We start from the raw sequence: 144179 nt of genomic DNA, 5'->3' as shown, positions 1-144179 counted from the left end.
CAGAACCATGTTTTAGGCAAAACAACATCCATAAAGAACATTATGTAATCATGTAACAACAGTGCAACAACATTTTTACCTAATCCATATAGCGTCGGCCCTGCCTGAGTTACTTTAGTTTGGTCCTAAGCCGGATTCGAACCTAGGGCAGAAAAACATGAGCGACGCGCTCTGCCCACTGCACTACCCAAACAGCGGTGTATTCTGCTAATAGAAAGTTCTCCGTTCAGCTGTATCAGTTGGGAAAGCAGAGGAGTCCATGTCTTGGGTGATATCTTTGATGAAAATGGATTAAGATCCTTTCAGGATATTAAAGAACAATTTGACTTGCCTAATAACTCTTTCTATAAGTACTTGCAACTTAAATCAGCACTTCGGGCCTATGGAGCACCCTTAAGCTCTAAACTGCGGTTACACCCAATGCTTGAAGTAGTGAACCCTAATAAGAGGTCGTGTTTAGTTTCTAACACTTACACCTTCCTACCCCTTGGTAGTCCGGCCTATTTTTGTGCATTTTCCGCCTGAAAGACATACCTAGTTTCTAAGGCTTCTCATTCAGAAAGTTTATAAGATAACACAAAAATTATACTTCAGTGTTATAGAAAACCCTTTAAAGTATCAGAAAAACACAGCCAAATGCCATGATGTTATGTTACAATGATCAAATGATGACAAAAACCCCCCAAAATGTAGGCGCTTTTTACATTTTTTTTTTATCCAAAGTTTCAGTGAGTATAAGTAGGACTGCAGGTCTGCAGACCATCTACACAACACTATAGAGTAGTAGCCAAAGGGGTTTTCTGTGACCAGCCCAAATCTTAGACCTCTAACTTGTTCTGATTTCGAGTTATTGCATCTGGAGTGGCATCACACTTTACTGCTCTCCAAAGCTTTCCAAAGCTTTCTAACTCAGAATAAACAGATTATACTGCAGATAAAATGTGTAAAATGCATTATTTATACTTTATAAAGTCATTATTTATAACATTTGAGTGTTTTTTGGAGTGATGAACTCTCACAGGCAGCCAGCGCGCCCTCCCTTCCCCCCCGCGCGCGCACACACACAAAAACCGCTACTTTTGTAACATGATACAGGCAGCCGGTTGAACTGTTCACGACCTGAGTCGTTTAAATTGAATCACACTGTATTATCAGCACTAAGAGGAGAGAATGAATCACTTACTTGACTCAGAAGCCCACGTTCAAGTGTGCGTAATGTGTATCCATGGTGACGGCTGGTGAAATACAGCTGTTTAGACTAATCCGAGAGGCTAAATGCAAAAAGCGGGGCGGGATATAAGCTGGTCCTCCAATCAAAAGCAAAATATGCTAATATTTTTGCATTTCTCCAATGAAAAGCAAGTATTTAGTGGGGTGATGGATACTGTCTGTACATTGGCTGTAAAGGTATTACGCAACCAAACAGCCAAACTCTGAGCACTATCAGTTAGATGGAGGGTTTCTGAGTACTGTGAGCGCTTTCTCATTATAATACGAGCTGATATTCACGTGTTATTGACTTCCAAAGTTCTAAAAACATGCTTGCAACAATCCAAAAATGGCTGCCGGTGTTTGTAAACATTTACAAAAAGTGGATTTTATCTGGAATGGAAGGACTAATGAACATAAATTTGGACTCAGATTGAAGATAAAAGATCCAGGTATGTGCTGGTTTAGCTCTCATGCTTTTGTTTGATATACATTTGTCGCGGTGGTGTTGTTTACCGAGTGCTTTGATGCATTGCATTGATGGCAGAGCTTTATCAGATGTAAAACTTTTCTGTAATATTTTGGATGCTGATGTATTTGAAGTAAAACAAACAGCAGAAATGTGATTGTGAAGTTGTACTGGCTTGTTTGGTATAAATGCTGTCGGTATTAATGCAAGTACCGCTGTACAATATTACAAAATATAAACGCTGTACTTCTGGCAGAAATTTATCAGACCTACAATTCTTTTGTGTTTTTAAAAGAACTTATAAACAAAATAAGCTCAATGTTTACGTTGCTAAAAACTAGAGATTTTAAGCTATCAGAAGGTTCCTTGTTTACCAACAATGATATTTTGACGGTGTAACAGTATACAGAGAAACACAAACATAAAAATTCAATGCCCATCGACGGGCTAAAGACCACCAAGGGGTTTTAAGGCCTCGTGCTCCCCGTTGGGGGTGAGCCTGGCCTGGTCCAAAGATAATACAATGGAAGATCCGGAGTTTTTTGCAGATAGTGCATGGGAAACCATCTACTTATCTTCAAGAAACCCAGATCACCAAATAATACAATGGAAATTCCTGCATAGATTTTATTTTACACCAGTGAGAAGATTTCATATGCGTCTCATTCAATCACCAATTTGTGATCTGTGTTCTACAGGGGAGCTAGGTACATTTCTTCATTACTTTTGGTTCTGTCCTAAGGTCCTCAGTTTCTGGTGCCAAGTTGCCACCGATCTCTCAGCCTTACTAGACAATTATGTTCCATGCTCGGTATCTATTTTTCTTCTAAATGATTTTTCATCTCTTAATCTCTCAGTCCAGCAGAAGCGAATGGTGCTCTGTACTTTAACATCTGCAAAAAAAACTATTAGCCAACAGGTGGAAGCCTCCTCATGTTGTTTCAAGACGGCAATGGATCTTGTCTACACTGGACATTATTTCCTTGGAACTCTCGGTGGCCTGTATGCATGGAGCACACTCAAGAACCATTAATGCCTGGAAAAAGGCGCTCCAATCAATGGAGTGCATACCGTTAGAGCTGTTTTTCTTTTTATATGCCATATTTGTTTGTATATTGCTTACCTTGTTTTATGGAGCTAGTGTTTGTATTTATATGCCCTGCTATGTGCTGTCTTCATTTTATGTTTTTTACTATACTCATTTTCATTTTATTAATTTGATATTTTGGCCAACACACCCCGGGGGCTGTTTTGATTGTGTTCCTAATTGTATGTATGTCAATATGTACATTTTGAAAACAATAAAACAATTGTTCACAAAAAAAAACCCAGTGGTGTATTAAACAGATATAACCTGCGCACACACGGCGTTACTGAGACTAAAAGTAAACACTACTTAGAATAATAACCAAACGCTTTCCTTCTGTTTCATACACATCACCCTGTCTCTGTCTCATCTGCTGCATTTCTCTCCCATTGATAAAAAATACGGAACAAAGCGTGTCCAGTATCAGTTCAATACAGAACGCAGCGTTTAGTTTCCAAATAAGGAAGGATTCCGTATTTTACAGGACGGTTGGCAACCCTATTATCACCCCAGCATGATCAAACCACTTGACAGGTTGAAAATGTTACACATAAACCATTAACTTATGTTGAAAGTGCTGCTTTAAAGGCTGAATTGGTTTTGTTCAGACGGCGATACACCAAGTAGAAACAAAGATAAAAATAATAAAAAATGCATTAAAAAAATCACACTCACGCATGTGTAAATGTGCACATAATAGGATGAGTCTGGTGTTTCATTTATATTCAAAAATTCATCTTTTAATCACGAAAATAAAGGTTTACATGTGAATTTATATTAGTTCCAAACCCCCACCCCCGCACCCACCCGGCCCGTCTGTCAATTTTTAAAACCCAGTGTGGCCCTTGAGCCGAAAAGTTTGCCCACCCCTGGCTTAGAGGCAGCTGTGCAAGAAAGAAGCTTCTGTTCTAAAATCAGCACCTGAATCTGGAGTCTGTGTTTGATTACATGATTACATTCAGGAGCAGCTCCGCTCATGTTAATGTGAAGAACCTTGATTTATTCATAGTGATGTATCGCTCTGTTGTTAGCTGGTGGCATTAAGGCTGAACCTTAAGAGAAACTACTATAGAAGAACTATTATAGTAGCCTACAGTGTTCAGTTTTCAGTATTAATAAATATATAGGCTATAGTGGTTGATGTTTTTGGGTCACAGTATTTGGTAAATATGGTGCTACTGACTATTAGAAAACAAAAATAAAAGAGGTGGTGGCTCAGTGATACACTGGTAATTGGAGGGTCGCTGGTTCAGTCCCCACCACTGCCAGGTTGTCATTGTTGGGCCCTTAAGCAGAGTCTTAAAGTAGTTCAGCAGTGAGCCATTTTAAGAGTCTCATCATTGTATAATCATTACGTTTCACCTAACTGACGATCACCTGTGGTCACCTGATGCATGTTAATTCGCTCCAGGTGGAAGTTCTTCTATACATCACGGTTTTGCCCTTTCAAACGTGCCAGCTCCTATGTTGGCAAACCTGCTATCGATACCCAGCACGGCGACGCAGAGAGAGAAAGCACAACACAGATCAGCAAACTGTATTCTTAATAATCAAATCATTTTTATTTTTCAAAATATATCAAAATAAACTACTGCAGCTATAAAAATAATACGACAAAACATTACAGTATCAAAACTAGCTTAAAATGTCAGTTATTATCTTCATTGTGAGACTTAAAATGAATGAATACTTATATTATATATAAAAAGATTGCATAAAAATGCAGTTAGCTTAAGCAGGTTAGCATTATAAAATTGTTATAAAAATTTTAATAGCAATAAATCATTCACTATTAATGCAAAAACATCAAAACATTACATAAAATATAGAATTTAAATTGTACTTATTATTATAAGCTGTTAGAAAATCACTTCCTGAGGTTAGAGAGGTTATGATGTCATTTCCTGAACAAAGACTGGGTGGCGTCTCTGGGTCACATGGTCTGGGTCTTTCTGAGGCTCCTCCTCCACGTCATCATAATCTGTAAAATGAGTAAATTGAGGTGTTTAAAATCAGGAGGAGGCTGAAATGTTCCTCATAGATGATCAATAATGGAAGCAAACTTTCACTCTGCTGCCTGTTCACTTTATTTACAACATTTACTCCATCCTCCTTAATCATGCACATTTCACACACAGCCATGGAGCTAAACCAACCCACCTTCTGCACCTCCTACTTCCTGTTCAGCACCCATCACATCATCATAGTCCTCTGATTCCTCTATTAGAGCAACATGAGAAGAGAAATGATGATGGCATTAAGAAACTCAACGAATTCTTACTGCATTGATGCTTCAGTTTCAAATTCATTTCCTAACAGACCTGTTATCAAGTTTGGCTTTGTTTCCATGGTAACAGCATTATCATCATGGTCCTCTGGTGGTGTTTCTTCTGCCCAAATGTAGAGATCAATACCATGAAATCAGTCATGATGTGGTTCAGAACTCTTTTCATGCTTGAAGTTACAATATTGTCCTACCTGTCATGATCTGGGACTTCTGATCAGCTGTAATGGCGTCATCATAATTCTCAGCTTTGTCCTCTACACCAAAACACCCAGATTTCAACTTTACTCAGGTACCAGTTCTTAAAGTTACAGGGGGCCAGTAAAGCTCCACAAATGCTCTACAGAAATCTCTCCAATCACAGTGGATTTAATGATTCCATTTTCACCACATGAATTCTGATCTTATAAAGTGTAGTGAATGTAAAAATCCTCTTTCTAGATCTTTATAAATATAAACACACTACAGCAGAACCAGTGTACAAAGTTCTTTACAGTATGGAGGATTCATTTCTACAGCTTTCTAAAAGAAATCACTAAACAGAAACTCACCGGCTACGTTATCAGGGATCAGTCCAGCAGTCATCACATCATCATAGTCCTCTGGTGTGTCCACTCTCCTCCTATCACCTAAATCACATAACAGAGGATCAGATTTTGAAAGACTCATCCCATCTACTGCACTGATTTTTAAGTTAATTGTTTTTAGTTGGAAGGTTAGAAAACCTTCAGTTAAAAACAGTTAAATATTTTCTTTTGTACCAGTTACAATAAATAAAGTTTTTGTATCAATTAAATTGTAATAAAGTCTCTTGAAGTGGTTTTACCAGAATGTATTTTAATGCTTTTATAATTAATTTTATTTCACCACAATTTAACTTAGCAAGGTTTTGTTTTTTCTACCAGTAAATCAGAGCTGTTTAAGGTTTTTATTGAGATTTTAATTGTTTATAATTGATGAATCTACTTCAGGTAATTACTATTATTTACTTGTTTAAATACTTGATTATTTTGGGGATTGTATTGGAATATGAGACTTTATTGTCTGTCACCTCATCTTAACCCACTTGCTTGTTTTTCTGCTCACTTGAGAGATGAGGGTCACCTTGACCCGCTTAAGAAACTTGCTTTTCACATATTGACGCAGATGTTACTAAATACATCTTCACATGTTTTAGCAGTCGAGTCTGGTCTGGACAGGCCGCCATTTACACTTGCTTTTGTGCATCTTGGTGAACTTAAGGTTCTGGGAAAACCACAGGATGTTATCAACAATTCCCAGAATAACGGTCTGGGAACAGAGCCATTATTGCTGGGTGGATAAAAGACACTTAGGTTCTACATTCCTACAATCATCTACATTAACTAATTTAAATAATATAATCATATTTAATATTAAAAATAAAGGTTATTACCAAGTATGTTTTCAGGAATCGATCCAGCAGTGATGGCATCATCATATTCCTCTGCTGTTTTTACATTCGCTGTATCACCTAAATCATATAAATTCAGAACATTTGTACAAACAGATCAATCATCTTTATTTAATCATTAATATTAAAATAATAAATTGTGATAATTTAACAAAGGTACAAACTTATCAGGTCATTAGTTGTGACAGCATCATCATAATACTCTGCTTTATCTCCAAACCCAGATTTTTCTACATGAATAAAGTTTAAAATTATTGTCATTGACACTTTTCCTCATTCCAGAACAACAGAAACAACAAACTAGATTTACTATTGAAGAGAATTTTATACTGAAGGAAAAATCTGTGAACTAACAAACCAAAGAGACCAAAATGAAGGTGTCAGGATTAAAACTCTGGATTTATAATCAACATTTTCTTCATTCTTTTAATGTTTCTTTGTGGAACAGAGTTGAACAAATCCACCCTCCAGATCTTTTACCTGAGAGAAGCTCCTCATCCACATCTTCATACCCAGAATGCTCTGATTTAGAGAGGAGACTTCCTGTTGAGAAGAGAAGAACAGTCATGAGACGAGTTCAGAACAGCAGATCAACAACGAGCCACCACAACTTTGTTCCATTTCCCTGAAAGGTTTTATACTGTGCAGGATCTCAGCAGGAACACTCAGCACACAGTAGTAATACCGTGGTACCAACTGTATATTTCTTTAAATAATTTGCTGTAAATGTATTTATTATTAATGTCAGGGTACCAAATCCTTTACATATAACTCTGTATAAATGTCACCTCTTTTACTGGAACGTCTGGTTCTTCTGGTGGAGTATCTGTGGTTGATCTCTTCATAAACTGCCTCTGACAGAGTCTTACGCTTCATCTTATAGAGACCTGATAATGGAGAAGAAGAAACACAGTAGCAGCAGAGGATCCAGGATTAAGCCTTGTGGAACTCCACACGTCCCAGTCCAACATTGTCTTCATGACTATGTTAGTAAGATCTGAACCAGTGTAGGACTGAGACAGGGAGGTAAATGTTCAGTACCGGAAGCAGGATTAAATCTCTGAATGTTCCTACCTCTTCTGAGTCCTCTGTTTTGGAAAAACATCACCACCAGAAGCACTAAGGCCAGGAAGAGCAGCGTTCCCAGCAGTATCAGGGCCAGTGGAGGGGTGGATAGAGCAGCTGCTGATGGAGGTTCTGGATTGGCTGTTCTTTTCATTGTTTGTTGCACTGCAATTTAATTATAAAGAATATTTTTGTAGATCATAAGTTTATTTATTAACGTGTGTATAGATGATAGAAAGTAAAATGTTTTACCTGCTTCGGTGATGATGGTGGTTGTTGTGGGTGTAGTAGTAGAGGATGCTGATATCTCTACATTAACAGAAATTTAACAAACTTTTAATATTTAGTAATAAAAGAGATAAAACTGAAATTGGATTTTATTCCTAAAAGTAATCCCACCCCTCTGACCTGCACATGTGACTCCAGCATCCTGTTTGTGGGTGCAGTCTGTCTGGTACTTCAGGGAATGGTGACAGTTCCACAGGTGAATCTCGTCTCCTCTACACTTCACTCTGTTCAGCCAGATTGTTCCTTCACCAGCACCAAAGGTAGCGTTCCTATCAGCACTCAGTGCTCCACCACAGCCCAGCTGCCTGCAGACCACCTGAGCATCTCTGATGTCCCACTGATCATCACAAACACTTCCCCATGTAGCATCATAATAAACCTCCAGCCTTCCAGAGCAGCTTCCCTTTCCTCCAATCAGCCTGAGAGGCAGGTGATCTACACCACACATATCACACATCACACATGAGGAATCACAACAACACTAACAGACATCACACATGAGGAATCACATCAACACTAACACACATCACACATGAGGAATCACATCAACACTAACACACATCACACATGAGGAATCACAACAACACTAACACACATCACACATGAGGAATCACATCAACACTAACACACATCACACATGAGGAATCACAACAACACTAACACACATCACACATGAGGAAACACATCAACACTAACACACATCACACATGAGGAATCACAACAACACTAACACACATCACACATGAGGAAACACATCAACACTAACACACATCACACATGAGGAATCACAACAACACTAACACACATCACACATGAGGAAACACAACAACACTAACACACATCACACATGAGGAATCACAACAACACTAACACACATCACACATGAGGAAACACATCAACACTAACACACATCACACATGAGGAATCACAACAAGACTAACACACATCACACATGAGGACTCACAACAAGATGGAGTAACTGACGAACACACATGTTAACAGTACACACACAAAACAACACACAACTGAATAAGGCCTAACTCAACACTGTGCAGTAATGCAGCATCATTACCTGAGCATTGCTTCTGTTTGGGAAAATTAAAACATGACTGATTGTTTTGCAGTATATCTTCATTCCACCCTGTAAGTTTGATAAAACAAAATTATGAAGGTTTTGGGTTAGTGTTTCATTTCACATCAACAAACCAAACAACAACACGCAGTCTAATCTTATTATAACTATAAATAATGTCTTTAAGAGGTTGACATGCATGTTCCAAATATCTGATACTTTATGAATATGAATATATTATGAATTGTAGGAAATTCAAACGGTTGGTGGTTTTACTTCGACAGTTTGGAGGCTTTTTACATTTTTATGTGGGTGTTGCATATACAACAAAATGAACTGGAGCATCAATTGAGGCTTGATCAACATCAGTGCCCAGCCATATAAACGCTCTTTTCACGGAATAGGCAATCAGAAGAGTGGTTGCTGTTAACGATGAAAAGATGGAATGAAATAGCATGTCCAGTGTAAAGATATGTTCAAAACCTGGAGTGGATATTTTTGATGATGTAAGACTTACAGTATGAAGGCATGAGGTCCCTATGGCCCTGGATGCTGGGTGATACGTAAAGAACACAGCCTTATCCAGATCTGGAATGGATCAACCTTGATATGGTGTGTTTTGGCCTTGGTTACGACCCTGACTCACTTGCAGAAGCATTCCTCCTGTTTTCTAAACTGGAAAGCTGAAATGCACAAACCCTTACCTCACCCAACCTTGATGAAACTTGGCGCAACGCTCAGAAAGGGGGAGAGTCTGGCCACAAAGCTATTATAATCACGAACCAAGCATGCCTGCTGTCTGACTCCTGAAAGTGTTAATCATCCAAACTAAAACATCCAGCCATGTAGTTTATTTACTTATCTTATCCCTCTTTCAGTTTTTTAAATCATGTTCTGTTTATTTAAAATAAATAAAGACGGTGGCATTCTGGCTGCTCAGCACAAAGAACAATCTAAAAGTAAGTATAACCAAAATAGAGAATCCCCATACCTGAACATTTAATGTTAGCAACCTCATTGTTATTATCACACTCGTTCTGTCCCCATGGTAGAGATGGACAATGAAGCAGAGTGGGATCATGTTTCCTACATTTTACATGATCCAGCCAGTTAGGAGCAGATTCCAGTCTTGCTTTCCCCCAGAATTCACTGCCAGTTATTCCACAGTTCAGCTCTCGACAGATTACACTCACTGTTAATTTGGTCATGCCATTGTAACACACGTTACCCCAGGTTCCATTGTAGAAGACCTCCAGATTCCCCTCACAGCCCTCGGTAAGGCGGAACTCTTTGAACTCTGATGAGTGACAGACAACTTTAGTTTGTTATTGTTGTATTAATTTAGTATGAATTATAAAAATTTGTATTAATATCCTTCCTTTTCACTCAAGGATAAAATAAAAAGTGTTTCTTTTGATGGGATCATGTGTCCTCAGTAAAAAAAAAAAAAAAAAAAAAAAAAAAAATATATATATATATATATATATATACAGTGGGGCCAAAAAGTATTTAGTCAGCCACTGATTGTGCAAGTTCTCCTACTTAGAAAGATGAGAGAGGTCTGTAATTTTCATCATAGGTACACTTCAACTATGAGAGACAAAATGAGAAAAAAAAATCCAGGAAATCACATTGTAGGATTTTTAAAGAATTTATTTGTAAATTATGGTGGAAAATAAGTATTTGGTCAATAACAAAAGTTCAACTCAATACTTTGTAACATAACCTTTGTTGGCAATGACAGAGGCCAAACGTTTCATGTAAGTCTTCACCAGGTTTGCACACACTGTAGCTGCTATTTTGGCCCATTCCTCCATGCAGATCTCCTCTAGAGCAGTGATGTTTTGGGGCTGTCGCTGGGCAACACGGACTTTCAACTCCCTCCACAAATTTTCTATGGGGTTGAGGTCTGGAGACTGGCTAGGCCACTCCAGGACCTTGAAATGCTTTTTACGGAGCCACTCCTTCGTTGCACGAGCGGTGTGTTTGGGATCATTGTTATGCTGGAAGACCCAGCCACGTTCCATCTTCAATGCTCTCACTGATGGAAGGAGGTTTTGGCTTAAAATCTCACGATACATGGCCCCGTTCATTCTTCCCTTAACACGGATCAGTCGTCCTGTCCCCTTTGCAGAAAAACAGCCCCAAAGCATGATGTTTCCACCCCCATGCTTTACAGTAGGTATGGTGTTCTTGGGATGCAACTCAGCATTCTTCTTTCTCCAAACACGACGAGTTGAGTTTTTACCAAAAAGTTCAATTTTGGTTTCATCTGACCACATGATATTCTCCCAATCCTCTTCTGGATCATCCATATGCTCTCTGGCAAACTTCAGACGGGCCTGGACATGTACTGGCTTAAGCAGGGGGACACGCCTGGCACTGCAGGATTTGAGTCCCTCTCGGCGTAGTGTGTTACTGATGGTAGCCTTTGTTACTTTGGTCCCAGCTCTCTGCAGGTCATTCATCAGGTCCCTCCGTGTAGTTCTGGGATTTTTGCTCACCGTTCTCATGATCATTTTGACCCCACGGGATCGAGGGAGATTATCAATGGTCTTGTATGTCTTCCATTTTCTTACAATTGCTCCCACAGTTGATTTATTCACACCAACCTGCTTGCCTATTGTAGATTCACTCTTCCCAGCCTGGTGCAGGTCTACAATTTTCTTGCTGGTGTCCTTCGACAGCTCTTTGGTCTTGGCCATGGTTGAGTTTGGAGTCTGACTGGACAGGTGTCTTTTATACAGATAACGAGGTCAAACCAGTGCCATTAATACAGGTAACGAGTGGAGGACAGAAGAGCTTCTTAAAGAAGAAGTTACAGGTCTGTGAGAGCCAGAAATCCTGCTTGTTTGTTATTGACCAAATACTTATTTTCCACCATGATTTACAAATAAATTCTTTAAAAATCCTACAATGTGATTTCCTGGATTTTTTTTTCTCATTTTGTCTCTCATAGTTGAAGTGTAGTTATGATGAAAATTACAGACCTCTCTCATCTTTCTAAGTAGGATAACTTGCACAATCAGTGGCTGACTAAATACTTTTTGACCCCACTGTATATATATATATATACATACAAACATTTCATTGATAAATGGTCCATAAAGTTAATTAGACACTACACACAGCACACAGTACCTGAACACACCACCCCAACGTCCTCTTGGTGTCCACATTCATTCTCCTCACAGATCTTAAATCTGCAGTTCCACAGGGACGTCTCGTTCCCCTCACACTCCACCTTATTCAGCAATATGGACCCAGTTCCAGGACCAAACCAGGCTGGTATGTGGGTACTGAGGGCCACACCACACTGTAGCTCTCTGCAAACCACCTGGGCATCTTTAATATCCCACAAGTCACCACACACTGTTCCCCATGAACCACTGTGGAAAACCTCCAGCCTTCCTGCACAGTCTCCACCAGAACCAACCAGCCTGATGGGCCTTTGACCTTGGTTATTAACAAACACACACACACACACACACACACACACACATACACACACACACACACACACAAAACTTTTTCATTGCTGTGTTTATTAATGCAAATGAAATGGGTTCATGCTAATCTTCATCCTGTTGTTGATTATAAAAGTCAAAACTGAAAATATTTGATGGAAACTAATGTTTTGTTGGTCGCATATATATATATATATATACAGTGTATCACAAAAGTGAGTACACCACTCACATTTCTGCAAATATTTTATTATATCTTTTCATGGGACAACACTATAGACATGAAACTTGGAGAGTGTGGCGGCGCGCAGGAGTGCAGCGGCTTCTCTAGCTCTCGGTGTTAGTGTAAAAAAACTAGTATGACTACTTCAAATAGAACAGCAATAAAGTACAGCTCAACAGCATTAATGGAACTAAACAACAGTGTCCATGTTCAAATACCTTTGGAACTAAAAGCAGCGCTCGGCAGGATGCGGATTCTACGAACGGCATGCAGCGGCAGACGGAGCTGGCTCAGGGCCAAAAGGAAGCGGTGCACGAGAAAGCAGAAGAGGGGTAAAAGAGCCGGTCTGCTATCCAAGCTAAGAGCTAACGCTAACAGACCCGCTATTCCATCGCTCTTTTTATCCAATGTCCGGGCTTTGGATAATAAAATGGACTTGCTGCGACACAGACTGTGCCATCGGGAGATGCAAAGCTGCAGTGTCCTTGTTCTAACAGAGACGTGGCTTAATAACAACATGCCGGACTACGTCTTTGAGCTCGCCGGACGGCTACTTTTCCGCTCGGCAGCTCTCCGGTAAAACCAGAGGAGGTGGACTCTGCATCTATATCAACAAAGGTTGGTGCACGAACTGTTCCATAGTAAGCAAACATTGCTCTGATGTGGTGGAATATTTCATACTAAAATGTCGTCCCCACTATCTGCCTCGGGAATTTACAGCAGTGTTCATAGCTGCGGTTTATGTTCCCCCGCAAGCTACCGCTAATGTAGCGCTGAAGGAGCTGCAAGACAGCATCGGCTCGCTACAAAATAAACATCCAGAAGCGTTATATGTAGTGGCAGGGGACTTCAACCACGTGAATCTGCAGGACATTTTACCCACATTTCATCAGCACGTTAACTTTGCAACTCGGGGCAAAAACACTTTGGACAAAGTGTTTACAAACAGACGAGGAGTGTACAGAGCAGCGCCACGCCCCCACCTCGGTGCCTCGGATCACGTCTCTCTCCTGTTTGCTCCTGCATACTGCCCGGTGTCAAGGAGCAAAAACCCTGACACAAAAACCATCTGTGTGTGGCCTGAAGGTGCTGTGTCCAGGCTACAGGACTGCTTCGAGACCACAGACTGGCAGATATTCAAGGAAGCTGCAACATCAGAGAGCAATGTTGATCTGGAGGAATACACAACATCTGTTATGGACTATATTAGGACGTGTATGGAGAATGTGACCACCTCAAAGACTATAACCATCAGGCAGAACCAGAAACCATGGATCAACGGCGAGGTGCGTTCCTTGCTGAGAACCCGTGATGCCGCATTCAGAGACGGTGATGAAACTGCACTCAAAACTGCCAGAAGAAACCTGTCTGCTGGAATAAAGAGGGCAAAAGCCACCTATGCTCTTAAGATTCAGGGTCATTTCACATCAAACGACCCACAGAGCATGTGGAAGGGCATTAGGTGCATCACAGACTACAAGAGGGGGGGCACACAGTGCCCTGAGGACCCAGCTCTCCCCGACACCCTCAACACCTTTTATGCACGCTTTGAGGTCTCCAACACCACCACCCCCTCCCGGCTCGCACCCTCCTTGGACAAACTCCCAGCCATCAGCGTAACAATAGCAGAGGTGAGAAGAACACTGCTGAAAGTCAACCCCCGAAAGGCCCCCGGCCCTGATGGAATTCCAGGTAGAGTTCTGAGGGAATGTGCATATCAACTGTCTGAGGTCCTGACGGATATATTCAACATCTCACTGTCCCAGGCCAGAGTTCCAGTATGTCTCAAGACATCTACTATCATTCCTGTACCAAAGTCCTCTTCAGCGACGTGTCTTAACGATTACCGACCTATTGCACTCACTCCTGTCACCATGAAGTGCTTCGAGAGGTTGGTAATGAGGCACCTGAAACAGACCATCAACGTAGCGGAGGACGTACACCAGTTTGCATATAGGCAGAACCGGTCCACAGCTGACGCCATCGCTACCCTGACCCACCAGGCCCTCACCCACCTGGAAAACAAGGACTCCTACGTGAGGCTGTTGTTTCTGGACTTCAGTTCTGCATTTAATACCATCATCCCGCAGAAACTGATGTCCAAGCTGGAATCACTGGGAACCTCCTCTTCCCTGTGTAACTGGGTCCTGGATTTCCTGACCTGCAGGCCTCAAAATGTCAGGATAAACAACATCACATCCTCCACCATCATCCTGAACACCGGCTCCCCTCAGGGCTGTGTTCTCAGCCCACTACTGTACACACTCATGACCTACGACTGCAGAGCACACCACAAGAACAACCTCGTGGTCAAGTTCGCGGACGATACAGTGGTGGTCGGACTCATCACCCACGAAGACGAGTCGCCGTATAGGAAGGAGGTGGAGGACCTAACATGGTGGTGCAGAGACAACAACCTCATCCTCAATGTTCAGAAAACCAAGGAGATGGTTGTGGATTTCCGCAGGACTGGTACATCCCCTCCTCCTCTACTCATTGATGGATTAGCTGTGGAGATGGTCCCCTCCGTCAAGTACCTTGGGGTTCACCTGACGGACACACTCACCTGGCATACCAACACCATGGCTGTCATAAAGAAGGCCAACCAACGCCTGTATTTCCTGAGGAAGCTGAGGAGGGCAGGTCTTCACACAGACATCCTCAGGTCCTTCTACAGCTGTGTGGTGGAGAGCACCCTGACCACCTGCCTAACTGTGTGGTATGCTGGCTGCACTGTGGCAGAAAAGGAGGCGCTGCAGAGAGTGGTAAAGTCTGCACAGAGGACCATCGGATGCAGCTTACCACCCATCGGGGACATATACACTACCAGGTGTAAGGAAAGAGCCGCCTGCATCCTCCGTGACCCCACCCACCCCGCACACGGACTTTTCACCCCCCTTCCCTCTGGTAGGAGGCTGCGCTGCATCCGAGCAAAAACAACAAGACTGAAAAACAGCTTCTTTCCGGATGCAGTCAGACTGCTAAATTGCTCCACCCCTCATGTACTGTCTATTCACCAGTTACCTTAAACACCTGTGACCTGGTGCTGCCTTTTATCTGCTGCTATACTGAATCGTGCACTTTAGACCTGCATAAAGCTGCTGTAGTTCCTGTGCAATACTTGAATGTAAATGTAAATATTTAAAATTCATATCTTAGTTATTTCTTCTAGTTTTTAAGTCTTAAGTTTTATTTTTACTAAACATAGTTTCTCTTGCTATTTATATTTTATATTTTATTATGTTTACACACACCGAGACCTGAGTAACTGCATTTCGTTTTAATCATGTACATGGTTTTGAATGACAATAAAGCTGAGTCTGAGTCTGAGTCTGATATAACTTAGAGTAGTCAGTGTACAGCTTGTATAGCAGTGTAGATTTACTGTCTTCTGAAAATAACTCAAAACACAGCCATTAATGTCTAAATAGCTGGCAACATAAGAAGACCAAAGAAGTTGAGTCCACGTGTTCGGCGTCATATCCAGAGGTTGGCTTTAAAAAATAGACACATGAGTGCTGCCAGCATTGCTGCAGAGGTTGAAGACATGGGAGGTCAGCCTGTCAGTGCTCAGACCATACGCCGCACACTGCATCAACTCGGTCTGCATGGTCGTCATCCCAGAAGGAAGCTGACGCACAAGGAAGCCCGCAAACAGTTTGCTGAAGACAAGCAGTCCAAGAACATGGATTACTGGAATGCCCTGTGGTCTGACGAGACCAAGATAAACTTGTTTGGCTCAGATGGTGTCCAGCATGTGTGGCGGCGCCCTGGTGAGAAGTACCAAGACAACTGTATCTTGCCTACAGTCAAGCATGGTGGTGGTAGCATCATGGTCTTGGGCTGCATGAGTGTTGCTGGCACTGGGGAGCTGCAGTTCATTGAGGGAAACATGAATTCCAACATGTACTGTGACATTCTGAAACAGAGCATGATCCCCTCCCTTCGAAAACTCATGGCAGTTTTCCAACAGGTTTTCCAACAAGTTTTTCCAACAACCTCCAAGATGACAACTGCCTTGCTGAGGAAGCTGAAGGTAAAGGTGATGGACTAAACCCAATTGAGCACCTGTGGCGCATCCTCAAGTGGAAGGTGGAGGAGTTCAAGGTGTCTAACATCCACCAGCTCCGTGATGTCATCATGGAGGAGTGGAAGAGGATTCCAGTAGCAACCTGTGCTGCTCTGGTGAATTCCATGCCCAGGAGGGTTAAGGCAGTGCTGGATAATAATGGTGGTCACACAAAATATTGACACTTTGGGCACAATTTGGACATGTTCACTGTGGGGTGTACTCACTTATGTTGCAGCTATTTAGACATTAATGGCTGTGTGTTGAGTTATTTTCAGAAGACAGTAAATCTACACTGCTATACAAGCTGTACACTGACTACTCTAAGTTATATCCAAGTTTCATGTCTATAGTGTTATCCCATGAAAAGATATAATGAAATTTTTGCAGAAATGTGAGGGGTGTACTCACTTTTTGTGATACACTGTATATATGTATATATATATATATATATATATATATATATATATATACAGTGTATCACAAAAGTGAGTACACCCCTCACATTTCTGCAGATATTTAAGTATATCTTTTCATGGGACAACCCTGACAAAATGACACTTTGACACAATGAAAAGTAGTCTGTGTGCAGCTTATATAACAGTGTAAATTTATTCTTCCCTCAAAATAACTCAATATACAGCCATTAATGTCTAAACCACCGGCAACAAAAGTGAGTACACCCCTAAGAGACTACACCCCTAAATGTCCAAATTGAGCACTGCTTGTCATTTTTCCTCCAAAATGTCATGTGATTTGTTAGTGTTACTAGGTCTCAGGTGTGCATAGGGAGCAGTTGTGTTCAATTTAGTAGTACAGCTCTCACACTCTCTCATACTGGTCACTAAAAGTTCCAACATGGCACCTCATGGCAAAGAACTCTCTGAGGATCTTAAAAGACGAATTGTTGCGCTACATGAAGATGGCCAAGGCTACAAGAAGATTGCCAACACCCTGAAACTGAGCTGCAGCACAGTGGCCAAGATCATCCAGCGTTTTAAAAGAGCAGGGTCCACTCAGAACAGACCTCGCGTTGGTCGTCCAAAGAAGCTGAGTGCACGTGCTCAGCGTCACATCCAACTGCTGTCTTTGAAAGATAGGCGCAGGAGTGCTGTCAGCATTGCTGCAGAGATTGAAAAGGTGGGGGGTCAGCCTGTCAGTGCTCAGACCATACGCCGCACACTACATCAAATTGGTCTGCATGGCTGTCACCCCAGAAGGAAGCCTCTTCTGAAGTCTCTACACAAGAAAGCCCACAAACAGTTTGCTGAAGACATGTCAACAAAGGACATGGATTACTGGAACCATGTCCTATGGTCTGATGAGACCAAGATTAATTTGTTTGGTTCAGATGGTCTCAAGCATGTGTGGCGGCAATCAGGTGAGGAGTACAAAGATAAGTGTGTCATGCCTACAGTCAAGCATGGTGGTGGGAATGCCATGGTCTGGGGCTGCATGAGTGCAGCAGGTGTTGGGGAGTTACATTTCATTGAGGGACACATGAACTCCAATATGTACTGTGAAATACTGAAGCAGAGCATGATCCCCTCCCTCCGGAAACTGGGTCGCAGGGCAGTGTTCCAGCATGATAATGACCCCAAACACACCTCTAAGACGACCACTGCTTTATTGAAGAGGCTGAGGGTAAAGGTGATGGACTGGCCAAGCATGTCTCCAGACCTAAACCCAATAGAACATCTTTGGGGCATCCTCAAGCGGAAGGTGGAGGAGCGCAAAGTCTCGAATATCCGCCAGCTCCGTGATGTCGTCATGGAGGAGTGGAAAAGCATTCCAGTGGCAACCTGTGAAGCTCTGGTAAACTCCATGCCCAGGAGAGTTAAGGCAGTTCTGTGAAATAATGGTGGCCACACAAAATATTGACACTTCAGGAACTTTCACTAAGGGGTGTACTCACTTTTGTTGCTGGTGGTTTAGACATTAATGGCTGTATATTGAGTTATTTTGAGGGAAGAATAAATTTACACTGTTATATAAGCTGCACACAGACTACTTTTCATTGTGTCAAAGTGTCATTTTGTCAGTGTTGTCCCATGAAAAGATATACTTAAATATCTGCAGAAATGTGAGGGGTGTACTCACTTTTGTGATACACTGTATATATATACAGTATATATATATATATATATATATATATATATATACAGTGCCTTGCAAAAGTATTCAGCCCCCTTGAACTTTTCAACCTTTTGCCACATTTCCGGCTTTAAGCATAAAGATATGAAATTGTAATTTTTTGTGAAGAATCAATAACAAGTGCGACACAATTGTGAAGTGGAACGAAATTTATTGGATATTTTAAACTTTTTTTAGAAATAAAAACCTGAAAATTGGGGCGTGCAATATTATTCAGCCCCTTTACTTTCAGTGCAGCAAACTCACTCCAGAAGTTCAGTGAAGATCTCTGAATGATCCAATGTTGACCTAAATGACTGATGGTGATAAATAGAATCCACCTGTGTGTAATCAAGTCTCCGTATAAATGCACCTGCTCTGTGATAGTCTCAGAGTTCTGTTTAAAGCGCAGAGAGCATCATGAAGACCAAGAAACACACCAGGCAGGTCCGAGATACTGTTGTGGAGAAGTTTAAAGCCGAATTTGGATACAAAAAGATTTCCCAAGCTTTAAACATCTCAAGGAGCACTGTGCAAGCGATCATATTGAAATGAAGGGAGTATCAGACCACTGCAAATCTACCAAGACCCGGCCGTCCCTCTAAACTTTCAGCTCAAACAAAGAGAAGACTGATCAGAGATGCAGCCAAGAGGCCCATGATCACTCTGAATGAACTGCAGAGATCTACAGCTGAGGTGGGAGACTCTGTCCATAGGACAACAATCAGTCGTACACTGCACAAATCTGGCCTTTATGAAAGAGTGGCAAGAAGAAAGCCATTTCTCAAAGATATCCATAAGAAGTCACCTGGGAGACACACCAAACATGTGGAAGAAGGTGCTCTGGTCAGATGAAACCAAAATCGAACTTTTTGGCCACAATGCAAAACGTTATGTTTGGCGTAAAAGCAACACAGCTCATCACCCTGAACACACCATCCCCACTGTCAAACATGGTGGTGGCAGCATCATGGTTTGGGCCTGCTTTTCTTCAGCAGGGACAGGGAAGATGGTTAAAATTGATGGGAAGATGGATGGAGCCAAATACATGACCATTCTGGAAGAAAACCTGTTGCAGTCTGCAAAAGACCTGAGACTGGGACGGTGATTTATCTTCCAACAAGACAATGATCCAAAACATAAAGCAAAATCTACAATGGAATGGTTCACAAATAAACTTATCCAGGTGTTAAAATGGCCAAGTCAAAGTCCAGACCTGAATCCCATCGAGAATCTGTGGAAAGAGCTGAAAACTGCTGTTCACAAACGCTCTCCATCCAACCTCACTGAGCTCGAGCTGTTTTGCAAGGAAGAATGGGCAAAAATTTCAGTATCTCGATGTGCAAAACTAATAGAGACATACCCCAAGCGACTTGCAGCTGTAATCGCAGCAAAAGGTGGCGCTACAAAGTATTAACGCAAGGGGGCTGAATAATATTGCACGCCCCACTTTTCAGTTTTTTATTTCTAAAAAAAGTTTAAAATATCCAATAAATTTCGTTCCACTTCACGATTGTGTCCCGCTTGTTGTTGATTCTTCACAAAAAATTACAATTTCATATCTTTATGTTTAAAGCCTGAAATGTGGCAAAAGGTTGAAAAGTTCAAGGGGGCTGAATACTTTTGCAAGGCACTGTATATATATATATATATATATATATTAGGGCTGTCATGCGAAAAATTGTAATCGAGATTAATCGTGATTAAAGAGCCAAATTAATCGCGATTAATCGCAAACTAATAATTAAGCAAAATTTGAACAGTTATGCACATTTTATTGCAAGAACCATTTCTAGATACAACACCAGTGATGTAACTAGGAGCTCATGGGCCCCAGTTCCAAAAAGAAAAAGTTAGGCCCCCTCAACAAATTGCATATGCTGATGGCTGAACAGAATGAATTAAAAGTCACTCAGAAGTTACAATTCCTGCCTCTGCTATTTTTAATGCACTTAATGCAGTTTTAGTTTTTTTTTGTTTTACTTAACGAAAAAATTGTAATATAATAAAAATGACTTGGCGAGTGCAGCCAGGGGGGAGGTGGGGTGGGGTAGTGAGGTGAGTGGTTGAGTTCATGTTGTGGAGGACCCCAGAACCCCCCCTTCCTTCCCTGGGCCCTGGTGCTTAAGCTTTCTGGCTAACCTAGAAATCATGCTTTCAAAATATTTTAATCTAATATTATGCATCAAAACACAGATATTTATATTTCATAGATCTATTAAGAAAAGCTTTTAATACTGTGTTGTGCAGAAACATGACTGGGAAATATTGTTCTAAATTACCATTTAAACACCAATAAATACCTAAAACAATCAAGTTACCAGACATTATATATAAGTTATTGACTGTAGCTATAAAAAGTGGTAATTAATACAGTCCATGTAAATGCTTAGTCCATATAAATATCAGATACAAATGTGTTTTTAAAAAACTACAAACATCACAAATATAAATCATGTTTATAGCCATGTGATAGAATAACCTGAATAAACTGTAGAGATGAAGCATCATGCAGTTTCACTTCTGTCTCAAACAGTACCTGAGGGAAGGAGGCAGAGCTACGTGGTTTTGATGGACAGGTCTAGCAGCCAATGAAAATACTTGTTACAGAGATTGCGTGATTGCATTCATCTTTTTATTAACACGTAAAAATAGTGAAAACCGTTAAAAGTAGTTTTTCATCGGACAGCTACGATAATTTATTCCTTTTTTCTGTTTGACTGCGCTGGCGGGTCACAAGTAATGCAGTTTAAAACAGAAGATGTGGGCCGTATAAAACCAGAACCGGACAGAACACCCCGGACTTTATACATACTGCTATATACAGTCCAGTGTGATCCATGTAACAGTGTTTGTAAAGTTCTGTGTACAGTTCATGCGCTTTACATCCTAATTCAGCTGAAATACAGTTCATTACCACGGAGACACACATGTATGTGGCACAAACAGCCAAATAAAAATAGTTAGATTAAAATGGTTAATCTTGATTAATTTTTTTAATCGCGATTAAAATTTTAATGCGTTAATCGTTAAACGACAGCCCTAATATATACGTATATACAGTAAATATATATATATATATATATATTAGGGCTGTCAAACGATTAAAAATTTTAATCGCGATTAATCTCAGAATTTCATATAGTTAATTGCGATTAATCACATTAAAAAAAAATCTGTGTAAATGTTATAGAAAACAAGGATTTTTAAGTAAAATGTTACCATTAAAATGGTAAACACATTTTATGCTAAATGTACTGATGTTAAAAACTGCTGGGACAAGAGAAAACTGTAAGGGATTTTTATTCACTCACATACTAGGCAGTAATACTATCCAGCAGAGACCCTTGACTTCGTATAAATGTCAGATTGCAGGTTAAAATTTCTCCATCAGCAAACATTGTAGATCAGCGGTGCTTTAGGTGGGATAAGGCGTAGTTATTGTAACAGACTTTTCTGTGCTTGTATTGTGACAATGGTTTGATGGACGTTTCTACACGAAGTGAGTGTGTTTTGACCCTTTGGGGCTTCCATAGTTCATGGAATAGCATGCTTGGCTAACGCGATGACTCTCAGTACCGTAACAGAAGAAGCTAATAAAAGTGTTCTGCTTCCGACAATTTGTAAATATACCGTGTATTTATTTCTTTATTAAGCGAGTGCATCACTACGACGCTCGGTTACATTATGATAACAAACCGCAAATGAAACAAACGGTGGCAAATCCGCCCCACACTTTGAGAAACACTGTCTTAATGAGAGATGCCGTGCACTGTCAAGTCTCAACATGAACTACGGATGACTCGCAGAGCCAAATACAATTTGCGTTAACGGCACTATTTTTTTTAATCGCGTTAAATTGAGATCGCGTTAATGCGTTATTATTGCGTTAACTTCGACAGCCCTAATATATATATATATTATATATTATATTATATATTATATATATATTATAATTCATATCAAATGTTTTATTATTATAAATAATATAAAGTGTTTACCAGAGCAGGTGATGGACAGCAGTTCTCTGGCGCTGCAGTTAGCAGGTTTTGCACTGCTGCAGTTCCCCAGATGTTCTTCACTTCCAGAGCAATTGAAAGCTGTTCCACATGTGTGCTTGTGTTCAGTAGTGGATAGAGAGGAGCTGAAGTTCAGCACAGATCCACAGCCCAGCTGTCTGCAGAGCACAGAGGACTCAGCCAGACTCCAGGAGTCCAGGAGAACCTTCCTCCAGTCCTGTCCAAAATAAACCTCCACCTCCCCCTGACACTCACTTCCTCCTGTTAACCTCACTCGCCCATCATGAAACGCCAGAGAGGAACCTGAAGAGAAACAATAAATCAAGGTTCAATAAGGAAACACAGTTTCTTCATAAACAGGTCCTACACCACTTTAACATCTCACCAGTACAGATAACTCCAGCATCCTGTTTATGAGAGCATGCAGCTCGACTCCATGATGAGACTGGACATTGGGACAGGTGGGTCTCGCTCCCCTTACAATCAAACACATCAGACCAGATCTGGACGCTCCCCTCCCCAAACCGGTCGGCCTCCAGGACAGCCACAGCACTCCCACAATTCAGCTGGGCACAGAGGACACTGGCAGCTTTCATGTTCCAGCTTCCAGCACAAACTGTTCCCCAATCACTGAGGTACTGGAGCTCCACTCGACCAGAACAGGAGTCTGGACCGTCCACCAGCCGAGCCTCAGTGTGACCTGAACAAACAACTGAGAGCTCAGTGATGAAGGAAATGTGATTAACAGTGACACTGAGACTGAGAAATAAATCATGATACTTCACCAGAACAGATTAATCCCACATCACTGGAATGGGAGCAGGTGAGGTTGGTAGGTGATGTTGGACAGAGGTGAATCTGAGACTCGTTTCCTCTACACTGAAGCTCCTCTGTCCACACCTGATGTTCTCCTCTACCAAAAGCAGCAGCTCCCAGCACCTCCACAGGAAGTCCACAGTCCAGCTCTCGACACGCAACCTCTGCATCCTGCTGGTCAAAGTCAGCATCACACATTGTGTACCAAGTCTTCCCAAGAACCACCTCGACTCTCCCAGAGCATCGATGAGGACCATCAACAAGACTGGACTTTCTGTGTCCTGTATGTTTTTGATTATGAAAATAAAATATAAAATAACAAGCAGTCATTGTATTACTCTAAATTAAATATTGCCCAAACTTCAGCATTATGTGAGACATGCTTGTTTAGCAGTTTACCTGAGCAGATTACTCCAGTGTCGTGATCATGCTGACAGTTGTATCGTTTAACATCTTGTGATACACAACTTTTCAGTGTAGATTCTGATCCAGTACAGGCCACATCATTCATCCAGATTGGTCCTGATCCTTGTCCAAAGTGAGCATTACGCAGTGCATCTACAGCCTCCCCACAGTCCAGCTCTCTACACACCACTGCAGCTTCTTCAATGCCCCACTGACCTGCACCACACACTGTTCCCCACTGTCCAGCATGAAGAACCTCCACTCTCCCAGCACAGCGACTTCCACCATCCACCAGCCTCACACTGGCTGCACACAAGAGGAAGAGAGAGATTTTTAGGTTCATTGTATAGTGAAAAATGTTTGCTTCTTCCCACTTTCATCTATTTTGTGATCATCAAACTATTAATATAAAAACATGCATAAACAAATAAAGGATTTATTGAAGAAAAAAATGCCAAAGCCATTAATGTCATTGCTAAGGCTCTGTGACTACAGTAAACCACAGTGAGAGCCATTATCCACAAATAGAGAAATATAGAATAGTGGTCATTTTTCCCAGTAGAGCCGGCCTACTAAAATTTCACCACAAATTGTAGGGCAGTTGTAGCCTAGCGATGAAGATACTGGACTAGTAATCCAAAGGTCGCTGGCTCAAGCCCCACCACTGGCAGGTTGCCATTGCTGGGCCCTTAAGCAAGGCCCTCGACCCTCAATAGCTTAGACAGTGTACTACACTCTAAAAATTGATTCAGCACATTAGTAAATTAAACATAATATAATAAGTCAGTTCAACAAAAAAAAAAAAGTTTGTTACATTTGTTCAAATTTTTGAGTTTGGGCAACCTAAAAAGACATTATTTTAGACAAACTTAAAATTGTAACACATTATTTTTGCTTTAGTACAACATCATACCAATTTTGAGTTGAGCCAACTAAAATATCTGAGTTGTCTGAACAAAGCAAAGAGGAGAAGAGCATCAGAAGCTCTACGTTCTGTGACTGCGCATGCGCACTTCTCCGAGTTGAGTTGTAACGGACGAGGACGACGCTGAAGTTTTGGATTTTGCCCTGACCTGCCCTGAGGTAGGTATTCAGCTATTCAACATAATACAAGTTATGTTTAAAACTTAACAAATGCATAAACAATAAACTGACTGAATAACGAGTGGAATTACTAGCATTTTAGTTTCACATATTTTCTCAACCAAAATTTCAAATATTGTATGGCAGACGAGTGCGAGTTCTTTTCAAATTGTTAATTTATATAAAGGTGTACAAGTGTAATCTACAGTATTTGCAAATTTGGGCTTGTCGGTGACAATTTAACCATTTTTGGTACACAGAGAGCGATGTTAGCTGACATGCTAGCGGGTTATGATGCCCATTTGTTTGAATGGCCTGGGGCTAACCGTGTTAGCTTAATAAGCTAAACTTGTCTGTGGTACAGCACATTACAAAACAGTCTGTTACACTTAATTATGATGCGGTATGATTGTAAGTAAGCGGCTCATTTGATGTGATTTTCACGACTGTGAATTAGGTAGGGCTTTATTCATGGTATTCATAGTTAGCTATAGTTGCAAACTTTTAAACATTAATATGCTTATTGTCAATTTATTGGAATTTTGCTTACATACTTCAACTTTAGCTGATTTACTGTGCATGTCTTAATTGATCATTAAACGAGAGCTAAATCATCATATTGTTTAAATGTAAATATATTAATTTAAAATTGTTTGTGTTTTTTATTGCAGATTGATATGCAATGCAATCCCAGTCCAGAAGTACTACTGAAACATTACAGATTGTGTCATTACCAAGGGCGCTCCTGGCCATTGCCGTGTTTGTATCCTGACTCTGCTTACCTGGAAAACTAGTTTGTTTATTGATGCTAATTATACTTTTGCTGGCGTGGCACAGGTTTATGGCTTAAAATAAATGTCTGTTGTGAAAGTCAAATAAACATTTTAATTAAATTTTAGCTACTTGTTAAGAGCGTAACATATTCATTTACATTTTTGTCATTTTGCAGATGTTTTTACTCAAATAGACTTACAATTGTGGCTGAATACAATACAAGCAATTGAGGTTTAAGGGCCTTGCTCAGGGCCCCAACAGTGGCAACTTAGTGGTGGTGGCACTTGAACCAGCATCTAGACCAGTACCTTAACCACTGAGCTACCAACTGCCAGTTCAGATATGTAAAAAACTTTTGCCTGTAAAAAAATATTTAGTAACTGCTTTTTTGTAAAAAAAAAAAAAAAAAAACACAGTTTAGTAAACTAAAAGTAAAATGTTTAGTCAACCTTAAAAATGTAAAGGTTAAGCTGACTTGAAAATGTAAGGCAACCGGCTGCCTGACCTTTTTGAGTTTTCTCAACTTCAGGAGCCCAAGCAGTTGTGCAACTTGCTTTGCTAAGTTAGGTTGTTAGTTCACTCAAATCACTATTTAAAGTTGGACAAAATTACAATTACTATTTGATGGTACTTCGAAAAAAAAGGTTGATTTAACTTAAAATATTATTTTAAGTGAACTTACAGGGAAACGAAAGAAAATAAGTACGAATGCCTAAAGTTGAGAAAACTCAGAAAAGTGAGGCAGCTGGTTGCCAAAGCAGATGTTTTAATTTGTTGTTGCATAACAAAACATGGAATTTCCAAAGGTGCCTTTCATTTTCTTGAACTGAACTGTCATATAATTAATACAAAAGGTTAGATTAATTTAGCCTGATGGTTTTGAAATATATATGGTGGTTGCATATAATATATACTGTATATATATATGCAAGCCCTTTTGCTGCTTGTTAATTGTTTGCACTTTTAATAAATACAGATATTGTATTTGATGTCTGGAAATTGATTTATTTGAGTGGTAGTTAAGTGTGCTTGTATTTTAAGAAATACAAAAGCAAAAAAATTAAGGCAATAGTTTGCATGGATCTTTCTATGTTGGTAGATCTTAAAAAAAATTAGTTGGTACAACTTGAATTTGTAGTCCTTTATTTTGACTTTATTTAGTTGTGTTTATTACAAAACCTGAGTAGATTCAACTTAAAAATATTTAAGTTGACTCAACGTAGTGATTTTAGTTATACTGTGATATTTTATTTAAGTATATTTTAAGTGGCTTAGATAATAAAACAGAAAGTTAATTCAACTCAAAAAGATCCATGCAAACTATTGCCTTAAATTTTTTTAAGTAATTTCAACACCTCATTCTTTACAGTGTACCACAGTATTGTAAGTTGATCTGGTACCACCCAGACAAACCCGCCGAGAAAAAACAGGACCCAAGGTGCAGGGCACAAACAAAAAAATTTAAATAGGACTAAGAAGGGGGAAAAGTTCTAGGTGGCCAGCTAACCAGGTACTCGGTCCACCAATCAACTGGCACATGAGTCGAGACCCCAGACGCTTATTCCCCAGAATCTAAGCTAAAAAAGGGAAAATAACGAGGAAATAAAGATTTTAGAAAAGGAATCGACTCGTGGGTCTGATTCCGCCGAAGAATCGATTCCCGAGATGATTCACTTGTCTACCAGCGTTGGCTTTCAACTCGGAAGTAAGATCTGCTGCTGACCCACGTAAGCTTCATGCCATCTTTTCCTCTCTTCTGAACCCCCCTCCTCCTCCCCCATCTGCCTCTCTCACTGCTACTGACTTTGCAAAATTCTTTCAGGACAAGATCGACAAAATCAATCAATCCTTCTCTCCGACTGAGCAACTTTCAACTGACCCTCAACCCACCAACACACTCACCAGATTCACCCCACTCACCATGGATGAGGTTACACAGCTCCTCTCATCCAGCAATCCCACTACATGCACACTCGACCCTATACCATCCACCATCCTCAAAGACATCTCACAGGACCTAATCCCCTTCATCACACCCATCATCAACAACTCCCTGACATCAGGTGTTGTCCCTACTGCTTTTAAGAAGGCTCAGGTCATTCCCCTTCTTAAGAAACCTACACTAGACACTACAGACATTAACAACTACAGACCTGTCTCACTCCTCTCTTTTCTATCCAAAATTCTTGAACGTGCTGTCTATAACCAACTATCTGCCTTTCTCACTCAGAATGATCTCCACGATCCGTACCAGTCTGGCTTCAAGGCAGCGCATTCTACGGAAACAGCACTTGTAGCTGCTACTGAGAAGCTTCATGCAGCCAAACTGTCATCTGTCCTTATTCTTCTTGACCTCTCTGCAGCCTTCGACACCGTGAATCACAGCATTCTCTTGTCCACACTCTCCAACCTTGGAGTAACAGGTTCAGCATGGCAATGGATGGCCTCCTACCTCGAAGGGCGCTCTTACCAAGTGTCATGGAGGGGATCCATATCTCCCCCATGCACTCTCTCAACCGGTGTTCCTCAGGGCTCTGTACTTGGCCCACTTCTTTTCTCTATCTACACCCGCTCTCTGGGTAAGGTCATAGCCTCCCATGGCTTCTCCTACCACTCCTATGCAGATGACACTCAGCTCGTTCTGTCATTTCCTCCTTCAGACACACAAGTCTCAGCTCGCATCTCAACATGTCTGCGAGATATCTCACAATGGATGTCAGCTCATCATCTAAAACTTAATCCCAGCAAGACAGAGATGTTGCTTATTCCTGGAGATCAGTCTCCAACCCAGGACCTAGTCATTTCTCTGGATGACTCCCAGATCACACCATCTGATAAGGTAAGAAGTCTTGGTGTTGTCCTTGATAACCAGCTGACCTTCTCTCCTTATATAGCCAACATGACAAGAGCGTGCCGGTTCCTCCTGTACAACATCAGGAAGATTCGGCCATTTCTCTCCAGGGAAGCTACCCAGATTCTGGTGCAATCACTTGTAATCTCACGGTTGGACTACTGCAACTCCCTTCTGGCAGGAGCGCCCATGTCCACTATTAAACCCTTGCAGCTCATTCAAAATGCAGCTGCCCGTCTTGTTTTTAACCAGCCCAAACACTGCCACATCACCCCACTGCTACGTTCTCTTCACTGGCTTCCTGTAGCTGCACGCATTCAGTTTAAAACACTGACGCTCGCCTACAAAGCCAAAAATGGATCAGCCCCAAGCTACCTTCGTGGTCTAATCAAACCGCGCTCTGTACCACGCAACCAACCGAGCCTCCAGTCTCGCTCGACATGAGCCTCCATCCAGGACTAAAGGAAGACAAGCATCAAGGCTCCTCTCTGTTCTAGCACCCAAGTGGTGGAATGAACTTCCTCTGTCTGTCCGAACATCTGAGTCTCTTGCTGTCTTTAAAAAACGATTAAAAACCCACCTTTTTATGAAGCACTTAAGCTGACTTGTACTTATTTACTAACATTTAGTTCCATCCTTTTCCATTTAATTAAAAAAACCACTTTGGTTCTAACAGGTTTTAGCAGATTTGTGTTCTTCGACTGTTGTTTACCTAAACTTGAGAAATGAAATGTTCACTATGGAAGCACTTCTGTAAGTCGCTCTGGATAAGAGCGTCTGCTAAATGCTGAAAATGTAAATGTAAATGTAAATGTAACGGAATGCTGTAAAGCGCAACTTTGCGTTATAGATAAACACAATGAGCACTCTTCTTTAAGAAAGTAAGGAGCGATTGAACACACAACGGCCGATCACCTTACCGACTGAGGATTGACTCAGCACAGAGTAACGCTCTGTGCTTCATTAAAAAGGACACTCCCAGGTGCTGCCGGGAATCAGGTTGATAGCACAGTCTCTCTGGAGAAGAAATCTCCTGCACCGAGCCAGATCCCCATAAAAGCCTTCTGGTGAGGGCAATTGGGGTTTGGGATGGTGGCAGGGTGTGGGCAGAGAAGGCTCACTGGCAGATACAGGGGTGGAGGATTCTGGGCCCTGTGCTGCAAACTGCACATCTGTCAAAATCTGCAGCTGGTTAAGGATCTGACTAAGAACTTCCTCATGATGGCCCAATTGGGAACCCTGCTGCTGAATTGCCCCCTTTATCTTTTCTAACTCTGCTGGGTCCATAGTTTAGGCTGAGTCAATATGTAGCCAGCAGGCTTAGTGGTCTGGTACCACCCAGACAAACCCGCCAAGAAAAAACAGGACCCAAGGTGCAGAGCACAAACAAAAAAACCTAAATAAGACTAAGAAGGGGGAAAAGCCCGAGGTGGGACACTCGACCGTGGCCAGCTAACCAGCTACTCGGTCCACCAATCAACTGGCACACGAGTCGAGACCCCGGACGCTTATTCCCCAAAATCTAAACTAAAAAAGGGGGGAAAAAACGAGGAAATAACGATTTTAGAAAAGAAATCAACTCGCGGATCCAATTTCGCCGAAGAATCGAATGCCGAAATAATTCACTTGTCTACCAGCGTTGGCTTCCAACCCAGAAGCAACGAAATGCGGTAAAGCGCAACTTTGCGTTATAGATAAACACGACGAGCACTCTTCTTTAAGAAAATAAGGAGCGATTAAACGCACAACGGCTGACTATCTTACCAACTGAGGATTGACTCAGCACAGAGTAACGTACTTCATTAAAAAGGACCCGCGCAGGTGCTAATCAGTGCTATGGCTTTTGGGAACTGTAGTCCGCTTGCCATTGGAACGGGACGATCTATCCTTTCAGCTGTGAGAAGCTCTGGAGAAAGGTAATCGACGCGTTACAGTTACAGTCAGTATACATGATTCCACAATAAGAAAGATAATAAGATAACTGGGAAATATTCATCTCTTACCAGCACACACCAGTCCCACATCACTGGAATGGGAGCAGGTGTGGTTGGTAGGTGATGTTGGACAGAGGTGAATCTGAGACTCGTTTCCTCTACACTGAAGCTCCTCTGTCCACACCTGATGTTCTCCTCTACCAAAAGCAGCAGCTCCCAGCACCTCCACAGGAAGTCCACAGCCCAGCTCTCGACACACAACCTCTGCATCCTGCTGGTCAAAGTCAGCATCACACACTGTGGTCCAGGTCTTCCCATGATGCACCTCGACTCTCCCAGAGCAACGAGAACCTCCACCAACCAGTCTGACTCCTGAAATATTACCATATACATAAAATATAAAATAATTAAAAATCAGAAGTCAGGTGGAATGATGGATAGTAGTGGTTAATAATAATCTGTAACATGCTTTTCCGGTACCATTTACCTGAGCAGATAACTCCAGCCTCGTTATGATGATCACAGTCATGTTTTCCCCACCCTGCTAATCTACAGTTCTTCAGTGTAGATTCTGATCCACTACAGTGTACTTCATTCATCCAGATTGGTCCTGATCCTGGTCCAAATTTAGCCTGACGCGGTGCATCTACAGCCTTCCCACAGTTCAGCTCTCTACACACCACTGCAGCATCGTCCAGATCCCAGTCATCACCACACACTGTTCCCCACTGTCCATCATGAAGAACCTCCACTCTCCCAGCACAGCGACTTCCACCATCCACTAGCCTCACACTTCCTTAATAAGACAATACATTATATGGATAAGCAATAGAGAGTTAAAAAGATTGGTCATGTGTAAAAAAAAGTTGGGACAGTATGGAAAATGCAAATAATAATAAAATCACAGAGTTTCTTACATTGACTGACTTTTATTTTATGTCAGACAGGATGAAGCTGAGATATTTCATCTTTTATCTGCTCAACTTCGTTTCATTTATTAATAAACATCCATTCCTGCATTTCAGATTTGCAACACATTCCAAAAAAAGTTGGGACGAGGCTGTTTAGGGCTAGTAATGAGGTGAAAAACTAAATAATGGTGTGATGTTAAACAGGTGATGTGAACAGGTTGTAATCATGGTTTGGTACAAAAGCAGCATCCAGGAAAGGCTGAGAGTCTCTGATGAGTAAAGATGATCAGAGGATCCAGTTTGTCCACAAATGTGTGAGAAAATGATTGAAATGTTTAAAAACAATGAACCTCAAAGAAAGATTGGAAGGGATTTGCATGTGCTCCTTCTAGAGTGCAGAATATCATTAAACCATTCAAGGAATCAGGAGGAATTTCAGTGTGTAAAGGTGGAGGGTGCAGCTTAATCTGAACGCTCGTGATCTTCCATCCCTCAGACACCATCAAGAACCTCCACTCAACACTAGCTGATATAAGCACATGGGTGAGGGATTAGTTTATCAAACCTTTATCAGCTCTACAATACAGAGTTACTGCACTAATCATACTTAACACTTTACTGTGCACAAAAGAAGCCTTATGTTAACCATGTCCAGAAGCGGCGTCCAGTTCTCTGGGCTCGGAGGCGTCTAGGATGGACCATCACACAGTGGAAACGTGTATTGTGATCAGATGAATCAGCATTCCAGGTCTTTTTTGGAAAAAATGGACGCCGTACAGAAAAGTACGTTGAGATCTTAGAGCAACATGTGCTGCCTTCAAGACGTCGTCTTTTCCAGGGACGTCCAGCAGTTTTCAACAAGACAATGCAAATCCACCTGCTGCACACATTACAAAGGCGTGGCTGCAGAAGAAGAGGGTACGGGTACTGGACCGGTTTGCCTGCAGTCCTGATCTGTCCCCAATACAGAACGTGTGGAGGATTTAGAAACGACGATGACCCCCCGTACTGCTGCACATCTTAAGACGTGTTTGCAGGAAGAACGAGACAAAATAAAAGCTGAAACACTAAATCACTCGCTCTCCTCGGTGCCAAAACCTCTTTTAAGTGGTGAAAAGGAACGACAACATTACAAAGTTGTAAATGCTTTACCGTCCCAACTTTTTTTGGAATGTTTTGCAGGCCTGAAATGCAGGAATGGATGTTTATTAATAAATGAAATGAAGTTGAGCAGATAAAAGATGAAATATCTCAGCTTCATCCTGTCTGACATCAAATAAAAGTCAATGTAAGAAACGCTGTGTTTATATTATTATTTACATTTTCCATGCTGTCCCAACTTTTTCTGATTTGGGGTTGTAATACGTATTATTATTATTATCTAACATCAATCATGTACACTGTTTACCTGAGCATATAACTCCAGCATCTTTACTGTGGTCACAGTTATTCATCCCCCATCCTGTTGATTGACAGTTCTTCAGTGTAGATTCTGATCCAGTACAGCCCACATCGTCCATCCAGATTGGCCCCGCCCCCGGTCCAAAACTAACAATACCAAGTGAATCTACAATCTCTCCACACTCCAGCTCTCTACACACCACTGCAGCATCTACCAGATCCCAGTTATAACCACACACTGTTCCCCACCGTCCATCATGAAGAAGCTCCACTCTCCCAGCACAGCGACTTCCACCATCCACCAGCCTCACACCACCTGAACAAAGCAGAACAATGAGAGTTACTATGAGGTATGTGTGTATAAAGCTTAATTTGAGTTGGACATTAAAATGTGAAATAAGACAAAAACTGTGAAATAATGCATCTCTTACCAGCACACACCAGTCCCACATCACTGGAATGGAAGCAGGTGTGGTTGGTAGGTGATGTTGGACAGAGGTGAATCTCAGACTCGTATCCTCTACACTGAAGCTCCTCTGTCCACACCTGATGTTCTCCTCTACCAAAAGCAGCAGCTCCCAGCACCTCCACAGGAAGTCCACAGTCCAGCTCTCGACACACAACCTCTGCATCCTGCTGGTCAAAGTCAGCATCACACACTGTGTACCAGGTCTTCCCATGATGCACCTCGACTCTTCCGGAGCACCGATGAGGACCATCAACCAGTCTGACTCCTGAAATATTAAAAGAGTATTTAATGACTGAGGTAGTAAACATACTCTGGTAAAATATATTAGCACACGCAGAAGTAAATCGCAAGGAAATGTGAACTGTGTGGTGAAGGTACAGTCAGAAACTATCACCACTACTTTAAATCCATTTAACACGAGATAGAATCTGGTTACTTTTAACACTTTGTTTTAGATAAGATAAAATAATTCTTTATTAGTCCCACAGTGGGGAAATTCACTATTTAAATTAAAGAAACATGTAAAATATTAACTAGATTAACGATTAAATATGAACAATTGTGGATAGCATTAAAACATAATCTCTTAATCATTAAATACAGTTTATAGTAATCTATGAGAACAGTACAGTTTACCTGAGCACATGACTGAAGCATCATTATGATGATCACAGTAATGGTTCCCCCATCCTGCTGATACACAGTTCTTCAGTGTAGATTCTGATCCACTACAGGTCACATTCTCCATCCAGATTGGTCCTGATCCTGGTCCAAAGTGAGCATTACCCAGCACAGCTACAGCCTCCCCACAGTCCAGCTCTCTACACACCACTGCAGCATGTGTCATACTCCAGCCTGCACCACACACTGTTCCCCACTGTCCATCATGAAGAACCTCCACTCTCCCAGCACAGTGACTTCCACCATCCACCAGCCTCACACTTCCTGTACAGTAAAGGATTTGGGGTGGAGTTGTGAAATTTTGATTACAAAGGAAAATTTTCAGGTTTAAGTTTTGCTTACTAATTAATTTGCTTTTTAGAAATGTCATGACTAAAATCAGGCAAATTCAGAAAGTATTTAGACATTGTTAGCCAACTTTACTGTGTTGTGGATTTAATAGAATTGATTAGAATTTATATAATTACATTCTTTACCACCAATCTACACTTTATCACCAGAATGACTAAGTGAAAATGTAGTTGATCAAAAATCAAAAACTAAAATCACTTATTCACAAACGTCTTCAGACTGGTTTCTTAAATTTTTCGTGGTCAGGTTCATCCTTTTGGCTTTAGTTGTCCTTGAGGTGTGTGGAAAAATCAATTGGAGTCCACATGTTGCAATTATAATTGATTGAACATAGTTTGGGAAGGTACACCTTGGTCTATAAGGGCCCAAATTGTACACTGCACTGTCAGGACAAAAAACAAACCGTAAACTCTCTGTACATCTCCACCATTACATTGTGGCCAGGCGTAGATTAGAACGGGGATATAAAACAGTTGTAGCTCAGTGGTTAAGGTACTGGACTAGTTGCTGGTTGCTGGTTCAAGGTTGCTGAACTAAGGTTGCTGGTTCAAGCCCCACCACTGCCAGGTTGTTATTGTTGGGCCCTTGAGCAAGGCCCTTAACCCTCAATTGTTTAGTATACTGTCACAGTACTGTAAGTCACTTTGTATAAAAGCATCTGCTAAACGCCGAAAATGTAAAACAATATCTTAGTTGTTGAGAGTTCCCAGGACCACAGTAGTCTCAATCATCTGTAAATGGAGGAAGCTTTAACTAAAACCTTCTTAGAGTTGATAATCTGGCCACATTGGGAATCATTGCTAATACCATCCTTACTGTAAATCATGATGGTGGCAGCATTACACTTTTGAGGTGCTTTTCAGCAGCAGAGACAGACAAATGCAACCGAATACTGGAACTTATTTGAAGAAAATCTCCTGTAGAGCATAAGCAAACTCAGATTACAACAATAACCCAAAGCATACAGCCAGTACAACACTGGAGTGGCTTTAAAGCAAGTTTCTAAATGCCCTTGAGTGGCCAAGCCAAAGTCCAGACTTAACAAACATCTGTGGGGAAACCTAAAAATAGCGGTTCACAGATGTTCTCCTCGCAATCTGATGAAGCTTGAGAGGATTTTCCATAAAGAATGGAATAAACTGCCCAAATCCAGCTGTGCAAAGCTTGTACAGATGTGTCCAAGAAGATTTGCAATTGCTGCCATATGGTCTAAATACCTTTCTAAATAAAAGTCTGCAGTTGGTGATTTTTTGTAAATTTTCAAAAAAAAGAAGTTTCACCTTTTTCATTTGGGGTGATTAAGTGTAGGTTGTGGTAAAATGATAAAAACAGAGGTAAAAACACACGCTGGAACCAGAGCTGGGATCTCGAATACATCTGTTGATGTTAATATGTTAATAGGCTGAGCATTAACATCAACGATTGGCCTGTTGTTCAGATATGGGCGGGACTAAGCCGGATGGGGTCTCCCTCCTATAACTGGTGCAACTACGACCTCTGCTGGCTGACTGATGGCTCCTGTACAGAGATGAGAAAGGAGTGCTGTCAGGGTGTGTCTCTCCATACACTGCACTGCACTCGTCAAAGTGTAGGTGATAAGATGTATACGGCTGCTGCCCACGTGTCGGAGGGGGCGTGGGTTAGCTTCGTTCTCCTCAATCAGAGCAGGGGTCGACATTGGTGGAGAGGAAGTGCCACACAATCGGGTGATTAACCGTGCAAAAGAGGGAGAAAATGCATAAACAAAATATATTTTTAAAAAATGATAATTAATATTTATTTAAAATCACAACACAGTAAAGTGCAAAAGGTCAAGGGGTCTGAATACTGTCTGAATCCACTGTTTGCTCCGTTCTCTCACGTCCCAAAAATACTCTATTAGATTTTATTGGATTCACGTCTGGGATCATTTAAATATTTACGCCTTTATCCAAAGCGACTTACATTACAGTCTACAGTCTGAGCAATTAAGGGTTAAGGGCCTTGCTTAAGGGCCCAACAGCAGAGACCTGGCAGTGGTGGGGCTTGAACCAGCGACCTTCTTGTTACTAGTCCAGCACCTTAACCACTAGGCTACGGCTTGCCTACAATGACTTCAGCTATGGCTGGAGTCATTGTTATTGTTCATAAAACCAGTTCAAGATGGTTTTTACATTGTGACACTGTATTGTTTACATCTGCATGATCTTGCAGGAAGTCACCAACATAAGATGGTACCTAAAAATATATATTTAAGCAATAAAACACGAGCCGAAGGCAAGTACCGTAGATCATCACAGCCGTGATGTTATTCACGATAACACACGACCTCGAGTGTTCTATTGCTTTCATACAACAGTTTTTACAAAATAAAGAAAGAAAATAAATCAAAGAAGCCCTGAATTTCATAATAAATATGCTTTAATATTGACAAAACCTTCCACCAAAAAGTAGTTCAAAGTATTAGTGCAAAAACTCATTTCAGGGAGGCTAGAACAACAAGAAGAAAAGAAAAGTCAAGAACCTCCGAAGGGAAAAAAATAAAAAATAAAAAACCTCTTGCACACACCAAAGGATTATGGGTGATAACAGAATTGTTATGAGCTGCTAACTGGGCTATTAAGCTAACTGTTCGCGTTACAAACACATTAATGTTCCCTACATAGTGCACTAGATTGTATATCAGATCACTGATTTATGTTCCCTACATGGTGCATTAGACAGTGAATTAGACAATTTATTTATTTTCCCTACACAGTGCACTAGATTGTGTATCAGATAACGGATTTAAAACACGTTTGGGAATAAAGGCTGTGTCGGCTGCGTGCGCGTTTATGTGCATGAAGCTTGTCATTAATGGCAACGCGTCTGCGTAGTAATACCATTGTGGTGTGAAATCAGCACGGTTAGAACGCTTCTCAACCAATCAGAATGTAAGGTCGGAACTAACTGTTGTATAATTAGCAGCAATAATCAGATTGTGATCAAACCATGCTTGCACTGTAAACACTGTACTGTAAGTTGGGTCCATGTATTTATGCTGTTTTATGCCACATGAACGTTTAATTTGCACAATGAAGCAGAAATTAAGATCCAAAGCTGACTTCTGCTGTTGTAGTTCATTTGCCTGAAGGTTTGACATGTTGTGTTCCTAGATGATTGTCTCGATTATAACGATTGTTAAAAAAATTAAAGAAATGCCAATCAGTGAATGTAGTTCAATGTTATTTATGTAAGTGTGTGTGTATTCAAACCCCAATTTCCAAAAAAAAGGGAAACCGTGTATGTCATAAAAAGAAGAATCTGTGTTTTCAATGTTTTCACTCATTAACTTGTAAATAAATTAAATTGTAAGTGGAAAATCAAAACCCATTTATACCTGCAACACACTCCAAAGTGGTTGGGACAGAGGCAAAATAAGAGTGAAATGTTGATAGGATACTCAAGTTGCAGTGTTCTTAAATAAGCAAGTGAGTTGGTAAAAGGTAAGGGATCAAATTTATGAGATGAGGATCCTTCAAAAGAAAAGTCTGTACAAGCAAAGATGTATCATGGCTCACTACTGTGTTTTAAACTTCATCAGAGAATCATTAATCAGTTCAAAAAGAACGTTTCTTAATGCAAGATTAAAATTTAGTCTTTCACCATCTAGATAGTGAAAAGATTCAGGGAATCTGAAGAAATCTTAGTCTGTGGAGCAAAGCTAAAAACGACTGTTAAATGCTTGTGAGCTTTGAGCTCTCAGACGACACTGCATTAGAAACCGTCATGATACTGTGGTAAATACAGCCACATGAGCTCAGGGTTACTTCAGAAAACTTAACACGGTTTGTCACTGCATTAAGAAATGCAACCTAAAACTAACTTTTACACAAAGAAAAAGTTGCACATCAGTTCTATACAGAAACACATCTCTGTTTCTGGGCCCAAGTTAATTTCAGATGAACCAAAAGAAAGTGAAACCGTAGTGTGGTCTGATAAGATCACAGTTTAGCTTGTGTTTGGAAAAAATGGACATCTTGTTCTCAGTGCCACAGACGAAAAGATTGTTATAATTAAATCTGACACAGTATGAAAGTGCATCAGTGCACACAGCATGGTGACCCGCACATGTGTGAAGGTCTGTTTCCCAGAAAGTCCAACAGATTTCAAATTACAGATTCCTCTTTGTACTGCATTTTACCAAATGTCCAGCTTTAATAATAATAATAATAATAATAATAATAATAATTAATAATAATAATAATTAATAATAATAATAATAATAATAATAATAATAATAATAATAATAATAATAATAATAATAATAATAATAATAATAATAATAATAATAATAATAATAATAATAATAATAATAATAATAATAATAATAATAATAATAATAATAATAATAATAATAATAATAATAATAATAATAATAATAATAATAATAATAATAATAATAAAGTGTCTGTGATTTGTTAAATTCAATGTTGGGTCTTACCAGCACACACCAGTCCCACATCACTGGAATGGGAGCAGGTGTGGTTGGTAGGTGATGTTGGACAGAAGTGAATCTGAGACTCGTTTCCTCTACACTGAAGCTCCTCTGTCCACACTTGATGTTCTCCTCTACCAAAAGCAGCAGCTCCCAGCACCTCCACAGGAAGTCCACAGTCCAGCTCTCGACACACAACCTCTGAATCCTGCTGGTCAAAGTCAGCATCACACACTGTGTACCAGGTCTTCCCATGATGCACCTCCACTCTCCCAGAGCAACGAGAACCTCCACCAACCAGTCTGACTCCTGAAATATTATCATGAGAGAATTTAAAAGCACTTCCTTAAGCTCAGTAACTGTAGAAACACATCAATGCTACCAGATATATTGATAATAAAATGTGCACAATAAAAGTATGTCTTTCATTCTCAACTAAATAATCAGCTAGCCCCCTCTTTTTCAGATATATGATATAACTGTATATTTGAACAGTTATACTTCTTGCAAATGAAATGGTAAATAATATTTATGATGAGTAACAGGTAAGTAAACTTGGGCCTTTACTGAGCCTGATTTACATTTGTGGCATTTAGCTGACGCTTTCATCCAAAGCGACTTACAATTATCGCTGAATACAGGTTCAAGCAATTGAGGGTTAGAGGCCTTGTTCAGGGGCCCAACAGTGTCAACCTGGCAATGATGGGGCTTGAACCAGCAACCTTATGATCACTAGTCCAGCACCTTATCCACTAAGCTACCACTGCTCTTGATCAGAGTACTTGGTGTGTGTGTATTTATTTATAGTTGTAATAGAAAAAAAGTGTATAAAGTACCAACCTGTATATAAATATATATGTGATAATAATAATAGCAGCAATAGTAATAATCATACGTTTTGTTATTGGTTTGGCGCGTACCGGATTTGAACTGCCACCCTTTAGCGTTATCGCTCAGTGACTTATAAGTGCACCACTGAGAATGTGAGAACTGCTGGAGAAACCACTACGAAAGGTGGTGAGAAAGTAAGGCAGAAAAGGACAAACAAAAGAGACGCCAACAACACATGCTCAAACAAAAGAAAGTTCTTAAAACAAAAATAAATCACAACTCAAATCTTCCCGTGGAGAAATACTGTAATTCTCTTTTGAAAATGTGAGGTGCTTGTGTAACAAAACTGCAATACATTAACGGACGAGGAGAATTAAGCTTCTGACTTCTACAGCTCAGCAATCTACCCATATTTTTCTTTTAGTATCTGCTCAGCGATTTTCTTTTTACTTTCTTTCTTTTCTTTTCTCTTTCACATATACCCACCTTAGCATTTGCACTGAATCAATGGGAATTCTGGGAATTGGAGTTCTCAACCCCAGATCCAGCAGCTCTTCCTCTGCGCTGCTCAGGCCTCCTGATGGTGGCCGACTGCATTGGTGGGACTCTTACAGTACTCCCTCCCCTAGGGGCGGCTCCTGACGTCTTCAATACAGTGGCCCTGTCACGCCGGAATTCCTGGATTAATTCCGGATCCAGTATCTGGCACACCGGGACCCATGTTTGCTCCTCAGGCCTGTATCCCTCCCAGTCCACTGGATACTGGGTGCTACCTCTGACTCGGCGAGAGTCCAACAAACAGCGGACTGTTTACACCATTGAGCCTCATCTATAAGACGTGGTCCAGGAGAAGTGGTGCCCAGTGCCGGGGCACTGAACACAAAAGGCCTGAGGTGCGACACATGGAAGGTGGGGTAAAACCTCATACCTGGTGGCAGGCACAGGGGATACATCACCGGATTGATGCGCCGCTCCACCTTAAAGGGCCCCACAAAGTGGGGTGCCAATTTGCAAAACTCCACCCTGAGTGGCGGGTCACGGGTGGACAGCCAGACACACTGGCCAATGTGGAAGGTCCGGGCGTCACGCCGCTTGTGATCTGCAACCTGTTTCCTGGCTGCAGTGACCGCTTGCAGGGATGCACATACCTTCTGCCAGGCCCGACGGCAACGATAAACATATTGATCGGCAGCTGGGACCCCTACCTCCCTTTCTTGCTCCGCAAACAAGGGTGATGGATACCCAAATTGGCACTCAAAAGGTGACATGCCCAGGGAAGAGTGACAAAGTGTGTTATGGGCTTATTCTACCCATGGCAGTTTGTCCGCCCAGGAGGCAGGATTATTAGATGTCAGGCAGCGTAACATTTGGCCTAGGTCCTGGTTTACCCTCTATGTCTGGCTGTTTGATTCCGGGTGGAAGCCGGACGCAAGACTTACCATGGCTCCATCTGTTGGCAGAAGGTTTTCCAGAACCAGCTTGCGAACTGCGGTCCCCTGTTAGACACAAGGTCACTGGGCATCCCGTGTACCCTGACCACATACTGTAGCAGGAGATTGACTTTCTCCTTGGTGGTCGGAAGTTTGGGCAGAGCCACAAACTTGCACGCCTTGGAGAAGCGATCCACAATCACCAGGATCACCGTGGTAGACGGTGGTAGATGGTGGTAGACCCGTCACAAAGTCCTAGGAGATGTGAGACCATGGATGTGCTGGAATGGGCAACGGTTGAAGGAGCCCTGGGGGTCGGGACCTACCTGATTTGTTTCTTGCACACACCTTGCAAGAAGCTATATAGGCACGGAAGTCTCTCCAAAGTGCCTCCAAAGAAACTTCAGTGAGGTCCTGAGAACGTGTGTCCTGAGAACGTGTGTCCAGAGAATGGGGAAGAGTGTCCCCACTGTATGAGCTGCTGATGGACCGATGTGGGGACATACTGACGTCCACAAGGTCCCAGAAGGGGTCTTCTATCCCCCGGTGGAGGGGAGCCAGGATTTGCGGAGTGGGTATGATGGGCTCTGGTGAGGGATTAGGGTCTGGTGTTCTTGGAACCTGGTCTGTATGACAGAAGGAAATGGAAGCGACCAAAAAACAAGGCCCACCGGGCCTGTTGGGGGTTCAGTTGCTTCGCCTGCTGTATGTAAGCCAGGTTTCTGAGGTCTGTCCAGACCACAAAAGGATGTTTGGCCACCTCCAGTCAGTGCCTCCACTCCTTTAACGCAAGCTTGACAGCTAGGAGTTCCATGTCTCCAATGCTGTAGTTGCGTTCTGCTGGGGTTAGCCTGTGGGACCCCACCTGCATGGCCATGGGTTGGGTGCGATGGGTGACTGAGCCTGAACCCACAGCCCAGCCATCAATGACAAGAATGGGTAGTGGGTAGTCCAGGGGCTCGACCGGTAGTCCCAGGCACAAGGCAAATGAGGAGTCTATAAAGCTGACGGCAGCCCCAGAGTCCACAAATGTCGGTGTGCTGTTGAGGGGCCCATGACAGGGTGACAGGAAGGAGAAGGCCGGAAGTGGGGGAAGCTGCATGGTCTAGACCCGACCCCCGGCTGATCGGGGTTGACCCTTCCTTTTCCTGACTTGGCAAAGCAGCAGTCTGTCCTACACTGGGCGAGGAGTGAACGGGCCGTGAGCTGGGCAGACGGGTACCTCCCAGTTGCATGGGCTCCGGTACCTCATGTGGAGGTAGCAATCGCTCAGGCGAACCCTGAACGCTTTGTGCTCGCTCTCGGGCTCTCTGATGCAGGTGGTTGTCTAGGCGGATGCACACCTCATAGAGCGCGGACCGGGTGGAAGGCAGGTCACAAGTGGCCAGCTCATCTTTGATCCTGCCGTTGAGCTCCCATTAAAATATATTGCTAACAGTGCCTCCTCATTCCACCTACTCTCTGCCGCCAGAGTGCGAAACTCAATAAAATAATCTGCTACTGAGGCCCAGCCTCCTTTCCGCCAACAGGTTGGTAAACTGTTTGACATAGCGCATCCGTAAACGCCTGGCTGGTAGCAAAGTCTGGGGGAGTTCTGTTCCCAAAGGGTGGTGGCCCAGGCCAGCACTCTGCCTGTGAGGAGGGACACCATAAAAGCAACCTTTAATCGCTCAGTAAGGAACCAGGATGGCTGCTGCTCAAACACGAGTGAGCACTGCAGCAGGAACCTCAGTCCAGTTCCCCTGCATAGCGCTCAGGAGTGGTCACTTGGGAGTCCTCTCTGATTGGAACTCTGTTTAACAAGTGAGAGGACACCTGAGGGAAAGGCTGTTCTGTAGAAGCAGCTGCTGCCTGGGCTGTTTCAGCTTGGCTCTTAACTAACAGCGTCAACTGCTGCATCATCTCCTGCAGCAGTTGCTCATGGTGGCCAATAGCTGAGCCCTGACATTGCAGGGCTTCCTTAAAGTGCCCCAACTCTGCTGGGGCCATGTTGGTCACTACGTTCTGTTACGGGGAGTGGGTGGCGATGGTGGACCCAAGTGCAGAATACTTGGTGTGTGTGTGTGTGTGTGTGTGTGTGTGTGTGTGTGTATTTATTATACTTATAATAGAAACAAAGTGTATAAAGTACCAACCTGTATATAAATATATATGTGATAATAATAATAGCAGCAATAGTAATAATAATAAGTTTCATTATTGGTTTGGCTTGCAGCGGATTTGAACTGCCAACCTCTAGGGTTATCGCTCAGTGACTTGTAAGCGTGCCACTGAGTAGGATGTGAAAACTGGTGGAGAAACCACTACGAAAGGTGGTGAGAAAGTAAGGCAGAAAAGGACAAACAAAAGAGACGCCAACAACACAACAACAACTTAAACTCTCCCCCAGGCTCCAGTGGAGAAATACTGTAATTCTCTTTTAAAAATGTGAGGTGCTTGTGTAACAAAACTGCAATACATTAACAGACGAGGAGAATTAAGCTTCTGACTTCTACAGCTCAGCAATCTACCCATATTTTTCTGCTCTTTTCCTTTCTTTTCTCTTTCACATCTGGGTCATTCCTAAAGCTCAGTGCTTTTTGTGTCCCCAGTATTGATCATTGTATTAATTAAGTAAAATTTTAAACAATACAATTTCTAAACATCTTACTGAAATAATGAACACTTTCAAATACTAAGCACAATGTTTTCTACCCCCCCCCCCCCCCCAAATAAAATGACTGTATACATACTGTTTATATTTGTTAGATAGCAGCACCATGATCCCCAGTGCTGTACATTCTGATTTAGTGATTATATGTGAGGTTTAATCATGAAAATATCTTTAATACTGTTTAAAAGCTTTGATTAAGTTCCTCTAAACCCTGGATTTATTTTCTTTATGAGTTTGATTTTATTGCTGATTATGAGGGTTTTTCACACGTCCCTCAGGTTTCTGTCCATTACTACTGTCTCTTAAAATGAAGAGCTCTTTTACATACTGACATCATTTCCTGGAGCTCACATGATCTTTCTGGAGGGAAAACAACTGTGGAAGATGAGCAGCTTATTAAACTTCTCATTTTAATGTTGTTTTTACACATTTTATCCTAAAAGTCTTACATGGTCAACCACAACATGTCCACCCTGTTATGGGATATATGCAGTGGTGTATAGTAACGAAGTAATAATACTTTGTTACAGTACTTAAGTAGTCTTTTGAAGTACTTGTACTTTACTGGAGTATAAAAAATTTCAGCAACTTTCACTTTTACTCCGTTACATTCGCTGTATGTAAATTCGTTACTGGTTACTACAGAATGAAGGTAAATGATGTGAGATGTGTGACAGACTGCACGCTGGTTTGGTGAATCTGCGCCTGTAAATTAGACTGTGGTTTAACACATTACTGCGCATGTGCAAACGTTCTGTAAAAGCTGTCTGAGTTTTCTAAAGTGCGTCGTTCACCCAAAGACACGCAAATATGGAGATTTCAGAAGCTCCCCGTCCAACACACTGATGTAAGTTAACAATGATTAACAAAGTAAAGCTGCAGCATCAGCGGTTTTTTAAATATTATTAGCATTAACATTGTTCAGATATCTACCTACCATTTTTACTGATTACATTCGAACCACAAATGAAACGTTTCATAAATCATTACATTTGTTTGGAATTCATTGACTGCAAAACTCATGAAGTCCATTATTTTTAAAAAACTCACCTACAGACAGATATTTCCTCAGATAACTTCTGTATTAGACCAGTAGAGGAGAGATTCATGGTGCTGAGGAACATGCATCTTTAACCCTTTAATGATCTCAACTCATCCAACTTATTATTCATGATTTTTCAGCTGTTGGCTTCAAGTTAGAAATTGTGTTTTTTTAAAGTAAGAATACCAATATTTTTAGTTTAACACATGCCACTCAGTGAGTAGATACAGCCCAACAAGATTATTTAAATACAGCTTATTTTACTCAAATATTTAAATTATTGGTTAACAGATCATTAAAGGGATAAAAGTGCCACAGGTTTTGTTCAACTCTCTTGAGTTTTGCTTTAAATTAATTATGCCAAAATTATTTTGTGGTTATTGAAATATACTACCCAAATAAAAAATGGGACAGTATAGAAAATGCAAATAAAATAGATGCAGTGTTTCTTACATTTACATCGACTCACATTCTAAAAACGTTGGAACAGGAACATTTAGGGCTAGTAATAAGTTAAAGAAACAACTAAATAATGTCATGATTTCAAACAGGTGATGTCAACAGTTAATTATGATCATGAATTGGCACAAATCATGTTCAGATGAAAGGAAGAAAACAGGTTAATTGTTAAGGTGGTTTACAGGCTTAAAAGAACAATCTTTATATTTAAAATGACCTCTTCCATTTATACTAACAGCATTTACTTTTACTTCTACTTTTAATACTTAAGTACATTTAATATCAAATTACTTTTGATACTTAAGTACATTAAACATCAGATACTTTTAGACTTTTACTCAAGTAATATTCTAAAAGGTGACTTTTACTTCTATCAAAGACTTGTACTTTTACTCCAGTATGGCCTTCCGGTACTTTATTCACCACTGGATATATGACAAAAAGCAATATGATTTCATAATTTTAAGAATAATCACACTAAAAAGCAGAGAATTCTTTGTCTTCACTTTTATGCTAGCATGGTTTTTCTCACTCGCTAGCTAATGGCTAATTGTATGTCAGAAATGATCATCTATCAGTTTGCCTTCACACATAACTTTTAAGATGTAGACAGACCAGCTTTACCATTTATCAAATCAAATGAACTAAAGCCTAATAATTGAATTCAGTCTTCATCAGATAGCATTTTATGTTAGGTGCAGCAGATTCAGAATAAAGATTGGTGTTGGCACTAGGGCCGATGTGATGAACAGTTGAGGAGATAGAGTACAATCACAATTCAAACATGACATTACTCACTTGTATTAACATTTTGCTCATCTCTAAATGACTGAATGGCACAACTCTTAATGACATGATTAAGTTGCTCTGAGTTGAAGTAGCCATGTTGACCAGATTGCTAACTGCCCCAATTATCCCTACACCAGGTTATGTATGATGCCAGCACGTAAGTGCTAGCCCTCCCAGAACCCATACAGATTGCATTGCAGAGGCTACAGTTGGAGAAATGCCTTAATATGAGAGTCTATCAGAGCAATCTGGGTGATTTTCAATGTGTGTGTGTGTGTGTGTGTGTGTGTATCCTGTGATGGATTGGCGACCTGTCCAGTGTGTTTTCTACCTTTCACCCAGTGAATTGTACCCACTGCAACCGTTAATAGGGTAAACACAGTAAATGAATGAATGATAATAACAATAATAATAATATTCAGTGATAATAATAATAATAATAATAATAATAATAGTGATAATAATAATAATAATAAAAATAATAATAATAATATAGTAATACAATTTACCTGAACAGTTTACTGCAAGTACTTCTTGACAATGAGGAACCGCCCACCATATAGGTTTACAGAACTTAAGCTGTGATGCACTGCAGTCTAATTTATCCAGCCACAGTGATACTGGTGATTGAGACTGGGTAACACCGAAATCTACAGCCTCACCACAGTCCAGATGTTTACACACCAGTTCAACAGCATCTACTCTCCAGATATTACCACACAATTGTAGCCACTGATCCACAGCCAAAATCTCCAGTCTCCCATTACAGCGACTTCCACCATCCACCAACCTCACCTCGACTAAACAGCAGTGAGAGAGAGAGAGAGAGAGAGAGAGAGAAAGAGAGAGAGAGAGAGAGAGAGAGAGAGAGAGAGAATTTATTTTGACAAAGACATAAAAAACTGATCATAACTTCTTATCAGAACACAGAGATTCATCATAATGAAATGTTTGGAATTAATGTAAAGAATATTCTTGAACATTAAGATCCCCCCCGTCCTCTGTACAGTAGCTACGTTGAAGGTAACAGACTATGGACAGATTTTTGAGGTACAGTGTATCACAAAAGTGAGTACACCCCTCACATTTCTGCAGATATTTAAGTATATCTTTTCATGGGACAACACTGACAAAATGACACTTTGACACAATGAAAAGTAGTCTGTGTGCAGCTTATATAACAGTGTAAATTTATTCTTCCCTCAAAATAACTCAATATACAGCCATTAATGTCTAAACCACCGGCAACAAAAGTGAGTACACCCCTTAGTGAAAGTTCCTGAAGTGTCAATATTTTGTGTGGCCACCATTATTTCCCAGAACTGCCTTAACTCTCCTGGGCATGGAGTTTACCAGAGCTTCACAGGTTGCCACTGGAATGCTTTTCCACTCCTCCATGACGACATCACGGAGTTGGCGGATATTCGAGACTTTGCGCTCCTCCACCTTCCGCTTGAGGATGCCCCAAAGAAGTTCTATTGGGTTTAGGTCTGGAGACATGCTTGGCCAGTCCATCACCTTTACCCTCAGCCTCTTCAATAAAGCAGTGGTCGTCTTATAGGTGTGTTTGGGGTCATTATCATGCTGGAACACTGCCCTGCGACCCAGTTTCCGGAGGGAGGGGATCATGCTCTGCTTCAGTATTTCACAGTACATATTGGAGTTCATGTGTCCCTCAATGAAATGTAACTCCCCAACACCTGCTGCACTCATGCAGCCCCAGACCATGGCATTCCCACCACCATGCTTGACTGTAGGCATGACACACTTATCTTTGTACTCCTCACCTGATTGCCGCCACACATGCTTGAGACCATCTGAACCAAACAAATTAATCTTGGTCTCATCAGACCATAGGACATGGTTCCAGTAATCCATGTCCTTTGTTGACATGTCTTCAGCAAACTGTTTGCAGGCTTTCTTGTGTGGAGACTTCAGAAGAGGCTTCATTCTGGGGTGACAGCCATGCAGACCAATTTGATGTAGTGTGCGGCGTATGGTCTGAGCACTGACAGGCTGACCCCCCACCTTTTCAATCTCTGCAGCAATGCTGACAGCACTCCTGCGCCTATCTTTCAAAGACAGCAGTTGGATGTGACGCTGAGCACGTGCACTCAGCTTCTTTGGACGACCAACGCGAGGTCTGTTCTGAGTGGACCCTGCTCTTTTAAAACGCTGGATGATCTTGGCCACTGTGCTGCAGCTCAGTTTCAGGTTGTTGGCAATCTTCTTGTAGCCTTGGCCATCTTCATGTAGCGCAACAATTCCTCTTTTAAGATCCTCAGAGAGTTCTTTGCCATGAGGTGCCATGTTGGAACTTTCAGTGACCAGTATGAGAGAGTGTGAGAGCTGTACTACTAAATTAAACACACCTGCTCCCTATGCACACCTGAGACCTAGTAACACTAACAAATCACATGACATTTTGGAGGGAAAATGACAAGCAGTGCTCAATTTGGACATTTAGGGGTGTAGTCTCTTAGGGGTGTACTCACTTTTGTTGCCGGTGGTTTAGACATTAATGGCTGTATATTGAGTTATTTTGAGGGAAGAATAAATTTACACTGTTATATAAGCTACACACAGACTACTTTTCATTGTGTCAAAGTGTCATTTTGTCAGTGTTGTCCCATGAAAAGATATACTTAAATATCTGCAGAAATGTGAGGGGTGTACTCACTTTTGTGATACACTGTATCAGTCGTGTGTCACAACTTTTATTGAGGGGTGTGAATCTCCAGGGTCAGGGTCCCAGTTTCTCTCTTGTGCACCTGAATTCAATAATTAGAAGGGGTGTCCCTAAACTTTTGTCTATATAGCATATACTGTCTTGTGAAAAAGTAGATAGATAGATAGATAGATTGACAGACAGACAGACAGACAGACAGACAATTTATTAATTCCAAGGGGAAAGTCAAGCATTACAGCAGCTCAAGGTACATTAGAAAAAGAATTGTTAGGTAGGTAAGTGTTACTGTACAGTACTTATTTACCCTCTTACTAATTTGTTCTATTTTTGCTAATTTTGTCACATTTAAATGTTTCAGATTTTCCAACTAATTTTAATATTAGATAAAAAGAGCAGACTCCTGCGCCAGACTCAGCTTGTTCCTCAACAAAAAGAGCTAAATGGTCACTCAGGTTCACTCGGAAAAGTTGGGCATAAGACAAATGTGTCTGCGTAGACGCCGTGCCGACCAGTAGCAGCACTAAAATTCAAACCCCGGATCTGGTGGGCTACTGTAAAAGACTGAGTACCGTGTTTTAAATCTTTACAACTAAATTAATTACTAGACTAACACGAGCTGAGTAAAAAAAAACATTTAAGGAATAAAGTTCATGCTTGATGCTTTAAAGTCTGTACTTACTAGCTGTTGTGAGGGTGAGTGTGGATGAGAGAAGAATCAAAGTCCTCCAGAAATCCATCTTCCTCCTTCCTGTACCCACTCTGTATCCACTCTGTATCCACTCTGTACCCACTCTGTATCCACTCTGTACCCACTCTGTACCCACTCTGTACCACTCTGTATCCACTCTGTATCCACTCTGTACCCACTCTGTACCCACTCTGTATCCACTCTGTATCCACTCTGTATCCACTCTGTATCCACTCTGTATCCACTCTGTACCCACTCTGTATCCACTCTGTATCCACTCTGTACCCACTCTGTACCCACTCTGTACCCACTCTGTACCCACTCTGTATTCACTCTGTACCCACTCTGTACCTGATGCGATCACCTCCACTCTCTCAGAGAGACTGAATGAGATGTTTCTCCTCTCTGTCTCACCCCCTTCAGAGAGAGAGAAACAGCCACCAATCACACTCACTGTTTCCTTATTAGAAAGAGGAGAGGAAACTATCAGACGCAGTCAACCAATCAGAGGAGCCGGTTCTGACTTTCTCCATACTGATGAAAAGAGCGTCGCTGCTGATAAACAGAACTCCTTCACCACATCACACACACACATACAGTACACGTCTTGATGTGGTACAGAAAAGGTGGAGTGATGTTCATGTGCATGTGCAAATGCATGCGTGTGCAGGTTTGTGTGTGTGTGTGTGTGTGTGTGTGTGTGTGCATGTGCAGGTGTGTTTATGCAGGGGGGAAAGTGTGTGTGTGTGTGTGTGTGTGTGTGTGTGTGTGATTGATGTGGTAAAGATAAGGTGGAGTGATGTTCATGTGCATGTGTGTGCGCAGGTTTGTGTGTGTACATGTGCAGGTGTGTTCATGCAGGGTGAAACTGTGTGTGTGTGTGTGTGTGTGTGTGTGTGTGTGTGTGTGCATGCAGAGGGGAGAAGAAACTAGTGTTAGAGGAATCATTACTGAATCAGTTACTGAATCAACAGTGAATCATTACTGAATCATTACTAAATAACAAGTGAATCAATCATATGAAGTGAATAGAAGATTATTATTATTATTAGTAGTAGAATAATTCATTCATTCATTTACTCACTCACTCATTTATTCACTTATTCATTCGTTGTTCCTGCTCTGAAATAGTAATAATTCTGGTCAGAAATAAAAACTACAACTAGTTAATGGATTATGAATGTGGTCAGTCACAACTACACAGTACAGTGTCATAACTCACTCACTCACTCAGTCTCACTGTCACTTGGGTGAAATTGGTGTTTGTTTTACCTGTTGTATTGTGACTTTCTCCACAATTGATGACTGATTCGCTTTCATAATGAGGCTTGATGGACAGCGACGGCGGCCGATCGCAATTGTGCTCGATGACCTGAGTGGGGATGGTCGGGAGGTGGGGCGAACCCTATTTGTTTCGAGACGAAAGAGTCGAGACGCACCGGCAGATGAGCGTGGAGGAGCTGCACCGGAGGCTGCTGTTGTGCTGCATTCCACCAGGCCTTGGGATACTCGCACTGGGGGCTGGTGGTTACCACTCCCGGGCAGAGTGTGAGTACTACATTCCTATGACGTAAGGGTGGGTGGAAATGCCCAATTATTGAACTCGGCTAATGCTCGACTGAGTGAATAGCAACGAAGACGTATAACTGCATGTCCGTGTATTGGCCAGAGTACTGCGGTCCGTTCTTTTTGTTTCCTTCCTAGTTGGCGTTGCCGTGAAGCACGTGGAGGAGAATCAGTGCGGAGGTGAGAGACCCTGAGCCACGTCGTGTTATCGGGGCCTGCTTCATGGGGACACAGACCAGGTCGTGCTGTGGCTGAGAGAAGTCCGCTTCACGATTTTCCTTCTTACGGAATAGTTTTAAGAGAAGTTGGGATCGGATTTCTAGGCTTTTTCCTGGACTAGATAACTGAGTACAACTTAGAACCCTCCTGAGATTATTTTACTTTTTTGTTTTTGTTTGTTTTCCATTTTGTTTAGTTGTGTTAAGTATTTAGAGTAGTTTTTCGTACTTTTACTTCTTTCGCCATTTATTATTGACTGGGCACAGGTTACATTAACCATCAGTACAACTGTTTTATTTATAGGTCGTGTTTTGTGGGCTTGATTTCATTTGATTGATGTGAAGGGGTTTTGTTTTGTGGTTTTTTTTTGAGTGACGAGAGTTGTACGGGGGTTACCCTAGCCTGGTCTTAGTAAATTGTGAGTGAAGTTATTCTAGTATTTTAAAGTATTTAGTCCTTTGAGAAGAGTAATTTAGTTGGTCCCTATGTGAACGTCTTTTTAAAATTCAGTAAATTGTGGTGGTCTATCTTGATTGTTCGCACCCCAGATCGAAAAGAACCTGTGCTGCTATACGAATACGAATACGAATACGAATCCTTTATTGTCATTGCACATTGTACTTGTACACTTATACAACGAAATTGAAATACAACCCCCCCCTCTCGGTGCAAGGAAAAAAACAACCACAGCAAACAATAGTACTAGTATATACAAATATAAATATAAAAAAAGCACTTAAACAAAACCGAAGCAGGAAAAGAAGCTATTGCACATGTCCAATAAATGTCCAATTAAATGTTTTAAATTATAAGTTGCACATGTCCCATTAAAGTGAATGAAATTGCAATTGCACAATACCCGTTAAATGACACATGATGTGTCACATGTTTGTGTTTAACAGAGCTATGGCCCTGTTGTAAAAACTGTCTCTCAGTCTATTAGTCCTTGTTTTGATTTGCCTGTACCGTCTACCCGAGGGCATCAGTTCAAACATCCGGTACCCTGGGTGTGTGCTGTCTTTTTTAATTTTGTGTGCCCTCCTGAGACAGCGGGTGCTGTAGAGCTCCTTTAGTGATGGGAGAGGGTGCCCAATGATTTTCTGGGCGGTGTTGATGACCCTCTGTATGGCCTTCTTGTGTGCTGTGGTGCAGCTGGAGAACCACACAGAGATGCAATAAGTCAGAACACTCTCCACAGAGCAGCGGTAGAAAGCAGTCAGCAGATCTTTCCTCAGGTTGAGCCTCCTGAGGATCCTCAGAAAGTGGAGGCGCTGCTGGGCCCTCTTCACTACCGCCGAGGTATTAGAACTCCATTGGAGGTCTGCGTCCATATGCACCCCCAGAAACTTGAAGCTGGGTACCCTCTCCACACACTCCCCGTTAATCCAAATTGGATGCAGTTCAGACTTCCTCCTCCTGAAGTCTACAATTAGTTCTTTGGTCTTGGAGGTGTTGATGACCAAGTTGTTGTCTGCGCACCACCCCACTAGCCTTTGGACCTCCTCCTTATATGCCGTTTCATCGCCATTAGAGATAAGTCCAACCAGGGTGGTGTCATCTGTGAACTTAATTGTGACGTTGTCTGGATGGCTACTGACACAGTCGTACGTGTACAGGGTATAGAGTAGTGGACTCAGCACACAGCCCTGTGGAGACCCAGTGTTGAGTCTGAGGGCTGTGGAGAGATGTGAGCCGACTCTAACTCTCTGTGTACGGTCTGAGAGGAAGTCTCTAATCCAGCAGCAGATGTTGGTTGAAAGTCCAATGTCCATTAACTTTACAGTTAGTTTTTCCGGGAGTATGGTATTGAAGGCCGAGCTAAAGTCTACGAAGAGCAGCCTGGCATAGCGTCCCTGCAGTTCCAGGTGAGAGATGGTGGTGTGTAGCGCTGTTACTATGGCATCCTCTGTAGATCTGTTAGCTCTGTATGCGAACTGAAGTGGGTCGAGGGTGGGTGGGAGGCAGGACATGATGTGGCGTTTCACCAGTTTTTCAAAGCACTTCATGACAATCGGTGTCAGAGCGACTGGTCGGTAGTCATTGAGGCTGCTGATGCTGGTCTTTTTCGGCAGTGGTATGATTGTGGCCTCCTTCAGACATGGTGGGATGAAGGACTGGGACAGTGATGCATTGAAGATCTTTAGCTGCAATGTAAAGACCATCTGTAGTAATGCCTGTTCTTATATTATGGGATGTTCAACAAGTTCTCAGTCAGATGTTTCCATCATTTTGGCTATATAGTGTAGGTGCTCAGATTCTGCTGAATAGCTTCATCTCATCAGGAAATACCAATTATTTCATGTTTTACAAAATTTCCTGCACAAATTCAGCAGCAGGTACGAAGTCGACTCTTTATAACCAAGTGTGCAAATGTCGTATGTGGATATAAATAATGTGGAAGGTATAAAGCACAGCAACGTGCAACAGGAGCAACTTACTGATTCAATTTATAGACCAGAAATCCAATAATAATCAGACAGAGGAAGAAGCACCGAAAATGGAACAACCATATACTGTTAGGAGTCACTGCTGTGCTCACTTCTCTTCTGGCTCAACCCAGGGTGTTTTGGTGACTCCTGGTGGCGCTTATTGCAACTGCACCAGCTTAATTGGTTCTGGAGCTAACCAATAGATCTCCACCGTGGCTAATTAGTCACACCTGCTTCCTATCTACTCCTCATCTACCAGCAGTTAAAAACCCCCAGTTTCTCTCAATCTCCACCAGATCGTCTGTTGATGTCAGCGTGAACTGCTCAGCTCTCCTGGTTACCTTTTTGAACTTTTGATAATTGAACTTTTGATAATTGAACTTTTGATAATTGAACTTTGTGCTTTTTCCTGGATCCCATGCTTCCAGTGTTCCTGACCCCCGCCTCGTTTTCTCCTGGTTCCTGGGTTTCTCGCCTCCTTCCTTTCTCCAGCGTTCCTGCCAGTTCCTCCGGTCTTCACCTCAGCCTTCTGGTTCCAGTGCTGCTTCTCCCAAGCTCCTCCTGCCTCTCTCCAAACCTTCGGGTTCCAGTGCTGTGTCTCCAAAGCTCCTCCTGCCTCCTTCCCAGCCTTCTGGTCCCCAGCCGGCAGTCCCACCTACCACGATCCCTGCCTCCTGGTTTCCTCGTTGACCATTCCTGTGCTCCTGCCCCGGCGTGTTTTTCCTCCTGTATTTTCAATAAATCTAACTAACTTATCTCTGTGTCTGTGGTGTGGTGTTCGCCTGGTGGTTCCTCCAAAAAACCTTTTATTGGCTCTGCCAATCGTAACAGTACGATCTGGTCCTATGGAACCCGCGAACCCGCCCTCCGAAGACCAGAGGTCCCTGGAGGCCCTCCTTTGCCACCAAGCCACCCAGCTGGACCAGCATGACCAACTGCTCAAGTCCCTAATTGAGAGCAACCGCCAACTGGTCCAACAGCTGGGAAATGTATCCAGACAGGTTGCCGCACTTATCTCCTCCCCTAATCCCAGTGTCACTCCCCACGTCCCTGGTCATGTTCACCCAGACTCTGGGTTCGCTCCTCCGGCTCTGGTTCCCTCTGCCTCGCCTCATTCACTAGCGGAGGGACTCACCACTCACCCTGAACCGTATCATGGTGAGCTGGATAAATGTCGGGGCTTTTTGTACCAGTGTGGTCTGGTTTTCGGTCAGCGACCAGTCACATTTGCCTCAGACGCCAGCAAAGTCTCATACGTTATAGGACTCCTTAGGGGGAAAGCCCTGACTTGGGCCGAGGCCGCCCAGTCCGTGGTCGGCCCACAGGTGGGCTCGTTCGGGGACTTCCTCAGCAGGTTCCGGGCAGTCTTTGACCACCCAAACTATGCTGGGGACGCCGCTAGCCGTCTATTAGGGCTACGCCAGGGCTCCCGGTCGGTCGCGGACTATGCTGTGGAGTTCTGGACTTTGGCTGCGGACTCCGGCTGGAACGATGAAGCCCTTCGCGGGGTTTTCCGTCGTGGTCTGGAGGAGCGCCTCAAAGATGAGCTGGCAGCCCGTGATGAGCCCACCGAGCTTAAGGAAATTATTGACCTGGCCATTCGGTTAGATGGACGTCTCCGGGAGCGCCGCCTGGAGAGGTCAACACGCCCAGTCCAGACCCCGAGGCCTATCGCTTTCAGGCCCACTCAAACATTCGTCCCCCTAGGCCTACCACCAGCACTTCCTACTGCCAATGCCCCAGAACCCATGCAGCTTGGTCGTGCCCGGCTCACCCCAGAGGAACGCTCCAAAAGGCTCCTCTCAGGTGAATGCCTCTATTGTGGCCAGGGGGGACACCTCATTGCCACATGTCCAGTACGCCCAAAAGACAGAGCTCGTCAGTAGGAGTGGGGACTCTGACGAGCACTATCACTGAGGTCCCCCTGTCTCGGCCCCGTCTCCTGGTCCCTGCCACCCTTTGTCTTCCTGAAGGCCCCATACATCTCTCTGCGTTAATTGACTCTGGGTCTGAGGACAACCTCATTGATGCAGACTTGGCCAACCTTGCTGGCTGCACCTTGGAGACCCTCGACACTCCCATTACTGCCCATGCCCTGGACGGCCGGATCCTTGCCCGTATCACTCACCGCACTGCACCACTGACCCTGGTTCTCTCTGGAAACCACCGCGAGACCATGACGTTCTCCATCATCAAGACTCCTAAATCCCCTCTAGTTCTGGGTTTTCCTTGGCTTGCCACCCACAACCCACACCTTGACTGGCAGCAAGGAAAAATTGCTACCTGGAGTGATTTCTGTCACTCCTGTTGCTTACAGTCTGCTGTCCATCCCTCTGGTCCTCGACCAAGTCCTCCACCCTCCAAGGACTCTGTAGACCTCTCTAAGGTACCCTTCACGTTCCACGACCTCTGGGAGGTGTTTAGCAAGACCCATGCCCTGACCTTGCCGCCCCACCGTCCGTATGACTGTGCCATTGACCTCCTCCCAGGGGCCCCTCTTCCCACTAGCCGTCTTTACCAGTTGTCACGCTCCGAGAGAGAAGCTATGGAGAGTTACATCTCCGAGAGCCTAGCGGCTGGCCTCATCCGCCCATCCTCCTCTCCTCTGGGTGCAGGGTTTTTCTTCGTGGAGAAACGAGATAAGACCCTGAGGCCCTGCATCGATTATAGGGGCCTAAACCAAATCACGGTGAAAAACAAATATCCCCTTCCTTTGACTTCGTCTGTCTTTGAGTCTCTACAAAAAGCTTCCATCTTTAGTAAACTGGATCTCCGCAATGCCTACCATCTTGTACGTATTCGTGAGGGGGATGAATGGAAGACGGCCTTCAATACCCCCCTGGGACACTTCGAATACCGGGTCATGCCTTTTGGCCTAACCAACGCCCCCGCAGTCTTCCAAGCCCTGGTGAATGACGTCCTGCGTGATTTTCTCTACAGGTTTGTCTTTGTATACTTGGATGACATTCTCATTTTTTCTCAGACCCCTGAAGAACATGTCACCCATGTCCGCCAGGTCCTTAACCGCTTGCTGGAAAATCAGCTATTTGTCAAGGCGGAGAAGTGCGAGTTCCTTGTGGACACTGTTACCTTCCTGGGCTTTGTCATCCGGCCAGGACTAATCAAGGCAGATCCCGAAAAGATCCGTGCTGTGGTGGAGTGGCCAATTCCCTCATGCCGCAAGGCTTTGCAGCGCTTCCTGGGTTTCGCCAATTTCTACCGGAGGTTCATCCGGGATTACAGTAAGGTAGTTGCTCCGCTCACCCATCTGACCTCCACCAAGACCCCTTTTTGCTGGACCCTGGAAGCCCAGTCTGCTTTCCACCATCTGAAAGGCATGTTTACCTCTGCTCCCATCCTCATTCAGCCAGATCCTTCCAAACACTTCATCGTAGAAGTCGATGCCTCTGACTGTGGAGTGGGTGCTATTTTATCCCAGCGTTCAGGCCCTGACAATAAGCTCCATCCGTGTGCATTTTTCTCCAGACGTCTTACCCCAGCGGAAGCTAACTACGATGTTGGCAACCGTGAGCTCTTGGCCATCAAACTCGCCCTAGAAGAGTGGAGACACTGGCTGGAAGGTACGGAGTTGCCCTTTGTCGTCTGGACAGACCACAAAAACCTGTCCTATGTCCAGACGGCTAAGCGGTTAAATTCCCGGCAAGCCAGGTGGGCGCTGTTCTTCAGCCGCTTTAACTTTACCCTGACCTACCGCCCTGGCTCTCGTAACACCAAGCCGGATGCGCTCTCCCGCCAGTTCTCCTCGGGTGACTCCCCATCCCCCTCTGAGACCATCTTACCTTCTGACCGCGTCATAGCCAGCGTCACCTGGGAAATTAAAGAAGCCATACAGGAAGCCCAGAAACTAGAACCTGACCCCGGTAATGGCCCCCCTAACCGTCTCTTTGTACCTCGAGCAGTGCGGTCTTCTGTCCTCGAGTGGGGCCACAGCTCCAAATTTGCCTGTCATCCTGGTGCAAATCGAACAGAGTCCCTCCTTAGGAGGCTTTTCTGGTGGCCCTCTCTGGAGTCCGACACAAGGGAGTTTGTCGCTGCATGCCCTACTTGTGCTCGGAGCAAGCCCTCCCATCAGTCCCCTGCAGGCCTGCTACAACCCCTCCCGGTCCCTGGGCGTCCCTGGTCCCACATAGCCCTCGATTTTGTAACCGGCCTTCCCGAGTCCCATGGCATGACCGTCATCTTGACTGTTGTGGACCGTTTCTCCAAAGCAGTACGCCTACTAGCACTTCCCAAGCTTCCTTCTGCCCTTGAAACAGTCCAGCTTCTAGTTGATCAGGTCTTTAAAATCCATGGGATACCTCAGGACATCGTATCTGACCGTGGCCCCCAGTTCGTGTCCCAAGTCTGGCGTTCCTTTTGTAAGGCCCTGGGAGCATCCGTTAGCCTCTCTTCAGGGTTTCACCCCCAATCCAATGGGCAAGCAGAAAGGGCAAATCAGGAACTGGAGGCCGCCCTGCGCTGCGTCACTGCGAGTAACCCTTCTCACTGGAGCACTCACCTCGCCTGGGTGGAATACGCCCATAATTCTCTAACCTGTTCTGCCACTGGGCAATCTCCGTTTGAAGCCTCTCTGGGTTATCAGCCGCCATTATTCCCGGAGCAGGAATGGGACTTGGCAGTTCCCTCGGTTCAGCACCACATCCGCCGCTGTAGGAAGACCTGGAACACTGTCAAGGCGGCCCTAATTAAATCCCAAAAATCAACCCAACAGTTTGCCAACCGCCATCGGAGACCCAGCCCCCAGTACCTTCCCGGACAACCAGTGTGGTTATCTTCCCGAAACATCCCTTTGCGCACCGATTCCAGGAAACTGGCACCCCGATTCATTGGCCCCTACAAGGTTGATAAGATTATCAGCCCCACTGCTGTCCGCCTCAAGCTCCCCAAGCACATGCGGGTCCACCCAACATTCCATGTCTCTCAGTTAAAACCCGTTCGCCACTCCATTCTGTGCCCTCCTTCCGAGCCCCCTCCGCCCACCCGACTTATCGAAGGTCATCCGGCCTATACAGTCCGCCGCCTCCTTAATTCCAGACGCCGGGGCCGGGGCCTTCAATATCTCGTTGACTGGGAGGGCTATGGGCCTGAGGAACGCTCCTGGGTTCCCCGTTCAGCCATCCTGGACCCACAGCTCATCCAGGAATTCCACCTAGGCAACCCTGACAAGCTGAGTAGGTCACCTAGAGGTGCCCGTTAAAAGGGGGGGTACTGTTAGGAGTCACTGCTGTGCTCACTTCTCTTCTGGCTCAACCCAGGGTGTTTTGGTGACTCCTGGTGGCGCTTATTGCAACTGCACCAGCTTAATTGGTTCTGGAGCTAACCAATAGATCTCCACCGTGGCTAATTAGTCACACCTGCTTCCTATCTACTCCTCATCTACCAGCAGTTAAAAACCCCCAGTTTCTCTCAATCTCCACCAGATCGTCTGTTGATGTCAGCGTGAACTGCTCAGCTCTCCTGGTTACCTTTTTGAACTTTTGATAATTGAACTTTTGATAATTGAACTTTTGATAATTGAACTTTGTGCTTTTTCCTGGATCCCATGCTTCCAGTGTTCCTGACCCCCGCCTCGTTTTCTCCTGGTTCCTGGGTTTCTCGCCTCCTTCCTTTCTCCAGCGTTCCTGCCAGTTCCTCCGGTCTTCACCTCAGCCTTCTGGTTCCAGTGCTGCTTCTCCCAAGCTCCTCCTGCCTCTCTCCAAACCTTCGGGTTCCAGTGCTGTGTCTCCAAAGCTCCTCCTGCCTCCTTCCCAGCCTTCTGGTCCCCAGCCGGCAGTCCCACCTACCACGATCCCTGCCTCCTGGTTTCCTCGTTGACCATTCCTGTGCTCCTGCCCCGGCGTGTTTTTCCTCCTGTATTTTCAATAAATCTAACTAACTTATCTCTGTGTCTGTGGTGTGGTGTTCGCCTGGTGGTTCCTCCAAAAAACCTTTTATTGGCTCTGCCAATCGTAACATATACAAGTGAAGGACCAGACAGAGTACAGCAAGAACACACTTTCAGAGTGTTGTTAAAAATGTAATTGTAACTCATGTTTATGTGTTTAGTTTTTGAAATTCCTGCAAATGAGTTCAGCGCCATCTCTTGGTCATATGCCGCCAGCACATTTTTCTATTCAGCCAATTGAATGCTGGGAGATCTGCAGCAGTCGTCTTGCAGGCTGGATCTAATATTAGAAATCTACCAGACATTGTTTAGGCTCCAAATGCAGTGTATAGGTGTAAAATTCCTTTGGGTTCTGGCACATGTGGGAGTAGGTGGAAATGAGATAGCTGATATGGTAGTGAAACAATGTTTGAAATGATCCAGCTGTGAAATGGCAATTCCTCTCAGTAAAGCAGAGGTGAAAGTACTTATTAAGAGGCATGTTCAAACCCTGTGGTAGAGTGAGTGGGAACATGAGTCTAAGGGTAGACATCTGTACAATATCCAGCCTAGAATAGGTTCAGGTACAGTTGATGGATACGGGCGGAGACAAGAAGTGGTTCTGGCTCGGCTTCGAATAGGTCACACCTTATTGAATTCATCACTACACCTCATTCAGAAACATGACGCAGGGCTACCATGAGCTGGTTAATACAGGCTATTTTACACTCTTTTAATCGAAGTTTGTAAATCACACGTGCTCAGTTACTGACTAGCCTGTTCTGTTTAGGCTGGCTAGCTGACCATTCCGTTCATGTGTAATAAGAAATATAGAGGTACAGTATGCATTTATTATTTATTACTGTTAGTATAAAATAACTATATTAAATTACTATAATAGATACTATACTAGAAGCTATAATAGATATTAGGAGCTATAATATGTATTACATTTATGAATAATGAATTATATGTATTATGAATATGTATTTGAATTATTATATAAGAATATATGTAGTTATATCTATATTATTATACTATACGATCATAGTTTCACTACTTTTATGTTTACTATATAAAGCAAACTGTAAACAGCCGCAGCAGATAGAGTGAGCACTGCTGTGGGCTGGCTTGCTGACCATTCCGTGTTGACTTTATGTGGTTGCTAAACTCGTTGCAGATAAATAAAAAAGCCCTTCATCCACCAACCAGTGTCGGTGATTAAGGACAGGACGAAACACAAAAGGTCACATAATCACCCACTTTCTAATTTCCTCTATTACTGTTATCTTTCAAACACTGATTTATTTTAGATAATTTAATAAAACATGATATTAAATAAAGTTGGAATTAAAACACAACTTATTTAGTAACGCAGCATTTTATGTACATGAGAATGAGGTTATCAAGCACAGATATCACCTTTGTGTCAACATAATTGTCCCCTAATGACATTTTTGGCTGCAGCACCTTTATCAGCACTGACTGACACCAATCACTTTCTACAATTTGATCTCAATCTGATCACATCACTGTGGTGGAATTTGAGCTCCATTATTCTTTATCGAAACTGGTTTGAATCAAAAACCCTTCTGGTTATCAAGGCAAGGCAAGGCAAGTTTATTTGTATAGCACCTTTCATACACAGTGGCAATTCAAAGTGCTTTACATAAGGAAAAAAGAATTAATTAAAAGCATTAAAACATTCCTGAGATCTAGAACCTCAGAAAGACTTCTTGCAAACATTTAGTTATAATTAAGACAACATGAAATTCAAATAAGAGAGATAAAACATGAACATGAAATTAAGAACATGAAAAATTAAAAGAAAATATTGTAAAATATACCCTACAATTTAGGGAATATGAAATTAAAACAAGAGAGATACACGTTATTATAAGTGATTAATTATACATATTAACGGGGAAATTACAGTACTAAATACTAAGACTATCCCACAGACTGACAGCAGACAAAGTAACTTATACTACCGGTCGTCACCAATAGTACAGTATCAGACACACTGCTGCTTAAGAGACACACTGCTGGTCATCAGACACACTGCTTAAGAGACACACTGCTTTAAATCAGACACACTGCTGGTTATCAAACACACTGTTGGTTATCAGACAGTGTATTGGATTCAGTGTAAAGATTTTCATTGTATAGTCTTTATTACCACCTAGTGGCGGTTGCCAGTAGCTGCTCTGATTAGAAAGTCTGTTAATAGAAATGGAAAGAAACGGAAGGAATGGGAAGGAAACGGAAAGAAGCACAGAAACTCCTCCTTTTCTCTTCAAGAGTTTCATACGCAGTGGCAATTCAAAGTGAGCCCGTAGCAAGAGCCCGTGCCAAAGCAGAGGCAGCAAAAGCCAGGCTGGCCTTCACAGAGAAAGAGAATGAACTTATAATTGAGAAAGCCAAGCTGGAAGCCAGAATTGATTACATCAATCTTCAGCGAGAAGCTGAAGCAGCCAATGCTGAAGCTATAGTATTGGAGACAGCAGCAGCAGACATAGATGGCGCTGATCGAGTCAAAGGATTTGAGTTCCTATCCCTTTATGCCCTAAAAAGGACTGGTGACTATGTAACTCACCATGTGCTGAATTACTTTGCACAGGAATACAGACATGAGAAAGATGTCTACCACCCCCTGCCTCCTGTGCTCACACCTCAACCATTCACCCAGGCACCTGAAAATGAGAAGGATTTCTACCGCCCCTTGTCTCCAGCTGTCGTAGGGCAACAAGACTACAATGGTCAGAGAGGAGCTCAGTCACAGACCATCAATAGGAGGCCAATGTACCAACAAAAGGATATAAAGCCGCTTCACACAGAGTTACTACAACAAAGAGCTTATGGTCATCAGCACAGTGCTCTCCCCAATAATCCATCATATGCGACCAACACCAATCAAAACGCTACAACAGCTGATCTTGCCAAATTCCTTGCTAAGAACCAGCTAATATCTTCAGGACTGACAAAGTTTGATGACTTACCTGAACACTTCTAAGCCTGGAGGGAGACCTTCATCAACACTATTGAAACCCTTGAGCTGTCACCAAGTGAAGAGATGGACTTGATCAAATGGCTAGGTAAGGCTTCCAGTGAGCAAGCATTTAAAATTAGATCAGTAAATGTCAGAAAACCCGTGATTGGTCTTAAAACAATTTGGGGAAAATTGAATAAAACCTATGGATCTGCAGAAGTGATTGAAAGTGCTCTTTTTATTAAAATTGAGAATTTCCCTAGGATCCATGACAGAGACAGTAAAAAACTGCAGGAGCTAGCATACCTTCTGATGGAATTGGATGTTGCCAAGAAAGATGAGTACTTGCCAGGGTTAGCTTACCTTGACACAGCAAGAGGAGTGAAACCCATTGTCAAAAAGCTGCCCTTATATCTCCAAGACAATTGGTTGTCTCAAGGATGCAAATACAAGAGAGAACATGGCGTTGCTTTTCCTCCTTTTTGCTTCTTCAAAGTGTTCGTCTGTAGGGAAGCTGAAGAGAGAAATGACCCCAGCTTCAACCTACCCACTTTCTCTACAACCTCTTATAAAAAAGAGAAGTTTGGTCAAATGAAACCTATCTCTGTACATAAAACAAGCATATCGTCATCTGATATTGTACACAAAATAGAAAATCCTGATCGACTGTGCCCTATTCATAACAAACCCCACTCATTGAAGAAATGCAGAGGATTCAGGAAAATGAGCCTTGATGACAGAAAGAAATTCCTAAAAGAGAACATATGCTTTCGCTGCTGTGCTTCTACAACTCACCGAGCAAAATCTTGTGAAACCTCCATCAACTGTAAGGAGTGTAACAGTGATAAACACGTTGCTGCTCTTCACCCAGGGCCTGCTTCACAGTCACAGTTGAGTCTATCCTCTTCTTCAGAGAACAGCGGGGAGAGAGAGGATACAGAGCCGCCAGATATTTCATCAAGTTGCACTAAGGTATGTGGTGAAGACTTCAAGGGCAGATCCTGCTCAAAGATTTGCCTCGTGATTGTGCACCCCGATGGTAATCCCAAGCTACAGAGAAAAATGTACGCCATTTTAGATGACCAAAGCAACATGTCTTTGGCTAGATCAGAGTTCTTTGACATATTCGGCATCAAGGGAACAGCAGTGACGTACACACTCAAAACCTGTGCAGGAAGGGTGGAATCAACCAGTAGAAGAGCCTATGGTTTCACAGTAGAATCTATTGATGGAAAAATACAAATTCCACTACCTACACTGTAGTGTAACTTGCCTTACTCCATGTGAAAATCTGATACATGTGAAAGAGATCTATAGTGTGAACGACAATAGGAAGAATCCTCCTCTGCAAAAACCCACACACAGTACATCAGTGGTATCAAATAAAGATAGTCTGGGGACTCGTTTTGCACGACGGAGAATGACAACCTGCTCGCTCACTCCATTGAGAACATAACTTTCCTTCAGATCATGGACAAGGAGTTCTTCCAAGATGACACAAACAGTTGGGTTGCTCCTCTCCCTTTCCGCCATCCACGCAGACGTCTCCCTAACAACAGAGAACATGCTTACAGCCGTCTGATGTTATTGCGACGAATATTAGAAAAGAAACCTGGAATGAAAGTTCAATTCACTGAGTTCATGCAAAAAAGGCTTGACAATAAACATGCAGAACAAGCACCGCCGCTCAAAGAAGGGAAAGAATGTTGGTATCTCCCTACCTTTGGAGTTTACCACCCCCAAAAACCGGATCAGATTTGTGTAGTATTCAATTCCAGTGCACAGTATGATGGAATATCACTTAATGAGGTTTTGCTTTCTGGACCAGACCTTAACAACAGCCTCATTGGAGTGCTCCTCAGATTCAGAAGAGAACCTGTAGCAGTGATGGCGGATATACGGCAGATGTTCTACTGTTTTGTGGTAAGTGAAGACTGCAGAGACTTCTTAGTTATTATGGTACAAGGGAAATGATCTTAGTAAAGAAGTGGTGGATTACCGCATGCGAGTTCATGTTTTTGGGAACAGCCCATCACCTGCAGTAGCAATATTTGGCCTGAGGAGGGCAGCAAAGCACCATGAAGACGATTATGGCAGTGATGCCAGACACTTTGTTGAAAGAGAGTTTTATGTCGATGACGGACTTTGCTCATTTGCAACGGAAGCTGAAGCCATTGATGTTCTACGTCGAACACAGCAAATGTTGGCTAGGTCAAACATAACACTACACAAGATAGCCTCAAATCGTGCACAAGTGATGAATGCATTTTCCGCAGAGGTATACATCTATCTCTACATCCAAAGCAAAACACATAGAACTGTGTGTTTTTACTGATGCCTCTGTCAAAGCAATATCCGCAGTGGCCTACCTGAAGGTTACAAATGGACATGGTTACAGTGAGGTAGGCTTTGTCTTTGGTAAGTCCAAGCTCACTCCCCAGCTTGAGCAGACAATCCCCAGGTTAGAGTTGTGTGCAGCTGTATTGGCCGTTGAGATTATGGAGCTTGTCATCCGAGAGATTGATCTTAAAGTAAATGCAGTACAACTCCGATAGCAGAGTCGTATTAGGATACATTCACAATAAGACAAGAAGATTTTACGTCTACGTGAGTAATCGTGTACAACGTATCCGACAGTCAACACAGCCAGAACAGTGGAGTTATGTTCCCTCTGAGCTAAACCCTGCAGATCATGGGTCCCGGTCTGTTCCAGCTGCTGAGCTTGCAAGCACTACATGGCTGACTGGACCAGCTTTCTTGACCAAGCCACCCAGTTCAGATGTCAACACTGAGAATGAGATGACATATGACCTCATAGATCCAGATTCTGATGCTGAGATTCGTCCTAAGGTAACTTAGGAGCAAGTCATCATAAAGTGTGTGCAATATGAAAGCTATTCAGAAGAGCTGAAATGCATCAAGTCAAACTGTGACCTCCCTAAAACAAGCCCTCTTCATAAACTTCGACCAGTTGTTGACAACGAAGGCATGCTGAGAATAGGTAGACGCATCAACCAGGTAGAACTTAAAATGTGGGAAGCCCATCCTCTCATTATACCAAGCCGTCACCATGTAGCAACTCCACTCGTCCGTCACCATCATGAATGTGTGAAACATCAGGGCAGACATTTCACTGAAGGTGCAATTCGTGCCAGTGGTCTATGGATAGTGGGAGGAAAACGTCTCATCAACAGCTGCATTCACAAGTGTGTCACATGCAAAAAACTGCGAGGAAGGATGGAGCAACAACAAATGTCTGATCTACCTGCAGAACGCCTACAAGTAGACCCCCCATTTTCCTATGTAGGACTTGACGTATTTGGGCCATGGGAAGTCCTCACACGTCGTACCAGAGGTGGGCAAGCCAACAATAAAAGGTGGGCAGTTTTATTCACATGAATGTCCACGCGTGCCATTCACATTGAAGTAATTGAAACCATGACTTCTTCAAGTTTCATAAATGCACTCAGGAGATTTTTCTCCTAACATTCAAGGTTGTGCCAGACAGCTTCGATCAGACTGTGGGACCAAATTTATTGGTGCATGTAAAGAGCTGAAAATGGATTCACCAGGCCCTGGTCCTTCAAACATAGAAAACTACCTCCTTCAACAAAAATGCACCTGGGTTTTCAACCCTCCTCATGCTTCACATATGGGTGGTGCTTGGGAGCACATGATTGGAGTAGCACGACGAATTCTAGATTCCATGCTCCTTGAAGTTGGACCTTCTAAACTCACTCATGAAGTCCCTACTACCTTTATGGCAGAGGTTAGTGCTATTGTGAATGCGAGGCCATTAATTCCTGTATCCACTGATCCAGAGGATCCCCTCATTCTAACCCCTTCTATGCTGCTGACACAGAAAACAGGCACACCTTTTTCTCCTACCATTAAGTTCTCAAAAGGAGATTTGCTCAAGAACCAGTGGAAGAGAGTTCAGGCCTTCTGGCAGAGACCTTCTGATCTAGATGGCAACACGAATATTTGATCACACTTCAGAGTCGGCAGAAGTGGCAATCACAAAAACCCAATCTCAAGGAAGGAGACATAGTTCTAATGAAGGACAGTCCAGCAAAAAGAAATCAGTGGCCAATGGGAGTTATCGTGAAAGCCATTCCCAGCCGAGATGGACTGGTTAGGAAAGTGGAAGTCAAAGTGACAAGAAATCAGACATTCAAGATATTCTCCAGACCCATTTCTAAAGTTGTCCTGCTTCTTTGTCAGGAGGACAAGCAAACCCAAGAGACCTCTTCTTTAACTCAACAGCCTCTCACACATGAGTCAATACCAGAATAGCTGTGTTACGTGACTTGCTAGTACTGTAATTGTCATAGGCCTTGGCTTACAACTCAACTATTCTTCTGTAAAGACTCTATGGACTGTGGGCCATTATGTGTAGTGGCATATTTCTTAATATGCCAGGCGGGGAGTGTATTGGATTTAGTGTAGCGATTTTCCTTGTATAGTCTTCATTACCACCTAGTGGTGGTTGCCAGTATCTGTTCTGAATAGAAAGTCTGTTAATAGAAATTATTTAGAAAGGAAACAGGAAGTAGCACAGAAACTCCTCCTTTTCTCTTCTCAAGGTTATAGAGTGAGCAGCTCCATTAATCATCTCCTTTGCCTTAAAGTTCGCACAAAGTTTCACTCATTTTGAGAGGTGTGGTGTGTAAGATAAAAGACCAACTGAACCGACTCGTGAATCGGCATGAGCTGATTCAACTAAACAACTCCAAACAACAGTAGGAGAAACTCTGAACACAAATCTTCAAATCTAAGCAAATTTCAGTAAAAACAACTGCACAGAAAAAGCTGAGAGCTGCTGTCCTGTATTATTTCACCTTACTGTGAGAGCTGTGGGGGGCAGTAGATGTAGCCAATGAGAGAAATGATCTTCTCCTAAAATGAGTGTAGAAATCTCTTTTCCTCTTGTCCAACACGACCACTAACCATTCATGGCCGCTAGATGGAGCTATAAGCTTAGTTTTGACATGAGTATTCTCTCCCAAAAACCACTATTAAAAGTTCATTCCTAATAGAAGCTACTACAAGCTAACTTACATTCACACTAAATACCAATAAATAGATTTAACAAGATGAACCTACCAGCTTCTATAACATAAAATCATGATTCAATTATTTAGGTGAACAGTAACATTCCTAACATACAACACAATGTTCTTCACATTCTTATATAGTTACTCTGACTATCAGCATAACATCATTCCTGAGGCTAGATTTACATTTAAAAGATTTACATAAAGAGAGTATCATTATAAAAATAACAATTATAGAAATAATTAAATGTTGGGACGATGGACTAGACAATTGTTGGACTAGGAAGGTTTCAAACTGGGATCTTGGGTTGTGGAATCTCTGAACCTATTCTACATTTACATTTTCAGCATTTAGTGGACGCTTTTATCCAAAGTGATTCACAGTTCTGACTGAATACAGTTTGAGCAATTGAGGGTTAAAGGCCTTGCTCAGGGGCCCAACAGTGGCAGCCTGGAAGTAGTGAAGTCCCTGTTCTGTACCTTACCAGGAAACTAATTCTGGATTCTTCAAGAGGAGAACAAGTCCAAACATAAAGCCAAAATAAAGTGCCAATATCCCGACCTAAAGCCAACTTATAAACAACTGAGAATTTTTACATTTATGAGTTCAAAGAGACCAAAACTACAAATCTGTTCTTTCTACAAGATAAATAAAGATTCAAGAGAATGAACACATTACAGATTCTTCTTTTTACTGCATTTTACAAAACGTCCCAAATTTTCTGGAAATGTGCTTTGTAGGTTGCATTTCCTGTAATAAATCAGTGCAGAATATTTAAAACCACCACAAACTGTCACACAGATGACTTACTTAGTAAATGGATAATAAATACTGTCGTGGGAATTCAAAATAACCCTTAAAGATTGACACAGACAACCAGGATAGTGATAAAAGCAAATAATCAATTTATTACTCAGCTGAGGACCAATCTCAATGCAAACGCTCACACAGCTTTACAGAGAGAGAGGGCGACTCCTGTCTGCCCTGTCGCAGTATTTATACACCGTTTTACTGCCCCTTCAGGCTAACTCTGCTCAGCAACCCAGCTCAGGGTCAACTTTCCACACCAAACTTGTTTATCATCCTACAAGAATAGTCAGTTTGTTAGAAACATGGCGTACTTCCACAAGAATGCACCCGTATCAAAACCCCGCGTGCACCCCCGCACACACAATCCTGACACCCATGCATTCCCACGGAAGCAAGAAGCGAATGCCAAGGTCAACATATCTCTGCCCCTAAGAAACCTTCCAAAAGTCTCTTCTACCTCTGCTAATTGAACTAAGAAAGCAGAAACTTATAAGTTTAATGCAAATAACTAATAAAATATAACATTTCCATTCACAATCCCTCCTCTTGTCCTTCCTGGACAACACTAAAAAAAATTTATATACTAAACAAACTTTTCATTTACAATTAACATCAAACACATACCCTTCCCTTGTCAGAGTTTTAAGATATTGTTATCATAGAAGAAACACACCTAAAAAAATTAATGAAATGAGCATACTTTTGTTTTCCTAGGAATATTTCTGAGAATATAGAATAGATTCCCCTCTTTTTGTGACTATGTCACAAACTCATAAGTGATTAATAAAGTCTTAATGTAAGAATGATTAATATAATTGCTTAATATAAATGTTACATGCTATCTGCTTGTTCATCCTGTCATCCCCCAGGGGTGGGCAAAAAACCCTCAGGCCCACAAGAAAATTCTCATGAGCTAATTATCAACCAATTTCTAATTTATGGAAAATTCCACACCCTACCCATCTTACCAACTGACCTACCTGATGCGATAGTGTACTCGTCACCACAGGTTCAGCACAGGATGACTTACATAATAAATGATTACATATAAAATGAATTATATGATTAAGCCTATCAGACAATCATTCCACCTTGATTAAATGCTTCAAAATTTTTCATAAAGGAAAGAAAAAAGAAAAAAAAAGAAAACATTTGAAAATCACCAGTAAATATCATTATACGAGTAAGATAAATGTGAGTAAATATTTGTGTAAATGATTATCAAATACGTAAATATAAAAACCAACTACTCAAAAGACATTAAATCATCAAAAACTTCTATCAACTTGAGTGACAAGATGATCAAAACAAAAACTCTGAGTTAAAAGAAACTTAATAGGTAAATTAAAAACTATTTACATCAATTATTTAACACTTTAGTTCTTTTCATAAACAGTAGTACTGATACCTGATTCTCGAACACCTGTTTAACTTTTCCCCAATTTAACTTATCTAAGCCACATCCAATCTTAGACATGCTAACATGCAATACACCATGTGTCACTCAGTGGGCTTTCAGTTTTATCAGACTTTGAAATTTCTAGGTTAGGTGAGCCTTTGCCATTTTTGACGTATGTTGGTGCTCGGAGTGCGGGCACGCCCAATCAGCACTCGTCCCACCTCACCGAGGCTTAGAAACACCCTTCCTCTATAGGTTATCTAGTCTACAACAATTTTCTGCAACACAGTTGTTATCCCCAGGTCTCACTCTCAGTCTCTGGATCTCGTGCAGGTTCCAAATGTCACTTTGGAATCACACAAACTCACAGTTGACTTTTTCACCAGTTACTGAGGTGAAAATCTGTCTCATTAAATGTTCTGGATTTTGGTTCAAGATGTACTTTATTACAGTGTTCAAGGTTTTTTTTCAGTTCGATCAATCAGCTATTTCACACCGTCCAACGTCAGTTGGCTCGATGACGTCCTCTTCTTTTATCAGGTACCCCTCTCCTGGCTCAACATGTTTAGGTGACCTTTATGCAAAAACTCTCTTGTTTTTGTGTGGTTTTGGGCAAAATGACAAGCTCACATTGCCCCTTTAATCTTGCTCTGTGTTGTGTGTCAGGGCTGGTTTCAGTTGGTTCTGGCACTCTTCTGCCATGGCTAGCGTGGATCCACGTGGCTCTTTCAGCAACCTTGACGACGGTGTGTGTCGGTAGGAGCACTTGGAATGGATCTAGCCACCTCTTGGCTTTCCAGCTTTTTCTCCTGAAGTCTTTCCTGAACTCTTTCACCATCACTCAGTCACCTGGTTTCAGATCATGTAGATAGGTACCCATTGGTCCTTCACCTGCCTGTGAACTTCACACAAAACACAGGACAGGTTTCGCAATAACTTAACATTTTACTCTCACTCACCCATGAGTGGCCTTGGAGTTTCTCTGGGCCCGATTCCTGTTTTTGGAGGCCTGCCAAATAGGATCTCAAAAGGGCTTAGGTTTGTTCTTCCCTTATTCTGGTTCTCATATACATTACTATCACTGGCTGGGCCTTAACCCATGTCAGCTCACTATCTGCACAACTTTTGGTCAATTTGTGTGCGCCATTTTCCTGCTCCAAAGCCCCACAGGCTGGGTGATGGGCACAGTAATGTTTTAAATCAATTTGTTGTTTAAATCCATAAATCAAATACTCACGACCTGCTGTAATGCTTTGTTGACAAATGGAGTACCATTGTCATTGCCAATTCTTTCACCGATCCCCCACCTTTTGGATTATGTCAGTTATAAGTGCCTTTGCTACTGCACTAGCATCCTGTTTTGATGTTGGCAATGCTTCAATCCATTTAGAGAACATATCAATGAAATCAATCTGGAGATGCTGAAATGGTCAATCAGCCGGTGGTTGGACACTTTAAGGAGTTTTAATACGTTATTTGTTTTGCAAATCATGCAGCGTTCACAAAATTTTTGGGAGTAATTAGTTAGTTAGTAAAAAGTAAGCTAGTTAAGCCCTTAGTGTACTAATGTCTTGAGATACTACCTGCATCCCTCCTTTTTGACACATGGTCTCGACCATGTGTCAAACTATTATAATCTACAATCAATTTTTTTGGGAAGACACAGCTTACCAGTTGGACCATACCAAACCTCGTCCTTTTTGTTACACCCAGCTCGCTTCCACTCTGCCTTTTCTTCCGCCTTGGTGAAGGACTGGATGGCTGTCAGGTCAGCTAAAACAAAAATCATTTTTACACAACGCAAAATATTTATCTACTGCACATTTCACTGCTGACTTTTTTTTTTCCGGCCATGTCTGCTGCCCTGTGAAATAGGATCAGAACATGAGGTGTGAGCTTTACATTTACATACATCAATAGCTTTGGGAAATAGGATTCCATCCAAAAGTGCAGAAATTGGGTTGTGATTTGTGATAGGTTTACCTAAATAGGTCAAAAGCCTCATGTACTACTTCAAATTCATATCTACTGACAATGAAAATGTTAACAGTTTTTCCCTTTAGCCAATTTACAATGCTACTAATTCATCAGCTTCAGCTGATAGATGAGATGTTAGTGATTTTGCTTTAATGGTTTAATTTTTTTGTCATTACATTATACCCCACACAGCTTCTTCCTGTTTCTGTGCTTCTGTATAAAGATTCATCAACAAACAGCTCCATATCTGGATTTTGGAGTTTCCTGTAAATCTGGTCTAGGAAAGGAAACATCATTAACAACATTAAAACAATCATTTGGTTCACCTTCATTTTCTGTAGGAAGAATATTATCAGGATTAAATACATTACATATTTCATTGTAATATTAGGCATTTCAAGTAATACATTGTTATACCTCAGCCATCTGGCTGTTGTCATGTTATCAGTTTTTTTGTTTCTTTGTTTAGCAATTGAGAAACATAGTTTGGTATCAACAAGGTTGAATTTCAGTAACTTACTAAGTGTATTGAATCATTTACCACTTTTTTTATTCAGCTGGCACAGCTCTCAAACACATTGGAGACCTGCTTCTATAAGGTCTAAATTAGCTAAAAAAATATTTATTGGTCTTAGTTTACCTCCATGACCCTGGAGTAATACTGACGTCATACACCCTCCTTATTCATTCACTGTCTGAGTGAATGGTCTGTTTGGATCCGGTATTCCCCGTTGTTGTCTTCAGAGCTCTTTTCAATGTTTCAAAGGCCTTGTCCGCTTCGATGTTCCAACTAAGTGCACTGTGGGCCTGTAGGCCCTTCCCATAAAATCACATACCTTAGAAAGACATTAGTTGCTTTTTTTGTGATTAACATGGGATTTTTTCCAAATAGCTCCTATTCTGCCATTTTCTAATCTTTTACCTTCAACAGAGATCAGTTAACCTAGAAATTTAACTTAATGTTTTACTAATTGTAATTTTGAATGGCTGTCTTTATCTTTGCTAGGTGGCATAATAGTTTCACTGTGTCATTTTCACATTGCTTCTTCGTTGGAGCTGCCAACAAACAACCATTCACTGTTGACCTTTTTGGACACAACCAATCATGTCCTTTGTACACATTTGTACACAACTCAACTGTCCTCTCCTCATGAGAGACATAGATCAACTTAATACAGAAATCAGACATTTCGCTTATTCTCAATCACCAAAGTATCCACAATGTCTGTTCAACCATCACACGACAACAGTTCCAACCCTCAAGGACCCAAATCACTTCAGTGATCATTACAACCTTTATACAGTGACACGTTTGGGACCCAGCCTTTTTGTCAATCAGTTGTGGTTAGCCTTCCCTTTCATCAATTCTAAACAAGTCAACTTCAACTTCGCTCCTACTTCTACTCCAAAACAACCTCAGTCTTATCTAAGTTTCTAAAACACTCCTTTTCATACCGTTCATCTGACTTCCCCTCTTGGATCCATTCAGTGCAATGCAAATCTATGTTTTCACTTGGTTAGTAAGCAAGTAAGCGTGTTCTGTGAGCTTCAGATTCACATAATTCATGCTGTGGTTGCAGAGTTGCCACAAATAAACATAAAGTAAGGGTCTAATGTTCATCATTACACCCTGAAAGGAGTTATGTTGGGTAATTTGTCAGTTTCACTGATCAGGGTAATACCTAATTTTTCACATCAGATCTCGCCCCAGTAAATTCACTGGACAATGATCTGACAGTAGAAAGGAGAATTTGAAAGGCTCAAGGCCTAACAAATGGCATTTTGACAGCACTGAATAATATTCAGTAACCATGACTCCTGATGCCCCAACTGAATACATGAATCTTCCACTTTTCTTTGGAATGACCTCACACTCATCAGTTCTAATGGTTGAACTCCCTACTCCTTAGTCTACCAAAAACTCTATCTCAGTTCCATTCACAAACATTGAAATCATAGACATTTTAAGGTTCAGAATACTTAACATATGTTCCTTCAGGAAAATACTTTTGTTCTATATGTTTTATAGCTACTTGGATCTTATCATTTACATTTAACAGGTATTTAACAAGTGCTAGCTTAAGCAATTCTTCTTTGCGAAGCATAGACAATTCTGACTCACCAGACCCTTTTGGTTTGTCCTCAGTCCGGTCCTCCTCCATCATTCAGTCTTCTCCATAGTTCTCAACTCTTTAATCATTTGTTGGGCCAGTGTCCTTCTTTTTTTTGCAAATGAATCATTTGTTATTGTCCTTATGACTCCAGGTCACGTTTCACTGTGTGACATTGTCTGTTGTCCAGTCCATTCTGACATGTGAAATGTCCACGCCCAGCTTCCGACCCATTAGACGTCTGAGTTCATTTGTGGTAGGTCTCAGCTCCGCTCAGAACTTTTCTCCTCCAGCTTCACGAGGATCTATAAGTTGTTGGGACACCTCAGGGATGTCGTTCTCCGTCCACGGACGATGAACCACCATTACATGTCCATCAGGTCCTGCTACTTCAATCATGGGAAGTGTAGCATGTCTTTATGGTCCATCTTTATTCTCCTTCAAACGATATTCACCAGTCGAGCGAGTGTGAAGGGAGGAAAACATGTTGGATTAGAACAGGTCCTCTCTATCCTCACTGGGCGGGTCATAGCTGAGCTTCCTGCTTCAGGTTTGGAAGGCAGGTCTAGTAGATTATGACGTGGAGATCTTGGGCGGTGCTGTTCAGGAGGTAGAATAGCACCCTCATGGCTTCTTGCCTCAGCTTCCTGTTGAACTTGCGCTCGTCTCTGTGCTGGAGGACACAGACCGGGACACCAGTCTAGGTCTGGGTCTGAAACAGATTTAACACACTAGACATCAGCTTTGTTAGTTTTACATACTGCTTGTAATATATGTGCACGTTTCTTAGACTCAATAACCCACATACCAAAACCATCACATTCACATTCCTTTTTCCTCTCTCTGTTTTTCTTTTTTTTAATGATAAATTTTTAACATTTCTAATTGTCTTTCACAAAACCTACCTTTGGAAGAAAAAACACACTATTTTATCCAAATTCAAATTAAGTCAATGCTGCTTTACCATAATTAACATCCATAAACCACACATTTGGTTCATCATACACATCTAAGAAAAATTTCTGTTTGCTTTTGCCACTCCCCATTATGCCTTTTGTGTCAATCCACCCAATTTTAATTGTCCGTCGTGAATCACTCTCACACACCTAGATACCTTGGTATCTTTAAAATTAAATACCCCGTATTTAATTTGTGTGCTACCTCAACACAGAAATACACCCAGTACTTCGTTAAATATACCCCATATTTAACCTCTGTGTCTACCTCCTAAACACATAAATACGCCCCGTATTTCGTTAAATATACCCCATATTTAACCTCTGTGTCTACCTCCTAAACACATAAATATGCCCCGTATTTCGTTAAATATACCCCATATTTAACTTCTGTGTTTAGTACCCTGATGACTTGCTTTTTCTCCCGGGAGACCCATTCCACGAGGTTCGTCAACCTGTGGCAGATTTTCTATCTAAGAAATACTGCTAAACCGAGTCAACATCCAATCGACCCTTCCTGGACCCCGGACCAAGTCAATACCCCATTGACCTTTAGCTGGCCCGTGCCCATCAACAAAATCTAAGTCAAAATTTTGTTACTCTCTGTGATTCACACCCGTACAATTATATTAAATGTTTAATTTACTTACTTTCTATAAAATGATAGTAACCCCGGGACCAAGGCGGCAGACGAAGTCTGGTCCTGCAACGCAGAATGCCAATTGGACGTTTTAGATGAAGTTAAGTCCTTCAGGATACCGACGCCTGTATCCCCCAGAACTTCTCAGCCGTCCAAGGAACGGGGTCCCATCTGGTTGGTGCCATGTTGTCGTGGGAATTCAAAATAACCCTTAAAGATTGACACAGACAACCGGGATAATGATAAAAGCAAATAATCAATTTATTACTCAGCTGAGGACCAATCTCACTGCAAAGGCTCACACAGCTTTACAGAGAGAAAGGGCGACTCCTGTCTGCCCTGTCGCAGTATTTATACCCCGCTTTACTGCCCCTTCAGGCTAACTCTTCTCAGCAACCCAGCTCAAGGTCAACTTTCCACACCAAACTTGCTTATCATCCTACAAGAATAGTCAGTTTGTTAGAAACATGGCGTACTTCCACAAGAATGCACCCGTATCAAAACCCCGCGTGCACTCCCGCACACACAATCCTGACACCCATGCATTCCCACGGAAGCAAGAAGCCCATGCCAAGGTCAACATATCTCTGCCCCTAAGAAACCTTCCAAAAGTCTCTTCTACCTCTGCTAATTGAACTAAGTTTAATGCAAATAACTAATAAAATGGAACATTTCCATTCACAATACTTTTTATAATTCCTCCTTACATCACTTCTTAGTTTATCTTTAATTATTGTTTCACTGTTTATGATGTAATTATTGATGCACTAACAGGTCAGTAAGGAAATGTTTACTGAGGGACGTTCTGTGGGTCAATCTAGATAAAAACATCAGCTAAATGCTGTAAATGTTATAAGAAATTATTCATGAATATACGAGCCATTAGCAAAGACTTCAATATTAAATCTTGTTAATTGTAATAATTTATTTATTTTTATTTTTGAAATACGGAGTTAAAATATGATGTACTGAATAACTTTTTTTTTGTGTGTGAACAATTGTTTTATTGTTTTATTGTTTTCAAAACATACATATTGACATACATACAATTAAGAACACAATCACCCCCCCCCCCCCCCCCCCCGGGTGTGTTGGCCAAAAGATCAAATTAATAAAATGAAAATGAATATAATAAAAAACATAAAATGAAGACAGCACCAAGTAGGGCATATAAATACAAACACTAGCTCCATAAAACAAAGTAAGCTTATTACAAACAAATATGGCATAGAAAAAGAAAAACAGCTCTAACGGGAGCCTAGCATGCACTCCATTGATTGGAGCGCCTTTTTCCAGCCATTAATGGTTCTTGAATGTGCTCCATGCATACGGGCCACCGAGAGTTCCAAGGAAATTATGTCTAGTGTAGACAAGATCCATTGCCGTCTTGAAACAACATGAGGAGGCTTCCACCTGTTGGCTAATAGTTTTTTTTGCAGATGTTAAAGTACAGAGCACCATTCGCTTCTGCTGGACTGAGAGATTAAGAGATGAAAAATCATTTAGAAGAAAAATAGATACCGAGCATGGAACATAATTGTCTAGTAAGGCTGAGAGATCGGTGGCAACTTGGCACCAGAAACTGAGGACCTTAGGACAGAACCAAAAATAATGAAGAAATGTACCTAGCTCCCCTGTAGAACACAGATCACAAATTGGTGATTGAGTGAGACGCATATGAAATCTTCTCACTGGTGTAAAATAAAATCTATGCAGGAATTTCCAATGTATTATTTGGTGATCTGGATTTCTTGAAGACAAGTAGATGGTTTCCCATGCACTATCTGCAAAAAACTCCGGATCTTCCATTGTAATATCTCTGGACCAGACCAGGCTCACCCTTAATGGGGAGCACGAGGCCTTAAGTAGGAAGGTATAAGTGTTAGCAACTAAACACGACCTCTTATTAGGGTTCACTACTTTAAGCATTGGATGTAACCGCAGCTTAGAGCTTAAGGGTGCTCCATAGGCCCGAAGTGCTGATTTAAGTTGCAAGTACCTATAGAAAGAGTTATTAGGCAAGTCAAATTGTTCTTTAATATCCTGAAAGGATCTTAATCCATTTTCATCAAAGATATCACCCAAGACATGGACTCCTCTGCTTTCCCAACTGATACAGCTGAACGGAGAACTTTCTATTAGCAGATTATGATTATGAAAGAGTGGAGAGTGATAGTGCCACTTGACCTTCAAATCTGATTGATTAGTGATTACTCGCCATGTTGATATGAGATGTGATATTATAGGTCCGAAGTATACTTTGCAGTATCGAATAGGAACATCACAGAATACAAGATCTTGTAACCTGTAAGGAGCTATGAGCGATTCTTCCATTGAACGCCAACAAGTTGATATATTCTGATTTAACCAGACTAAAATGGGTCGTAGAATGAAAGCTTGAGCGTATATCTTAAAATTCGGGAATGCGAGACCGCCATCAGACTTGCATCTTTGCAAGGTAGATAATTTTATCCGGGGGCGTTTGCCATTCCAAATATATGATGATAGAATTTGAGAAAGTGTAGCTCAAAATTCAACTGGGGGAGGTAAGGGAATCATGTAACAAAAAATTATTTATATATAATCATTTTCACCACCGCAATCCTGGCTTGTAGAGAGGTAGGTAGTTGTGACCAATTATGAATATTACACCTAATTTGCTTCAGTATAGTATTAAAATTTTTGTTGATTATATGACGGGTATATCTCTACCCCCAGGTATTTAAAATGACCAACCACCGGGACAGGTATTGGGAGGGAACTAGAGTCTGATTGAAAATGTAATGGGAGGAACGCAGATTTATCCCAATTTATCTTATAACCGGAAAATTTACCAAACTTATCAAACAGACTAAGCAAGTGAGAGACCGAAGTTACTGGGTTGTCTAAGAACAGCAGAATATCGTCTGCGTATAAAGAAATATGATGTTGGGACTCCTTTACTCTAATAGGTAGGCTTGGAGTCAATTTGCGAACAGCTTGGGCGAGGGGCTCTAATGATAAAGCAAAGAGGAGGGCTGATAGGGGACAGCCTTGGCGCGTACCACAACCCAACGGAAAAGGCTCTGAACATTTATTACCTGAAAGGACCATTGCCGATGGATTGGCGTAAAGCATTTTTATCATATTAACAAATCTATCACTGAAACCAAATTGTTCTAAGGTGATCCATAGGTAATGCCACTCAAGTCGATCAAAAGCTTTCATGGCATCAAGCGACAGTATAGCCCAATGGGACTTAGAAGTGTCTGCTGAATCAATAATATGTAAAAGCCGTCTAATATTATCAGCTGCTGATCGTGATTTTACAAAACCTGTTTGATCACAGTGAATGATTGTTGGCAATATTAGTTCTAGTCGTCTAGCTAGTACCTTCGCAAATACTTTAATGTCCACATTAATAAGTGAAATTGGACGGTAGTTACTGCAGGAAGTTGGGTCTTTGTACTTTTTAAGTAACAATGATATTATCGCCATGTTTACGTCCCGATGGAATTCTCCTCTAGTTATCGCAAAATGAATCATGTCTAACAACAGGGGTCCAAGCTCTGTCCAAAAATGTTGATAAACTTCCATTGGAATCCCATCCCAACCCGGTGATTTTCTTTTTTTCATGCTGCCGAGTGCATCTTGCATCTCTGTAAGAGTAATATCCTGATCTAAATGGGATACCTGATCAGTTGAGAGTCGTGGAAGGTCCAGGGTTTGAAAGAAGGGCGAGTAATCTATAGATGTACTATGGATGTCCGATTTATATAGCTCTGAGTAAAAACGATGAAAAGCAAGGTTAATTTGTACCTGGTCAGTAAGAACTGTTCCATCAGGGGATCTAATTGCCGCAATGTTGGAGAACTTCTCATCGCTGCGAAGTTTCATTGCTAAAAGATGGCTTGGTCTACTTCCATTAAAATAATAATTCTGCCTAACTCTCTTGATAAGAAATTCTGCTTTTTCTCTTAAGAGTTTGTTAAGCTCTATCCTAACTAAATCTATTTCTTCTATCTTATCAGTCGAAATAGAATACTGATTGGATCTCTCCAGCACAGCAAGCTTGGTTTCCAAGTCCGAGATTCTCTGACGACGCATTTTCTGCATCCCGGATGCGTATGCAATCGAGTTATCCCTAATAAATCCTTTTACAACACCCCACAGGACTCTCGGATCCTCAACCGACCCCTGATTGAAATTAAGAAATTCCTTTAACTTACTGGTGAATTGTAAACAAAATCCTTCATCATTCAACAAGTTTGTATTAAAACGCCACCGAGGAGCACGAGTATTGCCTGTGGGAAGCTGTAATTTGGAGAAAATACCGTGATGGTCTGAGAGTGACATTGGCCAGATATTAACTGTATCTAAAGTAGATATCAGAGAATTGGACATAAACAGAAAGTCTATTCTAGAATAGGATTTATGTCTTGATGAGAAAAAAGTGTACTGTCTTGTGTCCGGATTGAAGTATTGCCAACAGTCTACCAAAGATAGTGTGGTCATCCATTGATTGAGCTCCAAACTAGCCGCCAACTGATAAGAAGAGCAATACTAGATCGGTCTAGTTTGTGATTCAGGACAGCATTCATATCCGCTCCCACTATTAATTCACAATCTGATAGATTGATTAGGTATGTTGATAAAGAAGGGAAAAAACTCGGGTCTCTTGGAGTAGGGGCATAGACTGAAACAAAAGCTAATTTCTTATTTCCTATTGTTGTGGTAATATGTGCTATTCTTCCTTCTTCGTCTTCACCCTGGCCCAAGATCTCAATTTTTAAAGTCCTCTTTACCAATATAAGTACTCCTTTAGTTGCATCAGCAGCTGCTGCATAAGCAGCAACCCTATAAAACTTATTGCTACATCTATGGACAACTTCTTTCCTTAAATGCGATTCCTGAATCAGGGCAATGTCAATTCCTTTTCTGTGCAGAAAATCTAAAAAACCAGTACGTTTAACAGGATCATTCAGACCATTAATATTCCAGCTCAACACATTATAAGCCATAAAAAACGAACACAAATTTAAATATATACATTTCCATAATCTTCAAAATTAGAAACCAAAAGGAGCTAAATGTTACAGAGTCACCATTGCACTGTCTACCAACACACCGTCCGTACCCCATCTTAAACAATAAGCCAACACACCCAAAAAAAACAACCCACCCCTCTAAACACGAACTATCGCGGACTGGCCAACAAACAGGCCCATGTCCACAACCCACCCATATCCAGACCCGTGGCAACGACATCGACCTAGCTAGCAGTCACATCCCAAAACCCCGACATCCCCACATCTCCTATCATTAAGAGCACAAAAGGGAGCATAGTCCCATTAAAGAATAGCATGCGTAGTATTAACGAGAAAAATAACTCAATTGTAATCGTCAGAACAGTACGTAAAGTTGCTCATATCTAGTTACCGGTCAGCCCTCATGAAGAAACTGCATCTGGGTCCAGAAACCGCCGAGCGTCCTCCGGAGTGTGTAACAGGTGCGTTTCCCCGTTTTGAATCACTTTGAGAACCGCTGGATATAGGAGAAAAGACTGGACACCTGCTTCTCTCATTGCTTTCCTCACCGCGCTGAAAGCACTGCGTTTCTTGGCCGTTGTTGGAGAGAAATCGGGGAAGAAACTCAGATTCGAGCCGTTCCATGTCAGCTGGCCGGAGCGTCGGCATTCTTTGAGGATGAGATCCCGGTCATTGCAGCGTAGCAACTTGAAAATGAAAGCGCGAGGTCTGCCGTAATCCGTTGATGCTCTGGAATGAACGCGATGAGCTCGCTCAACTTCCAGCTCTTGGTTAACCAGCGCAGGTAGCCAAATCGGAAGCTGCCTTTTGATGAAGCCGATCGGGTCATCTTTCTCAGCACCCTCCGGGATACCGACAATGCGCAAGTTGTTACGCCTGCTTCGGTCCTCCATGTCGACCACTTTCCGTTCTAGGGCCTCCAAACAAGTCGAATGCTCTGAGAGAAGTTTCTTCTGCTCTCTTTGCTCACCTGTAAGGTAATCAAGCTTCGAACACATGCTCTGGATCGTGGACATGTGTGTTGCGAATTCCCTCCTTATTACCGAAAGTTCAGCTAATATCGTTTGCTCTAAACGAGCGAGGGGATCCGCCATGTTGGTCTGAGGCAGCTGAGAATCCGACTTCACCTTTTTCTTTACAGGAGACACATTTGGTGTAAGATCCAACTTTTTTCTACTCGCGGACATAGATAACAGTATTAATCACCCGTCTGTAAAAATAAAACAGGACCGAACTCACAAAAAAGGGATGAAATGGGGATGTCGTATGGGGAGCTCTAGCCAACTGCTGCCGAGTCCATGTACGGCGTCACGTGACTCTGTACTGAATAACTTTATAAACCAAAATATTATTGAAGTATTAAAAGACTTGAATTGTTATTTTTATTTGAAGACTATTCAAATGTAGAATTTTTTTACTGTTTTATTGATTTTTTGTGTGTTAAAATTCTCATCAATAGCTGTATCCTGGTCGGTGTTGTGGCTTGTCCAGTTCCACCCGGAAACACTAGGAGCAAAGGAGGAATAAGCTGGACAGAACGCTGATCCATCACAGGTCTGCACCTAATGTCTAATATTTTAATGAATGTACTAATAACTACATATAATGTTTTCAAAGACAGATCAACCGTCCCTTCAGTACCAATCACCCGTGCTGATTACAGAACTTACCTTCAGGCAAGATGACTTTATAGGAGTTGAAGATCTGTGTTAGGTGGTTGATCTCGCTTCTTCTAGGTCTGTGGGCTTGTTTGAGTTGAGTAAGAATTTCACACAGAGTCAGGAATTGTCTTTTATCACATCTGAGAGGCAATCTCTCATTCGCTTTATTTTCTCAAAAAATATAATAAACAGTTACAAATGAAACACAGAATATAATAATTCTTAAAAAGGAAACTTATATTCTCCTCTGAGAATTCTACTCTATCACACAGACTATTGCTGAGAAATAGGCAAACAATATCTATGTCCCTATAAGCAATATAACTCACACAATGAACCTACAATGGTCAATAACTCTATGCGCTAAGCAGTCAAAGAAATTAAAGACAAAACATACTCCTGAACATTCCTTTTTATAGCCTCATAGGCTGAGTTAGCATTGAGTAAATACACTTTGGTTTGAAGCTAAAACATGTTCAGCAAGTATGTTTAAACATTTTACACTCATTAACTATGTACAATAACACTGATTTTCTCACACCACTTCCTTTACCAGTCATTCATTCTCATCGTTGTTAACCCATGGGACAGATCATCTTCATAACATCTGTGTGGGTTAGCTCTGTGAGGGGGATTTATTTGTTGCATGAAGCACCGGCTTGCCTCAGTTCCTTGAGTTATGTGCTGTAGGTGGCTCAGCTGCATCTGCAGAGTATTCGCTAGGTTGGGGTGGAAGAGCCATCCTGTGGTTTGTTGAATTCTCTGCCAGGTGTCGATGAGCTGCTGTTTAATATGCATTATCTCAAAATTCAGCTGAGCAGCCACATCTTGCCTTGTCTGTAGTCTTTGCTTCCGTTCAGCAGTCTCTAAAGTTTAATTGGCATATATATACTGTATACAGGTAAACACAGATTAGCAACTTTTAAATGTATAAAAATAAAGTGTTAGGTCACGTCAGGTATAAAAATATTAAACAACCTAAAAGTTAATTATAATAAAATATAAACATTACAAAATATTAATATCAAATATGTAGAATTTTTTTGTTTTACTTACAGCAAATTGATTTTTTTTTCTTAAAATGTAATAAAATCTTCATGAATGTAACAAACAGATCAAACATAAAACATACAAAATAAAAATATATTATAAGCTGAATCTTTGTGTTAGCGCACTGTGGCTGGTTTGGTTACAGAATGTAAAATAAAATTTGGGGAAGTTTTTACCCCCCGTGCTCGACTGAAACGTTCAACACTGAGATCAACAAATATTCAGCTGAATAAAATATCAGGAGCTGAAGCTGTTAGAAAATCATTTCCTGAGGTTAGAGATGTTATGATGTCATTTCCTGAACAAAGACATTGGGCGGCGTCTCTGGGTCACATGGTCTGGGTCTCTCTGAGGCTCCTCCTCCACGTCATCATAATCTGTAAAATGAGTAAATTGAGGTGTTTAAAATCAGGAGGAGGCTGAAATGTTCCTCATAGATGATCAATAATGGAAGCAAACTTTCACTCTGCTGCCTGTTCACTTTATTTACAACATTTACTCCATCCTCCTTAATCATGCACATTTCACACACAGCCATGGAGCTAAACCAACCCACCTTCTGCACCTCCTACTTCCTGTTCAGCACCCATCACATCATCATAGTCCTCTGATTCCTCTATTAGAGCAACATGAGAAGAGAATTGATGATGGTATTAAGAAACTCAACTGAATTCTTACTGCATTGATGCTTGTTTCAAATTCATTTCCTCCTGTCAGAGAAACAGACCTGTTATCAAGTTTGGCTTTGTTTCCATGGTAACAGCATCATCATGGTCCTCTGGTGGTGTTTCTTCTGCCAAAATGTAGAGATCAATACCATGAAATCAGTCATGATGTGGTTCAGAACTCTTTTCATGCTTGAAGTTACAATATTGTGATATTATTGTCCTACCTGTCATGATCTGGGACTTCTGATCAGCTGTAATGGCGTCATCATAATTCTCAGCTTCGTCCTCTACACCAAAACACCCAGATTTCAACTTTACTCAGGTACCAGTTCTTAAAGTTACAGGGGGCCAGTAAAGCTCCACAAATGCTCTACAGGAATCTCTCCAATCACAGTGGATTTAATGATTCCATTTTCATCACATGAATTCTGATCTTATAAAGTGTAGTGAATGTAAAAATCCTCCCTCTAGATCAGGGGTCACCAACCTTTTCGAGACCAAGAGCTACTTCAAGGCTACTGAATAATGCGAAGGGCTACTTGGTGATACAAACTTCCTGAATAACATAAAGTTGCACGGTTCACCTTTAATGATATTATTATTATTAATATTATTATTATTATCAATATTCATATATATGAACAGACTGTCTGATCATATGTTAATGTTAATGATTCCTCAGAATAATTATTAACAACGATTTACCATGGTATAGGAAACATATATTTCAACATGTAACATTATTTCTCTCTATTAATCTAAATCTGTCAGAGCTATCACATCTTTGATATTTTTGTAAATATCTGTCTTGACAGTTTTGTATGAATGAGCACATATGTAGCACATATGTAGCATTATAAATATAAAAGGATTCTTTTTAAAATAAGGTTTGTATGAGGTAAGGGACGTTAATTTTGTATATAAAAAATAGTTTGACATTAATTCATGAAATTATACAAAATTTTAATAGATTTATTTGCACAATAAAATTATTATACAATAAATATTGTAGTAGGTGAGGAAGATTGATTGTTTGTATATAAAAATGCTTAAAAAAATGCTTGAGATCTTTATAAATTTATTCATCTCCATTAAAATTTTTTGACAATTCTTTTCATTCTTTATTGATACTTTAAAAATAATGGAAAATAAATACTAACGTTATTTTGAAAAAAAATATGGTTTGTAGTATTTAATGTGTTTGTATAAAAATAGTTTGACATTAATCCATCAAATCATTACAAGACTTTAATGGATTTATTTGTCTGTAATAAGTGCAGAGTAAACGTCTCCTATGTTTTTCTGTTAGTTTGATGACGCTCCCTAACTCGTTAGATGAAGTGGGAGCTTGATAACGGTTTCATTATAACCTTTCTGTAAATAAATACATGTAATCTTAAATTGACCATAAAATAGTTTTTGTACTGTAGTATGTTGCCTACTTTTATCTGTGTAAGAAATCATAAATAAAGTGAGTGTTAGGTGTTTTTTTAACCATTTACAAAGATCGAAATGGCGAATGTTAAACGAATGTTGAATATTAAACTTTACCGCAGTCAGATACCGTCCTGTTTGTACTTATCACTACCTGCAACATTTTAGAACAAATCATGTTTATTATCAGTTATGTACGATTTTTAAAAAAATCTACGATGTACAGGGAAGTTTTTGTAACACGTACTGAAGCGTCTCTCCACATTCCTCCAAATCATTGTGAAAATATTAAGTTTTTTTTTCGCTTTTCTTGTGTTTTTTCATTATTATTTTTTCATGGTAAAACCCGCATCTCGCTCCGTATTGTAGCTGCGCATGCGTAGCTCGCTTGTCTCAGGGTTATGCGCACGTTTTAAAACTCCGCACGCAGACAAGATCAGAGCTCACATAAACATCAAACAGTTTTGTTTTTTAAATTTTATATTCAGTTTTGTCATTTTCAAATCTACACCAATGCAAGTGTTATTGATTCAAAAAGAACAGCAGCACAAATACAATTTTTAGACGGAGCTCCATAGTCACTAGTGCTATTTTGGAACATGCCCCGCGGGCGACTCACGTGGTCCCTGCAGGCGACCAGGTGCCCACGGGCACCGTGTTGGTGACCCCTGCTCTAGATCTTAATAAATATAAACACACTACAGCAGAACCAGTGTACAAAGTTCTTTACAGTATGGAGGATTCATTTCTACAGCTTTCTAAAAGAAATCACTAAACAGAAGCTCACCGGCTACGTTATCAGGGATCAGTCCAGCAGTCATCACATCATCATAGTCCTCTGGTGTGTCCACTCTCCTCGTATCACCTAAATCACATGAAAACAGAGGATCAGATTTTGGAAGACTCATCCCATCTACTGCACTGATTTTAAGTTAATTGTTTTTAGTTGGAAGGTTAGAAAACCTTCAGTTAAAAACAGTTAAATATTTTCTTTTGTACCAGTTACAATAAATAAAGTTTTTGTACCAATTAAATTGTAATAAAGTCTCCTGAAGTGGTTTTACCAGAATGTATTTTAATGCATTTATAATTAATTTTATTTCACCACAATTTAACTTAGCAAGGTTTTGTTTTTTTCCACCAGTAAATCAGAGCTGTTTAAGATTTTATTGAGATTTTAATTGTTTATAATTGATGAATCTACTTGAGGTAATTACTATTATTTACTTGTTTAAATTCTTGATTATTTTGGGGATTGTACTGGAATATGAGACTTTATTGTCTGTCACCTCATCTTAACCCACTTGCTTGTTTTTCTGCTCACTTGAGAGGTGAGGGTCACCCTGACCCGCTTAAGAAACTTGCTTTTCACATATTGACGCAGATGTTACTTATTAGATCTTCACATGTTTTAGCAGTTACTACAGGCCGCCATTTACACTTGCTTTGTGCATCTTGGTGAACTTAAGGTTCTGGGAAAACCGCAGGATGTTATCAACAATTCCCAGAATAACGGTCTGAGAACAGAGCCATTATTCCTGGGTGGATAAAAGACACTTAGGTTCTACATTCCTACAATCATCTACATTAACTAATTTAAATAATATAATCATATTTAATATTAAAAATACAGGTTATTACCAGGTATGTTTTCAGGAATTGATCCAGCAGTGATGGCATCATCATATTCCTCTGCTGTTTTTACATTCGCTGTATCACATAAATCATATAAATTCAGAACATTTGTATAAACAGATCAATCATCTTTATTTAATCATTAATATTAAAATAATAAATTGTGATAATTTAACAAAGTTACAAACTTATCAGGTCATTAGTTGTGACGGCATCATCATAATACTCGGCTTTATCTTCAAACCCAGATTTTACTAAAAAACAAAAAGCATCTCATAACTATTTTTTAAAATTATTTTTAACAACAAACTACATTTACTTTTGAAGAGAATTTTATGATGAAAGAAAAAAGCTGTGAACTCCACTAAGATGCTACGAATACAAACTAACACAACAAAGAGACCAAAATGAACAAGTCAGGATAATGAACAAATCCACCTTCCAGATCTTTTACCTGAGAGAAGCTCCTCATCCACATCTTCATACCCAGAATGCTGTGATTCAGAGAGGAGACTTCCTGTTGAGAATTTAATCATTTACATTTTTTCAAAACAAATAAAAAATATAAAGAATAAAGCTGATGTTAAACATCACACATACAGCTGGAAGTGCTTCAATATGTTTATACCCGCTTTTCTGCTTTGTAGACATTAAATAGCTTTATTTTCAGATTTTAACCATTCTTGTATGTTCTGGAATATTCATTTACTGTCAGTTCTTACTAACAGTTCCTGACAAACAATAGTTATGATCGAGTCAATTAAGGCCTAACTACTTAGTTAAGGTGCGGGTTCATTATTTTCCTCCTTATTATATTATAATGTAATTTTCATTCAACATAAATTAATCACATTTATATGCACCATTGTGTTTAACTGTCTGCAGCTAATGTGTGTTTTTACTTGAAATCTACAAAATATGTAACCTGGCCACAGTGTCCAGATTTATATATTAAACTTTATCACTTACCTCTTTCAGTGTTTTGTCTAGTCGGGTATCGGTGATCTAGATCCTCATAGACCGGCTCAGACACAGACTTATCCTTATTATAGAGACCTGGCAATGGAGACAAGGTAAAATTTACTGTGTTATATAGAGTAAATACACACTCAGTAAAACATTGTATTCATGATCATTAAATTATAATCTGAACAAGTTTACGACTGTAAATGTCCATGAACTGAAACAGTACTGCACATGCTTTCATCCATGCTTCCATCATGACTAAACAATTTGAGCAATTGAGGGTTAAGGGCCTTGCTCAGGGACCCAACAGTGGTACCTTGGTGGTGGTGAAGCTTGAACCAGCAACCTTCTGATTACTAGCCCAGTACCTTAACCACTGAGCTTCCACTGCCCTAGTGTTACATCTCTGAATGTTCCTACCTCTCCTGAGTCCTCTGTTCTGGAAAAACATCACAACCAGAAGCACTAAGGCCAGGAAGAGCAGCGTTCCCAGCAGGATCAGGGCCAGTGGAGGGGTGGATAGAGCAGCTGCTGATGGAGGTTCTGGATTGGCTGTTCTTTTCATTGTTTGTGTCACTGCAATTTAAATATAAAGGATATTTTTGTAGATCATAACAGAGTTTATTTATTAACGTGTGTATAGATGATAGAAAGTAAAATATTTTACCTGCTTCAGTGATGATGGTGGTTGTTGTGGGTGTAGTAGTAGAGGATGCTGATATCTCTACATTAACAGAAATGTAACAAACCTTTTATATTTAGTAATAAAAGAGATAAAACTGTAATTGGATTTTATTCCTAAAAGTAATCCCACCCCTCTGACCTGCACATGTGACTCCAGCATCCTGTTTGTGGGTGCAGTCTGTCTGGTACTTCAGGGAATGATGACAGTTCCACAGGTGAATCTCGTCTCCTCTACACTTCACTCTGTTCAGCCAGATGGTTCCTTCACCAGCACCAAAGGTAGCGTTCCTATCAGCACTCAGTGCTCCACCACAGCCCAGCTGCCTGCAGACCACCTGAGCATCTCTGATGTCCCACTGATCATCACAAACGCTTCCCCATGTAGCATCATAATAAACCTCCAGCCTTCCAGAGCAGCTTCCCTTTCCTTCAATCAGCCTGAGAGGCAGGTGATCTACACCACACACAAATCACACATGAGGAATCACAACAACACTAACACACATCACACATGAGGAATCACAACAACACTAACACACATCACACATGAGTTCTTACTGGAGCAATATCTCAGGTGGGAAGATGGAAGACATGATCCATGAGTACGTACAGATTTTCCATCATCTGCAGGAGTAATAATAATAGTTTATTACATAATATATTTTCCTATTGGACTTTTCCATAAGAACCAGTACAAAATGAAGAGAAGCTCGACCTACCTGAACATTTAATGTGAGCCACCTCAGCGCTACTATCACACTCGTTCTGTCCCCATGGTGAAGATGGACAATGAAGCAGAGTGGAATCATGTTTCCTACATTTTACATGATCCAGCCAGTTAGGAGCAGATTCCAGTCTTGCTTTTGTTAAAGATAAACTTCCAGTTCTTCCACAGTTCAGCTCTCGACAGATTACACCCGCTGTACCATCGTCCATCCCATTGAAACACACATTACCCCAGGTTCCATTGTAAAAAACCTCCAGATTCCCCTCACACCCCCCAGTGAGTCTGATTTCTTTAAATTCTGGAGGAAAAAGTTGACTGATAATTATTTAATGCTATTAATGTATATAAACACTTATTACATCTGTATATGATGAAGAATTTCAGTACCTGAACACACCACCCCGACGTCCTCTTGGTGTCCACATTCATTCTCCTCACAGACCTTAAATCTGCAGTTCCACAGGGACGTCTCGTTCCCCTCACACTCCACCTTATTCAGCAATATGGACCCAGTTCCAGGACCAAACCAGGCTGGTATGTGGGTACTGAGGGCCACACCACACTGTAGTTCTCTGCAAACCACCTGGGCATCTTTAATATCCCACAAGTCACCACACACTGTTCCCCATGAACCACTGTGGAAAACCTCCAGCCTTCCTGCACAGTCTCCACCAGAACCAACCAGCTTGATGGACCTTTGACCTTGGTTATAAACACACACACACACACACACACACACACACACACACACTTTTTCATTGCTGTATTTATTATTGCAAATGAAATGGGTTCATGCTAATTTTCATCCTGTAATTGATTATAAAAGTCAGAACAGAAAATATTTGATGGAAACCTTAACATTTTAATGGTTATATATATGGAATGGTGAACCTGAAGGTGTTACCACAAACCATCAAATGTATTCAGCCCTAAATATATTCATTTAATCACTTAAAACTTATTATTATAATTATTATAAATAATATAAAGTGTTTACCAGAGCAGGTGATGGACAGCAGTTCTCTGGAGCTGCAGTTAGCAGGTTTTGCACTGCTGCAGTTCCCCAGATGTTCTTCACTTACAGAGCAATTGAAAGCTGTTCCACATGTGTGGTTGTGTTCAGTAGTGGATGGAGAGGAGCTGAAGTTCAGCACAGACCCACAGCTCAGCTGTCTGCAGAGCACAGAGGACTCAGCCAGACTCCAGGAGTCCAGGAGAACCTTCCTCCAGTCCTGTCCAAAATAAACCTCCACCTCCCCCTGACACTCACTTCCTCCTGTTAACCTCACTCGTCCATCATGAAACGCCAGAGAAGAACCTGAAGAGAAACAATAAATCAAGGTTCAATAAGGAAACACAGTTTCTTCATAAACAGGTCCTACACCACTTTAACATCTCACCAGTACAGATAACTCCAGCATCCTGTTTATGAGAGCATGCAGCTCGACTCCATGATGAGACTGGACATTTGGACAAGTGGGTCTCGTTTCCCTTACAATCAAACACATCAGACCAGATCTGGACGCTCCCCTCCCCAAACCGGTCGGCCTCCAGGACAGCCACAGCACTCCCACAATTCAGATGGGCACAGAGGACACTGGCAGCTTTCATGTTCCAGCTTCCAGCACAAACTGTTCCCCAATCACTGAGGTACTGGAGCTCCACTCGACCAGAACAGGAGTCTGGACCGTCCACCAGCCGAGCCTCAGTGTGACCTGAACAAACAACTGAGAGCTCAGTGATGAAGGAAATGTGATTAACAGTGACACTGAGACTGAGAAATAAATCAGGATACTTCACCAGAACAGATTAATCCCACATCACTGGAATGGGAGCAGGTGTGGTTGGTAGGTGATGTTGGACAGAGGTGAATCTGAGACTCGTTTCCTCTACACTGAAGCTCCTCTGTCCACACCTGATGTTCTCCTCTACCAAAAGCAGCAGCTCCCAGCACCTCCACAGGAAGTCCACAGTCCAGCTCTCGACACACAACCTCTGCATCCTGCTGGTCAAAGTCAGCATCACACACTGTGGTCCAGGTCTTCCCAAGAACCACCTCGACTCTCCCGGAGCATCGGTGAGAACCATCAACAAGCCGGGACTTTCTGTGTTCTGTATGTTTTTTATTATGAAAATAAAATATAAAATAACAAGCAGTAATTGTATAACTCTAAATTAAATATTGCCCAAACTTCAGCATTATGTGAGACATGCTTGTTTAGCAGTTTACCTGAGCAGATTACTCCAGTGTCGTGATTATGCTGACAGGGGTATTGTTCCAAACTCTGTGATACACAACTTTTCAGTGCAGACTCTAATCCACTACAGACCACATTATTCATCCAGATTGGTCCTGATCCTGGTCCAAAGTGAGCGTTACCCAGTGCATCTACAGCCTCTCCACAGTCCAGCTCTCTACACACCACTGCAGCTTCTCTAATGCCCCATTGACCTGTTTCACACACTGTTCCCCACTGTCCAGCATGAACAACCTCCACTCTCCCAGCACAGCGACTTCCACCATCCACCAGCCTCACACTTCCTGTAGAGCAGAGGAAGAGAGAGATTTTTAGGTTCATTGTAAAGTGAAAAATATTTGCTTCTTCCCACTTTCATCTATTTTTGCGATGTATAAAATCATCAAACTACCTTTAATATAAAAACATGCATAAACAAGGATTTATTGAAGTAAAAAATGCCAAAGCCATTATTGTCATTGCTAAGGCTCTGTGACTACAGTAAACCACAGTGAGAGCCATTATCCACAAATAGAGAAAACATAGAATAGTGGTCATTTTTCCCAGTAGAGCCGGTCTACTTAAACTTCTGACCCACCCAGACAAACCCCGCCGATAAAAAACAGGACCCAAGGTGCAGGGCACAAACAAAAACACCTAAATAAGACTAAGAAGGGGGAAAAGCCCGAGGTGGGACACTCGACCGTGGCCAACTAACCAGCTACTCGGTCCACCAATCAACTGGCACACAAGTCATGATCCTGGACGCTTATTCCCCAAAATGTAAACTAAAAAAAGGGGGGGGTGAGGAAAATAACAATTTTAGAAAAGGAATTGACTCGCGGGTCCGATTCTGCCGAAGAATCGAATGCAGAGATATTCACTTGTCTACCAGCGTTGGCTTCCAACCCGGAAGCAACGGAATGCGGTAAAAGCGCAACTTTGCGTTATAGATAGGGTGGCCAGACGTCCGGCTTTAGGTCAGACAGTCCGGTTTTTCAGCTGCCAGTCCTTCGCTCATGCAACGCTAGGACAGACACTTAAAAATCCTCCTTTTGGAGTGAACTGGTTACATTTTTTATCAATATTATCTGTCATTGGCTCAGGTACATTTCAAAACAAATGCGTTGCATTTCATTGGTTTAACAGCCTCATTTGACTGCCTATCTTGGCTTGCCCACCACTGGCCAAACGCAGAAGGTCTGCCCTCTAAATGCTAGTCTGTGATTTGGTGGTTGAATTTTGCCCACTCGCTCGGTTCTGCATACACCTCTACTTGAGTCAATCAGTAAACTTTTGGAGGCAGCGAGGAACAGACTTAAATATCAAAAGTAGACACAACATTTGGTGAGTAAAACCGTCATTTGTTATAGAAGTCAAAAACTCTGTTATATGGGTTCTGGTTTCATTCTGTGTGTTGCAGTATCATGTCCCCCTGTTCCTGGTATGACGTCCTCCTTTTGGGGGTGTGATGTCCTCCTTTTTGTGACTATGAATGTGGCCACCCTAGTTATAGATAAACACGACGAGCACTCTTCTTTAAGAAAGTAAGGAGTGATCAAACGCACAACGGCCGACTACCTTACCAACTGAGGATTGACTCAGCACAGAGTAACGTGCTTCAATAAAAAGGACACTTGCAGGTGCTGCGAGATAGCGCTAATCAGTGCTATGGCTTTTGGGAACTATAGTCCGCTGGCCATTGGAACGGGACGATCTATCCTTTCAGCTGCGAGAAGCTCTGGAGAAAGGTAATCAATGCGTTACAGTTACAGTCAGTGTACACGATTCCACAATAAGAAACATAATAAGATAACCTGGGAAATATTCATCTCTTACCAGCACACACTAATCCCACATCACTGGAATGGGAGCAGGTGTAGTTGGTAGGTGATGTTGGACAGAGGTGAATCTGAGACTCGTTTCCTCTACACTGAAGCTCCTCTGTCCACACCTGATGTTCTCCTCTACCAGAAGCAGCAGCTCCAAGCACCTCCACAGGAAGTCCACAGCCCAGCTCTCGACACACAACCTCTGCATCCTGCTGGTCAAAGTCAGCATCACACACTGTGTACCAGGTCTTCCCATGATGCACCTCCACTCTCCCAGAGCAACGAGAACCTCCACCAACCAGTCTGACTTCTGAAATATTATCATTTACATAAAATATGAAATAATTAAAAATTAGAAGTCAGGTGGAATGATGGATAGTAGTGGTTAATAATAATCTGTAACATGCTTTTCCGGTACCATTTACCTGAGCAGATAACTCCAGCCTCGTTATAATGATCACAGTCATGTTTTCCCCACCCTGCTGATCTACAGTTCTTCAGTGTAGATTCTGATCCATTACAGTGTACTTCATCCATCCAGATTGGTCCTGATCCTGGTCCAAATTTAGACTGACGCGGTGCATCTACAGCCTCTCCACAGTGCAGCTCTCTACACACCACTGCAGCATCTTTGATATCCCAGTTATAATCACCACACACTGTTCCCCACTGTCCATAATGAAGAACCTCCACTCTCCCAGCACAGCGACTTCCACCATCCACCAGCCTCACACGTCCTTAATAAGAAAATACATTATATGGATAAGCAATAGAGAGTTAAACAGATCTGCCATGTGTAGACAGAACATTAATGAGGTACAAAGAATGTGAGAATCTTACAATAAATACATTATTATATTTATTTATATTATATTTAGTGAAGGAGAAAATGGCAAAAGATCTTACCAGCACACACCAGTCCCACATCACTGGAATGGGAGCAGGTGTGGCTGGTAGGTGATGTTGGACAGAGGTGAATCTTAGACTCGTTTCCTCTACACTGAAGCTCCTCTGTCCACACCTGATGTTCTCCTCTACTAAAAGCAGCAGCTCCCAGCACCTCCACAGGAAGTCCACAGCCCAGCTCTCGACACACAACCTCTGCATCCTGCTGGTCAAAGTCAGCATCACACACTGTGTACCAGGTCTTCCCATGATGCACCTCGACTCTCCCGGAGCAGCGCAGACCTCCACCAACCAGTCTGACTTCTGCAATATTAAATAAATAAAAAATTTATGAACATATGATGCATTGCCTCATTTTCAAAATAAAGGCATTAGTAAGACCTTGAAACTTATCACTTTAGTCATTGTATATGCAAAACATATATATGAATATAAAAACATATAAACATGCAAAAGTCTAGCTTTGTTGTTTTAGCGAAGTTTAAATGACTGTCCATAATTATTTTTCAGTCTCTTTACTAAAGTACAAACAGAAAATACAGAAAACATGTACACAAATACAACCCCAAATCAGAATTGGGCATTGAAAATGGTAATCAGCATTGAAAATGGTAATAAAATAAAACACAGAGTTTCTTACATTGACTTTTATTTGATGTCAGACAGGATGAAGCTGAGATAATTCATCTTTTATTAGTTTATCAAACCTTTATCAAGCTCAAAAGAGTTACTGCACTAATGATACTTAACACTTTACTGTGCAAAAAAGAAGCCTTATGTTAACCACGTCCAGAAGCGGCATCCACTTCTCTGGGCTCGGAGGCATCTAGGATGGACCACAACACAGTGGAAACATGTATTATGGTCAGATGAATCAGCATTCCAGATATATTATGGAAGAAATGGACGCCGTGTGATCCGGACCAAAGACTAAAAAAATCCAGACTGTTATCAGCAACACATCCAAAAGCCAGGGTCATGGTATGGGGGTGTGTCAGTACCAGGGTCTGTCATGGTATGGGGGTGTGTCAGTACCAGGGTCTGTCATGGTATGGGGGTGTGTCAGTACCAGGGTGTGTCATGGTATGAGGGTGTGTCAGTACCAGGGTCTGTCATGGTATGGGGGTGTGTCAGTACCAGGGTCTGTCATGGTATGGGGGGTGTCAGTACCAGGGTGTGTCATGGTATGGGGGTGTGTCAGTACCAGGGTCTGTCATGGTATGGGGGTGTGTCAGTACCAGGGTCTGTCATGGTATGGGGGGGTGTCAGTACCAGGGTCTGTCATGGTATGGGGATGTGTCAGTACCAGGGTGTGTCATGGTATGAGGGTGTGTCAGTACCAGGGTGTGTCATGGTATGGGGGTGTGTCAGTACCAGGGTCTGTCATGGTATGGGGGTGTGTCAGTACCAGGGTGTGTCATGGTATGGGGGTGTGTCAGTGCCAGGGTCTGTCATGGTATGGGGGTGTGTCAGTACCAGGGTCTGTCATGGTATGTGGGTGTGTCAGTACCAGGGTCTGTCATGGTATGGGGGTGTGTCAGTGCCAGAGTGTGTCATGGTATGGGGGTGTGTCAGATCCTGACCTGTCCCTAATAGAGAATGTGTGGAGGATTTTGAAACGACGACCCCCCGTACTGCTGCACATCTTAAGACGTGTTTGCAGGAAGAACGAGACAAAATAAAAGCTGAAACACTAGAGACTTCCGGTATGGCGCAGATACGGACAGCAGCATAAGTTTGAGGCTCCCAGACGGTCTTACCCCCCCTTTTGATAAATACTAAGTATTCATAGAGAAAAGTTGTTTTTTGTGTCATGGAAGGGGGGCACAAAAGAAAGACAAGAGGAAATTTACAACAAAACATTACATCTGACGAGAAATCCACGAATGAAAGCGGAAACGCCGACGGGGACGCTGGCAGCGCGCTAGCAGCGGAACAACAAAGTATGGAAACTATCCAAGCTAACTTAATCGCCGAGATAAAGGGCGTTCGTTCAGATGTGAAGAAGGAGATCAGCGAAACGGTGGTACTGTTGAAAAGAGAGCTTGCAGACTTTAGAGAAGAAGTCAACCAGAAGCTGAACTCTATCGGTTCTGATCTGAAAGATATAACCGGCAGAGTTGAGGTGACGGAGCAGAGAGTAGCCGAAATGGAGGAGTGGAGCGCCGAAGCTAAACAGGTACTCTCCCACACTTTGGAGCTTCAGGAGAATCTCCAAGCCCAGCTAACAGACCTAGAGGCGCGTTCACGCAGGAACAACATACGGATACATGGGATTTCAGAGGGAGCGGAGGGTGACAATATGGACGTTTTTCTGGAGAAGCTTATCACAACCGAACTATCCCTCCCTAACGCAGTTCTCGCTATGCAGCGCTGCCACCGATCCCTCGGACCGAAACCACCGCAGGGTTCCAACCCGAGGTCCATTGTGGTCTGTTTCCAGGAATATAAAACCAGAGAGCTGGTCCTCCGCTCCGCCTGGAAAAAAAAAAGAGATCCACTACAGCGGCAGGAGAGTGTTTTTGAGCAAGATTATCCAGCTGAGACACTCAAGAAAAGAAAGGCTTTTTCTTCCATCAGAAAAGCGCTTAAAGAAAAGGGGCTCCGTTTTCAAACGCTTTACCCAGCGAAACTCAGGGTCTTTTTTGATACGGGGCCAATTGTTTACAATAATCCAACTGAAGCAAGGGAAGATTTGAGGAAAAGGGGAATGGACTCCCTGGAGGATGAGGTTCCTGAGCGAGGTGCACTCTCTGCGAGAATGAGACGACTCTCGTGGGAGCCGGCGGGCGGAACATCGCGCCGGCACAGAGAGGCTCGCCTATTACACATCCAGGAGAAGCTAAAGGGTTACCGCCACCACAACAACACAACACAAGACTCAATAATTTAAAGGACTGAGCGCTTCCAAAATGTTTGGGTAAGAGTATTTAATAAGAAACAGGTGAAACGCTGCGCAATATAAAAGACTCACGATAATTTCCTTTTGTTGAATTAAGCTGTTGAATCTGACCACATGTCTGGTAATTGATGTTTGCGTTTTATGTGCACTGCTCTGATCCCAAGTGGTCAGACATGTCAGGTGGCACCAGGGGGGACCCCTTTAGGTTTAAGGGCTTCCCTTCCCGATCTAGAAGTTGAGTTTACACTTCGGATTTGGAGGTCTTCATTGTTAAATATGTTCTGTAAGTTAAGTGTTGTTTTAATGTTTAGGCAGACTCTTTGTTCAGGGCATCTTCAGGTACTTAAATATCTAGGTAGAAGTTTTTCTTTTTTGGATAAGTGAAATGTATTACCAGCAATATAAAGTAATTACACTCAATGTGAATGGGTTACACAATCCTATCAAACGAAGTAAGGCAATAGCTAAAATGAAAAAAGAAAAGCATGATATAATTTTTTGGCAAGAGACACACCTCTCGAATAGTGAACATGAGAAGCTGCGGAAAATGGGGTTTAAAAATTTATATTATTCTTCTTTCGAAAAGAAAAACACAAGGGGGGTTGCTATACTTATTCCAAATAGAGTAAATTTCCAGTTTTCCTCACAGATCACTGATAAAGAAGGGCGTTTTATAATGGTTAAGGGTTTTCTCGATCATAAAGAAATTACACTGTTGAATGTATATAGACCACCAGGTAACAATAAACAGCTGATTTAAAAAATTTTCAACATGATATCTTTGGAAGCGGTAGGTGTATTGATATGTGGTGGAGACTGGAATATCCATTTGCACCCCCCATTAATTTCCTCGAGTAGAACAAAAAAGATATATCCCGAAGCAACATACATTAATAAACTGCTTAAGGAATCAGGCTTGGTAGATATATGGAGGGATTTTCACCCACATGATAAATATTTTACCTTTTTTTCCCATGCGCATTCAGTTTATACAAGAATTGATTATTTTTTTATGTTTAATTTAGATAGACACAGAATTCAAAAGTGTGATATAGGGGTAAGGGACATCTCAGATCATGCAGGGGTATATTTAACACTACACTTAGACAATAAACCCAAAGAGACCTTATGGAGACTTAATACTAGTCTTCTGAATGATCCTCAATGTCTAAAAGATATAAAAAGTGAATTTAAAGACTATATGTTTAATAATAATAATGGAATGGTAACTCCTAATATATTGTGGGATGCGGCGAAAGCTGTTATTAGAGGCAAACTAATAATGTGGACGGCTCACAGGAAAAAGGAAAAAGAAAAACAAATTAGAGACTTGACTGAAAAATTAAAAGACCTCGAAAATAAACATATGATACATAGTGAAACCAGCATTTTAAACCAGATTCTAAATACAAAGAAACTTTTAAATGATTTATATGACAATCAAATTGAAAGGAAATTGAAATTAATTAAACAAAATTTTTATGATAACGGACCCAAATTTAAAAAATTGTTGGCATGGAGACTACGTAAACAAGAAGCAGATAGATTTATACTCAAAATAAAAGATCCCCAGACTAATAAAATGAGTGACAAATTGGAAGACATACAAAACTCCTTTGAAACATACTACACAAGACTATACACTCAACCTCCAGCAGCTAAATTAGAAGACACATCTCAATTTTTGATATCTCTAGATTTACCATCGATAGGAACAGAACAAAATAGAACATTAACTCACGAGATAACAGAAGAAGAAATAAATAATGCTATATCTAGATTGAAAACTAACAAAATGCCGGGGGCTGATGGCTACCCATCAGAGTGGTATAAGACTTTCAGAAAAATATTAATACCATTACTTAAAGACTGTTTTAATTATGTTCTCAGGGGAGGAGTCCCCCCTCTGTCATGGAGACAGGCAATAATCTCAGTAATCCCTAAAACGGGTAAAGATAAAACAGATTGTGGTTCATATAGACCCATCTCTGTTCTAAATATGGATTACAGGTTATTTGCTTCAATATTAGTAAAAAGATTGGAGGATATAGTTCCTGACCTGATAGACACAGATCAAACTGGTTTTGTTAAAAATAGACGCACCCAGGACAATGTAAGACGAACTCTTCACCTTATTGATCATATGAAAAACAGTAACCTAGACTCGTTGGTTCTCGGTTTGGATGCTGAGAAGGCATTTGATTCTGTCCGATGGGAATATCTATATTTAGTTCTTAAACAATTTGGTTTTAATGATCAGTTGATTAATTGTCTGAAATCCTTGTACTATTCTCCAACAGCCAGGATTAAAATAAATGGAAATTTATCCAAAACTATATCCCTCGAAAGAGGATGCAGACAAGGATGCCTGCTTAGTCCCACACTTTTTGCCCTCTTTATTGAACCCCTAGCGCAGGCAATTAGAGAGGATAAAGACATAACAGGTGTGTTAATCAAGAAAACAGAATATAAGATATGCTTATACGCAGATGACATACTTTTGACCCTGACTAAACCTGATTCAAGTCTACCTAAAATGTTATCTTTGCTCAAAAAATTCGGAACCTATTCAGGCTACAAGCTAAATTTACACAAAACCCAAATTCTTACTTTTGACTATAAAAAGGTAAAAAGTAATAAAAGACAAATATTTAAATGGGAAAGTACTACAATTAAATACCTAGGGGTGCAAATACCGAGGGACTTATCTGACATCTACAAACAAAACTACATCCCAATAACAGCCGGAATTAAAACAGACCTAAGTCGTTGGTCCCTGTTACCAATGAGTATGTCCAACAGAATAGATGTTATAAAAATGAATATATTACCTAGGCTGCTTTTTCTTTTTCAATCATTGCCTGTGGAAGTACCTCTTAAACAATTTCATGAGTGGAAAAGAATGATCTCAACTTTTGTTTGGGGAAATCAAAAACCAAGAATTCGATTACAGACATTACAGTTATCCAGGGAACAGGGTGGATTGGCCTTGCCCTGTTTAGAAGATTATTACAGAGCGGCCCAATTAAGTTTCTTGGTATGCTGGTGTGACCCAGAACATGAGGCGAAATGGAAAGCCTTAGAACAAAGTCAAATAAATATCCCCCTACCATCTATATTAGGTGACAAAAATCTCATAAAGAAACATTTGGATAAAATGAATATATGGATTGCAGTCCCCTTAAGTATTTGGTACAAAGAAATCAAAGACCCAGAATTTGAAAGAAATGCACGAACTTTACGCTGGGCAGCGTTTGATTCAGAATTTACACCAGCTAAAATAGATAGTAGATTCAAGCATTGGATAAATGAGGGTATTACATCATACTGTACAATATCTTCCAAAAGGGGTATAGATAGTTATCAACAATTTACAATAAAATACAACTTGGAAAAACAAGATTTTTTTTGATATCTTCAACTTAGACATTACTTTGATAAAAACATTAAAACGGTGGGAGAAAGGGGAATGACTTTAATTAAGATATTTACTGACTCATATAAAGGGAGCACTAATCGAGGATTGATCTCTAGGATATATTCATCTCTACAGTTTGAAAAGGGTATTTCCACAATGTATGTTAAATCAAAATGGGAGAAAGAGGCTAATATAAAGTTAACTGAGGATGACTGGTTAAATATATGCAAAACACTGTCCTCTACCTCTAGCTCAGGTCTTTGGAGGGAATTTACTTGGAAAAATATTTTAAGGTTCTTTATAACCCCCAAAATTAAAAAACTACAAAATAAGAACCCCATACATGGACAGTGCTGGAGAATGTGTGGTAATAGGTCAGCCAATCATTTTCATATCTTCTGGGAATGCCCAAACATTTCTACTTATTGGGAAAATGTGGTAAAGGAGATAAGATTAATAATCAATTTCGAATTAGATTTTAATTTCAGTGTCATTTACCTGGGAAATGTGCCTGTTGAATTGAGACAACAAGATAGATACCTGTTACAAATATTATTAGCAGGTAGCAAAAAAGCCATAACTAGGAAATGGCTAAGCAAAGATTCCCCAACAATTTCAGAATGGGTTGAAATAGTTCAGGAGATTTATGTCATGGAACGAATGACGTTTTCGTTGAGACACGCTGCTAAAAGATTTGAAAAATACTGGGGAAACTGGAAATCATACATTGCTCTGAGCTGATTTATTTACTCCTTTATAATAATTTGTACATTATTTATCTGTGTATAAAGGCCTATGCTTTGTCTGACTTCAAATGGGAACTGTATATCTTTCTGTAATGTCAAAGATCCATCCCTGTTATAACCTCAAGGACTATTAATATCAATGATAAGGACATTTAAGGAAATGTAACTTAACAGTAATCCCTGACAGTTCAAGATCTGCCTTCTCTGTATTTTTTGTTATTGTTTTGTTTTTTCTCTCATTGTATTCACTGTTAAATCCCAATAAAAATAGAGTTTAAAAAAAAAAAAAAAAAAAAAAAGCTGAAACACTAAATCACTCGCTCTCCTCGGTGCCAAAACCTCTTTTAAGTGGTGAAAAGGAACGACAACATTACAAACATTAAAAAGTCAAAATAAATGTAAGAAACTGTGTTTTTTTTTATTTTTATTATTATTTGCATTTTCCACACTGTCCCAACTTTTTCTGATTTGGAGTTGTAATACTTATTATTATTATTAATTTGAATGTCATATCTTACATCAATTATGTACACTTTTTACCTGAGCACATAACTCCAGCATCTTTACTGTGGTCACAGTTATTCATCCCCCAACCTGTTGATCTACAGTTCCTCAGTGTAGATTCTGATCCAGTACAGCCCACATCATCCATCCAGATTGGTCCTGATCCTGGTCCAAAGTGAGCATCACCCAGCACAGCTACAGCCTCCCCACAGTCCAGCTCTCTACACACCACTGCAGCATCGTCCAGATCCCAGTCATCACCACACACTGTTCCCCACCGTCCATCATGAAGAACCTCCACTCTCCCAGCACAGCGACTTCCACCATCCACCAGCCTCACACCACCTGAACAAAGCAGAACAATGAGAGTTACTGAGAGGTACAGTGAGGAAAATAAGTATTTGATACACTGCCGATTTTGCAAGTTTTCCCACCTACAAAGAATGGAAAGGCCTGTAATTTTTATCGTAGGAACACTTCTATTGTGAGAGACAGAATCTAAAAAAAAAAATTCAGATAATCACATTGTATGATTTTTAAATAATTAATTTGCATTTTATTGCATGAAATAATTATTTGATACAATGGAAAAACAGAACTTAATATTTGGTACAGAAACCTTTACAGAGGTCAGACGTTTCCTGTAGTTCTTGACCAAGTTTGCACACAGTGCAGCAGGGATTTTGGCCCACTCCTCCATACAGATCTTCTCCAGATCTTTCAGGTTTCGGGGCTGTCGCTGGGCAACATTGAGTTTCAGCTTCTTCCAAAGATTTTCTATTGGGTTCAGGTCTGGAGACTGGCTAGGCCACTCCAGGACCTTGAAATGCTTCTTACGGAGCCACTCCTTAGTTGCCCTGGCTGTGTGTTTCGGGTCATTGTCATGCTGGAAGACCAAGCCACGACCCATCTTCAATGCTCTCACTGAGGGAAGGAGGTTGTTGGCCAAAATCTCGCTATACATGACCCCATCCATCCTCCCTTCAATACGGTGCAGTCGTCCTGTCCACTTTGCAGAAAAGCACCCCCAAAGTATAATGTTTCCACCCCCATGCTTCACGGTTGGGATGGGTTGTACTCATCCTCTTTCTTCCTCCAAACACGGCGAGTGGAGTTGATACCAAAAAGCTCTATTTTGGTCTCATCTGACCACATGACCTTCTCCCATGCCTCCTCTGGATCATCCAGATGGTCATTGGTGATCTTTAAACGGGCCTGGACATGAGCAGGGGGACCTTGCGTGCCCTGCAGGATTTAAATCCATGGCGGCGTAGTGTGTTACTAATGGTAATCTTTGAGACTGTGGTGCCAGCTCTTCAGGTCATTGACCAGGTCCTCCCGTGTGGTTCTGGGCTGATTCCTGACCTTTCTCAGGATCATCCTTACCCCACGAGGTGAGATCTTGCATGGAGCAGCAGACCGAGGAAGATTGACAGTCATCTTGTGTTTCTTCCATTTTCTAATAATTGCGCCAACAGTTGTTGCCTTCTCACCAAGCTGCTTGCTATTGTCCTGTAGCCCATCCCAGCCTTGTGCAGGTCTACAATTTTGTCGCCATGGTGAAGAGGTTGGAGTGTGATTGATTGAGTGTGTGGACAGGTGTCTTTTATACAGGTTACAAGTTCAAACAGGTGCAATAAATACAGGTAATGAGTGCAGAATAGGAGGAGCTTCTTAAAGAAAAACTAACAGGTCTGTGAGAGCCAGAATTCTTGCTGGTTGGTAGGTGATCAAATACTTATTTTATGCAATAAAATGCAAATTAATTATTTAAAAATCATACAATGTGATTATCTGAATTTTTTTTAGATTCTGTCTCTCACAATAGAAGTGTTCCTACGATAAAAATTACAGGCCTCTCCATTCTTTGTAGGTGGGAAAACTTGCAAAATCGGCAGTGTATCAAATAATTATTTTCCTCATTGTATGTGTGTATAAAGCTTAATTTGACTTGGACATTAAAATGTAAAATAAGGGAAAAACTGTAAATTAATGCATCTCTTACCAGCACACACCAGTCCCACATCACTGGAATGGGAGCAGGTGTGGTTGGTAGGTGATGTTGGACAGAGGTGAATCTGAGACTCGTTTCCTCTACACTGAAGCTCCTCTGTCCACACCTGATGTTCTCCTCTACCAAAAGCAGCAGCTCCCAGCACCTCCACAGGAAGTCCACAGTTCAGCTCTCGACACACAACCTCTGCATCCTGCTGGTCAAAGTCCGCATCACACACTGTGTACCAGGTCTTCCCATGATGCACCTCGACTCTCCCAGAGCACCGATGAGGACCATCAATCAGTCTGACTCCTGAAATATTAAAAGAGTATTTAATGACTGAGGTAGTAAACATACTCTGGTAAAATATATTAGCACACAGAAGTAAATCACAAGGAAATGTGAACTTTGTGGTGAAGGTACAGTCAGAAACTATCACCACTACTTTAAATCCATTTAACACGAGATAGAATCTGGTTACTTTAAACACTTTGTTTTAGATAAGATAAAATAATCCTTTATTAATCCCACAGTGGGGAAATTCACTATTTAAATTAAAGAAACATGTAAAATATTAACTAGATTAACGATTAAATATGAACGATTGTTGATAGCATTAAAACATAATATCTTAATGACTAAATACAGTTTATAGTCATCTATGAGAACAGTACAGTTTACCTGAGCACATGACTGAAGCATCATTATGATGATCACAGTAATGGTTCCCCCATCCTGCTGATAAACAGTTCTTCAGTGTAGATTCTGATCCACTACAGGTCACATTCTCCATCCAGATTGGTCCTGATCCTGGTCCAAAGTGAGCATTACCCAGCACAGCTACAGCCTCCCCACAGTCCAGCTCTCTACACACCACTGCAGCATCATCCATGTCCCAGCCTGCACTACACACTGTTCCCCACTGTCCTCTATGAAGAACCTCCACTCTCCCAGCACAGCGACTTCCACCATCCACCAGCCTCACGCCACCTGTGCAGTACAGGATTTGGGGTGGAGTTGTGAAGTTTCGATCGTTAAAGGAAAATGTTCAGGTTTATGCATAAATGTAAAGTTTTGCTTACTAATTAATTTGCTTTTTAGAAACGTCATGACTAAAATCAGGCAAATTCAGAAAGTACTCAGACCTTGTTAGCCAACTTTACTGTGGATTTGATAGATATTTACATTTACATTTTCAGCATTTAGCAGACGCTTTTATCCAAAGCGACTTACACAATGAGCGGAATTGATAGAATTGATTAGAATTTATATAATTACCGTCTTTTCTACCAATCTACACTTTATCACCAGAATGACTAAGTGAAAACGTAGTTGATCAAAAATCAGAAACTAAAATCACTTATTCACAAATGTCTTCAGACTGGTTTCTTTGATTTTTCGTGGTCAGATTCATCCTTTTGGCTTTAGTTAATAATAATAATACATTTTATTTATATAGCGCTTTTCAAGATACTCAAAGACGCTTTACATAAGACAAATAATCAAAACAAATACGTACATACACCATACAAATCATAGTACAAAATCAAAATAGTACATCAACATCAAGAATAATTAAGATAAAAACAAAGAGAGCAGCATAAGACAGTTCATTAAAAATTAGCTAAATTATGAGAGAGAACAACAAATATAGAACAATTTCTTAAAATTAGACAGAAACAGGACAGATTCACATGCAATCAGGAAACTGAAAACTTTACAAGTTTTAGGATCTAGGACTTCACATTTCTGTCATGATCTAAGTATAAAAACTATTAAAAAGAATAGCAAAAATAAAAGCATTTATTTCGTGTTGTTACAAGTTAAATGCCATTTTGAATAGATGAGTTTTGAGAAGTGACTTGAATTTGGACAGGTCAGGACAATCTCGTAGGTGTTTGGGGAGAGCATTCCATAAAGATGGAGCAGCTATGGAAAAGGCCCTGTCACCCCAGGTCCGGTGCTTGGTCCTAGAGGGTATGGACAGTAGGTTAGCCTTAGAAGAGCGAAGGCTACGGGAGGGAATGTGCTGATGGAGCAGGTCGGTGAGGTAGGATGGGGCCTGATTATGGAGAGCTTTGTGAGTGAATAGAAGAATTTTGAATTGAATGCGTTGAGCAACGGGAAGCCAATGAAGTTTTTGGAGAACAGGTGTAATATGATCACGGGAGCGAGTATGAGTAAGGAGGCGAGCAGCTGAATTCTGGATATACTGAAGTTTTTTTTAGGATTTTGTTAGATGTACCATAAAGGATACTATTGCAATAATCAATTCTGGATGTAATAAAAGCATGAATCAAGGTTTCGGCGGCAGAAAAAGAGAGTGATGGACGTAGACGTGCTATGTTTTTTAGATGAAAGAAAGCAGTTTTGGTGATGTGATTTACATGGAGGTCAAAAGAGAGGTTGCTATCAAAAATTACACCAAGATTTCGGATGTTAGAAGACGGAGACAAAGTGTCATTATCAATGGTAATTTGAAAATTTTTTGTGGTTTTTGCCAGGGTTGTAGGACCTACGATGATCATATCAGATTTTTCACAGTTTAATTTGAGGAAATTAGCTTTCATCCACAATTTCATTTCAGTGATGCAATTTGTCAGAGTGGAGTGAAGTTCAGTATTAATGGATTTTGGAGGAGATGTAAAGCTGAATATCATCAGCATAGCAGTGGAAATGTAAACCATGCCGACGTATGATGTCACCAAGGGGGAGCATATAAAGAATAAACAAAAGGGGACCTAACATCCTTGAGGTGTGTGGAAAACTCAATTGAAATTGCAATTATAATTGATTGAACATAGTTTGGGAAGGTACACCTTGGTCTGTAAGGGCCCAAAATGTACACTGCACTGTCAGGACAAAAAACAAACATCTCTTGACATCTCCACCATTACATTGTGGCAAGGCGTTGATTAGAACGGGGATATAAAACAGGGCAGTTGTTGCTCAGTGGTTAAGGTACTGGACTAGTAATCCAAAGGTTGCTGGTTCAAGCCCCACCACTGCCAGGTTGTTATTGTTGAGCAAGGCCCTTAATCCTCAATTGTTTAGTATACTGTCTCAGTACTGTAAGCCGCTTTGGATAAAAGCATCTGCTAAACGCAGAGAATGTAAAACAATATCTAAGTTGTTGAGAGTTCCCAGGACCACAGTGATCTCAATCATTTTTAAATGGAGGAAGCTTGACACTAACTAAAACCTTCTTAGAATTGACCCTCTGGCCAAATTGGGAATTGTTGCTAATACCATTCTTACTGTAAATCATGATGGTGGCAACATTACACTTTCAGGCTGCTTTTCAGCAGCAGAGACAGAGGCGGTGGAGCACCAGGGCAACATTCTTCTCCAACACGTCCAGGTTTTGAAACAGATTATGGATAGATTGAAAGCCATAAACCTGAACCCCCCTCTACCCCCCATTCACATGCCAGCAGTCAACTTCTTCCTATCCCGGCCCCACGTGCACATTGCTCCGAATCCCATCTGCCGGCCCCAGACGATATAATGGGGAGCCAGGTCGGTGTAGGGTTTTTTGTTGCAGTGCTCGTTGGCATTTGAGCTCCAGCCATTAAGCTTTCCCACTGAGCGAGCTAAAGTCGCCCATATCATCCCCCTACTGTCAGGCTGGGCTCTTACATGGGCCACTGTGATATGGGGGAACAGGCCCAACCTATGTACGTCCCTTGATTTATTTATTAATGAATTTAAGCAGACATTTGACAGTTCGGTTAGGGAAGAGAGTCCAAGGGGGATCTGTGACGGACCATATGGCGACCCCTCGGACCTCCGGGTTATTTTTGAAGGCTAGGCTTATATGGGGCGCCAGACAGCAGAAATGTTTGGACGCTTTTGTTGACTCAGGGGCAGCGGGCAACTTTATCGATGCAGCTCTAGCTAGAGCCCTGGTAATGCCTACCATTCCTCTGGAGGTTCCACAATTGACGGGGGGGGGGGGGGGGGGGGATCTGGGGCAGTGACTCTCCAAACCTGTCCCATACCCCTCATCCTGGGGTTTCTGTGGTTGCAGCAACACAACCCCAGGATTGATTGGTGCACTAGGTCGATCTCCCTATGGGGGTCACTTTGTCAAAGGACATGCCTAGTAGGAGAGGCGACCTCCTCTACACCCTCCAAGGCACCAAATGAAATCACTGATTTGTCAATGGTCCCCCCGGAGTACCATGCCCTCAGAGAGGTGTTCAGCAAGCGCAGGGCCCAGATCCTACCCCCTTCCCCTGGCCCTTTGATTGTGCAATCAACCTCCATCCGGGAACAACACCACCTAGAGGGAGGTTGTTCGCACTACAACCTACAACCTCATCAGAGTAACACAAGGGGATGAGTGGAAGACGGACTTTATCACCCCGTCGGGCCACTGCGTAGAGTGATGCCCTTTGGCCTCATGAATGCGCCCACCGTCTTTCAGCGGTTCATAAATGAGGTACTCCAGGAAGCACTGGGGCAATACTTCTTCTGGATAACCACCTGTTTGTAGAACTGGAAAAATCCCAGTTCCATATGAACAGTGTATCCTTCCTGGGATTTGTGGGTCTCCAGAGGAAGTTTGCAAATGGATCCTGCCAAAACCAAGGCCATTTCCGAGTGGCCATGCCCAACCTCGGTACAGCTGGTCCAGCACTTCCTAGGCTTTGCAAACAGAGAAATTATGATGTTGGCAATAAAGAACTGCTGGCAGTCAAGCTCGCTCTTGAGGAATGGAGACATTGGCTGGAGGGGGCAAAACATCAGTTCCTGGTCGGGATGGATCACAAGAACTAGGCGTACATCCAAAATGCCAAGCATCTCAACCCACGCCAGGCCAGGTGGGCATTGTTCTTTGGCCGATTTGACTTCATCTTATCCTACTGGCCAGGGTCAAAGAACACTAAGCCTGACTCCCTCTCCAGACAGTGGGAAACCACAACTTCCTCTTCCCCCAGCAAGCCAATAATACCAGGATCTCAAATAGTGGCCCTGCTACGATGGGGTCTGGAGGAGGCTATTCAAGAGGCTCAGCAACAAGAGCCGGACCCTGGTGGTGGCCCTCCAGGGACATTATTTGTACCCACATCCGTTAGAACATAGATTCTTCACTGGGGACACACTTCCCCACCAGGACTTAGAGAGGACCCTGCGATGTCTGGTTTCAGCCAATCTGTCAACATGGGCAAAACACCTGCTCTGGGCAGAGTATGCCCATAACACACTCATTCATCCATTGGCATGTCCACTTTTGAGTGTCAATTCGGGTACCCACCACCCATGTTTCCAGAGCAGGAAGCCGACGTCGGAGTCCCCTCTGCCCAGCAGCTGGTCAGGCATTGTAAACAAGCCTGGCGGGGAGCAAGAAATACTCTTAGATCTACCACCGCGTCCAGGACAACTATAGCAAACCGGAAGAGGTGCTTGGGCCCATCTCTCCGACCCGGACAACAAGTTTGGCTGTCAGCCAAGCCATTGTCCATGGAGTCTCGAAACCTAAGCCAAATATATGTGGGACCGTTCAAAATTCTAAGAAGGGTTAACCCAGTAACATATACCCTAGCCCTTCCCCGAAGTATGAAAATAAATCCAACGTTCCATGTATCACGCCTCAAGCCGGTGCTTTGCAGCCCCTATAACCCTACTTCCCAAACCAAGCCTCCCCCACCTCGGTTGATAGCTGGCTCCCCAGCCTACACAGTTAAACGTTTGTTTGATGTTCGTCGGGTCAGGAACTCCAAACAATATTTTGTAGACTGGGAAGGGTATGGCCTGGAAGAGCGCATTCAGGAATTCCACCGTAACCGGGCAGCACGCATGGGAACGTCGGGAGCCGTTCCTAGCAGGGGGGATTCTGTAACGGGTGGCTTCTGACAGACAAGTACCATTCTCCTGGCAACCGCCAAAACCCAGACTCGTCCATCGGATCACCAGTGCTTTACACCACTGCATCCGACGCTTTGCATTGTGCTTGGTGAACCCATTGCATGAAGCTCTCCACACACTGTTCTTGAGCTAATCTGAAGGTTTGACATGTTGTGTCCTTAGATGATTGTCAAGATTATAACGATTGTTCATTTATTTGCTGTATCCTTCCTGTCAGTTTGAATCAGTCTGGCCTTTCTCCTTTCTCACCATCAAGTTGTTCCCAGTGAAAGAAATGCCAATCATGTTATTTATGTGTGTGTGTGTGTGTGTGTGTGTGTGTGTATACAAATCATATTTCCAAAAAAATGGAAACAAAAGAAGAATGTGTGATGTGTTAATTCTCTTGAATCTTTATTTAACAGGTAAAAGTAGAAATAAAAGATTTCTAATGTTTTCACTCATTAACTTCATTGTAGTTGAGAAATCGAAACCCATTTATAATTTGATACCTGCAATACACTCCAAAAAGTTGGGACAGAGGAAAAATAAGAGTCAAAAATTGATAGAATTTTCAAGTTGCTGTTTTCTTAAATAAGCAAGTGAGTTGGTAAAAAGTACGGGATCAGATTTATGAGATGAGATCCTTCAAACAAAAAGTCTATATAAGCAAAGATGTATCATGGCTCTTAGTGCAAGATTGCAAATTTAGTCTTTCACCATCTAGTCAAAAGATTCAGGGACTCTGGAGAAATCTTAGTCTATTTAGTGCAAATCTAGAAACCCCTGTTAAATTCTCGTGACCTTTGAGCTCTCAGACGACACTGCATTAGACACCATCATGATACTGTGATAAATACAGCCACATGAGCTCAGGATTACTTAACACGGTTCGTCACTGAAATGCAACCTGAAACTCTATTACACACAGAAAAACAGCTGTACATCAATTCTATACAGAAACACCTCAGAGTTTTCTGGGCCTGATTCATCTTTGTACTGCATTGTACCAAATGCCCCAGCTTTAATAATTAATAATAATAATAATAATAATAATAATAATTATTGTTATTAATAATAATAATAATAATAATAATAATGTCTCTGTGATATGTTAAATTAAATGTTGGGTCTTACCAGCACACACCAGTCCCACATCACTGGAATGGGAGCAGGTGTGGTTGGTAGCTGATGTTGGACAGAGGTGAATCTGAGACTCGTTTCCTCTACACTGAAGCTCCTCTGTCCACACCTGATGTTCTCCTCTACCAAAAGTATTAGCTCCCAGCATCTCCACAGGAAGTCCACAGCCGAGATCTCGACACACAACCTCTGCATCCTGCTGGTCAAAGTCAGCATCACACACTGTGTACCAGGTCTTCCCATGATGCACCTCGACTCTCCCAGAGCAACGAGAACCTCCACCAACCAGTCTGACTTCTGAAATATTACAGTGAGAGAATTAAAAAGCAACTTCTTAAGCTTAATAACTTCTGGGCTGCTGTATAAACACTTAGTAATGTTACCACATATATTAATAATAATAATATGGAGGTCTCTGCTTAGTCTGGTTCCCCTCAAGGTCCCTTCCTGTAATTTTAAGGGAGTTTTTCCTGCCACTGTCGCCCTCGGCTGCTCAACTGGGGTTTTGGTCTGTTGGTCCTGGATTCTGTAAAGTTGTTTTGAGACGATGTTCATTGTAAAAAGCACTATATAAAATAAACTTGACTTGAATATGTGCACAATAAAAGTATATATCTTTAATTCTCAAGGTAGGATTATTCTCAACTAACTAATCAGTTTCACGAATCCGGCCTCTGTGTGCTCCTGCTGGAGCTTCTGTGCTTCCAGAGTTTGTTGATGTGCCACGCCTCTCTCTTCGGGAGAGCTCTCAGTCCTGAGCCCTTTTTTTGATTGGTCTTTGACTAATTATCTCCAGCTGCACCTTGTCTGAGTTAATGAGCTCAGAAGATTTAAGTTAGCAGCTTGGGAACAGAATCAGAGAATATTTTGGTTTGGTTTTTCCCCAATGCATGACTTTGTAAGCTCGTTCAACTTTGGTATCTTTTGAATTTGGGCCTGCCTGTTATTGTTATTGTCATTGTTATTACTAATAATAATAAGGGCGGCACGATGGCTCGGTGGGAAGCACTGTTGCCTCACAGCAAGAAGGTCCTAGGTTTGATTCCCAGGTGGTGCGGACCGGGTCCTTTTTGTGTGGAGTTTGCATGTTCTCCCTGCGTCTGTATGGTTTTCTTACGGGTGCTCCGGGTTCCCTCCCACAGTTCAAAGACAGTGCAGTCAGTATAACTTGAGCTACTAAAATTAGCCGAGGTGTGTGTGTGTGTTTGTCTTGTAATAGACTGGCAACCTGTCCAGTGTGTTTCCTACCTTTCGCCCAGTGAATTGTACCCACTGCAACCGTTAATAGGATAAAGATAGTAAATGAATGACAATAATAATAATAATTAGTGATAATAATAATAATAATATTCAGTGATAATAATAATAATATTCTGTGATAATAATAATAGTAATAATAATAATTAGTGATAATAATAATAATAGTAATAATTAGGGATGCATCGATACCATTTTTTCCCAACCGAGTACGAGTACAAGTACATGTATTTTTGTACTCGCCGATACCGATACCGATACCGATACCTATTTAGAATGATGCAATCTGGAGCATTATGGAATAGTGTAGTTTTTAGTGTAAAATAGTGCAGTGGAACACTAATTGTAAAAAAAAAAAAACACCGCACAGATATAATTGAGAAAGCTTCTGACAAGCTAACGTTAACGTTCATTAATAAACGCAAGTAATTAACGTTGTGCACATCATACATGCGATGCGATTCTGCTGATTGAAATATTTACTTTAAAGGGATAATACAGTCCGATCCCATCTGAGCCGATTCTATCAGCACATACATTCGTGGTTCACCTCGGTAAATCGTAAACGACTCTGAGTCGGCTCCCGCTCTGTGGTAATAACCAGTATAATTAAGCCTGAGCTTTATAATGTAAGCGAGTTACACAGAATGTTCTGTAGTAGTTGGTGTTTATTTACAACCGCATCATTCATTATAACAGTGAACACGGAGAGATGACTGAGAAAAGAAACTTACGCTGCGCTTAAAATGAGTCGACTCCTGAATCACTTGTATCGACACTGTGAGCAGAGTATTAAAGACACACACACGTCCTATAACAGCGGTCGCTGCTTTTGTAACCGGTTATCTTCGCTGTTAGCTCTATTTTGAAGTTTTTTTTTTTTTTTCAAACGGAACTGAATAACATTAAACGTGCGTGTGAGCGTGGTCAGTGAGAATAATTCAATCTGTCTCCCGTGGGTGAAAAATGAACTCGCGCCCCCCCAGACAAGCACTGCCGCCCCACAGGTTGAAAATCCCTGCGTTAACGCAGCAATGTGCACTAGGCACAAGGTATTGGATGTTTAGTATCGGAGCCTCGTTTGCGAGTACGAGTACGAGTTAATGAGCGCGGTATCGGGCAAATACCCGATACTAGTATCGGTACTCATGCATCTCTAGTAATAATAATAAAATAGTAAAACAACTCACCTGAACAATTTACTGCAAGTACTTCTCGACAATGAGGAACCGCCCACCATACAGGTTTACAGAACTTCACATGATGCTGTGATGCACTGCAGTCTAATTTATCCAGCCACAGTGATACTGGTGATTGAAACTGGGTAACACCGAAATCTACAGCCTCACCACAGTCCAGCTTTTTACACAGCACTTCAACAAGATCTACTCTCCAGATATTCCCACACATTGCTAGCCACTGATCCACAGCCAAAATCTCCAGTCTCCCATCACATCGACTTCCACCATCCATCTCACCTCGGCTAAACAGCAGTGAGAGAGAGAGAGAGAGAGAGAGAGAGAGAGAGAGAGAGAGAGAGAGAGAGAGGAGGAGAGAGAGAGAGAGAGAGAGAGAGAGAGAGAGAGAGAGAGAGAGAGAGAGAGAGAGAGAGAGAGAGAGAGAGAGAGAGAGAATTAATTGTGTTATCTATGAAAAAGGCATAAAAAACTGATCATAACTTATTATCAGAACACAGAGATTCATCATAATGAAATGTTTGGAATTAATGTAAAGAATATTCTTGAACATTAAGATCCACCCCGTCCTCTGTACAGTAGCTACGTTGAACAACAGACTACTATGGACAGATTTTTGAGGTATCAGTCGAGTGTCACAACTTTTACTGAGGGGTGTGAATCTCCAGGGTCAGGGTCCCAGTTTCTCTCTTGTGCACCTGAATTCAATAATTAGAAGGGGTGTCCCTAAACTTTTGTCTATATAGCATATACTGTCTTGTGAAAAAGTAGATAGATAGATAGATTGACAGACAGACAGACAGACACTTTATTAATCCCAAAGGGAAGGTCCAGCATTACAGCAGCTCAAGGTACATTAGAAAAAGAATTATTAGGTAGGTAAGTGTTACTGTACAGTACTTATTTACCCTCTTACTAATTTGCTATTTTTTTCACACTTAAATGTTTCAGATTTTCTAACTAATTTTAATATAAGATAAAAACAGGAATAAACAAAAGAGCAGACTCCTGCACCACACTCAGCTTGTCCCTCAACAAAAAGAGCTAAATGGTCACTCAGGTTCACTCGGAAAAGTTGGGCATAAGACAAATGTGTCTGCGTAGACGCCCAGCCGACCAGTAGCAGCACTAAAATTCAAACCCCGGATCTGGTGGGCTCCTGTAAAAGACTGAGTACCGTGTTTTAAATCTTTAGATCAAAATTAATTACTAGACTAACACGAGCTGAGTAAAAACATTTAAGGAATAAAGTTTATGTTTGATGCTGAAAAGTCTGTACTTACTAGCTGTTGTGAGGGTGAGTGTGGATGAGAGAAGAATCAAAGTCCTCCAGAAATCCATCTTCCTTCTTCCTGTACCCACTCTGTATTACTCTGTACCCACTCTGTACCACTCTGTATCCGCTCTGTATCACTCTGTACCCACTCTGTATCCACTCTGTACCACTCTGTACCCACTCTGTACCCACTCTGTACCACTCTGTACCCACTCTGTACCCACTCCGTACCACTCCGTACCCACTCCGTACCTGATGCGATCACCTCCACTCTCTCAGAGAGACTGAATTGAGATGTTTCTCCTCTCTGTCTCACCCCCTTCAGAAAGAGAGAAACAGCCACCAATCACACTCACTGTTTCCTTATTAGAAAGAGGAGAGGAAACTATCAGACGCAGTCAACCAATCAGAGGAGCCGGTTCTGACTTTCTCCATACTGATGAAAAGAGCGTCTCTGCTGATGAACAGAACTCCTTCACCACATCACTCACTCACACACATACAGTACACGTCTTGATGTGGTAAAGAAACGGTGGAGTGATGTTCATGTGCATGTGCAAATGCATGCGTGTGCGCAGGTTTGTGTGTGTGTGCATGTGCAGGTGTGTTCATGCAGGGGGGAAAGTGTGTGTGTGTGAGTGTGTGTGATTGTGTGTGTGAGTGTGTGTGCATGTGTGTGTGTGTGTGTGTGTGTGTGTGCATGCAGAGGGGAGAAGGGAGGGGTAGAAGAAACTAGTGTTAGATGAATCATTACTGAATCAACAGTGAATCATTATTGAATCATTACTAAATAAACAAGTGAATCAATCATATGAAGTGAATAAAATATTATTATTATTAGTAGTAGTAGAATAATTCATTCATTCACGTTTTCATTCGTTGTTCCTGCTCTGCAATAGTAATAATTCTGGTCAGTAATAAAGATGAAGAACTACAATTCTGTGTTAGTTAATGGATTATGAATGTGGTCAGTCACAACTACACAGTACAGTGTCATAACTCACTCACTCACTCAGTCTCACTTATTCACTAACTCATTCACTCTCTCACACCATAGATAGATCACAGAGCCCCGACCTCAACCAATCTCAACAACTTTTGGTGTGAATTATCGTCTCTGGACTGAATGACACACATTTCCAAAAATCCATTTCAAAATCTTGGAAGCCTTTCCACAGGATCAGACGCTGCTATAGCTGCAATGTAAAGACCATCTGTAGTAATGCCTGTTCTTATATTATGGGATGTTCAACAAGTTCTCAGTCAGGTGTTTCCATCATTTTGGCTATATAGTGTAGGTGCTCAGAGTCTGCTGAATAGCTTCATCACATCAGGAAATACCAATTATTTCATGTTTTACAAAATTTCCTGCACAAACGGTGTTTCTACCAAGTGTCTACCAAGAGTGATCTATATCCCTTCCATGCACTCTCTCAACCGGTGTTCCTCAGGGCTCTGTACTTGGCCCACTTATATTCTCTATCTACACCCGCTCTCTGGGTAAGGTCATAGCCTCCCATGGCTTCTCCTACCACTCCTATGCAGATGATACTCAGCTCATCCTGTCATTTCCTCCCTCAGACACACAAGTCTCAGCTCGCATCTCAGCATGTCTGTGAGATATCTCACAATGGATGTCAGCTCATCATCTAAAACTCAATCCCACCAAGACAGAGCTGTTACTCATCCCCGGAGATCAGTCTCCAACCCAGGACCTAGTCATCTCTCTTGATGACTCCCAGATCAGACCATCTGATAAGGTAAGAAGTCTTGGTGTTGTCCTGGATAACCAGCTGACCTTCTCTCCTCATGTAGCCAATATGACGAGATGGTGCCGGTTCCTCCTGTACAACATCAAGAAGATTCGACCATTTCTCTCCATGGAAGCTCCTCAGATTCTGGTCCAGATTCTGGTCCCACGGTTGAACTCCCTCCTGGCAGGGGCTCCCATGTCCACTATTAAACCCTTGCAGCTCATTCAAACACTGCCACATCACCCCACTGCTGCCACATCACATCACCCCACTGCTGCCACACCATCACCCCACTGCTGCCACATCACATCACCCCACTGCTGCCACATCACTTCACCACACTGTTGCCTCATCACATCGCCACATTGCTGTACACAGTGGTGTATAAAGTACCGGAAGGCCATACTTGAGTAAAAGTACAAGTATCTTACCAGAAATTTACTTTGATAGAAGTAAAAGTCACCTTTTAGAATATTACTTGAGTAAAAGTCTAAAAGTGTCTGATGTATAATGTACTTAAGTATCAAAAGTAATTTGATATTAAATGTACTTAAGTATTAAAAGTAGAAGTAAAAGTAAATGCTGTTAGTATAAATGGAAGAGGTCATTTTAAATATAAAGATCGTTTTTTTAAGCCTGTAAACCACCTTAACAATTAACCTGTTTTCTTCCTTTCATCTGAACATGATTTGTGTCAATTCATGATCATAATCAACTGTTGACATCACCTGTTTGAAATCATGACATTATTTGGTTGTTTTTTTAACTTATTACTAGCCCTAAATGTTCCTGTTCCAACGTTTTTAGAATGTGAGTCGATGTAAATGTAAGAAACACTGCATCTATTTTATTTGCATTTTCTATACTGTCCCATTTTTTTATTTGGGTAGTATATTTCAATAACAAAAAATAATTTTGGCATAATTAATTTAAAGCAAAACTCAAGAGAGTTTAACAAAACCTGTGGCACTTTTATCCCTTTAATGATCTGTTAACCAATAATTTAAATCAAAATATTTGAGTAAAATAAGCTGTATTTAAATAATCTTTTTGGGCTGTATCTACTCACTGTATGGCGTGTTAAACTAAAAAAATATTGGTATTCTTACTTTAAGAAAACACCATTTCTAACTTGAAGCCAACAGCTGAAAAATTATTAATAATAAGTTGTATAAGTTGATTTCTTGTTGAGAGCATTAAAGGGTTAAAGACGTGCTGCATGTTCCTCAGCACCATGAATCTCTCCTCTGGTCTAATACAGAAGTTATCTGAGGAAATATTTGTCCGTAGGTGAGTTTTTAAAAATAATGGACGTGTCTTCATGAGTTTTGCAGTCAATGAATTTCAAACAAATTTAGTGAAACGTTTTATTTGTGGTTCGAATGTAATCAGTAAAAATGGTAGGTAGATATCTGAACAATGTTAATGCTAATAATATTAAAAAATCGCTGATGCTGCAGCTTTACTTTGTTAATCATTGTGAACTTACATCAGTGTGTTGGATGGGGAGCTTCTGAAATCTCCATATTTGCGTGTCTTTGGGTGAACGACGCACTTTTAGAAAACTCCGATAGCTTTTAGAGAACGTTTGCGCATGCGCATTAATGTGTTTAACCACCGTGTAACTCACAAGCGCAGGTGCAGTCCGTCACACATCTCACATCATTTACCTTCATTCTGTAGTAATGAGTAACGAATTTACATACAGCGAATGTAACGGAGTAAAAGTACACAATTTCTTTAGAAAATGTAGTGGAGTAAAAGTGAAAGTTGTCGAACATTTTTATACTCCAGTAAAGTACAAGTACTTCAAAAAACTACTTAAGTACTGTAACGAAGTATTATTACTTCGTTACTATACACCACTGGCTGTACACCATCACCCCACTGCACGTATTCAGTTTAAAACACTGATGCTCGGCTACAAAGCCAAAAATTGACCAGCCCCAAGCTACCCTCATGGTCTAATCAAACCCACACTGCTTAAGAGACACTGCTGGTCATCAGACACTGCGGGTTATCATACACACTGCTTTAAATCAGACACACTGCTGATTATCAGACACACCGATGTTTATCAAACTCACTGCTGGTCATCAGACACACTGTTGGTTATTAGACACACTGCTGGTCATCAGACACACTGTTGGTTATTAGACACACTGCTGGTCATCAGACACACTGTTGGTAATTAGACACACTGCTGGATATCAGACACACCGCTGGTTATTAGACACACTGCTGGATATCAGACACACTGCTGGTTATTTGACACACTGATGCTGATCAGACACACTGTTGGTTATTAGACACACTGCTGGTCATCAGACACACTGCTGGTTATCAGACACACTGCTGGTTATTAGACACACTGCTGGTCATCAGACACACTGCTGGTTATCAGACACACTGCTTTAAATCAGACACATTTGTTATCAGACATGCTGCTTTAACCCTTGTGTGGTGTTTGGGTCTGTGGGACCCGTTTTTAATGTTTACCAAAAGATAAATGACGCTATTTATTATTATGTTAACCTCCTTTAGCTCATTTTGTGTGAAGAACAGATAAAATAACAGGTTTTTAATGAGTACACACTGTACACTGTACACCCCCCCTGTACACCCCCCGCCCACACACACATACATTTATATTACACATGTGGTGTTCAGGTCCCGCAGGTATAAAAGTGTGTCCCTTTACTCTGTCCTACGATAACATGTCCTGCTGTGAGTGTGTGTGTGAGAGAGACAGACTGAGAGAGAGAGAGACAGAGAGAGAGAGAGACACAGCATACATGCATGAAATGAAGGTATGTAACACACACAGTAAAGCTGATCCTCATGTGTTGTATAGGCTGCCATGAACAGACTGTGTTCAGTGGGACTGAGGTGTAGACTGATGATTAGACTGAGGTGTAGACATGATTAGACTGATGATTAGACTGAGGTGTAGACATGATTAGACTGATGATTAGACTGAGGTGTAGACATGATTAGACTGATGATTAGACTGAGGTGTAGACATGATTAGACTGATGATTAGACTGATGTGTAGACTGATGATTAGACTGATGATTAGACTGAGGTGTAGACATGATTAGACTGATGATTAGACTGAGGTGTAGACATGATTAGACTGATGATTAGACTGAGGTGTAGACTGATGATTAGACTGATGTGTAGACTGATGAGTAGACTGACGATTAGACTGATGTGTAGACTGATTATTAGACAGATGTGTAGACTGATGTGTAGACTGATACAGATACTGGATCTGTTCAGGCTGCTGTTTCTTACACTGTCATGTTTTACATTTCTTAAGGTTGTTTAATTTTGATTTGTTCAAAGTAAACACGTTTTTCCAGCCATATTTTGATATAGATTTTTTCTTTTTTATATTTTATCACAACAAACGGATGTCCCTGTTATTTATAAATGTGATCCAACACAGGTAAATAGTAAATGTTAAACAAATATTATGTTGTAATGAACACACACAGAGATGATTTACAAGATGTTTATTGATAACAAAACACAAAACAGGGTAACACAAGACAGAATCAAACAAGACAAGACAAACTAACACAGCCTATGCTAAATGCTAAGCTAAACATAAATGAACAAAGCTAATACTAATTTAAACACAAAGCTAACGCTAAACATTAAACAGGAACCTAGGGTTAAAGCTAATAACATGAGACAAGACAGAATCACTAAACAAACATAAACAAAGCTAAACAAAAACTAAACTAAGACAAACAGGAACAGAACTAAACAAGGCATGAATAAGACTAACAGGCTAAGGCTAGCAGACAAACAGACAAAGGAAAACCAACATAACAGAGTCACAGGCAATATAGAGTCCAAACACTGGTCCACAGCTGCCTTCTTTTATGCTGCAGTGAACCAATCAACATGAGGGGCGTTGGCTTGAGACAGAACACAAACGGTTCTACTAAAGTGCTCCTGGAGAGGTGGGCGTGGCAGGTGCACCTGAGTTCCAGGAGCACATTGAGGCTCGAATCGTGACAGTAACCCCCCCCCCCCCCCCCCAAAGACACGACTCTCAGCGTGCCTCAAACAGACAAACAAAAAAGGGAGGTCCTGGACCCTGAGGGCAAACTTTACATCCTCCAGCAAGTTCTGAGGCTGGCATGACATGAGTAGGCTGAGTTCTGGCAAGCTGGGTAAACCGGTATAAGTTCATGAACACCGGCTGCCGACGTGAGATCTAAAGCGCCGCCTTTGGGCGCCAACAAGACACCTGGGAGCGCTGCTGTGGAACTTAAAGAACCGTCTGGGGGCGCCAACGTGAGACCTGAAGCACTATCTGGGAGCACTGCTGAGGAGCCTGAAGCGCCACCTAGGAGCACTGGGGAGGAGCCTGAAGCGCCAACTCGGGGGCCGACGCGAGACCTGAAGCACTGTCTGGGGGTGCCGACGTGGTGTTTGAAGCGCCATCTTGAGGCACTGACATGGAACCTGGTGTGCCGTCTGAAGGTGCCGACATGAGACCTGGTGCCCCAACTGGAGGCACCTACATGGAAACTGGAGCACCAACTGGGGGTGCTAAGGTAAGGACTGGAGCACTATCTGGGGGCAGCGACTTGGTACCTGGAGCGCCAACAGGGGGCGCTAACGAGAGAACTGAAGCACAAACTGGGGGTACCGACATAGAACCTGGGGCACCAACTGGGGGCGCTGAGGTGAAAACTGGAGCACTCTCTGGGGGCACCTTCTTGTAGCATAGCATCAGCTGCCTGGACCCTGGAGAAGCATCCGACGTGAGCTGCTTGGAGCCTGGAGAAGCGTCTAAAGTCAACAGCTTGGAGCCTGGCGAGGCATCAGGAGTCAGCTGCGTGGAGCCTGGAGAAGCGTCTGAAGTAAACTGCTTGGAGCCTGGCCAGGTGTCTTGAATCAGCTGCTTGGAGCCTGGAGCTTTGACTGGTGACCGCAGCATAGTGCAGGGAGAATCATCTGGAGTCGATGGTGGCTTGAACCCTGCAGTCTGCAACATGGAGCCTGGAGCTTTGACGGATGACAGCAGCATAGCACAGGGAGAGTCGTCTGGACGTTAACTTATAAATAGAGTTTTAAAACTACTATCTGAATTTGGATATGTATGCAGAACGCAACCTCTTCATGTGAAGTATCGTGTGAGTCTCACTGCAGATCTCCAACCCAGAGGAGAGAAGGAAACCATCTGCTCAGAAGCCAAGGTACAGCAGTTTGTGTTGTAGAGCTCACCTGGGACAGGGAGAAAAACTTCATCTCCATCTGTTGAGACCGGTTGGAAAGCTCAGACACGAGATAACACCGCTGGCTTCTGAAGATTACTACAAGAGGTAGACTCATTTTTCTATGCTCCATGAAGTCAAGTCAAGTCAAGTCAACTTTATTTATATAGCGCTTTTTACAATATACATTGTCTCAAAGCAACTTTACAAAATCCAGGACCAACAGATACAAAAACTCCTGTTGAGCAAGCCGAGGGCGACTGTGGCAAGGAAAAACTCCCTGAAAATTACAGGAAGAAACCTTGAGAGGAACCAGACTCAGCAGGGCCCATCCTTCATGGGTGGCCTGGAGGATACTTTAAATAAATACACGATTTACACAAAGCATACAAACATAGAATTTACACAAATCATACAAACACAGAATTAAATGATCTAAAAGTCATAACTGGTCATAAATAGATAAATAAACAATTAAATAATAATAGAGTTGTTATCCGCTCTAGTCTTCAATAAAGTCTGTAGTGATTTCTTGTCGTTGCAATTACTCCAGACCCGTCACATCTGACAGGAGCAGCATCGTTGTCCCGGCAGTCTCGACTTTAATCCTTAACCTCGGTGGGTAAACAGGTTTCAGACTCCGGCAGCCCTAATTATTACAGCATAACTAAAAGGGAGAGCAAGCAGGTAACAAGGTCATGAAGGCTTTCACAGGACATCAGCGCCCATCTCCCCACCGTCATCAAACCTGAGTGATCGGACAAGAGAGGCAGGACGACAGCAACCCAACATCCCTGATCACCACAAGTTTCTATGACCAAGAACCCCCAAGCTCTGCGCCTTTGTCTATACTAATCAAAAGCCTGAGAAAATAAATATGTTTTCAGTCTAGACTTAAACATTGAGACTGTGTCCGAATCCCGAATAGAGGCAGGAAGATTATTCCAGAGTTGTGGAGCTTTGTAGGAAAACGCTCTTCCACCAGCCGTGATCTTTTTAATTCTAGGAACTATAAGTAACCCTGCATCTTGTGAACGAAGTGGACGTGCTGGATTGTAGTAATTAATAAACTCACTCAGATACTGTGGAGCCAGACCATGTAGCGCTTTATAAGTTAGTAAAAGTATTTTGTAATTGTTATAATGAGAGAGACTAGGGACCCAAAGATGCGGAGAAAGGTGTTCTTTTATTTAACAATAAATAATAATCAAAACACAAAAACAGGCACAGAAAACAACTCGGGCAGAATTCCCGAGTGAAGCCGCTGGCGCCGCAGGCAACTGAAAAAGAGAAAAAAGAATAATGGAAAACGAAAGCAAAAGAGCGAGGCGCGAACCTGGATCGCCTGAATGAGAGGCGTTCGCGCTGCTCGCTGCGCTATTTAACAGCGAGTAAACAAAGGAGCCCTCGTGCTTAAAAGAAGCGCTGAGGGCGACAGATCCCAGGATAATCTTCCGGGATCGCTAAAGTGAAATTAATCAGGTAACTGGGACTACAGCCGAACCGGTATTGTCACCAGCGGTAAGTTCGTGCCGCTGGGAAGAAACCGATCTGAAGTTAGAAAAAAGGAAGGTCGCTAACTGCAGCGTGGATTCGAACCGGGACTGTAAAAGTGGATGACGCTATGGCTTAGTCCACACGGCCAACCCGGCAGTGATGAACCCACCTGAAAGTTCAGGCTATAAAAGGCTTGTGAAAAGCGGTTGCGGGGCTACCATTAGCCACAAGCTAACCGCACAGAAGGGGTTTTTAATGCAAAACGCCGCAAACAAACGGCAGCGCGAGGGCTGCACGAAGTCGCACCAATCTTTCCCTATAAATAGAACCAAAACCCTACAATACCTCAGTCTTACGACTTACACACCCGACCGCCCTATTTAGCGCCCGGGGTACCGAAACTGTCCCTATAAAAGAAGCGACTTGTGCAGTCATTGAGTGGGAACAAAAGATAAAGGTGCGTCGCCTGCAACCTGGCGACGCCCCCTTAAATAGGGAGATCGCAGGTGCAGGTCGTTCGCCCCTAACGAGCTGGCCTGCTATTTGAGGCCAAGCTCTTTGTTGTTCTGTAACGCCTGCGACGCTGGGAGCTGATGGTATTTTCACCAGCCGTCGCAGGCACCCTAACAGTACCCCCCCCTCTAGGGACAGCTCCCGAGTTCCCAAGACCCGCGGTCCGGTTCCGTCGGAACTCGCGGATCAGTTCAGGGTCCAGGATCTGGCGAGCCGGTACCCATGAACGCTCCTCGGGGCCGTAACCTTCCCAATCCACCAAGTATTGGGTGCTACCCTGCACCTTCCTGCTATCCAGGAGGCGGCGAACCGTGAATGCAGGGGCACCCTGGATGATACGAGGGGCGGGAGGTTGGGGGGGGGTCTAGCTCCCTCGCACGCAAATGGGCGAAGTTGGGAGACATGAAAGGTTGGGTGTGCCTTCATCCTGGGAGGCAGCTCCAACCTATATGTCACCGGATTTATCCGTCTAACCACCTTGAACGGGCCAATGTACCTTGGTGCCAGCTTGTGAGTGGTACCTTTGACGGGGAGATCCCTCGTCGACAGGAGAACTCGTTGGCCCGGCCGGAACGTGAGAGCCGGCTGTCGCCTGCGATCAGCATTACGCTTCATGGAGCATTGCGAGGTTAGAAGAGCCTGTCTTGCTTTTCGCCAGGCGGCACGGCAGCGACGGATATGATGCTGCACAGTTGGGACCGCAACCTCTTGTTCCTGATCCGGAAACAACGGAGGGGGGTACCCGAACTGTGCCTCAAACGGTGACGTTCCAAGTGCGGCATGGTGCAGGGTATTGTGGGCGAATTCAGCCCACAACAATTTATCCGCCCAGGTGGCTGGATTGCCTGCAGTAAGGCACCGAAGCATCTTGCCTAGATCTTGGATAACTCGTTCCGACTGCCCGTTGGACTCGGGGTGATACCCCGAGGATAAGCTAGCCGTCGCCCTAAGAAGTTGGCAAAAGGCCCGCCAGGTCTGACTTATAAACTGCGGGCCCCGGTCCGACACAATGTCAGATGAGACCCCATGTGCTCTTACCACATGTTGCAGTATAGCCTGAGCGGTGGCCATGGCCGACGGTAGCTTGGGTAGCGGAACGAAAAGGCAAGACTTGGTGAACCGGTCAACAATCACCAGTACCACCGTGAATCCCCTGGATCTGGGCAAGCCCGTAACAAAATCCAGTGCCAGATGGGACCACGGCCTTGAAGGTACTGGTAATGGATGGAGGAGTCCCCGTGGACGCTCTCTAGTGCTTTTATTAGTAGCACAGACAGCGCAGGCGCGGACAAAGTCCTTGACCTGACTGTCCATCCCCGGCCACCAAAACCTTCGGCGCAACAATTCCAGGGTCTTAGAGACTCCTGGGTGAGCCGCAAATGGGGACGCATGGGCCCATTCAAACACCTGATGACGGACTGTAGATGGAACAAACAGCCGATCAGGTGGACCTCCACCGGGGTCGGGCTCCACAGTTTGAGCGTCCCTGACAATTTTAGATATGCCCCATGTTATAGGAGCAACAATCTGGCTCGGGGGGATAATGGGTTCAGGCTCGGTCTCAGGTCTGGTCGACTCCCACTGCCTGGACAAGGCATCAGGCTTACCATTCTTAGACCCTGGTCTATAAGACAGGGTGAAGTGGAAGCGACTAAAAAAAAGAGACCACCGAGCCTGGCGGGAGTTCATCCTCTTGGCCTGCTGGATAAACGACAAGTTTTTGTGGTCTGTCCAGATCAGGAAGGGATGTTTAGCCCCTTCGAGCCAATGTCGCCACTCATCAAGCGCTAGCTTGATGGCCAAAAGCTCCTTATCTCCTACCGGGTAATTACGCTCGGCAGGAGTTAGACGATGCGAGAAGAAGGCGCAAGGGTGGAGCTTCTTTTCAGAGCCCACTCTCTGGGACAACACTGCCCCAACCCCGACATCAGAGGCATCCACTTCCACAATGAAAGGTTCCTCTGGATCGGGTAACTGCAAAACCGGAGCAGTGGTTAAGAGAGTCTTCAGCCTATTGAAGGCTTGCTGGGCCTGCATCGTCCATTTAAACGGTCTCTTACCAGTTAGGACCGTCAAAGGAGCGGCGACCGTACTAAAGTCCCGAATGAATCGCCTAAAAAAATTTGCAAAGCCCAGGAATCTTTGCACTTGGCGTACGGAACAAGGAGTTGGCCAGTCCTCCACAGACTTAACTTTAGCCGGATCCATACGGAGGGCACCCTGAGAAACGATGAACCCCAAAAATGAAATAGATGGGGCATGGAAAACGGACTTCTCCAGCTTGACGAACAGATGATGGTCGAGCAAAAGCTGGAGAACCCGGCGGACGTGCCTCACATGTTCTTCGATGGACCGACTAAAAATTAAGATATCGTCTAGGTACACATAGACGTATCTATCAAGGGCTTCTCGCAAAGCCTCATTGATAAAGCGTTGGAAGACCGCGGGGGCATTCATTAACCCAAAGGGCATCACTCGATATTCGTAGTGTCCCGTGGGCGTAATGAACGCAGTCTTCCATTCATCCCCCCGCCTGATCCGGATCAGGTTATACGCGCTGCGTAGATCGAGCTTCGTAAAAATGGAAGCCCGCTGAAGGGCTTCAAACGCCGTGGCCATCAGCGGCAGCGGATACCGATCCTTGATCGTGATGGCATTCAGACCCCGATAGTCAATACAGGGGCGTAAGGTTCCGTCCTTCTTCCCCACAAAGAAGAACCCTGCCCCAGCTGGGGAGGACGAAGGACGGATAAACCCCTGTTGGAGTGCTTCCTTAACGTACTCCTCCATGGCTACCCTCTCCGGGCCCGACAGGGAGAAAAGGCGCCCCCTAGGCGGAGAAGTACCAGGAAGCAAATTTATTGCACAATCAAAGGGTCTGTGGGGGGGCAAGTCTTGCGCCCGAGACTTGCTAAAGACCTCATGTAGGTCATGGTACACAGGCGGTACCCGGGCCAGATCAGGGGTTATCGCACTAGGTGATAGCGGTGTCGACGACATACTGGCTGGCAGCAAGCATGCGTCCTGACACCTTGTTCCCCAGGCAAAGATTGACCCGGTTACCCAATCAATTTGGGGATTATGCTTCCTGAGCCATGAGTGTCCCAGGACCACTTGGAGCTGGGGGACCTGGGTCACCAAAAAGGTGATCCGCTCCTCATGGTTTCCCAGACGCATTGTGAGAGGACGCGTCTGATGAGTTATGGGACTCCCGGCTACCGCTCGGTCATCCACAGCGTGAACCGCTATGGGTATCCGTAACGGCTGGAGCTCAATCCCCAATCTGTGTACCAGGCGGCGATCAATAAAGCTCTCCACCGCACCTGAATCGACACAGACCCGGAGTTCCGTGTTGCCCGAGCCCCAGAGCAACACTGTGGCAAGGGACAGACCATGATCAGGGATTATGGATCGGCCCACCCTCGACTCCCTGCCTCGAGAGTGGCCTACTCGTTTAACCGAGCCCGGCCCCTCGAGGGAGAGTCGAAAGATGGTGGTGTGGGCCCCCGGGTCAATCCCAGTTGCATGGGCTCGGGATCCTGGTCACGGAACACGGGCCGGGGCGAGCTCTGAGGCCGGACAAAGGGTGGATGAGACCCTCGCTCCCGAGCTCGCTGTCGGAGTCTAGTGTCGATTGAAGTGGCCAGTGTGTAAAAGGCCTTAAGTGTGGTGGGGAGCTCACGAGTGGCCAGCTCATCCTTAATTTTCTCCCCCAGGCCGCGATGGAAAATGGCAAGCAGCGCCCCCTCATCCCAACCACATTCGGCTGCTAGAGTGCGAAACTCAATCACATACTCAGCGACGGAGCGTCCTCCTTGGGACAGCTCAAGCAAACGCGGGCCAGCCTCTCTTCCTCCCGTTGGGTGGAAGAAAGTGTCCCTTAGCGCCTCCTTGAAGGCGAGCTCTGAGGCACACTCGGGGGCGTCCTGCTCCCAGAGAGCAGTGGCCCACTCTAGGGCTTTGCCGGTGAGCAGTGAAATAATATACGCGACCTTTGAGCACTCAGATGGAAAACGGGAAGGCTGCAGCTCAAAGGTGAGGGAGCACTGCAGGAGAAATCCCCTACATTTTTTTGCCTCCCCCGAAAAACGTTCGGGGGGCGGAATGGGGGTCTCTACACCTGTGGTAGTTGTAGGGTACACGGGAGAAGGCGGGGTCTGGCGGTCAGGACTGGCACCCAGTGTAGGTAGTAGCTGGACAATTTCGGTCAAACGGTTGGCCAGCTCATTGAGTGCCAGCTCGTGTCTCCCTAAGGCCATCCCCTGGTGACGTAGAACGTCAGAAATAGGGGGGTTCTCCGCTGGGTCCATATTACTGGACGCACCTTTCTGTTATAATGAGAGAGACTAGGGACCCAAAGATGCGGAGAAAGGTGTTCTTTTATTTAACAATAAATAATAATCAAAACACAAAAACAGGCACAGAAAACAACTCGGGCAGAATTCCCGAGTGAAGCCGCTGGCGCCGCAGGCAACTGAAAAAGAGAAAAAAGAATAATGGAAAACGAAAGCAAAAGCGCGAGGCGCGAACCTGGATCGCCTGAATGAGAGGCGTTCGCGCTGCTCGCTGCGCTATTTAACAGCGAGTAAACAAAGGAGCCCTCGTGCTTAAAAGCAGCGCTGAGGGCGACAGATCCCAGGATAATCTTCCGGGATCGCTAAAGTGAAATTAATCAGGTAACTGGGACTACAGCCGAACCGGTATTGTCACCAGCGGTAAGTTCGTGCCGCTGGGAAGAAACCGATCTGAAGTTAGAAAAAAGGGAGGTCGCTAACTGCAGCGTGGATTCGAACCGGGACTGTAAAAGTGGATGACGCTATGGCTTAGTCCACACGGCCAACCCGGCAGTGATGAACCCACCTGAAAGTTCAGGCTATAAAAGGCTTGTGAAAAGCGGTTGCGGGGCTACCATTAGCCACAAGCTAACCGCACAGAAGGGGTTTTTAATGCAAAACGCCGCAAACAAACGGCAGCGCGAGGGCTGCACGAAGTCGCACCAATCTTTCCCTATAAATAGAACCAAAACCCTACAATACCTCAGTCTTACGACTTACACACCCGACCGCCCTATTTAGCGCCCGGGGTACCGAAACTGTCCCTATAAAAGAAGCGACTTGTGCAGTCATTGAGTGGGAACAAAAGATAAAGGTGCGTCGCCTGCAACCTGGCGACGCCCCCTTAAATAGGGAGATCGCAGGTGCAGGTCGTTCGCCCCTAACGAGCTGGCCTGCTATTTGAGGCCAAGCTCTTTGTTGTTCTGTAACGCCTGCGACGCTGGGAGCTGATGGTATTTTCACCAGCCGTCGCAGGCACCCTAACAGTAATCAATGCGAAATTTAACTGGCAGCCAGTGTAGAGATGATAGAACAGGAGTAATATGGTCAAATTTTTTAGTTCTAGTTAGCACTCGAGCTGCTGCATTTTGAACTAACTGGAGTTTGTTTATGGATCTACCAGAGCATCCTGTTAGAAGAGCATTACAATAATCTAACCGAGAAGTTATAAACGCATGGATCAGTTTTTCGGCGTCATTAACAGATAGTATATTTCTTATTTTAGAAATGTTACGCAAATGATAGAAAGCAACTCTAGTAATATTATTAACGTGTGTATCAAATGAGAGATCTGAATCTATTGTGACACCTACGTTTTTTTACATCTGGGCTGGGAGTAACAGAGAAAGTGTTTAAGTTTAGCACCAGGTTAGACAACTTGTCTCTTGCAGCTTTAGAGCCAACAAGTAAAACCTCAGTTTTATCTGAATTAAGTAAAAGAAAATTACACGACATCCAGTTTTTTATGTCGTTTACACAATCTTCTATCTTACTGATTGTGTCAGTATCATTTGGTTTGGCTGATATATACAGCTGTGTGTCATCTGCATAGCAGTGAAAGTTTATGCCATGTTTATGAATAATTTCACCTAGTGGAAGCATATAGAGTGTAAATAATAGCGGTCCCAGTACCGACCCCTGTGGAACACCATACTTTACTTTTGTAGTTTCCGAGCATTTATTATTTACATAAACGAATTGAGAGCGGTCAGTCAGATATGATTTAAACCAAGAGAGTGCGAGTCCTTTAACATCTACTGTATTTTCTAGCCTCTCCAGTAAAATGTTCTGATCAACCGTATCAAACGCTGCACTAAGATCTAATAGAACAAGAAAAGAGACACATCCATTATCAGAAGACATTAACAACTCGTTAACTACTCTAATTAATGCGGTTTCGGTACTATGGTTGGGTCTAAATCCTGATTGAAATTTTTCATGAATACAATTTTCATTCAAATAAGAACATAGCTGTTTGTAAACGACTTTTTCTAATATCTTTGAGACAAAAGGAAGGTTTGAAATTGGCCTATAATTAGATAAAACATGTGGATCAAGATTAGGTTTTTTAATCAGGGGTTTAATAACAGCACTTTTAAACAATTTAGGTACATACCCAAGGCTAAGGGATGCATTGATTAATGTAAGCAGGGGCTCTACAATAGCTGGGAGTAAATCTTTAAGTAAACGAGTTGGAACAGGATCGAGTATACACGATGATGACTTCGATGATTTAATCAACACAGTTAGTTCATTTTGGGAGATTGGATTAAAGGAATTTAGTTGGATTAACTCGTTACTGTTATCATCACTGTTCTCACCAATGCTGCTCGGAGTGAGTCCATACTTAACATTGGCAGGTGACACACTCTGACTCTGAAGTCGTATTTTTTCGATCTTGTCATTAAAGAATTTTAAAAAATCATCACTGGTACAGTCAGGCGGTATATTAGATTCAGTTTCATTGACGTTTTTAGTTAATTTGGACACTGTCTCAAAAAGGAATCTGGGATTGTTTTTATTTTTCTCTATTAGGGACGAATAATATAAAGATTTAGCTTTTATAAGTGCATGTTTATACTCAGTTAGAGCATCTTTCCAAGCAATCTTATACACTTCCAGTGTAGTGTGACGCCACTTGCGTTCTAATTTCCGTGCTGCTTGTTTAAGTGCGCATGTGTGGTCATTGTACCAAGGAGCAAGTTTTTTCTCCCTAATCAGTTTAGTTTTAAGTGGGGCTACGTTATCTAAGGTTGCGTGCAATACAGTCTCTAGGTTTTGAGTTGCCTGATCTAGTTCTTTAGGTTCCGATGCTGATATATTTGGTAATTCTGGTAGGCAGTTTATGAACGCTGCTGCAGTTGCAGATGTAATAGTGCGCTTATATTTAAAACGATTTGGTTGCTGTACCTTATTGGACAGGGACACTTCATATATTAGTAGAGAGTGATCAGAGATTAAGTCATTCTGTGGTACGATTACCAGGTTGTCTATGTTTATACCATAAGTAAGTATTAAATCTAAGGTATGTTTACAGCGGTGAGTGGGTCCTGTTACATTTTGGGTGATGCCTAAAGATTCTAAAATAGAGTCAAACGCAGTTTTGAGTGGATTACATTTATCCTCATAATGGATATTAAAGTCACCAACAATTAAAGCTTTCTTAGTTGATAAAACTAATTTAGAAAGAAAATCGGCAAATTCGTTAAGAAATTCTGAGTAAGGACCAGGGGGTCGATAAACAGTAACCAGCTTAAACATACTAGTTTTATCAGATGAACATTTATTGGTTATGTCAGAGATAAGAACTTCAAACGAGTTTGTTATGGGAGTTGATTTTACAGTGAGACCTACGTATGTCCTTGTCATAAATTGCGGCTATTCCTCCACCACGACCACTAAGACGTGGCTTATGTTCATAACTGTAACCCGGAGGAGATGCTTCATTTAAACCTAGATACTCATCAGGTCTAGCCCAGGTCTCAGTTAAACAAAGTGCACTAAGACTATTATCTGTAATTATTTCATTTACAATTAGTTTTGCATGCAAGTGACCTGATGTTTAGAAGTCCTAACTTTAGTTTAGCTTTACTATGGTTTTCATGATGCTCATTTAGATTAATTTTAATTAAGTTATTATGACATACTTTTTGATTTTGTTTTGGCTTACACCTGCCACGGTAAACAGACACAGTCTCAATGGTTTGTGACGTAAGGATTCCGGGTGACAACAACCTGCTGTAGGTTTCGCCACTGGGTCGAATCGGTAAGGGGCCAGAGCACACTACTGCCTCAGACATCGACCTAGCTAACTCACACACCTCTTTAACATTATTCTTAGTAACCTCAGACTGCAGTAAACGAACATCATTAGTGCCGACGTGGATAACAATCTTCGAAAACCTACGATTAGCATTAGCTAGCACTTTCAGATTTGCTCTGATGTCAGGCGCCCTGGCCCCCGGAATACAAGTGACTATGGTTGCTGGTGTCTCTATGGGGGTTGCAATGCGCACGTGTCGGAGCTGAGAATCTCCTATAACCAGAGCACTTACATTAACAGGCTTCTCAGCGGGTGGCTCACTGAGTGGGGAAAACCTGTTGGACACGTGCAACTGAGATGGTCGGTGCTTTGCCCTATGACTATGTCGCCGAGACGTCACCCAGTCGCCCCGCTGTGAGGGCTCTAATGCCGGAGTCTGGGGTTCTACACCTGAACTGCTGGCATTCGGGACTGCTACAGCTGAATCTAAACACTCACTAGTAGTAGTCTGTTCTAATGCCCGAATGCGCCCTTCTAACACTGAGATCTTCTCCGTCAGACTAACAACTAATCTACACTTATCACATATAAAGTTATCACTAAACACGGAGAAGGAATAACTGAACATATTACACTCGGAACATGGATACAGCGCTCCTACTGGGGCCATAATAACAGAGAAATGTACTTAGCTTTACAAGATGAGTTGGAGATGATGTTTATGTTGGATTCACCGGCGCTTCTGCTGGTAGTCACAGAAGAACGGCTTTAATTCCGGATGAAACAGGCGATGATGAGCTGGAATACAAAAACCACCAACCAAACCAACACAAACGCGCTTCGTTCGGACAAAAGCGGCTGTAATTCTAAAGGAGAACGGTGTTATGCGCTGGTGTACAAAACAAATAAACGCGCTTCCTACGAACAGAAACAGTTATAACTCCCCACAAAACAGAGGTGTTTTAAGAGCTGAAATACAGAACACAACCAAACACAAACGCGCTTCGTGCGGACCGAAAACGGTTTTAATTCTGGATAATTAAGATGTTTATGCGCTGAAGTACAAAAACAAACAAAACCGGCTTCGTTCGGATGCCGGTAGCAGAAGTTTCCTAGTTTCCAACACAGCACGAATTTACGTTAGTAAACACAAGCGCTTTTTTACGATAAACAAAATAAAACTAAATCAACAACACACGGAAGATTAACGTATAAATTATATGTTTAAAACATACGTATATAAAAAGTTATTTAGCTAAAGGCTACAAACAAACAACTAGGCTAGCGTCTCAGCGCTTGGTTCTGTTGCTTTCTTTAAAACGTGCATCTATTACTGACTGATAACAGGTATCTCAGTTAGATTCGTGTCCTGATCCCACCAAGGTTTATTTCAGTTATAATTTCTTAGCATTGATTTAGTACCTACACATTCATTTCACTCTTCTTACTACTTAATTGTTTTATTCCCTGATTAATCACTGTTTCTATGCTATACTTTTAATTTTTAATAAACATTATAATTATTTAAACCTAGCACTGTGAGTTTAATTACCTGGGTGAGAGAAATAATCGACTAACGAACTTTACTCCAACAGAAAGTGATATTTTATGAATTCGGTTTTCCTGGTAATTTCTCCTTAAAAATGCCAGTGGTTCCCCCGTATTTGATTAATAGCTATTAATTATATAATTAAGTAATTATTTGCTAATCTCTCTCCTCCACGACAAGGTACTAAACATTTTTTCCCTGTAGTGATTCGGTTCATTCAAAACTGTGTCTGGAACGCAAACCTAGATCTGCTGTGGCGACTTCTAAATATAGGCGCAGCCGAAAGAAAAAAAGAATTTGATGAATATATTATAATATATTCAATAATATATTATATAATAAAATTATAACTATTATATAGACTATAATACTATAAAAATAATAATAATAACGTAATTCAGTACACAGATCAGCAAACTTTATTCTTAATAATCAAATCATTTTTATTTCAAACAGTATAAAATTAACTTTTAGTTTAATGTAGCTATAAAAATATTCAACTACCTACAAAAATAAAATCAAAAATTTACAATATCAAAACATCATTTTAGCTTCCAGTTCAATTTTTAGCATATATTTAATTAAATTTACAGCAAGTTCATTTTTCTTTCTCAAAATAAAAAAAAGCTTCAGGATTTTATCAAACAGATCAAAAATACCAAATGAAAAAATAAAAAACAGTCATTTTGATGATTATTACAAGACAGATCTTTGTGTTAGCGTACTGTGGCTGGTTACGTTACAGAATGTGAAATTAAAAAATGGGGATGTTTTTCCCCCCGTGCTCGACTGAAATGTTCAACACTGAGATCAACAAAGATTCAGATGAATAAAATATCAGGAGCTGAAGCTGTTAGAAAATCATTTCCTGAGGTTAGAGATGTTTTGATGTCATTTCCTGAACAAAGACATTGGGTGGCGTCTCTGGGTCACATGGTCTGGGTCTCTCTGAGGCTCCTCCTCCACGTCATCATAATCTGTAAAATAAGTAAATTGAGGAGGAGGCTGAAATGTTCCTCATAGATGATCAATAATGGAAGCAAACTTTCACTCTGCTGCCTGTTCACTTTATTTACAACATTTACTCCATCCTCCTTAATCATGCACATTTCACACACAGCCATGGAGCTAAACCAACCCACCTTCTGCACCTCCTACTTCCTGTTCAGCACCCATCACATCATCATAGTCCTCTGATTCCTCTATTAGAGCAACATGAGAAGAGAAATGATGGCATTAAGAAACTCAACTGAATTCTTACTGCATTGATGCTTCAGTTTCAAATTAATTTCCTCCTGTCAGAGAAACAGACCTGTTATCAAGTTTGGCTTTGTTTCCATGGTAACAGCATCATCATGGTCCTCTGGTGGTGTTTCTTCTGCCCAAATGTAGAGATCAATACCATGAAATCAGTCATGATGTGGTTCAGAACTCTTTTCATGCTTGAAGTTACAATTTTGTGAAATTATTGTCCTACCTGTCATGATCTGGAACTTCTGATCAGCTGTAATGGCGTCATCATAATTCTCAGCTTCGTCCTCTACACCAAAACACCCAGATTTCAACTTTACTCAGGTACCAGTTCTTAAAGTTACAGGGGGCCAGTAAAGCTCCACAAATACTCTACAGGAATCTCTCCAATCACAGTGGATTTAATGATTCCATTTTCATCACATGAATTCTGATCTTATAAAGTGTAGTGAATGTAAAAATCCTCCCTCTAGATCTTTATAAATATAAACACACTACAGCAGAACCAGTGTACAAAGTTATTTACAGTATGGAGAATTCATTTCTACAGCTTTCTAAAAGAAATCACTAAACAGAAGCTCACCGGCTACGTTATCAGGGATCAGTCCAGCAGTCATCACATCATCATAGTCCTCTGGTGTGTCCACTCTCCTCGAATCACCTAAATCACATAAAAACAGAGGATCAGATTTTGGAAGACTCATCCCATCTACTGCACTGATTTTTAAGTTAAATGTGTTTAGTTGGAAGGCTAGAAAACCTTCAGTTAAAAACAGTTAAATATTTTCTTTTGTACCAGTTACAATAAATAAAGTTTTTGTACCAATTAAATTGTAATAAAGTCTCCTGAAGTGGTTTTACCAGAATGTATTTTAATGCTTTTATAATGAATTTTATTGTTTTTTCTACCAGTAAATCAGAGCAGTTTAAGATCGTATTGAGATTTTAATTGTTTATAATTGATGAATCTACTTGAGGTAATTACTATTATTTACTTGTTTAAATACTTGATTATTTTGGGGATTGTACTGGAATATGAGACTTTATTGTCTGTCACCTCATCTTAACCCACTTGCTTGTTTTTTCTGCTCACTTGAGAGGTGAGGGTCACCCTGACCCGCTTAAGAAACTTGCTTTTCACATATTGACGCAGATGTTACTAAAGAGATCTTCACATGTTTTAGCAGTCGAGTCTGGTCTGGACAGGCCGCCATTTACACTTGCTTTTGTGCATCTTGGTGAACTTAAGGTTCTGGGAAAACCGCAGGATGTTATCAACAATTCCCAGAATAATGGTCTGAGAACAGAGCCATTATTCCTGGGTGGATAAAAAACACTTAGGTTCTACATTCCTACAATCATCTACAGTAACTAATTTAAATAATATAATCATATTTAATATTAAAAATACAGGTTATTACCAGGTATGTTTTCAGGAATCGATCCAGCAGTGATGGCATCATCATATTCCTCTGCTGTTTTTACATTCGCTGTATCATCTAAATCATATAAATTCAGAACATTTGTACAAACAGATCAATCATCTTTATTTAATCATTAATATTAAAATAATAAATTCTGATAATTTAACAAAGTTACAAACTTATCAGGTCATTAGTTGTGACGGCATCATCATAATACTCGGCTTTATCTCCAAACCCAGATTTTTCTACATGAATAAAGTTTAAAATTATTGTCATCGACACTACTAAACAAACTAGATTCACTATTAAAGAGAACTTTATAATGAAAGAAAAATCTGTGAACTAACAAACCAAAGAGACCAAAATGAAAGTGTCAGGATTAAAACTCTGGATTTATAATCAACATTTTCTTCATTCTTTTAATGTTTCTTTGTAGAACAAGTTAAACAAATCCACCCTCCAGATCTTTTACCTGAGAGAAGCTCCTCATCCACGTCTTCATACCCAGAATGCTGTGATTCAGAGAGGAGACTTCCTGTTGAGAAGAGAAGAACAGTCATGAGACGAGTTCAGAACAGCAGATCAATAATGAGCCACCACAATGTTTTTTCATTTTTGTCAACGGCTTTTTACTTGGCAGGATCTCAGCAGGTACACTCAGCACACAGCAGTAATACCCTGGTACCAACTGTATATTTCTTTAAATAACTGTCAGGGGTACCAAAACCTTTACATATAACTCTGTATAAACGTCACCTCTTTTACTGGAACGTCTGGTTCTTCTAGTGGAGTATCTGTGGTTGATCTCTTCATAAACTGCCTCTGACAGAGTCTTACGCTTCATCTTATAGAGACCTGATTATGGAGAAGAAGAAACACATTAGCAACAGAGGATCCAGGATTAAGCCTTGTGGGAACATAAACATTGTCTTCATGACTATGTGAGTAAGATCTGAACCAGTGTAGGACTGAGACAGGAAGGTAAATGTTCAGTAACTGAAGCAGGATTAAATCTCTGAATGTTACTACCTCTCCTGAGTCCTCTGTTCTGGAAAAACATCACAACCAGAAGCACTAAGGCCAGGAAGAGCAGCGTTCCCAGCAGGATCAGGGCCAGTGGAGGGGTGGATGATGGAGGTTCTGGATTGGCTGTTCTTTTCATTGTTTGTTTCACTGCAATTTAAATATAAAGGATATTTTTGTAGATCATAACAGAGTTTATTATTATTAACGTGTGTATAGATGATAGAAAGTAAAATACTTTACCTGCTTCGGTGATGATGGTGGTTGTTGTGGGTGTAGTAATAGAGGATGCTGATATCTCTACATTAACAGAAATTTAACAAACCTTTTATATTTAGTAATAAGAGATAAAACTGTAATTGGATTTTATTCCTAAAAGTAATCCCACCTGCACATGTGACTCCAGCATCCTGTTTGTGGGTGCAGTCTGTCTGGTACTTCAGGGAATGATGACAGTTCCACAGGTGAATCTCGTCTCCTCTACACTTCACTCTGTTCAGCCAGATGGTTCCTTCACCAGCACCAAAGGTAGCGTTCCTATCAGCACTCAGTGCTCCACCACAGCCCAGCTGCCTGCAGACCACCTGAGCATCTCTGATGTCCCACTGATCATCACAAACGCTTCCCCATGTAGCATTATAATAAACCTCCAGCCTTCCAGAGCAGCTTCCCTTTCCTCCAATCAGCCTGAGAGGCAGGTGATCTACACCACACACATCACACATGAGAAATCACATCAACACTAACACACATCACACATGAGGAATCACAACAACACTAACACACATCACACATGAGGAATCACAACAACACTAACACACATCACACATGAGGAATCACAACAACACTAACACACATCACACATGAGGAATCACAACAACACTAACACACATCACACATGAGGAATCACAACAACACTAACACACATCACACATGAGGAATCACATCAACACTAACACACATCACACATGAGGAATCACATCAACACTAACACATCACACATGAGGAATCACAACAACACTAACACACATCACACATGAGGACTCACAACAACACTAACACACATCACACATGAGGAATCACAACAACACTAACACACAGTTCACAAGATAACATCAAATCACTACCATATTAGGTTAATTAAAAGCTTTAATTGTATTTTAATGAGAATCTTACTGGAGCAATATTTCAGGTGGGAGGGTGGAAGACATGATCCATGAGTACGTACAGAACTTTCATTGTGTCCTGTAAGGAAATCATTTAGTTGGTCATATACTGTATACTGTATTTTACCACAGTAACCAGTACAGAATGAAGAGAAGCTCGACCTACCTGAACATTTAATGTGAGCCACCTCAATGCTACTATCACACTCGTTCTGTCCCCATGGTGAAGATGGACAGTATACGAGATTAGAATCATGTTTCTTACATTTTACATGATCCAGCCAGTTAGAAGCAGATTCCAGTCTTGCTCTTGTTGAAGATAAACTTCCAGTTCTTCCACAGTTCAGCTCTCGACAGATTACACCCGCTGTATCATCGTCCATCCAGTTGAAACACACGTTACCCCAGGTTCCATTGTAGAAAACTTCCAGACTCCCCTCACAGCCCCCAGTGAGTCTGATTTCTTTAAATTCTGGGGGAGAAAGTTGACTGATAATTATTTAATGCTATTAATGTATATAAACACTTATTACATCTGTATATAATGATGAATTTCAGTACCTGAACACACCACCCCGACGTCCTCTTGGTGTCCACATTCATTCTCCTCACAGATCTTAAATCTGCAGTTCCACAGAGACGTCTCGTTCCCCTCACACTCCACCTTATTCAGCAATATGGACCCAGTTCCAGGACCAAACCAGGCTGGTATGTGGGTACTGAGGGCCACACCACACTGTAGCTCTCTGCAAACCACCTGGGCATCTTTAATATCCCACATGTCACCACACACTGTTCCCCATGAACCACTGTGGAAAACCTCCAGCCTTCCTGCACAGTCTCCACCAGAACCAACCAGCCTGATGGAGTTGTGGGCTGGGATAAAAAAACAAAACAAAAAAACAGGTATTATTCTATTTTTTAATATAACACCGTAAATGTTGTAACAGGTTCACAGTGAGGTGAGGCAGAAAGGTGTCAGGTGTAACCCCACACCTGCAGTATTAGAAAATGAACCTAAGTGCAGGAAAACCTAAACAAAGTAGAACAATGATGTAACTCAAAAGCCACAAAACAAAAAAAATGAACAAAATCAAACTCCACCAGCAATGCGCCACCCAGAGGTTTATAGGAACCCTAAGCAAACAACGCATCATGGAGGTAAGTTAGAAACAAGTTTATTACAGGCAACAAAAACAGAAGGACTCATAACAGGTATACTAGGAGAGCAGCGATGGGACCTGGAGACTGGAACAGAGGCCGGCGGAACGAACAGGAACACTGGAAACTGGAAAGGAAGAAGGTAGCATGGAACAAGGGATCCAGGAGACGACAACAAAACTGGTACACTCAGGGCAGGAATACTTGGAAGGGGCGACAAGGGAACCAGGAGGCTGAGATAGAGGCAGGTAGAACCGCTGGGAACACAGGAGATAGCAAGATGAACCAGAAGGCTGGGATTGAGACAGATGGGACTGCCAGAAACACAGGAAGGTGCGACGAGGGAACCAGGTGGCTGGGAAGGAGTTGATTGACGATGAAGAAAACACAGGAGACTGGAGAGGAGGCAAGTGGCATGGAGCAGGGGATCCAGAAGATAAAACCAAAATACTGCAGGCAAGGATACTTGAAAGGTGGCATTGAACATAAGATCCATGTGAGGGGAAGGAGCTGAAGACCAGGGAAAAAATAGGGAAGCTTGGCGTGTGCAGAAAAAAAAACAGAAGAGCTGCTCTCTGAAGTAGCAGGGTCAGCAGGAAACCAGGGAGATGAACTGAAACCAGGGAAGGACAAAAGGTAACATCAACAGGTAACAACCAGATAACAAAAAAAGGAGACAACATGGAAAGTCAACAAGTAACAAAAGCAGATGATCTGGCAAGAAGTGGAGAAACACTAGTCAAGTCAAGTCAAGTCAACTTGATTTATATAGCGCTTTTTACAATATACATTGTCTCAAAGCAACTTTACAAAATCCAGGACCAACAGATACAAAAACCCCTAGGGGCCTTTAAAGGTAGATTAACGAGGAGCTAATTGGAAGCAGGTGTGCAGGGTAATTAATGAGGGGGAATCTATTGGCTGATTAGTGGGAGGGAAAAACTGGTGCAGTTCCCTACAGCTCCACCAGGAGTCGCCAAAACTCCCCTGGGACTCCTGACAGTACTCCCCTCTTAATGGTCGCCTCTCGGCAACATATCCGTCTTGTCAGGGTTGTCCCGGTGAAATTCTTGGAAAAGGTGGGGATTCTTTCGATGAGCCAGGTGGGTGGAGGGGGTTTGGAAGGAGGTGGAATGAACTATCTCTGTCTGTCCTAACATCTGAGTCTCTTGCTGTCTTTAAAAAACGATTAAAAACCTTCATCACCTTTTTACTAAACACTTGAGCTGACTTGTACTTATTTACTAACATTTTTTTCCATTTCCAAAAAACAAAACAAAACTTTGGTTCTAACAAGTTTCAGCAGATTCGTGTTCTTTGACTGTTGTTTACTAAAACTTGAGAAATGAAATGTTTACTATGGAAGCACTTCTGTAAGTCGCTCTGGATAAGAGCATCTGCTAAATGCAGAAAATGTAAATGTAAGATCATTAAACTGTGAGCTTCTGTTTTAAGTTAGTTAATAGTTGCTGGTTTGTAGCTGCTTACCAGAGCAGGTGATGGACAGCAGTTCTCTGGAGCTGCAGTTAGCAGGTTTTGCACTGCTGCAGTTCCCCAGATGTTCTTCACTTCCAGAGCAATTGAAAGCTGTTCCACATGTCTGGTGGTGTTCAATAGTGGATGGAGAGGAGCTGTAGTTCAGCACAGATCCACAGCCCAGCTGTCTGCAGAGCACAGAGGACTCAGCCAGACTCCAGGAGTCCAGGAGAACCTTCCTCCAGTCCTGTCCAAAATAAACCTCCACCTCCCCCTGACACTCACTTCCTCCTGTTAACTTCACTCGCCCATCATGAAACGCCAGAGAGGAACCTGAAGAGAAACAATAAATCAAGGTTCAATAAGGAAACACAAATTATTCATAAACAGGTCCTACACCACTTTAACATCTCACCAGTACAGATAACTCCAGCATCCTGTTTATGAGAGCATGCAGCTCGACTCCATGATGAGACTGGACATTGGGACAGGTGGGTCTCGTTCCCCTTACAATCAAACACATCAGACCAGATCTGAACGCTCCCCTCCCCAAACCAGTCGGCCTCCAGGACAGCCACAGCACTCCCACAATTCAGCTGGGCACAGAGGACACTGGCAGCTTTAATGTTCCAGCTTCCAGCACAAACTGTTCCCCAATCACTGAGGTACTGGAGCTCCACTCGACCAGAACAGGAGTCTGGACCGTCCACCAGCCGAGCCTCATTGTTACCTAAACCAAAAACTAAGAGCTCAGTGAAAATAGAAACGTTATTAACAGTGACAATGACACTGAGAAATAAAGTTTAAATACAGAACAGGTCACGATACTTAACAGATTAATCCCACATCACTGGAATGGGAGCAGGTGTGGTTGGTAGGTGATGTTGGGCAGAAGGTAATATCAGACTCGTTTCCTCTACACTGAAGCTCCTCTGTCCACACCTGATGTTCTCCTCTACCAAAAGCAGCAGCTCCCAGCACCTCCAGAGGAAGTCCACAGTCCAGCTCTCGACACACAACCTCTGCATCCTGCTGGTCAAAGTCAGCATCACACACTGTGTACCAGGTCTTCCCAAGAACCACCTCAACTCTCCCGGAGCATCGGTGAGGACCATCACCAAGTCTACACTTTTTGTGTCCTGTGTTTAATTATTATAACATTGTGGAAATTAGAACATGATTAAAATATAATATAGCACATTGAAATTACAACCCCAAATCAGAAAAAGTTGGGACAGGATGGAAAATGTAAATAAAATAAAAACACAGAGTTTCTTACATTGACTTTTATTTGATATCAGACAGGATGAATTTGAGATATTTCATATTTTATCTGCTCAACTTCATTTCATTTATTAATAAACATCCATTCCTGCATTTCAGGCCTGCAACACATTCCAAAAAAATTGGGATGGGGGCAATTTAGGGCTGAAAACACTAAATAATGATGTGATGTTAAACAGGTGATGTGAACAGGTGATTGTAATCATGGTTTGGTACAAAAGCAGCATCCAGGAAAGGCTGAGAGTCTCTGATGAGTAAAGATGATCAGAGGATCCAGTTTATCCACAAATGTGTGAGAAAATGATTGAAATGTTTAAAAAGAATGAACCTCAAAGAAAGATTGGAAGGGATTTGCATGTTCTCCCTCTACACTTCAGAATATCATTAAACCATTCAAGGAATCAGGAGGAATTTCAGTGTGTAAAGCTTCATCTGAACGCTCGTGATCTTCCATCCCAAGAACCTCCACTCAACACTAGCTGATATAACCACATGGGTGAGGGATTAGTTTGTAACCGATTTCCCTGCGGTTCCATAATGAATTTAAATGTTATACCGGCGCTGACCAATAGGGACTGATAATGAAATAGAGAGTTGAGGAAAAAGGGATGAAAGAATAAGAACACTGGACCAGGGGAGAAAAAAACTAAACCGGCTGTTTAATGTTGTTTGGTAGATACGGATTGAGAAAACGCTGTTTTCATGCTCAATACGGATTTGTAATTTTCATGGCTTTGGAGTTCTTAACCACATGCTCATAAGAACTGGGTGGATTATTGCTGGACTTATGCAAAAGATTGCAAAGGAGCTGCATGAAAGAAAAGTTTATTGGATTTCAGGATCTCCAGTGTAACAAGCCCATCTCCATTCACATTGGTATCTCTACCTTACCAACAAAAGGACTAACTGGTGAGATCGATCCAAGTCATGCTGTTACATCAATGGACTTTTTGTAAAGGAGTATAGTGTATGTATAATTATATTGTGGTGAAAAGATTTGGGGTATATGTGGTTTATATTGTTTGTTTTTGGTACATGTCTACAATACATGCTTTGCTGATATTTTCTGTTGTTGAGAATGATTGCATCATAGCACGGCATATGACAGAATAGTTGAACCCTGATTTACTAATAGTGATGGTATAAGGTTGAACAACAAAACCGTTACAAGTTTATCAAACCTTTATCAAGCTCTACATGTGTGTCAGTACCAGGGTGTATCATGGTATGGGGGTGTGTCAGTACCAGGGTGTATCATGGTATGGGGGTGTGTCAGTACCAGGGTGTATCATGGTATGGGGGTGTGTCAGTACCAGGGTGTATCATGGTATGGGGGTGTGTCAGTACCAGGGTGTATCATGGTATGGGGGTGTGTCAGTACCAGGGTGTATCATGGTATGGGGGTGTGTCAGTACCAGGGTGTATCATGGTATGGGGGGGTGTCAGTACCAGGGTGTGTCATGGTATGGGGGTGTGTCAGTACCAGGGTGTGTCATGGTATGGGGGTGTGTCAGTACCAGGGTGTATCATGGTATGGGGGTGTGTCAGTACCAGGGTGTATCATGGTATGGGGGCGTGTCAGTACCAGGGTGTGTCATGGTATGGGGGTGTGTCAGTACCAGGGTGTGTCATGGTATGGGGGCGTGTCAGTACCAGGGTGTATCATGGTATGGGGGTGTGTCAGTACCAGGGTGTATCATGGTATGGGGGCGTGTCAGTACCAGGGTGTATCATGGTATGGGGGTGTGTCAGTACCAGGGTGTATCATGGTATGGGGGTGTGTCAGTACCAGGGTGTATCATGGTATGGGGGCGTGTCAGTACCAGGGTGTATCATGATATGGGGGCGTGTCAGTACCAGGGTGTGTCATGGTATGGGGGCGTGTCAGTACCAGGGTGTATCATGGTATGGGGGCGTGTCAGTACCAGGGTGTATCATGGTATGGGGGTGTGTCAGTACCAGGGTGTATCATGGTATGGGGGCGTGTCAGTACCAGGGTGTATCATGGTATGGGGGCGTGTCAGTACCAGGGTGTATCATGGTATGGGGGCGTGTCAGTACCAG

At 42.0% G+C, this 144179-nt stretch overlaps 2 protein-coding genes and 1 pseudogene across 2 annotated transcripts; all 3 read right to left on the bottom strand.

Moving 5' to 3' along the window:
• Positions 1 to 4578: 4578 nt before the first annotated feature.
• On the bottom strand, positions 4579 to 46851 carry LOC134330960 (scavenger receptor cysteine-rich type 1 protein M130-like; annotated as a pseudogene).
• Positions 46852 to 83452: 36601 nt separating this feature from the next.
• On the bottom strand, positions 83453 to 121487 carry LOC134330789 (scavenger receptor cysteine-rich type 1 protein M130-like). The gene is made up of 27 exons (XM_063012083.1): positions 121052 to 121487; positions 110949 to 111251; positions 104636 to 104951; positions 103971 to 104266; positions 102002 to 102310; positions 94396 to 94698; positions 94206 to 94226; positions 93497 to 93778; positions 91651 to 91962; positions 91221 to 91532; positions 90821 to 91135; positions 90413 to 90738; positions 89808 to 90132; positions 89404 to 89718; positions 89252 to 89317; positions 88833 to 89147; positions 88677 to 88733; positions 88430 to 88585; positions 88009 to 88099; positions 87652 to 87701; positions 87498 to 87572; positions 87232 to 87297; positions 86196 to 86273; positions 84199 to 84261; positions 84034 to 84099; positions 83863 to 83922; positions 83453 to 83683 (listed from the first exon to the last, which is right to left on the bottom strand). The coding sequence occupies exons 1-27, from the start codon at positions 121485 to 121487 to the stop codon at positions 83598 to 83600; spliced, it is 5400 nt and encodes a 1799-aa protein (XP_062868153.1). The 3' UTR covers positions 83453 to 83597.
• Positions 121488 to 133886: 12399 nt separating this feature from the next.
• LOC134330702 (antigen WC1.1-like) lies at positions 133887 to 143044 on the bottom strand. Its single transcript, XM_063011971.1, has 19 exons — positions 143023 to 143044; positions 141665 to 141970; positions 141247 to 141561; positions 140841 to 141164; positions 138756 to 139082; positions 138361 to 138666; positions 138205 to 138273; positions 137417 to 137731; positions 137272 to 137328; positions 137035 to 137178; positions 136762 to 136860; positions 136478 to 136540; positions 136185 to 136250; positions 136003 to 136080; positions 135165 to 135242; positions 134808 to 134870; positions 134643 to 134708; positions 134473 to 134532; positions 133887 to 134307 (listed from the first exon to the last, which is right to left on the bottom strand). Exons 1-19 carry the CDS (start codon positions 143042 to 143044, stop codon positions 134222 to 134224), a joined length of 2844 nt encoding a protein of 947 aa, XP_062868041.1. The 3' UTR covers positions 133887 to 134221.
• Positions 143045 to 144179: the final 1135 nt, after the last annotated feature.

The sequence above is a fragment of the Trichomycterus rosablanca genome, chromosome 1 (genome assembly GCF_030014385.1).
Source record: "Trichomycterus rosablanca isolate fTriRos1 chromosome 1, fTriRos1.hap1, whole genome shotgun sequence".
Lineage (NCBI taxonomy): Eukaryota > Metazoa > Chordata > Actinopteri > Siluriformes > Trichomycteridae > Trichomycterus > Trichomycterus rosablanca.
The sequence above is the reverse complement of the archived record's forward strand: the minus strand, read 5'-3'. Positions and strand labels throughout refer to the sequence as shown.

Bases quoted from the DNA above. Each gene is read 5' to 3' on its own strand.
- LOC134330789 (XM_063012083.1), bottom strand. From the start codon at position 121,487: ATGCTGCTGTCATCCGTCAAAGCTCCAGGCTCCATGTTGCAGACTGCA. The intron at 89,719-89,807 runs GTACTGAAATTC...TTTTTCCTCCAG, and splicing joins CGTCGGGGTGGTGTGTTCAG to AATTTAAAGAAATCAGACTC. The intron at 89,318-89,403 runs GCTTCTCTTCAT...TTACTCCTGCAG, and splicing joins TAAATGTTCAGGTAGGTCGA to ATGATGGAAAATCTGTACGT.
- LOC134330702 (XM_063011971.1), bottom strand. From the start codon at position 143,044: ATGACTTGGATCGATCTCACCA. The intron at 137,329-137,416 runs GTGGGATTACTT...CTGTTAATGTAG, and splicing joins TGCTGGAGTCACATGTGCAG to AGATATCAGCATCCTCTATT. The intron at 134,709-134,807 runs GTAGGACAATAA...ACATTTGGGCAG, and splicing joins GAAGTTCCAGATCATGACAG to AAGAAACACCACCAGAGGAC.